This window comes from Molossus molossus, unplaced genomic scaffold (genome assembly GCF_014108415.1).
Source record: "Molossus molossus isolate mMolMol1 unplaced genomic scaffold, mMolMol1.p scaffold_m16_p_5, whole genome shotgun sequence".
Classification (NCBI taxonomy): Eukaryota; Metazoa; Chordata; class Mammalia; order Chiroptera; family Molossidae; genus Molossus; species Molossus molossus.
The window spans coordinates 14,818,902-14,963,080 of record NW_023425388.1 but is presented as its reverse complement, the minus strand read 5'-3'; the positions used below and the strand labels follow the sequence as shown (position 1 = coordinate 14,963,080).

At 37.8% G+C, this 144,179-nt stretch overlaps 1 protein-coding gene across 1 annotated transcript; it reads right to left on the bottom strand.

The window, feature by feature from the left end:
* Positions 1–49,696: 49,696 nt before the first annotated feature.
* Positions 49,697–122,334, bottom strand: CYYR1 (cysteine and tyrosine rich 1). Its single transcript, XM_036243420.1, has 4 exons — positions 122,256–122,334; positions 117,217–117,319; positions 56,922–57,079; positions 49,697–50,050 (listed from the first exon to the last, which is right to left on the bottom strand). The coding sequence occupies exons 1-4, from the start codon at positions 122,326–122,328 to the stop codon at positions 49,917–49,919; spliced, it is 468 nt and encodes a 155-aa protein (XP_036099313.1). The 5' UTR covers positions 122,329–122,334; the 3' UTR covers positions 49,697–49,916.
* Between the last annotated feature and the right edge of the window lie 21,845 nt (positions 122,335–144,179).

Genomic DNA, 144,179 nt, shown 5'->3' with positions numbered 1-144,179 from the left:
CCCCACCCACTGCTTCTCAAAAACTGCTCTTATCATGGCCAGGAATGACTTAAAGTTGTCAAACTCAAAGATAAATCTCACTCTTTATTTCACTTTCACTATCAGCGGCATCTGTCACAGTTGATCAGTCCTTATGAAGTTATTATAAGACAATGAAAAACTAGAAAAATTCTAGGACATGTGGAAGAGGGAAACTGAGGCAAGACATTTAAACAAAGCCAAAAGGTTAAAACCTCTTCTTCTCACAGAAGAATGCAGGAGGAAGGGAAGAGAGAGAGGAGAGCATGAATCAGAATCTAATTAGTGCAAATCACCCTGAAGTTGTTAGAATAGCAAGGAGGAGGAGAAAAGAGGAATATAAACAAAAAAGCCAGGTGCTTCCCATAAATTGTGATAAATATTAAAGAAAAGGGGAGACTTTTATTTTATTTATTTATTGTTTAATCCTCACCTGAGGATATTTTTTCTATTTATCTTCAGATAGAGTGGGAGGGATGGAGAAAGAAAGAGAGAGAGAGGGAGACTTGGATGTGAGAGAGACACATTGACTGGTTGCCTCCCGAATGACCCTGATCAGGGCCGGGGATCAACCAAAACCAAGGTACATGCCCTTGACTGGAATAGAACTTGCAACTCATTGGTCTGCAGGCCAACATTCTAACCACTGAGCAAAACCAGCCAGGGCAAAAAGGGGAGACTATTAGAATTAATCTGTGCCAGGATATCTAGCAGAGAAACTTTTAAAATAACAATTTACAGGCAGGAGAGTATGTAAGTCAGAAACCATCTAATCCATTTGCTCTTCAGGTTAACCGAGAGCCCTTCTGTGCTTGATAAGCCAGGTGTATAGGTTTGCTTACTTTACTTCATTAATAAATGTGCATGCTTTAATTTTTAAAAATAAATTCACTTGCCTTAATGTGTTAATAATCAAGATCTTTCCTATAAATTCATTTATATGGAAAGACAAGGATCAAGTTTGGAGATAGCCTACTCTCTGATTCAGGGAGCCAGTCCAACAACACCTCTCTGGTGTCTGTCTGTGAGAGGTGGCTGTCACAAAACCATACTGCTGTTAGAGGTCCACACCACTAGAAGATGAATGGTGGAACTGAAATTTGCACCATACATTTTTTAATGATTACATTTCATCGTGATGACTATATCAACATTTGCTGTTATTATTTCTAGGCATCTCAAACATATCACATCTAAAATTAAACATTTTACCTTTCATCTTTCTCTCACCCCCAAACCACAGAGGACAGACAATTATACACTTTCCCAGACATTTCCTTCTCCTCTCGTCTCAAACTCCAACATCTGCTCTCCATTCTTTACTATCAGATCATGATCATGTTTCTTATTTCACTGAAAAAACTTAACTCTCCTTGCTGACTTTTCCAACTCAAGTAAAGGTATTTTTTTCCCCAAGTGTGCAGACCAATATCCTTAGTGTCAAGGTTGACCCATTTTTCTGACAGTTCATGTCTAGTCTGTCAGTAGATCTAATTGGTTCTACAGAATTTAATAATTTTTACCACCATTACCACCCTACACCAAGAAAAGTCCATTTCCATTTTGATTGGACAACCTCTTATGGATACCTGATCTCTCAGTGTCCACCTTTGCTCCTTTTTATTCTTTTATTCTTAGAGCAACCCAAGTGTCTATTGTCCCCTTTCCTTACTAGAGTAGCACTGCCATGAGCATAGAAATTTCTTCTGTTTTATTCACTGATATTTTCCCAGCACCTAAAACAGTGCCTGGAACACAGAAAGCACACAAAAACAATGTTAGTTGAAAGAATCCACTAATGTGGGAGCTCACTGACAAACCAGGACCTTGGCTTCTCAACTTTTATATTGCTTTTGTATAATACACGGTCAGACAAAGAGCACGTGCTCAAAATGTATTTGTTCAATGAATCCCTGAGTCACTGGGGGAGTGGTACAAGTAAAGCTTAAATTCCTCTCTCTGGCTCCTTTCACAGGTGTCCTTTTGTTCCTTCATTGTGAGGGCCCTGTAAAAAGTCAAAGAGATAAATGTGTTCTGCATTACTAAAGGGTCATTTGTAGGGATGAAGAGCTGCAGATGACAGTGGACAACAAAGGACTGCAGCAGGGGATTGATTGAATAGGGAGCGCAGAAGCAGAGCTGCCTCGGAGACTGTTTGCAGGTAGACGAAGGCACAGACTTTCTACATAAGAGATTATAACATCACTTAGGAACATGGAGTCTACCAGCTTTCAGAAGCTAAAGAAAAAATACCCTGGGACGTTAGCACAGTAAGAAATAGCTTTGTTTTTTCTTCTTTCACCCATTCATTCTTACCTTCCTGTTTGCTCCTTTTTTTTTTTTTTCTTTCTTTCCTTTATTTACTTGTAGTGAGCATTTATTATCTGCCAGGCATAGGAAGAAGTGAAGACACAGACAGATCCTGGTACCTCTGGAGTTTATTGCACTTGATTGGTGATCCATGGGAGACGTTCAAGCTAAGAAGCACAAATAGAACAAGATCATAAAAGCTTTGATGTCTTTACACAAAGATGTAGGTACACCTGAAGTGTTATTTTCACACACATGGAGGAGTGTCTAAAGGAGAGTGTGGGGAAAGAGGACATGGCCCAGGATATTTTTTAGATTTGACCTTGGTTTTACAAAATCAGTAAGAATCTCCTATTTGGTAAAAAGGAGGAAGCATTCTAGATAGAGGTGACAGCTATGTGGGTATGCTGAGGGTACAACACCCACATCTTGAAAACTACAATTGTCCCATGCATCTAGGGAAGAGATGGCATGTTTGGGTAATTAAGAAGATGAAGCTAAAGGTAGGCAGAAGCCAGAATATAAAGGATTTTTTTTTTAATTTTAAAGAGAGAAACATCTATCTGAGAGTAGAACATCGATCAGTTGACTCCTGCACTCCCCTACCAGTGATTGGGGATCAAGTGAGCCCACATCCTAGGCATGTGCCCTGACCGGGAACGGAACAGCAACCTTTCAGTGTACAAGATGATGTCCCACCGACTGAGCCACACTGGCCAGGGTTTATTGAGGATTTTTCAATATGTCAGGAAAAGCTTATGAGTTTGAGTTTAACATAATGTCTCACTTAATTCTTCTATCAAACCTCTTGAGTTGAGGAAACATAAGTTTAGAGACTTTCCTGTAGGAATATGGCTAGTGTGTGATCAAAATTCTCAGGCCTCTCACTCAGCATCCTGAAAGTCTAATCATTGTTATTGTAATTGTGACTAGAAGAGAGGTTGAAGGGGGAGGGGAGTAGGTACAGTAGATGCATGAAGATGACTTAGCACGGTCAAACCTGGAGTGAAATGATGGGAGTATGAACTAAAGCAATGGCAGTAGAGACAGGGATACAATAATTTGAGACAAGTGAAGGAGATAGAATTTATAGGATGGTGACTAACTGGATGTTGAAGAATAAGTAAAAAGTGAGTGTTTAGAATGTCAGATTTTTGGTCATGGTAATTGGAAGGTGGAGCCATTCATTCACAGGAATATAAGAAGATCAGGTTTAGAAGGGTTCAGGTGTGCTGAGTAGGGGGGACTGTAAGACATGGGCAGTTGGGTACACAGGAGTGAACCCCAGTAGAGGGCTGCAAACTACAGGACAACCATCAGCACAAACACATGGGTGAGCTGACCAAGGGATGACTGGTAGACTGATTAGAATAGAAGATTTAGGAAAAAGCTATGGAAACCTAAACGTTTAGTCTGTTACAAGGAGAAGGAAACCTGCAAAAGGGGTCTGAAGGGAAACAGAAGGAGAAATATAAATAAAGCTAGAAGAGAGAGCTATCTCAGATATGGAGGAGAAGGGATACCACATAAAGGAGACGGTCAACGATGGAAAAGATCACAACAAAGACAAATAAGGTGAGAACAGAAATATGTCCATTATATTTGATGATATCAAGGTCATTAGTCAGTTTATCAAAATAAATCTACTTGATGTTAGAGAAGCTGGCTCCATCTGGAAGGCAGAAGAACAGATGAAAAATGGAGTTGGAGCAGCCAAGGTGTAGGCTAAGGGAGGTGGGGGATGGTGGCTAGAGCAGAGGTCATGTCGGATTTTTGGGAGGGGATGGACTCCAGGGAAATATTCAAAAGATTATTTTTGAAAAGAACGAATGTTGAGAGACTTCAAAAATGGATTTTTGACTTGTTTCAAATGTGCTAGTAAGATAGAGATGGAGAGATGCTGTGTATATACAGTCGTACCTTGTTTATTGCAGTTAATCTGTTCCATACTCTAGTGGTTGCACCTGGCATTGAAGGATTCCTGGGGTGCTCGAATACATAGGCCTACAGTCCATAAGTACAGTAATTTTAATTTTAATTTTAATTGTAATATAGGGGTGTATAATTGACTCAGACAACTGATCGACTTTTTAATGAATATATTTGAAAAAAACAGGATAGAGTGACGCCGCGAAAGTCGAAGCATGAAGTGGTGAAGGACGACTGTGTGTGTGTGTTGTGTGTGTGTGTGTGTGTATCCTTTAGCTTTCTTCAGGCTTGCAATCTACACAAATACTGTTACCTTTTTAAGTATAAAATAGATATTTTCTTTTTGTCCTTCTTTGCCTCTCTTTCTCTGTATTTTCTAGAGCATAGGAGCTTGGAGAATAGAAGTTCAGTTTTAATTCCTCACCAGTGAATTTTTTTTTTCTTCGATAGTCAGCATTAACAGTCCCCACTACAGTGCTGCCAGAGAAACACTTTAAGCAGGGTTAGAAGACTATTTGAGATGGTGCTGTATCTAAGATTGTCAACACTGTCAAGCTGACTTTCGATATTCATGACTTGATCCTTCCTTCAGAAGCAGAATGAATCCTCAATTTCAGCTTTAGTTCTCTTTGACAATTATTTTCATCCTTATATTTAAAAGTGAAGATTTTAAATTAGATGCAGTTCACTGACTGAAGAAGCATTTAAATGCACCAGGGGCAGGGTGGAGAGGGAGTGGGGATAGTGGTGATGATATGGATGGGACACTTCCTCAGATGGAGTTTTTTACCTCAGACACAGGATGCTGAAGATGTAGAACTCCAGGTTGGCTCTGCCCTTTGTCAACCCTGTCATCAGCAGCTTTTAAACTACCATTGAGTATCCATAGCAGGCAGCATGGAGATTTTGCAAAATTGTACATCTGCTATGGAAAAAAGTATGGTGGCTTCTCAAAACATTAAAATCATATGCAATTCCACTACTGGGTTGTATCTAAAAGAATTAAAAGAAAAGTTTGACAGAGATACTTGTATTCCCATATATATGCCAGCATTATTCATGATAGCCAAAAGGTGGAAGCAACTCAAGTGTTCATGAATGATGACTGAATAAACAAAATGTGGTATATACATACAATAGAATATTGTTCAGCCTTAAAAAGGCAAGAAATGTTGACACCTGCTACAACATGGATGAATTTTGAGGACATTATACTAAGTGAAATAAGCCAGTCACAAAAAGACAAATATTGTTTGATTCCACTTACATGAGCTATGGTCAAGTGCACAGAAAGACATTGTAGAATGATGGTTGCCAGGAACTAGGGGAGGAGGGAATCAATGGAAAGTTGTTTCATGGGGTTTCAGTTTTGCAAGATGAAACAGTTCTAAAGGTCAGTTGCTTAACAATATGAATGTACTTAATACTATTGAACTGTATACTTAAAAATGGTTAACATGATAAATTGTGCATTATGTGTATTTTACCACAATTGAAAAAAAGGATTATTTGAAATAACACTTGTGAAAGAAAAAAGAGGAAGGCAGAGAATTAGGCAGGGGAACTATCAGACTGTGATGTAGACCTGACAATCTCTCTCAGGCCAACAGGAGCTCGGGGTGAAGACTGCCCCTAGAAGGGCTGTATCTGCTGGAAATGGGTGGCTCTTGCATCAGGCCTTTGACTTTGGTTACCATGACTTCAGCTGCCAAGGCCTTACTCAGTCACTGTTTACAGGCAGCCTCGATATAAGCAGGACCTTAGTCCCTTAGTCTAAAAGCTGAGGCAAATGGTGAAGGAGTTAACAGTCGGAGGTTGTCACCAAGCCCACTTCTTGAGGATGAGAAGCACTTCCATCTTTGAATGGGAATGCGTGACTCATCTCCACCTCTGCCACATGAGAATAAGGGTGAGTTTTAGTTTTCTTTAGTTTGCATTTCTCTGTTTCCCACATTTCTAGCGATGAATAAAAATGACTTTTTAATCAGAAAATTAATAAATAATTATTATGATATATGGCAATAAGTAATCTTAAATGTTGAGCAATTAGCAACTTATTAAATAATTGCTCTGCCATATCAGTTGATATTTATCATACTGGATATTGGCATATGAAATAGACATCGGCTGTATTGTCTTCTTTAATTTTATCCTGTATCTCTACCAGAGAATAAAAGGCACTCAAATGGATCAGTGCAAAGGTATTAACACCATGCACAAGCCTCGGAAAGCATCATTTTATTTCTGTGGGAACACGGAGCTCTCACAGGTTTAGGCAGTGGCGTGACTCCCAAGGCAGGTAACAGCGGGGGAAGCGGGAAGACAGTCAGGCGTTCGTTGTCATTCCACGATGTGGGTGAAACATTGTCAGATGCTCACGTGAAGGGAGCTTCCCAGAACAAGATGCAAGTGAAACCATGAGAACGACAGCTCTTTACATTTTAAACATTGTTTTAATCCTCACCTGAGGATATGTTTTCACTGATTCTAGAGAGAGAGAGAGGAGAGAAGAGGGGGAGAGAGAGAGAGAGAGACATTGATGTGAGAGACACATCAGCTGTTACCTTCTGTACTAGGGAATTAAAACCTGGGTATGTGCCCTGACTGGGAATCAAACCCACAACCCTTTGGTGCACCCTTCAGTGCACCCTTTTGTGCATGGGGTGCTGCTCCAACCAACTGAATCACACTGGCCAGGTCTACACTTTAAATTATTTTTGGGTTATGCATCCTGGGTAAGTTGGTGTCAAGATGGTTTTATTCACAAAAAAATGAAATTTTTCTCATTTCAATGAGGCCAAGATGAACTCAGGGAGCAAGACAATTATAGAGAGAATTACAGACCCAAAGCCTGAGAGAAATGCAGGGCTGTTGGCTTTTCTACATCTGTCAGAGATAACTGCATTGAGGTATTGGGAATTCATCCATGCAAAACTGTACGAGTAAAAAAATTACTTATTCCTGCAAACTCACAAAACAGAGGATCAATAAACTGCCAGGAGACAGAAAACACTGAGTAATCACTTGTATCAAGCTGAAGCTATTCCTGCTTCACATTTCTGGGACCTGGCTTTATATCTAATTAAGCAACTGAAATGATTTATGGACTTTAACATTTACTTTAAAAGTGGAATTTGAAGGGCAAATTTGTCTTTCTAAACTCTACCTGTTCAAATTGGAATCTTATGTCACCAGTGGTGAGACTCAATACAATCTCTAGTTAACCACTTGCCTGGCTTTGGATAAGGCTAAACTGATCATAGAGTAATTTACTAGAACTTGGCAAGATTTCGAAGCACTCTTAACCCTGTGGGGGTTCGGGAGGTCTCTTGCGTGTTCTATTTTTGTTTTTTTTTGCATGCATTCAAAAAGAGGTTACTGCAGCTAGGCACTATTCTGAGTGCTTATGACATGGTAGTGAATAAAACCCAACAAAGAGTCCCAGTCTCAGGAATTTTAGCTTCTAGTGGGGGATGGGGGAAGATAAGCAAATAATAAAACTAACAAGTGATATATTAAAGGATGATAAATTCCATGGAAAAGAACAAAGTGAAAAAGATGTACAGAGAAAAGAGGGTGAGAAGAAGTACAATTTTAAATTGGTGGAACGGGGAAGGTGACACTTGAGAAGGTGACACTTGAGCAAAGACTGGAAAGAGGCTTGGGATGAGAGATATGCATATCTTGGGAATGAGTGCTTTAGGTAGAAGAAACAGCAAATGCAAAGGCCCTGCATCAGTCAGAGTGGAAGACTAATGACACAATCAAATTGGATACTTTGAGGAGAGCTGAAAAAAAAATGATCATCTACAAAGATGTTGGCAGATGGCAGGGAAATGACAAGAGACAGCCTAGTAATCAGGAGCTCGAGGCAGTGGGGGTGCTATAATCGTCCCCAGGCTTGAGTGGTGACTGTGCTGAGAGTAGCCTGACAGGAGCTTTGAACTTAGGGTGAGTAGCATAGCCCCTGCACCAACAGTGCAGGAAGGAAGCACCAGAAGGGAGAGGAAAGGAAAGACTCGAACCTCACTCTCGCTCTGCCCTTCAGATCTTCTGCTGGGCTTTCCCTTGGCCAAATCCACCTGGAAGAAGCGGGCCAGGGAAACCACTGCATCATTCACAGATTTCATCCTTTCTGGGCACAGAGCAGGGATGAGAAAGGTGGAGGATGGCTCTGGAGGCACAGAATGAAGACTTTTGGTGCAAGATCTGAGGCCAGATCATGGCTGAAGTGAGGAGGAACAACAAGGATGTCACTGTGATTACAGAGGAGCGATCAAGTAGAAAAATAACAGGAAAGGAGCTCGGAGGAATAGCAGACTGGAATTTGTTGAGCATTGTCAGGGATCATAAAGTTCCGAGCTCTTATTATGAGTGAAACAGGGAACTATTGGAGAGTTCTGTGTGAAAAGATGATATGGACTGACATATCTAGAAAGTATCTTCCTGGTTGCTGAGATAAAAATAGACTATGGTGGGACAAGGGCGGAATTAGGACACCTATGGAAATAGCATTGCCTAAGCAGGCAAGAGAAATGGTTGTTTGGACAGGTAGAGGTGGGTTCAAAGTAGAGCCCACAGGATTTGGTGACAGAGTGGAGAGTGTGTGCAAGAGGAAAAGAGAGGAGTCACGGAATCAGGGATGGCTCCCAGTTGGAAAAAGAGAATTGCCGTTGATTGATTTGGGGAGGACGGTGGCAGGAGCAGGGTTTTTGAGAAAAGCTCAGCAATCAGTTCGCACAGGTTGAGTTGGAGGCGTCTGCTAGGCAAATGGCTTTATGTGTCTTGAGTATAGGAGGAAGTTCTTGTCAGGAGATAAAAATGTTGTGTATGTCAGTGTTCGATAGTATTTATAATCATTTGGCAATATGAAATCACTGAAGGAGTCAGTGTGGAGACAAAAAAGAGGGAGGGAAAGAACTAGGAACTGAAACACTCGACCACTGAGGGAAATCAACAAAGGAGACAAAGAAAAAGCTGCCAGTGCAGCAGGGAGAAAAAAATTAAAAAGAAAAGAAGGCAATTTCCTGAAAATAGGTGAAGGAATTGTTTCTAGGAGGAGGGACTGATCAACAGTGTCAGTGGCTGGTGACAAATCAAGTACAGTGAAGACTGAGACTTAACCATTAGATTTAGTAGCATGAAGTCATTGGTCTCCTTGATACCTCCAAATTTCATTGAGTAATGGGGAGGGACATATTGGTCAGAGTGGGTTTAACTAGAATGAGAATGGAAAGATATGCACTGGAAATAATTAGATTTCTTTTCAGAGTGTTTTGCTTTAAAGTTGAATAGAAAAATAGGGCAGTCACTGGACAGAGGGGGAGTCATGAGAGATTTTTTAAAGTAAGAGCTCAAACAGCAGGTTTTTGAAAATAAGAATGCTCTAGTAGAGATGAAAAATTAAAGATGCAAGAAAGAGGGAAGAGAATAGAATTGCTGGACAATGTTTTTGGGAAGGTAAGAGGGCATGGAAGCTACTGATCAAATTGAGAGGTTGTCCTTAGATATGAGTATGGACAGTTCATTTATAGAAATGTTTTTCAAACTTGGATATTAGAATCAGCATTAAAACTCTTGCCGGGCAGGTGTGGCTCAGTGGTTGAGCATTGACCCATGAGAACTATGCACCAAGACGTTGCTGGTTTGATTCCTGGTCAGGGCACAAGCCCAGGTTGTGGGCCAAATCCCCAGGAGGTGGCCAATCGATGTTCCTCTCATATGTGTTTCTATCCCTCTCTCCCTATCTCTTCCTCTCTCTAAAATCAATAAAAAATATTTTAAAAAACTACCCTTATTTTAAAACCTCTTGATGTCCACCTATCACCCTTTAAAAATTAAAACGAAGTCTCTAGAAGAGGGCCTAGCATAATCTTATGAAATGTTTTTGAGAACCCAAAACGGTTTTTTTTTCCCCATTGATTTTTATTTATTTTTATTAATTTATTTTTGTTACAGATATTTTTCTTTTTTTTCCCAGTCCACCCCACCCCATCCCCAGCTTTGTTGTCCATGTCCATCAGTTATGTGTACATGCATATAAGTTCTCGGGTTTATCTCCCCCTCCCCCCATTCTGAGGGTTGTCAGTCTGTACCCTACTTCCATGTCTCTGGGTCTACCCTGTTCCTCAGACTGTTATGTTCATTATAGTCCACAAATAAGTGAGATCATGTGCTATTTGCCTTTCTCTGCTTGGCTTGGTTTGTTTCACTTAAGATGATACTTTCCAGGTCCCTCCATGTAGTCTCAAAGGATAAGGGATCTTTCTTTCTTACAGCTGGGTAGTACTCCATTGTGTATATGTACCACTGCTTTTTTATCCATTCGTCTACTGATGGACACTTGGGCTGTTTCCAGATCTTAGCTATTGTAAATAGTGCTGCTATGAACATGGGGGTACATATATTCTTTCTGATTGGTGTTTCAGGCTTCTTAGGGTATATTCCTAGAAGTGGGATCACTGGATCAAATGGAAGTTCAATGTTTAATTTTTTGAGGTAACACTATATTGTTTTCCATAGTGGATGCACCAGTATGCATTCCCACCAGCAGTGTACCAGAGTCCCCTTTCTCCACACCCTCGCCAACATTAGTTGTTTGATGATTTGTTGATGGTGGCCATTCTGACAGGTGTGAGGTGATACCTCATTATTGTTTTAATTTGCATCTCTCTGATGATTAGTGATGTTGAGCATTTCTTCATATGTCTCTTAGCCATTTGCATGTCCTGTTTGGAGAGGTGTCTATTTAGTTCCTCTGCCCATTTTTAAATTGGGTTCTTTGTCTTCCTTTTGTTGAGTTGTGTGAACACTCTATATATTTCGAAATTAACCCCTTATCTGATGTATCATTGGCGATTATACTCTCGCATACAGTAGGTTCCCTTTTCATTTTGATGGTTGTTTCTTTTGCTGTGCAGAACTTTTCAGTTTGACGTAGTCCCATGTGTTCATTTTCTCCTTTGTTTCTGTTGTCTTATGTGATGTATCAGTGAAAATTCTGCTGCTTATAATGTCCAAAATGTTGTTGCTTACATATTCTTCTAGGATGTTTGTGGATTTAAAATTACATTTAAGTCTTTCAACCATTTTGAAATCATGCTTGTGTATGGTGTAAGTTGATGGTCTAGTTTTATTTTTTTGCATGTAGCTGCCCAATTTTCACAACACCATTTGTTAAAGAGGCTGTCTTTACTCCACTGTATGCTCTTGCCACCTTTGTCAAATATTAATTGAGTATAATGTTTTGGGTCAATTTCTGGGTTCTCTGTTTTGTTCCACTGGTCTATATGCCTGTTCTTATGCCAGTACCAGGATGTTTTGATAGCAGTAGCTTTGTAGTATAACCTGATATCCGGTATCGTGATTCCCACTTACTTTATTCTTTTTTTTTCAAGATTGCTGTGGCTATTTGGGGTCTTTTTTGGTTCCATATGAACTTTTGAAGTATTTGTTCTAGTTCTGTGAAATATATCGTTGGTATTTTGATGGGGATTGCATTGAATCTATAGATTGCTTTGGGTAATATGGACATTTTAATGATGTTAATTTTTCCAATCCATGTACAAGGTACGTGCTTTCACGTTTTTATATCTTCCTCTATTTCTTTTTTCAATGTCCTGTAGTTTTATGTAAATAGGTACTTTATTTTTTTTGGTTAAGTTTATTTCTAGGTACCTTAATTTTTTTGCTGTGATGGTAAATGGGATGGTTCTTTTAGTTTCTCTTTCTGTGAGTTCATCATTGGTGTATAAGAATGCCATTGATTTCTTGACATTAATTTTGTATCCTGCTACTTTGCCAAATTTACTTATTAAGTCTGGTAGATTTTTGTTGGAGTCTTTAGGGTTTTTTATGTATAATATCATGTCATCTGCGAATAATGAATTTCACTTTCTCCTATCCAATTTGTATCAATTTTATTTTTTCTTCATGTCTGGTTGCTGTGGCTAAGACTTTTAGTACTATGTTAAATAAGAGTGGCAAAAGTGGGCATCCCTGTCTTGTTCCTATTCTTAAGGGAAATGCTTTTAGTTTTTGCCCATTGAGTATGATGTTGGCCTTTATTATGTCTAGATATAATCCCTCTATGCCCAGATTGCTGAGCGTTTTTATCAGAACTGGGTGCTAGATTTTGTCAAATACTTTGTCAGTATCTATTGATATGCTCATATGGTTTTTATGTTACATTTTGTTTATGTGGTACATCACATTTATTGATTTGAGAATATTGTACCAACCTTGCATCCCTGGGATGGATTCCACCTGGTCATGGTGAATAATTTTTTTGATGTATTGCTGGATACGATTTGCCAGTATTTTGTTAAGGATTTTGGTATCTATGTTCATCAGGAATATTGCTTGTAGTTTTCTTTCTTTGTAGTGTCTTTTTGTGGTTTTGGAATTAGAATTATGCTGGCCTCATAGAATGTGTTTGGAAGTCTTCCTTCTTCTTGAATTTTTTGAAATAGTTTGAGGAGAATGGATGTTAGTTCTTCTTTGAATGTTCGGTAGAATTCCCCCTTGAAGCCGTCCAGGCCTGGGTTTTTGTTTGCTAGGAGAGTCTTAATTACATCTTCAATTTCCTTAGTTGTTATTGATCTGTTCAAGTTTTCTATCTATTCCTGGTTCAGTTTTGTGAGACTATGTGTTTCTAGAAATTTGTCCATTTTGCTTAGATTGTGGAATTTGTTGCCATATAATTGTTCATAGTATTTGTTAACAGTCCTTTGTATTTCTGCAGTGTCAGTTGTTACTTCTCTGTCATTTCTGATTTTGTGTATTTGGGTTCTCTCTGTTTCTTGGTGAGTCTAGCTAAGGGTCCATCAATCTTGTTTATCTTTTTGAAAAACCAGCTCTTTGTTTTATTGATCCTTTGAATTGTTTTTTGGTCTCTATGTCATTTATTTCTGTTCTGATCTTTAGTATTTTCTTCCTTTTACTTGCTCTGGGGTTTTCTTTTTGTTTGCTTTTTAGTTCTTTAAGTTGTGAGGTTAGATAGCCTATTAGAAATTTTTCTTGTTTCTTGAAGTAGGCCTGTAGTGCTATGAACTTCCCTCTCAGAACTGCTTTTGCTGCATCCCATAGATTTTGTATTGTTGTGTGTTCATTTTCATTGGTTTCCAGGAAGTTTTTAATTTCTTCCTTGATCTCCTCGGTAACCCATTCATTATTTAATAACATGCTATTTAGCCTCCATGTGTTCAAATGTCTTCGCATGTTCTTCTTGCAATTGATTTCTAGTTTTATGACATAGTGATCTTAGAAGATGCTTGATATAATTTCAATCTTCTTGAACTTGTAGAGATTTAGTTTGTGTCCTAACATGTGGTCTATCTTTGAGAATGTAAAATCTGTAGTTTTGGGTTGTAGTTCTCTATAGATATTATTAAATCCATTTGGTCTAGTACTTCATCTAGAGTCTCTGTTTTCTTGTTAATTTTTTGTCTAGAGGATCTATCCAGTGATGTCCGCAGGGTGTCGAAGTCCCCTGCTATGATTGTATTGCTGTCGACATCTCCTTTGAAGTCCTCCAGAAGATTTTTAATATATTTTGGTGCTCCTATATTAGGTGCATATATATTTACCAAGGTTATATTTTCCTGTTGGATAGATCATTTCAAAATTATGTAGTGGCCTTCTTTGTCTTTAGTTATGGCCTTCAATTTGAGATCTATTTTATCAGATATGAGTATTCCTACCCCTGCTATTTTTTGCTTTCCATTTGCTTGGAAAAAAATTTTTCATCCCTTTACTTTCAACCTATGTGAGTCTTTTGTTGTGAGGTGGGTCTCTTATAAACAACGTATATTTGAATCATGCTTTCTTATCCAATCAGTTACTCTGTGTCTTTTTATTGGAGCATTCAATCCATTTACATTTAGGGTGATTATTGATATGTACTTATTTATCATCATTTTTGTTTAGTGTGGTTATATTTTTCTTCTTTCTATTTTGTCTATTAACTACAGCAATCTTTTTTAACATTTCTTGCAGTGCTGGTTTGGTGCTAATATATTTCCTTAGCCTTTTTTTTTGTCTGGGAAGCTCTTTATTTGACCTTCTATTTTAAATGATAGCCTTGCTGGATAGAGTGGTCTTGGATTCAGATCCTTGCTTTTCATGACCTTGATTACTTCATGCCATTCTCTTCTGGCCTGTAGTGTTTCTGTTGAGAAGTCAGATGATAGGGGTTTCTTTTGTAGGTAACCTGTTGCTTATGTCTTGCTGCCTTTAGGATTCTCTCTTTGTCTTTAATTTTTGGCATTTTAATTACTATGTGTCTTGGTGTGGACCTGTTTGGGTTCTTCTTACTTGGGGCTCTCTGTGCTTCTTGAACTTGAATACCTTCTTCCTTCACCAAATTAGGGAAGTTGTCAGTCACTATTTCTTCAAATATATTCTCTAACCCTTCTTTATTTTCGTCTACTTTGGGGACTACTATGATGTGAATATTAATAAATTTCCAGTTGTCCCACAGTTCTCTTAAGCTGTCTTCATGTTTTTTAATTGTTTTTGCCTTTTGGTTTTCTGACTGGTTGATTTTTTTTTACGCTGTCTTCTCATTCACTGATCTGGTCTTCAGCTTCCTCTACTGTGCTGTTTAGTTCTTCCAATGTGTTATTTATTTCTGCTATGTCATTCTTTATTTTCACTTGGTTGGTTGTCAATGTTTTTATATCTTTACTCATGATGTTGAGGTCCTTACTCATGCTGTTGAGCTTCCTCAAAATCATAGCTCTGAACTCTACCTCTGATAATTTGTTTAACTGCATTTCATTTATCTAATTTTCGGTAGAGGTCTCTTGTTCTTTCATTTGAGATTTGTTTCTTTGTTTCACCATTTTTGCTATCTCAGTGGGTTTTGGAGCCTGACAAATTTTGCCTGTGGATGTTGGTGTTCTGCTGTTTGTGGCTCCCTCTACTAGGTTTGGATGAGCACAGGAGGACCCATGTTAAGCACTGTCAAGTTTTACTTTCCTGGGTAGATCTGCAAACCCAGAAATGGTTTAGTTATCCTCTAGCTTTTTGACTGGAGGCTATTAGTCACAGTTACTTGAAGAGCCTTAGGTTCTCAGTTGAATGAAAAACTCCCTCAGGTGTTCAGCATAAGAGGATTTCCCGAGGGTGGGGCCTATGCTAGTTGTTAATGAGCTTCAATTTGCATTTCTTTGTCCCATTTAGGTGGGGTTGAATCCCCAAGAAAGGTGCCTCCACCTCTCCCCTGAGCCCTGGGAAGGAGTAAGTTGGCCACCATCCTGCGTGGCTGTAACTCGGCAAAAGCTCTGAGCGCCCTCCAAATCCTGAGGGTCCCCACACAGTTTTAGTCCAGTCCACCCTCCCTCTGCCGGAGCTCAAGGTGGGTGTCTGTGGCTTATTTAGCACTCTGTCCCAGCCCTCTGTGCTGTGGAGTTGACTTGGGATTTTAACCCCGAGGGCGCTGCTCACAGCTAAGACTGCTGCTGTCCATGGGCTCCCAGCCCTCCTCTCACGCCTCTGCAATTCAACCAGGATTGATTCAGTGTCCCTGGTTATATGGTCCTCACAAGCTGCTTTTCTATTGATTTTTTCTGATGATTTGTTATTGTTTTAGATATAATTTCAATTTTGTCCTGGGAGATGGTCTGTGCAGCTTCCATTCACTCTGCTGCCATTTTGGAATTTCCCCCAAAATGGTTTTTAAAGTTTAGCATGTATCAAAAATCTCTTGGAGGACTTGGTGAAATCCAGTTGTGGGGCCCCACCCTCAGATTTGCTGATTCAATATGTCTGAGCCAATCTGAGGATTTGCATTTCTAATACCCGAGGTGATACTGATGCTGCTGAGTTGAGGATTACTCTAAGGATTGCTGAGGTACAGTAATAAGAACAAAGTTGTAGTATGTAGGGATCGGTGCTGGTAGATTGGATGAAGCAGTGGTGGCCAGAACTTGAAAAACATATCTTCTGATTATTTAATTATTCTCAGTAAAGTAGAAAGCACAGTCATAATTGGGGAGTGAGAAAGGGTGGGAAGCTGTCAGAGATTCCAGGAGAGAGGTAAAGTTATCTCATAATTATTTAGTAAACAAGAGTGGGAATGGTCTAAGGAAATGTAGCATAATTTTTTGGCAGCAATAGGGCCCACCAGAAATTGGAAATTATACATTTAAAATGAGGCCAATGAGTCCGGCCGAAGTGGCTCAGTGGTTAAGTGTTGACCCCTGCACCAAGAGGTCACCAGTTCATTTCCTGGTCAGGATACATGCCCAGGTTGTGGGCCAAGTCCCCAGTGAGGGGCATGCAGAAGGCAGCCAGTAGATGTTCTCTCTCATCAATGTTTCTATCTCTCTCTCCCTCTTTCTCTAAAATCAATAAATGGGGAAAAATTATAAAATGAGACCAATGAGCATTTTTGTCTGTGTTACTCTAGTAATAACTAGTATATAGATGAAAGTACAGAAAAGGTAGAAAGATGAAATTGACTAGGTTCAAGTTTTGCTAAAAACATGTTACAAAGCAAGAAAGGATTAAGGGACTGAGAGTGTTTACAAGGGAGGATTTATAATGATTGAAATGGAATTTAAATTTGGGTAAGGAGGAAAAGAAACGCACTAAGAGAATGAGTGGAAAGGTGACAGGGTTACAAGAACAAATATTTTATTGGAGCAGAAGGGTTGTTTTATGTTAGAGAATAAAAATTTTGTAATTGAGATTAAGGAAGAACTGCACTGATTTATTATGATCAGTCCTGCGTTATGACCATGGGAGTTTGTAGTTGAGGAATTGTTCAGGTCAAGATTTTGGAGAAGAGCAATTTATTGATCTGAGAATCCAACATGTTGGAAAAATCATTCATGTGAATATTTAAATTTTTAGAATTAAAGATTGAAGTAGTTTTCAAAAGAGTAACAATAAACTAGATGCTAAGGGTTTTGAGAAACACGAGGGATCCAAAGCTGGGTTTTTTAGAAAAGACAGAATGTTGTGAAAGTGGCAATGAGGAGCAGGGAGGTCACTTCCCAAGCTCCCCACTCAGGGTATGGGGTTGTGGCAGGACATACTACCTCTTGAGAGGAATTGTGTGGCAGTATATCCCCAGGGAGGTTCAGGTATGAGACTAGAAGAACAATAATGCCCAAGGGGAAAGGTAGAGATAGTTGAGTTCCAGAGGGCACAGTGGGACCGTTTCAGGAGTCAGGGAGTATCAGGCACTGGGACAGATTCAGGGATATGGAGAGATGTGGGGATTAGAGAAGATGAAGGGTTACCTGGGAGTTGGAGATTCTTGGAATGATTCCTATAAATATTGGAAAGGGCCATAATTTGATGAATCCTGTGACCTCAAAGCAGAGAGTGTTGTTGAGTTTTTGAATGTTGAGAGGTGGTAAAGAGTGGGGGCCTGGAACACCTTCTTTATGCCTTCTGAGTGATGTGTGGGGGCCAGGGAGGGGTAGTCTTACTCTGAGGATATGAGGCGCTCTCGTCTCCTGAAGATGGAGTCTTGAGTGTGTGGAGAGAGGATGTTTAGCTTGAAGAGCACAGCCCACCTTATTTCAATGAAAAGAAATGATCTCATAAATGTTGCCAGGTTTGGAGAAAAGAAACTAACAATTGCTTGGAGAGGAGATGCAAGATTATGGAGAGGGTTCACTCCTTATTTCTGATATATGAAACATAAGCAATAAAATAAAATGTAGGGGAATTCCCTCTAGCTACCCATCTCTCAGTTGGTTAATTAGGTTTTATTTTTCTAGCTTTTATAATTTTATTTAGACATTTCAAATAGAAATTGCCCATGTATTGGCTTTGGCTTTGAACAGCACGTTGTGAATATTGCCATTAAGATTTCTTGGCCGAACCCTGAACTTTAGGCAACCTCAGATATTTTGCTTTGGTGTTCCTTTAAACAGTAATTTAGCTGGATTTGGTGGGGTGAAAGTCAATCCAAGTACTATTTATTTATTAAGTGTTCTTGGTGCACACAGTAATTGCTTATGTCCTCTGGAGATGCAGAACTCTCAGATGTTTGCTGCCTTAAATGAAACTATATACTGCTTTGCTTTCCTCAGCATTTTTTTTCCTGCTGAATGTTTCCAGATAATATCATAAGTGCATCCTGAGCTTGAATTTGTTTTATTATGGCTATTATTAAAATTAAAGTTTATAACTTAAGAAAAGGCGGATACATTTTGAAATCTCCACCCATAAACATTAAATTCTGGATAGAATAGCTTCTGCCTTATAACCAATTTAAAGTCCAATTTACATATAAAAAACAATGAGACTTTTTAGAAATGCTAATGAGATTATCTCCTTTCTTATCTCAGAACCCTCCAAAGACTTTGCCTCAGCGACTATAAAATACAAAGACCAGGCCCGACATTTTCATCATGCTCCCCATTTCCCCTGCACCCAGCTAGTCTCCTTGCTGATCTTGAACATGTGAGGTATGTTTCTGTCTAGATCTTTGCCCTTGCTATTTCCTTTGGATACAATGCTTTCCCCCAAGACATATACAGATTTTGCTCTGTTATTTTATTCAGCTCTTTGTGCAAGTATCATCTACTCAGAGAGGACTTCCTGGATGGTCTTCTTTGAATAGTAATTTCCTACCTCTTATGACTTGCTACCTTTCTACTACATTTTATCATTCTTTGAACTCTACTGCCTTACATTGTATTACATATTTATTTGTTTATTTTTGTTTCTGCCAACGAAATGTAAGCTTCCTAGGCCAGGGACTTGATTTCTTTCCTGTGTCTGGGGCACTTAGGACACCTCAAGTTTAAGAAAAGGTGAATTACTGTAGTGAGGTGAGCAGAAGTTGCATCTCACTCCAGGGAGAGTTTTGATAACAACAAACATTTGGCAAATGGCCTGGAGTTCTTATGTTCTTCTAACAGTGGCTATGGTCTAACTGAATACTTCTGATGAAGGAACAGAAAGAACATTTTAAACATTTTATATTTTTATCTTTTAAACCTTATGGTGATGAACCAGGACCATAATACGTGCTTAACAATTTTTGTTTAATAAACACAATAATGAATGAAAGGGTGTATGTAAATGGATGTGTATTTATGAGATGCACAGAGATCATGTTACAAATGACTAGGTCTTCAGATAATTTCTTATTTTGTAACCACTATGCTTCTAATGCTAAAAATATTATTTATGTAGGCAAGTAAAATACATTTCGTTTTGCTTTATGTGAGTATATGAGTGATTGTGACATTCTCTATGGCTTAGTTATGGTTAAAGGCAAAGAACTTTCTCTAACTGGAAGAAAAATATAAGTGTATTTTTATTAACCAAAGATATGAACACTTACAAATATACTTAAAGTGCAGTTTGAGGACCATTTAAGGAAAAAATAACGGTGTTTTCTAAGCTTTCACACAGTGACTCCATAACTTTAAAAACTACATATCCACAAAAAATACATATTTAAATACAAGTTAAAAATTTATTTAATTTTAGAGTATTGCATTCTTCTATGCTTGCATTTTTATTATACAAAAAAAAAAAATAGTGTTTGACATTTTTGCACATGAAATTCTGTCCTCCCCTTCCTTGGTGACTGTGTTCATTCTTCTTTCTCTCCTTTGCATTCATACAAGATTTAACAAGAGTTGTGTGTGGATAAAGCAGGAGCTTAGAAAGGGCTTGGATTGTCAGGAAATGTTGTTTCCAGGCCCCATTTTACCTCCCATTAGCTACTGGACCTTGAGCAAAGCTCCTGACCTCTCTGTGTCTCTAAAATGAAGCTGTTCTTGTTGGTTTCTCAGAGGGCTGTTTGTTCTGAGAGTCTCTGGATTTATGGAGTCCCCATCGATTCATTCCAGGGTGAGAATTCCTGTCACTGAAGGAATTCTGTCTTCCACATTATACTCTACTGACGAGACCAAAGTCAAGTGTTTTAATATCATTTGTATCATTTGGAACCTAAGTTTTGGCCACTCTTTTCATTACTCAACATTAACTGTATTCATATCCTTATATTAACAAAAAAGTCAGTTCTTATTAGGAAATCACTTGGCTTATGTGAAAGATAAATAGCATCCAACAAGAGGTGAATACTTTTGTGTATGAGGAAGAATGGGACACCGAGGTCTTTCTGCTGAGTTTAATATGCTGGGTTTAATTAATGTAGTTGGGAAAAAAGCAGGACAAATGCTAGGTTTGTTCTTAGAGCACAATATTGTACTTAGAGAAGAGTGTAAGTTCTATAATATGCATTTTACATGTCAAAATTTTCATAGGTGTCAACTTTTCTAAAATCAACTCTATTGAAGTACAATTTATAAACAATATAATACACACATTTTAAAATTTATTTATTTTTTTTACAAATATATATATATTTTTTCCATCACCATTTATGCTCCTTATACTCTCTTCTGCCTCCACCCACACCCCTCCCCCTGGCCATCACCGCATTGCTGTCTGTGTCCATGGGTTCTTCCTCAATCTTTGTGTTCTTTTTTGCTCAATGCCTTTATGCCCCTGCCTCCGCCATGTTTCGCATACAGTTCTTTGAGAATGCATGGTGCGAAAGTGTTAAGACTTAGCTCACTGGATATGATACCTGGAGTCTGGCTCCAGAGATTTGATGTCAGTCTGTAAGCGAAGGGAGCTGTTAGAGGCCTTTAAATAGAGAAGCATGAAGGCAGTTGGAGGCTGGACTGGAAGAGTAAAGAGGAAAATAGAAACCATTTAAAGAGTCTGGTAAGAGTCCCTGTTATGAGGATTTGGAATAAGAAAATGGCAATAAAAGAGGGAGGGGCCAGAATGGAAATATATTTAACAGGCAGATGTAGTGACCAGTTGGATATAGGGGACACAGGGGAAGGGGGATGCCAGCATACCTCTTCTGTTCAGGCTACAGTAACAAAGTGCAAGAAACTGGATGGCGTAAAATTTACTTCTCGCCATTCTAGAAGCCAAAGTATCCAAGATCAGGGTGCCAACATATTTAGGGTCTGATGGGTGCCTGATTCCTTGTTCATAGACAGCACCTTCTTATGTTGTGTCCTCACATGGTGGAAGGACAAGGGAGCATTCCATGGCCTCTCTTATAAGGGCACTAATCCCGCTCACGGGGGCTCCACCCTCAAGACCAATTCGCCTCCTGCAGGTCCCATCACCAAATACCATCATACAGGGGATTAGGTTTTGACATTAGCATTGGGGGGAGGGGACACAAATATAGCACAGAACAACCTAGAATTTTAAATTACATTGTTGCTAATATTCCCAGCTCTCCAACTCCTTTCTATTCTGTTGCGCTCTGCCCTTTCCTTTTCTAGAGTGTAAAGGAAGCCGTAAGACCAGAACAGTGGCTGCAGAATTTGTCTCCATTAGGTGGACACTTTGACATATAACAGACATTTTCACTGTATCATGCAGACATTTTAACATAAAGTCTATTTTAATAAGATTTCTATGTATAATCAAGTGATTTTAAATTCTATACACAATAACAAGAATCCTGACTTGGCTGAAAATCAGAAAAATGTCAGCATTTTGAAGGGAGAACAAGTGAAATGTACAACGTGGGAAGTCTAGGAAGGAAAGAAAAACATTTGGTGATGTCATAGTGCTACTGAGCTGATGTTCATATTCTGTCAATGATTTGTATGCAGACATTATCTAATAAATTGCTCTTAATAAATAGCATTTCCGATGTTCCAAATTCCTTTTGGCTTCTCTGTACTTCATAATGTTTTATTAGATTTGGAAAGCTTTTCAATCTGGAAGTAGCATATTCCCCATAAGTTTAGGGAGAGAAATAAAAAGAGAAAGAAGGAGAAAATGAAGCAAGTAGAAAAAATAGAAGTAAAAATGTCTCGTATTATCCTTATCTACATGTTGTAATTGTAGTGCACATTTGTAGCACCTTTTTTCTTCACATTTCACTTTCTTATTTTTTATTTATGACAAGAATGAGAAAGCAACATCATCACCTTCATTTTACAGATACAGGAATTGAGTCCCTGGACATTTAGGTAGTGTCTAAGGTTTTATAATTTATATATAGGTGGCCTTTGGTGTCTTACCTTGACTTTTGGTGTCTTAACTTTTTAATCAGGGTTTTTTATCCCAGTGTGAATATTTGGGGGGTGGTACATGTGGCAGAAGTCATTAGAGGAGTAGCAGAGGAAGACACTGTTCTTTTGTAAACCATTTGCCTCTCCTGTGCTCCATCTTGCACACCTGAAATTCAATGGCAGTGGTGAGTGCAAAGAGAATTTGACCAAATTCCACTGCCTTCAGACTTCGTGTAAATTTTCAGTAGGTACAAGTTGCTGTGACCACTTCTTTTCTCCATTTAGGAGAAAGGTTTTTATATGTACACTAGCTTACTTCTTAAGTATCTGATTGGTCACTGGATTGGTTTCACACACCTGATTTTCCTGACACTTGGAAAGTGATTTTGGCAGCAAAGAACTGGAACAAGAACTTAACAGCATGTACATTTTGTCAAGAGTTTTAAGAATGAAGTTATAATGGAAAGGCAGATTCACTAATTCTCCATTTCCATGGTTTCCCACCTATCCAGTTGGTGAGTCACCTTTAGGACACATTTTTGAGTCCTAGTCTGGCTTTGCCTTGTGCAGACAGAACTCAGCCGTGCCTTGCCTCGGCTGGCTGCTGCTCTGACTCGGTTGGTTCCCCTGGTCTCTCCCTTCTGCTCTTCTGCCCCTGTTCAGAGTTGCTGCCAACTCTGCCTCTTCAGCAGTTTCTAGCTCCAGCAGCTCTTGGCTTTATGCCTCCTGACCACTCAAGTCAATGCTTCTGTCTCCTATTCTACCTCAGATTTCCCACTGCATATAATATTCCCTATCTAGCAGGTAGTATACACAGGTCCTTTGCTCTATTGAAGAGTTGTCCCCTTTTTTGAGGCACTCAAATCCCATCCTTTGGAATTGCTCTTGGGGAAAGGGCCAGTGGACAATACTCACTACGATGCTTTTTTCCTCTTGCACACATCTGACTGTGTCTTTTATGAGGCCTATATTTTAGCTTTAAAAGAAGATACTACTTTTTTAAAGGTTGCAGCATGCCCACCATTGTAACCTTCTGGACATGGGTGGTCTTAACTCCTCACAAGGTGTGTGCTCATAATTCTTGGGTCTTACCACTGAGGACTGGAGAGTTCCACCAGGAAGTATGCATTAGATTCAGACAATACTCCTGGTTGGACTATTGATAGACAACTGACAGCAGATTTGATTCCTACCCAATATTCTCTGAAGGCATTTCTTGAAGGTGAAGGTCCCGATTCCTCATCTAGAACACGTTTTTCATGTTAAAATAATATTATCCATATAATCCATTAAAGTTGTATGCAGTTCTAGTTGGCCATCAAGTATTTGGAGGGACTCAGATGAATGAGCAATCTCATTCTTGCACTGACTTAACTCTTTCTGTGGCCATGCTCCAGCGACCTTGAGACATAGCTGATACCAATGTGGGAGAGGGCAGAGACTCGAGCATTAGTACCACCTGTTCCACAGTAGCTTTCAGCAGTCAATTCATGCTGAAGGAGTCAAATAGGAGAAATGCCATGTTTAGGATGACAGGGCCATATCTCAGTGTGGGTAAGCTTGGGCTTGAACCCCATACTTCATACTGAAACTTCCAACAATGCAAGCTAATGGGAGAATGGGCAAACTGGAAATGAGAAGAAACAGGGTTGGTCACAAAAATATCTGTTAGCACCAACTATGGTGCTCAAATGGATATGGTTATCTCAGTTGGATCTGAACCAGCCTAGATTTTCTCTCAAGAGAGGATGGTAGGTTAGGAATAGCGAGAGGAGAGTCCAGCCTGGGGCTTATTGCATAGACATGGAGAGAGTAGTAGAACTCACTCTCAGATTGGAAGGTGAATTGGTTCAAAAGAATACAAATAGCAAGTGTAGCACTTAAGAGAGAATGGGGGAAAGGGTGTGGCAATGGTCAAGGCCATAAATACGAGGTCAGGGGGTTCTTTATAACAAGATTTCAGACCCACTATATAGCAATAAATTCTCAGCAGCTAGCCAAAGTTCTTCTGAAGCGCATTAGATGGCAGCCGCAAAACAGAGCCAAGTCATTCTAGATCATCATTCTCTATCTAAGGTCTTTCTTGGTACAGATTGTATTAGTTCCTGGGTGGAAATGAATCTTCCGATTGAATAAACTGATTCTTGCAGGTGAAGGAGCTTTGGAAGCTGTGGAAGGGAGTGACAGGTGTGGTGTGATGGTGAGATAGTTCAACTAGTCTTCCTGGTTTGCCCAAGACTGAGGGAATTCTGGGACATGGGCCTCTGAGTTGTAAAAGTGAGAGAGACTGTCCTGTTTTAATTGCTGATCACCCTATGAGGAAATGTATTTGATAGTCTTGATTAAACGCCTTCTCAATTTTTGCTCATGGTTCAATAGGAAATAAAAGACTATACAAAATGTAAAATGTGGGTTTGGTAGTAATTTTGGTGTGAAACTAATATTAACTTACTTTTTATTGACATATTTCATTAGAGAATATTAGGATTTTGGAACTGAGAAGGAAATTAGATGCCATGTAATCTCTCATTGTCAGAACGATGAAATTGAAACCCTGGGAGATTAGATAAATAACTCAAATTTGTCTAGCTACTTAAGCATCTTATATTTTGAATCCAAATTCTTTTCTGTATCACCTAAAATTCTCTTTTTCTCTTGGCAAGAGCCTTTAAAAGAGTAGATCTTGCCCTGGCCAGTTTGGCTCAATGACTAGAGTGTCTGTTCTAACTAAGGGCATGTACCTCAGTTGCAGTTTTTCCCCGGCCCTGGTTGGGTCCTGCGGGTGGCAGCCACTTAACGTGTCCCTTTCATGTCGATGTTTCTCTCTCTCCGTCCCACTCTATCTGAACAAAAAATAAAAAAATGTCCTCAGGTAAGGATATAAAAAAAAAGAAAAAAAAAGAGAGAGATCTTATGAGATCTCATTACAAGAAAAAAACAAACAAACACGTTTTTCTGTTTATGAAATGATGAATGTTAACTAAATTTATGTCGTCATTATTCTGTACACCTTAACCTTACGCAATGCAGTGTATGTCAATTATATCTCAATAAAACCAGAAAAAAGGAACTTTGCCCCATATAGTTTAGCTGTTCTTTTTCAGTTACATTCAGTCAGTCTCCTTTAGAAGGTTATAGTAAAATCTACTATAGAACTCTAAGAATAACAGGTTGTGATATTTCTATGTCAAATGTTACTATTTCTAGTAATTCCCATTACCACCACTCCTGTAGTATGAGGGACTATAAGACGATGTTTGTCTCAACCCCAGTTTCTTAGGTGCATTGTGATGAAGAACACCGTGAATTCGAGGAGTCCAGCAGTAATTTTCGGCTGCTAGATCTCTCTTGTGGTCCCTACCGTAAATCTCTGAGATGGATAGTCACTCTGGGGTCAGTCAGTTCACTCTTTCCTACATGTCGTCATTTTGGTTACTGGCTGGGATATCAGTCATATTCAAGTCTTGCAAGAGGAAAAAAAATGAAGAACTGCACAGTGACCAAAGCTTCTACCACGTAAACTGTTACAAGGGAATTCCATACCTGCAGAGTGAGTGAAAGTGACAACTCTTTAAGCTTCAAAGTTTAAAGGAACAGATCGATTTCAACTGGAGGGTCAGGCTGTCATTTTTCATTCCATATATTGTCAGGTCCATCATGTCTAACATGCCCAGAGTAGCTCCTGGGGGGATTGTCTGCTACCAAGAGTCACAAATACAAGTCCACGGATAAGATGTGTTCATACTTTAAATGTGCTTCAGGTATTTCTGGAGCTAAAACAGGGCAGATTCATTACTGTTTCATTAAATTTTACTTTAGAAGACTATTCTTAAAAGAGCTTCTTGGTATTTCACCTGCCCCCCTTCAAAGTTGAATTGAGAATACATTTGATCTTGGTTAAAAATTGAAAGCATAAATTCATAATTTGGCTCATGAACATATAAAATTACCAAATGACAGGTTAAATAACTAAATATTATCATCAATGATTTTGTTTGGTTAACATGACATCACAGATGCAATTTACTTGAATTGGCCAACTCGTTCCTCAAATAAGTTCCTGAAAATTTTGGAATTGAGTGGGCACTATTTTGGGGGAAAGAATTCTCACTATTCGCTGGAAAACTGTGAAATTTTGCAATGGTGAAGAAAGAAAATGGGGGCCCGAAACAACACATCTGGGACTGAAAGTGTGTGTATTCCCTGTAGTGGTGCTGAATGATAAGAAGGGACATTGATGTCTCAAAATCGAATGGTTCATTCTCATAATCTCTGAGAATATTATTCTAAACCACTTCAGAAGCTTACTTTAGTATTGGGACTCTCCAGGTAGTTCTAAAATGTCCCTTGATGACCAGCAGATAATGTCTCATGGGGACTTTCCTCTTTTTAATTTGGTTAATGTTACCTCTATCATGCTCTTATGTAAGCACCAAGTTCAATGTTATATAACTGGTAATAACCAAGAGTTTCAGGCTTCAGTAAATATACAGCCTATTAAATACAAACTAAGTAAAGTTCATTGCTTTTGCTACTTAATAAGTGTTTAGCTTAAAATAGTTACCCTTTTGTTGGTATAAAAGGCCTTGCATGGACTTTCTGAGAACAATTAAAAATTAGCTTCATGAGAAGATCAAATTTAGATGGTTAATAAACCCATACTGGGAACTGGGAGATTGCTTCCTCAGACAGAGTAAGAGTTTTTCTCTATAATATATTGCTTTTAATAAAGAAGCAGTCCCTACATTAACTATTCCAATATTCATTACGAAGGAAAACATAATAAAACATATCTTGTCAGATTAAAAACCTCCTGAATCAACCTTTGCAAGACAGAGTGAAGCTTCTGAATAAATAGATTATATTATGTAGGGAAATGCCAGAAGGCAATTTTAATTATGCTTTCTGCAAATATGTGATAGTATTTTCCATGAATTATTGTGGGCACACACTTGGGACAGAAACAACAGTGTAGTTTTTAGGGTGATCGCATTGTGTGATGGTTCTTTTGCTTTTCTGCTGTACTTAAGAATGCCTAGTTCTCTCATTTTTCTTAATTTGATTCAACTCACATTTGCTTTTCTAATTTTGTCAAGAATAAATCTATATCTAATCAGTAAAACACAGAAGGAACGCTTTGAATGGTTTGGCCATGCGCAAATGAGCTGCATCTTTTTTTGTGTGGACACAATGAAGGTTGAAAACCATCACACTGTGTGAGCTGGGAAAGCGAAACCTATCCTCTAGCCTCAGTCTTCCCATATATAAAAATGGAAAAATTGTAGCTAACGCTACTTTTTGAAATATGCTACAAGAAAATTGCCTAAAGTAATATAAAATATCATAGCCACGTTTTAGGTACAAAAAGATTTCCTGAGGTTTTCATTGTAAATCTAGATGATAAAAAAACAGAAAATTAAATTCACTAGGTGAACTGGTTATTTAAAATGTAATTGATTAATGTTCCTGTAAAACAGATTTTCATATCTCATGCTTAAACTATAGCAGAGACCATCAATAAAGGCAGTCACTGTGTTGATAATAAACTTAATGAGGACATACAGAGTTTCCATATTTTGTGATATGAAAGTCTGTTTTGTAGCCAAAGTTGGATACAACAGTAGAAACAGCTGGGACCATATGAGAAAAGTCTACTAAAATTAAGGAAGTCCTCCTCTGAAATGAATTCACAAAACTTGTCTGGATTCATCTAAATGTGCTGCCGAAACAAAACTTCTGCATCAAATAAATAAAATGCCTGTGTCAGTTAGTTTAGTAGTCTGATGTATGACACACATCTTCCACTACTTTCTATATAAAATCAATTTGAGGTCACTTGAAATAGCTTCTAGCCAATGGTTTCAACCCAACATTTCCCATATGTACTGTCTAAAATATGACCAAGTTAATATCATGATTGCTTTCTGAAATACTAATGCCATTTCCTCTATAAAAATTATATGTTATGAGCAGATAATCTGTGACAAGCTAGACTTTTTAAGGTAATTCTCAAAGTGACAATTCTGCTATAGCTATAGTATTTTCCTCCCAATTTATATGACTGGAATAGGCCTGAATATTTAGGTCTTCTCACACTAAATAAGATGTTCTAATATTAACGAAGGATACTTTTATTTATTTCGATTTTGACTTTATTTAATTTTTAAACAGGCAATATATTTACATGGCTCAAAATTCAAAAGGCATAAAAGCATATTTATCAAAGGTTCTCTCTTTACCCATGTCTTCCAGCCACCTAGTTCCATTACCTGGAGACAAGAGCATCACTGTTCCTTGGTATCCTCCCAGAGAAATTCTATGCTGCATGTACAAAATGTCTGTCTATGGATATGCACTACATGCTGGGGACCTTTGATGAGCTATATGGAATGTATTTCTCGTGTGATGGTAACTCCCTTGTACTTCGGGATTGTGCACACATCAGAATGGTTGAGTGTTTTCCACAGGTGTACGGATTGGCGTTTTTGACTCAGCTTTCCTAGTAGTCTTGTGTGTGTGTGTGTGTGTGTGTGTGTGTGTGTGTGTGTAGAATACACATAACAAAATGTATCATTTTAACCATTTTCATTGTACAGTTCAGCAGCATTAAGTGTAGGCACACTGATATCCAACCTAGTAGGGTTTTGTAGAAGTATATGGTAGAAAATTTTAATTCTTTGCTGATTTTAAAAGTTACTGTTTTATGCCTTATTTTTTGCACTTAGATCCCCAATGTATCCAAAAATGTATGATTTTGAAGTCGTTCTGCATATCCCATACCATGAACATCACTTAAAGATAGTGTTTTATCTGGGATTCTAGAATTCCAGAATGGCTTAAAAATTGCAGGAACCAAAATAATATAAAATGGCCAATATTTTATTTATTGTTTTGAGAAGTATCACTTTTAAAAGTATCTGGATATGGGTTATTGATATTGTCAATAAGCCTGGGCAACACCAAATTGTGCAAAGATCTTTCTCCTAAGCAGAAAAGAGGGATTGGTTTGGTCCATGACAGGAGTTGCCCTTAGATTGGTAGAATTAGCTTGTGTCTTTTGAGCATATAATCCTTAGACAGAATGTATCTTTGTATCTTTTAGTGAGTTTGTGTGCTAAAATAGATACTATTTTTCTTCTTTCAATTCACAATTCTTAGAACTTCCCTTGAGAAACTACTTAGCTCCCAATAATTGGCTACATCTTATGGAATGAAGGCTAAATACTTTAATATGAAATTTCAAGAATGAGAAAATTTTTCCTTTCAAGAAGCTCTAGCCTTCCTCTCTCTAGAATGAATAAATGAACGAAGCTTGTCTAGTGGTGCCACACTGCACATTTGTAAACTCATTTCAGCAGCATCAAGCCTGTGGTTGTTGGCAAACATGCGTGCAAGCATGTGCACAAACACGCCTTCACATGCACAAACCACTGGTCAAAGATCTTACAGAATATATTTATTAAATGTTTTTTCTAATTGTAAATAAATCAAACCAAAGTCACCTTCCATTTTGCACACACAACAGTTTATGAGAACTGGGGTGGGTGTTGCAGTTTCCTGTCTTTGTGTAGGTTGCTATAACAGAACACCAGAGACTGTATCACTTACAAACAACAGAAATTTATATGTAACAGTTCTGGAGGCTGGGAGTCCAAGTTCAAGGCACTGGCTGATGCAGTGTCTGGTGGGAGCTTGCTTCCTGGTCCTTAGACAGCTGTCTTTCTGCTGTGTCCTCACTGGGTGGAAGGGCAAGGGAGCTCCCAGCGGTCTCTTTCACAAGGGCACTAATCACATTTATGAGGGCTCCACCCTCATGACTTAACCACCTCCCTGAATCCCCGCCTTCTAATACCATCACACTGGGGACCAGGTTTTAACATATGAATTTGGGGGGGGGGGACACAAACATTTAGTCTTATAGCAGTTTCTAAAGCATCTTGTCTTGGAAATTTTACATATGACAAAATTTTACTTATCTCACATGCTCATGTTGTTTATCTTATTAGCTTTTGTAGTAAATAACTCTCTACTCTGTTTTCTGAATATGAAGCCTTTTTTTTTTTATCCTCACCTGAGGACATTTTCCATTTTTTGTTCAGATAGAGTGGGAGGGAGAGAGAGAGAGAGAGAGAGAGAGAGAGAGAGAGAGAGAGAGAGAGAGAAACACCGACGTGAAAGGGACACATCGGATGGCCGCCTCCTGCATGACCCAACCAGGGCCGGGGACAAACTGCAACCAAGGTACGTGCCCTTTGCGGGAACCAAACCCCGGTCTCTCTGGACCACAGGTTGACACTCTAACCGCTGAGCCAAACCAGCCAGGGCCATGAAGCCTTTTTTTTTAAAAAAAAGTAATCTGTGTTTAACTTTTTTGACTTTGAAACTGGAACATAAGTAAAATTGTTCAATGACTTTGGCACATTGGAACTAATCTGAAGACATTACTGTGTCTGAGATTTCCTGTGTTTTATCAAAGAGTAAGAAAAATACACTTCACATTATGATAACAAAAACTTTGTCAACTTGCACAAGACGGAGTTGATGACAGTGTCTGGAATCCATGTACATGACACTTGTCATATTGACAAACTGCTCATGCTCCTCCACAGATTAACAGAACAGACACATGTTCTTATTCAGTGGTTAACACAGATCTCAGCTTACATTCTTATTTGCAGAATTATTAGGTATTTAAATATTTTCTTGTAGGTTCCTTGGATTTCAGAGAAATCTGTTTTTTTTCCAATCTGAAAAAAATTTGCTTCTACTTATGCCTTATGTTAAGAATGAACATAATTGAAATTTGAAAAATTAAGTAAATTACTTAAAATATGTGAAAATATTTTATATTAATTTATATATAGTTAAAATTTTAAATAACTATTGTTTCTTGGCTATAAAAATTAATGGACTACTTGTCCTGAATGAAATAAAAATCTCAAAAGAAAGTAATGATACTCTTTCATCTAACAACCCCGAGATAAGAATTTTAATCTTTTTGTATATATTTTTCTAGATTTTATATGCAAATAGTATTTTGACAAAAAGAAAAATGGAAGCACACAGCAAACCCTCCTTTTTCTGCTCGATACAATAGGGACATAATACAGTTTGCATGGGACATAATACAGTTACTATGGCAGCTGTAGAGTATTTCATTCTATGGATGATCACTATACATTTAGCCTTATTGATGCATCGTTATAGTGATCTTATTTTATGTTATATTCAACATTACAGTTATGATTCTTATGTACACATCTTTCATATTTGTCTTATTTATTTTAGATCAGTTCCTCAGAGTGATATCATAGAGCCAAAAGATATGCACATTTTGCATTTTGGTGTATGGTGCTAACCTGCTCTCCAGGAGGACCTGCCCAGTGTACATCCTGTACCCCACATCTCTATCAGACACATATTACTCTTCGAAATAGTTTTTCAACACATTAGAAAGCCACCCAAATTTTGAAGTCTTGAATTGGTTTAGTTTGACTGTGAAAGTTTGTGATTGTGTTTTTTCAAGCAATGATTATAAAATTCAACATCTTCCCAGGTGAAATCAGTTTAACCCATAATAGAAGGTTGTCATGGAGTGCAAAGTGTGATAAGAGAGTGAATTATATGGTTGATTATTCAGAAATAAGACTCTTATCGATTTACAGTATGAAAATAGTATTACCTCTATAGTGAAACTGACTTTGGTTTAAGTTTCTCCTTTAGAAATTCTGATGAAGAGTGGTGACAGTACTTAAGGTATTGCAGTATTTTTTTTTTTTTAAATCACATTTAGGACAAAGAATATCCTTAGCTCACTATATAGTGCTTCTGATAGAGTTACATTTTTCTCCACTTGCATTTCAGAGCCCAGAGCCCAAGTGAAACAGTTTGATTTTGGGTTTGATGGGAGATGGTTTCCAGAAACTGGGTGAAAGCTCCGATTTATAAGGTAATGACCCAGCTGGGCACAGAGCTTCTCCTGTGGTGGAGTGAGGCCTAGTCCAGGGCTGGACCTGGGTAGGGTTACAGCTAATGACATACTGGACTTAAATCATTTGGTTCTGGGAAGTTCCTGTGGGAGACTCCATCCCTTGGGACTTTCTTTCCCTTTAGACCCCTTCCCCAAATGTCCTACAAAGCCCAAAGGACAATGTCAAGTTGCTTTCAGAACTAGCCTTACGAGTGGACGCCTATAATTTTCAGCTGGGGAGGGGGTAAGTGGGTAAGGAACCACAATTTATCGAACACATGATATTCTAGCAACAATATGACAATACTATGAGATAATATATTAGCCAGAGTGCTCTAGAAAACAGAACCATAGTGTGTGTGTGTGTGTGTGTGTGTGTGTGTGTGTGTGTATACCAAAGTGCAAAATGGGTGTATCTATTGACTCCATGGTTTTACTCTGAAGAATTGATCTAAAAGAAATAATAGGACAAATATGAAAAGATGTATGCATGAGAATCATAATTGCAATGTTGAGTCTCTCTCTCTCCATATATATATATATGGAGATTTTTCTTTAAAATATGGATTTTATTCTAAAGAGTTGGTTCATGCAATTGTGGAGGCTGGCAAGTCTAGAATCTGCAATGCAGATCAGCAGGCTGAAAACTCAGGCACAGTTGTCAGAATCCCTGAGTCAGAATGGCTTCTTCCATGGGAAGGCTCAGTCTTTGCCCTTAAGACCACTGATATTGTGGTGGGTAATCTACTTAAGTCAACTGATTTCAGTAGTTAATAATATCCACTAAACATTCACAACAACATCTAGACTAGTGTTTGACTGAACAACTGGGCATCATAGCCTAGCCAAGTGGACACACAGAATCAACCATCGTGAATGGTTCTGGGAAACTTCGACAAAACAATAGCTCATGACAGATGGTTTATCATTTACAGGCGAGGAAACTGAGGCTCAGAGAAATTATGTAACCTCAACAAGATTCCACAGTTTGTAAACAGTGGTACTGGGATTTAAATACTGCTCTGACTCCAAAGTCCACGGTGTGTTCACCGTGCACACACACACAAACACACACGCACCTCAATTCACATCTATGAAACACAATTACACACACACATACACACACTAACCTTTCTTACTGTTTTAGCCTGATTCCTAGAAAATTCATATTATAAAAGAAGAAAACTAACCTAGAATATCTCTCATAATCACTAACATCTAATGGGGAAGAGTGCGCCACAGGGTGAGGATAAATTGAGTCAGAAAAGAAGGCAGCTATCAAAATAAAAAACCAAAACCTTATGATTTTTTAGGCCATATTTTAAAAAACATTCCATCATGTTTAGACAAATAAAAATTGTTCAGGGACCTGTAGCTAAGGCCAAGTCCTTTGTGCACAGAACTTAAGAGGAAGGTTATTTTCAACCATATTCATTAGTTGGAATATTCCAACACATATATTTGGAAGCCATAGTTTACATATTTTTGGAACAGTTTAGAGCACTTTGGACTCCTTTCTCACCCTTTTCCCCCTTTCAGGGAAATTAGAATGTTTTATAGTTCATCTACTACATCCTAGGAAATTGAATAGTTTGGTAATTTAAGTCTTGGGTTCAGTTAATTTTCCTCTGTATGCACTGAAAGTCTTGAGTGTTCCTTCATGACACTCAGAAACATCAAGTTGAAAATTTAAATAGTCAGAAATCAAATGGCATTATTTTATTAGAATATAATCATTCAACCCTAAGTCATTATATTTTTGGCTCCGAGTTAGGAGGCAGCATTGTTATTTCAGAAAAAAATGAAGTTTGAATGCAGAGATAGCAGTTTTCTTGAAAGTGTCCACACTTATCTTCTTTCCTTTGACTCATAAAGACAGAATGGAGAGAAAGCTAAAAATTGCCACGAAGTATTGCTCAAGGAAAATGCTGAACGTACAATGAAAAAACTGATGCTATTTTCAAATTTGAGGTCCTCCTTTGAATGTTTTATGTAGATAAGGAATTAAAATGTAATTGATATGAGACGTTTGATTGGATTAAAAATTTTATTTAGTAATTGACTAATTTGGGGATGAACAATGATTTATATTCATAAATGCATAATGGATTTTCTAGATTTTGACATTGCCTCCACATCCACCTGCTATTACGAATACTTAAATGAGCATCACACACACACACACACACACACACACACACACACACACCAACAACTCATCACTGGAAATGTAGGTGCTATTGAAAATTCACAGCAATAAACTAAAAACTTCCACTTTTTTAAAGTTAATTTTAAGGGGGAAGGATAGTAAACTAGTATGTCCCATTTTTACTTTATATCTGTTCAACGGTGTGCACAAAGAATAGTAAAGATATCTCACAAATATGCAATACCTTCAGGAAGTGAAAAAACCCATATTGCATGTCAGTTCTGGCAAAAATCACGTGCCATTAGAACTTGCATGAGAGCCAAAGACTTGCCAGTCCTCATCCACTTAGGTTACCTGACACAACCTTTCTTGTCCTTCCAAACATGAAAGCATAGAATCACCTGCATATCCCTGTGTGGCATCATAACAATCATTAAGGTTCAGAAGCATAGACAGAGCCACACATAGAACCTACTTCTTCAGTCCAGGAAACAATAAATTGGATAGTAAAACATTTCAGAAAGAAGACTTAGGGTTTTTAAAAACAAAAATGAATTTTTGAGACTTAATCTTGTTCTGGGAAGTTTTATTTCTGGGTGTGTCTCTGAGGGGCAGGTTAAGAAGGGTTGGATAGAGCTTGACTGGTATTCTCCATGTATTAGGGGGCATCTTGAAGTAAAAGAGAATCTTTAGAGAACCATAACTCCCCACTTTGAAGTGTTCCTAATTTTATTCCAGTATTACCTTTCTGCAAGCCACTCCCAACTGCTACCCCAAAACCCAGCCATGCCCCCAGCCCCTTCAAGATCTATAATAGTGACCCATTTTCCAAAATTTCCTTTTTCTTTTATAGTCCATGAATATCCATCAGCAATGCGCTACATGAAGCAATGTGCTGATGACTTAATGCACATCGCCATGGGACAGATCACCGTGGCCTAATTTGAAATGGTCTCAGGCTACATATTTGCATATTTTTCTTAACCCATATATCTGTTTCACAGTTCTTCCTCACTCTCTACCACTAAGCAGCCTATGAGCATAAAGACGCAGTTACATAGATGAAAGCACTCTGAAATCTGAAGAGCAATGTATACATGTTAAATATTACAAAAGAATATATATTATACAATTTTGCCATTTGAATTAAACATGTACATTATTATAAATAAATAACATATATATGACTCAAAGTCTTCCAGTGACTTCCCATTTCACTCAGAATAAAATAAGAAATTCTTACCATAATTTACATGCTTGACCCAATCTGTTCTGATACTCTTGTGACATAATCTCCCCTTTGCTCACTCTGCCCAGGCCACTGTGGCCTCCTTGCTCTTCTTCAAATAGGTCAAGCGTTTGTCCATCTCTGACTCTTAGCTTATGCTTCTTCCTCTTCCCGCTACACTCTTGCCCTAGATATTTGCAGGACTTTCTCCATCACCGCTTGAAGTTTTCTGCGTAAATGGCATTGAATCAAGAGTCCCCTGATCTTCTCATGAAAAACACAGCCTTTTACTCCCAAACTCTATCATTCTTTCTCTTTTTTTTTACCTTGCTTATTTTCTTCAGAGCTTTTTTCAATTGACACTACTCATTTATTTATTTGTATTTGAAATTCCAGGGAGGTTTTGTTCCCTGGTAAATCCCTTGCCCCTAGAATCATGGCAGATACCTAGTGGGTGTGCAAACAATGTCTGTTGAATAAATGAAGGAATATTAGTAAAGGTAGCTCTAGGTAGCACTGGTCAGTAAACCTACCTGTTTACTGAGCTGATGATTTGTGTCTGTATAAAGAGCTTGTAAAAAAAAATACACTTTATTTTTTGAGCAATTTTAGGTTCACGGAAAAACTGAGAGGAAGGTACAGAGATGTTCTATATACTGCTTGCCCTCACAAACCCACATTCTCTCCTATCATCAACAGCCCCTGCAACAGTATCACATTTGTTGCAATTGATGAGCTTACACTGACGCATCATTGTCACTCAGAGCCCACAGTTTACATTAGGGTTCACTCTTGGTGTTGTACATTCTATGGGTTTGGACAAATGTCTAATGATGTGCATCCACCACTGTAGTATCAGACAGAATAACTTCATTGCCCTAAAAATCTTCTGTGCTCCAACCTGTTCATTCCTCCATTTTTTCTGACCACTGGCAACCAATGATCTTTTTACTGTCCCATAGTTGTACCTTTATCAGAATGTCATATAGTTGGAATCATACAGTATGTAGTCTTTTCAGTTTGGTTTCTATAAAGGGCTTTTTACAACTGTAAACTATTTCAAACCAACCAACCAACCAACCAACCAACCAACCAAAAGGCAAGCAAACCAAAGATGTATAACCATTAGGTTTAATAATAAATAAAACCAAAGGAAAACAGTCAGCATTGGTCACATTAAAACAATACAAGAAAATCTCTTAGGTTTATTAGACAATTGTTCCTACATAAGAATCTTCGATGTTATGAGCCTGACTTTAGCAAACACACATACAGAGGTTTTCTTTCTTTTTTTCTTTCTTTCTTTCTTTCTTTCTTTCTTTCTTTCTTTCTTTCTTTCTTTCTTTCTTTCTTTCTTCCTTCCTTCCTTTCCTTCCTTCCTTCCTTCCTTCCTTCCTTCCTTCTTCCTTCCTTCCTTCCTTCCTTCCTTCCTTCCTTCCTTTCTTCCTTTCTTTCTTTCTTTCTCCTCAACTGAGGACATTTTTCAATACTTTGTTCAGATAGAGTGGGAGAGAGAGAGAGAGAAACATTCACGTGAAAGGGACACATCGAGTGGTTGCCACCCACACAACCCAACCAGGGCCGGGGACAAACTGCAGCCGAGGTACGTGCCCTTAGCAGGAACCGAACCCGGGTGTCTCTGGACCACAGGCCGACGCTCTAACCACTGAGCAAACCATCCAGGGCCAGAGGTTTTCCTTCTTTCTTTCTTTTATTAGTGGGCCTGACAGCCTTATGTGTAGACGACACTCTCATCAGCTTCATCTATCACTGGTCTGAGGCCCAGGCATGCTGCTTCCTGTCTATACTCAGCGAGTCACTTCATACCCCTCCAGGATGTCAGCATTTCTACATTCAAGACAATGGGTGACCTCTAAGGCTGTGTCTGGGACTGATGTGTGTTCACCACACTTCTACAACTAAATGTGAGACATTAATTTTGTAGTGACTGTTTTTTTGTTTGTTTGTTTTTTCATGTATAGCACTGAGAGACTACTATAATCTCTATGAGTCAAGGGACCATGTTCATTTTCTTGTTGCTATCAACCCCACATTTAGTGTTTGACACAGAATAAATTTTTGATAAAAGTCTGTTGTTTGAATAAGTGCCCTAATGTGTGAATGAATAAGTGAATAAAATGATTCTAAAGAAGGTGCTCACAAATGTTTCAGACTTATTTCTTGGTAACTTGCCAGGAAGAGGTAATTGTTTTTTTTCCTATGAAATCTACCAACCTTATTTCATTTTTAAAATTGGGCCTGGAGATACTATTATATCAATTGACTTATTTGAGTAATTTTCATTTTTGTTCTCCTTTATATAAGTAGAAACGTTGTCTCTACCACTTTAATGTTAGTGCTTTGTCATAGTTACAGGGCCAGAGTTTCTTAAATACATGCTCAGGAAATGTAAAAATTCCAAAGACATACTTTGATTCCAAAGACTTACTTCAAACCTGGTGATATGAAAACACTGCTACCTGATTGGATGTCCCCCTAACAAACAGAGACCATAAAAGGGACTTATGTCCGATATCAATTATTCATATTCCGACAACTCGTGTATCCGTGAGTTGGCCTCTTCACCAACTATCAAACAGCAGCTTCACTCTGAATAGATTGCAGGTTGCTATCAGGTAAAAATATATCCTGACTTAAATAATGGATATTTGCATTTCTCCCTGGGAGGCAGGCACATGGGGCCATCGCTTGGTTGACGCATAGCTGTCAAAGATCAAAGAAGAGAATGGAGGTAGAACATTTATTCAATACTCTCTTATTATTTAGACCAGGGCAGTCAGCTGAGCACTTCATTGCCAATGGTATGTGTTAGGGTCATTAACTATTTAAAATGTTTCAAAATTAATGATACTTCATGTAATTACAGATTTTTATCTTTTGGGTTGACTCGGGAACGGGGAAGGGGGTGGAAATCATAGAAAAAAATGTTGACCCTGTTGCCTTTGGGGCCAGATGATTCTCTGTTTCATGTGATTGTTTTGGTGGTGGTAATACCACCCCTCCTTGTGAATCATGCCCTGTTAGGGAAAGCAGTGTAGAAATGAAGAAGGGAAGGGAGATAGATTTTTGAGATGGTCACTTCACATTAAGAACTTTGGGCTTAAATCTAACTTTTCTCTTATTAGAGCATTTGGGCAACTACATTCTATATCTTGGTTTTTAGTTCTTTAAAACACATTCAATAATGAATTCAACATATACGTTTATTGAATGCCTATACTGCGCCGGGTATTTTACTCAGTGCCGGGTATGGAGTAATGCATTAAACAAACATGCCTCTGGTCCCAGGGAACTTAGAGTCCAATGGAGAAAGGGGAAAGACCTAGAAACAGGTGAACAGTATTTAATTACATCTTAGAATAAGTGCTGGGAAATAGTGATGCAGAGTAATGGTAATGGGTAGTTGGAGACTTACTCAAATTGGATTGTCAGGGAAGCCTTACCTTATGATTTGGTATTTAAATTGAGACCTGGACAATGATAAAGACAAGGATCAGCATGTGCAAAGGCCCTGAGGTTGGAAAGACCATGGCAGTAACAACTGAATCAACAATTGTGTAGAGAGGTGGCCTACTCTGGTGGATAAGAGCAAGGATATCAGGGTCTTGCTGGTTGCCACCAAGTTGGCTCATCACCAGTGACTTTGAACAAATCTCTGTTCTGTTTCTGTTTCCTCAGCTAAAAAATAACAGTAATATCTCAGAATATTTCTATGGTGCCTTATAGCTTTGGGTCTATGGGAATCTTTTTATTGGCTTATTCATTTTTGAAAGCGGTCGCTCAGTAATTTATTAGTCCCTCATAGAATCACAGAGCTAAAAACGTCTTAGAGATTAGTCTAACATCTTTATTATTATTATTATTATTATTATTTTTAGAAAATAGTGGCCCTGGAGAATTCTTCAATACCCTGACCCTAGTCAGTGGTAGAGCTGAAGCTAGAATCCAGGTTTCTGCCTACTTTGTCAAATAAATATGTAATGAAACCTAGAGAAGTTGAGAAAAGAGTCCAGTCTTATTTGATATATTAAATGACTCATGTACATTTAAAAAAAATAATGAGTGTTTCAATCAGGGCTAGAAAAAAATGGCACACTCTAACTGAGTAACTTGAAGAGGGTTTAATGACCTGTGTGGGTAGAGTTGAGGGAAACTACGAGGGGTAATGCATACCTTCAGCCTGGCGTCACCGGGGAAGCTTTATCAGCCTTTGGCCTGAAGAGGCCAGAGGAGAGAGTCAACAGAAATATCTATTTGAAGAAGGCATCCCATGAAAATTGAGACTTTTTCAGAGGTGCAGCCCCCAAATTTCCCAAGTGAATATCTATCCTTAATCTCTATTTTTCCTTCTGATCTCCTGGGTGGACTCCCTAATGGCCAAACTCAACCAGAAGCCCAATAGTTGAAGAAGTCATCTATGCAATTAATGCAGTATGACTCCTGGGGCGAAGACATGTGGGAAAAGGTGGGGATTGGATTGGAATGGCAAAGGGGAAGGTACGCAAAACAGGAAGGTTTAATACAAAGAGTCCTTCTACCTGTTTTTTTTTTTTTTTAAATATATATGACACTTTGTTTATTCCACACTTTTATGTATCTTATGCTGCCATATATTTGCTCAAAAATTATTATATGATGGCAAGACATTTGGCCCTTATTTTGGTTTCTACTGACATCTTTTTAAGAACTTGTCTTCTCATAGTGAAAATGACAGTCAATTCACATAAAAACCTGAAATAAGTAATTCCTTCTCAATAGTTTGATAAAATTATTCTTAGTTCATTTGAATTTGGCTAAACAACAGTTCAGTATTACTTTATGACTCCTTATTCTTCACTGGGAGACGTGGGTTAGTCATTGAAATCACCGTATTTTGTGTGTAGTGCGGAAAGCAGTTGCCCATGCTGAGCGCACACTGCTCACTCCTGCTGTGTCCCCAAGACTGAGTGGTGGGGCCGGCCCGCCAAAATATTACTTGCTTGAGCTTATGAAGTCTCCTGGGCTAAGTTCATCTACAGGAGGAAAGAACCCAGAATTACATTCCCATAAAATGTTCCAGAGGAGAGTGATTTTTTTAAATAATAAAAGTGCAATGTACATCGCCGCAATTTGTCCCACACCTCTCTCCTCATAGACCCACATGGAAGGATGAGGACCAGGAGAGGGTATTATGTCAAAACTGAAAGCACTACCTTCACAACATAGGCCCTGAGCTACTGGGAACACGAGGTATTGCTGCCATGAGCCTAATGTCTTCAGTAAAAGGAAAATAGGTATTTTTCCTATTTAGGTCAGTGTGCACCATTTTCTTGGTTTGTTGAGGAATGGAGAGAACAGAGGAAGCTCTAGCATATTGGAGACACTACCTTTTCAGTGGCCCAGGCCCCCAGGTGTGTGTGTGTCCTAATTCTAATAGCACCTGGGGTCAGCAGCCTTCAACAACAGCCAGAGGCACACACAGCATCCCAGTCATTCTCCAGGATCACTCTGCCACTGCAGTGGTGACACTGCAACATGAAAGGTCCTGTGATAACAGTGATACTTGTGGCTGGGCACAGCAAACCAATTCACACATCTTAATGGTGGTTCTCAGCAACGTGGCCACGCTAAGTGACCTTCATGCATTCCAGTAACCAGTTGGCAAATGTCTAGTCAAAAACATCCGTAAAGGGGAGCTTGAGAGAAAAACAGAAAACAAACAAACATAGGAGATGCAAGCTGGTAACAGAGGCCATAAAAAATACCTTCTGGGGACTGCCAAATATGTAGGTTGTACTTTGCAGGAGTCTGAAAGTCCTGTAGTAGCAGATAAGCCCAAGATGGAGAAATATCATCATTCATTAGATTGCTGTGGCTTGGAGAAACACGGACTTCATAAATATTTTAATTTTGACATTCATGCATATACGGCTCTGTGCTGGGCATAACCTATTTTATTCCTTAATTGCTACAGATCTCTGCTGTTTCTGTAGAATTATCTGGAAGACTACTATTAACCCTTTTCTCATTTAAACATTTCCCCCTAAGTATTCTGACATATTATTATTGTCTCTTTTAATGTTTTATTGCTTATATGTATTTATTCTTTAAAAATTCTGCAGGGGCCCTGGCCGGTTTGGCTCAGCAGTTAGAGCATCAGCCTGCGGTCCAGAGAGACCTGGGTTCAGTTCCCGCTAAGGGCAAGTACCTCAGTTGCAGTTTGTCCCCGGCCCTGGTTGGGTTGTGTGGGTGGCAGCCACTCGATGTGTCCCTTTCACGTCGATGTTTCTCTCTCTCTCCCTCCCACTCTATCTGAACAAAAAATGGAAAAGTGTCCTCAGATGAGGATAAAAAAAAAAAAATTCTGTAGAGCTCTCGAGTTTCTAAAAAAATGTATAACAGAAAACCAATAACCAGTTCCATGAGATATTGAGATATTTACAAAAGACACCGATTTTTTTTGCAGTTTTCATTCATGTTTGCCAACATTCACGATTGTTCCCTCGAAATTAATTAAAACATCACATCATTTTGCAGATGCCCCTTTTCTTTGCCCCTTTCCCATAACTATCGACTCGTTCCTTTGTTCTGATCAAGAAAAAAATATAGAGCATCCACGGACAATTTCTAGTGGTTTCTGCACAGGTAAAAGTCATGACCTGGGAGATAATTGGGAGACGTTGTCTGCTGGGGCCAGGTGCTGTAGCTGAGATAAAAGGGTCCTTTTACTCTGGGCCTCATCCAGGCTGCTCATAGAAACTGGAACGGATGGAGACGGAATGATGAATTGCAACAGGACGAAAAGCGAAGGATGTGAGCCATTCAGATCGCTCAAACACGTGTAATCATCTCCCTGGAACTCAAGCCAGGCGAAGGCAGTTTCCTGATCATCTCCAGGATTGCCAAGGTAGCTCTCCCCAGCGAAAAGTAAATATGGATATATATTTTTTGCAGCATTATAAGTTTATTCTTACTGAAATATTATTTTTTAGAATTATGAAGTGATACATTTTCAGTTTCTAAACCTGCACAATGGGGAAATAATAATGCCTATGTCATGACATTGGACGATGGGATGTAATTAAATATAAAGTGCTTAGAACCGTTCCTGGCACCAACCCCAGCCTCCCTCCTGCCCACCTCCCGCAGGACTATTGTCATTATTATGATTTAAGGTAACCTATTTCTAGGGATGATTTCATTGAGAATCAATCTTTTTACAATGATATTATTGCTTTTCAGAACTTGAATGAATGCACTTTGGCTTTCTATACATATTAAATAATAGTAGCACAAAAATTGGTGGCCATTTTGTGATCCATTTCCAGCAGTTTTTGTCTTTTTTTTGTTTCATGTCAGAATATTCAGTGGTATTTTTTCAATATACCCTGAAGAAATTGCAATGTGAAAACTGTGGCATCTTATTTTAGTAAAAACATCTTTAATGAATTCTTGGGATTGTGTTTCTGAAGCCTATATATTAGAGTTCATTCTATGGAAAGGCCATTTATAGGGCAATTTTTTTCTGATATTTGGTTGGTACTCTTTTTTTTTTTTTTATCCTCACTTGAGGACATTTTTCTATTTTTATGTTCGGATAGAGTAGGAGGGAGAGAGAGGAAGAGAGAGAGAGAGAGAAACATCAACGTGAAAGGGACACATCTAGTGGCTGCCTCCCACATGACCAACCAGGGCCGGGGACAAACTGCAACTGAGGTACGTGCCCTTAGTGGGAACCGAACCCGGTTCTCTCTGGACCGCAGGCCGACACTCTAACCGCTGAGCCAAACTGGCCAGGGCTTGGTTGTTACTCTATCTATGTAAAAAATAAGGCAAATTTTAATCTAAAGGATTATAGAGATGCCTCTCTCCAGCCTGCACGTCATCTTGTTCCCACTGAGTGGGTCCGTCAGGTGAGCAGGTTCGCTGACTGGAGTGGACACATGTTAATACTGTGCTTTGTGACTCGATCCAACTGGATCTGCATTGACTCATGTCATCCATTGAAAACAAAGAATTTGTCGTCCTTTATTCCAGTTCTCTAACCTGTATCTTGAATTATAGACCCCACTTTGAATATGCTACTCACTCTAAACTTACTCTAATTCTTAAAGTTATGTTAACATTCTTTCATGTCAAATGTTATTTGCTGACTTAATATATTCCATCATTTACTCTGTGCACCACATAGTGTAATCTACCCCCGGGGATTACAATGTCCAAGAGATAGTCCTCGTTCTCAAAGAACTCATGGTCTCACGGAGGAGACAGACACTTAAAAAACCTGTAGAGGGTAGAAGAAGGGTACAAAACAGTTGCAAAATGGGGCAGAGATGGAATCAATTAGTTCTTACTGGAAAAATGACCAGACTGCTCCTCAGCATATAAGCCCTTTAGCTACAGAAGAAGCGAGAGGCCTATCTCCAAGCAAGCCAGTGAGGGAGTCTGTCTGCATGTTCGAGTGGTGGTGAGACACCCTGGGGGTGGGTCTCCAGCTGCATTTTCACAGGCAAAGCAGAAGGAATCAGATCTTAGCTATTGTAAATAGTGCTGTTATGAACCATGTCCATCAGTAGACGAATGGATAAAAAAGCTGGGGTACATATACACAATGGAGTACTACGCAGCTGTAAGAAAGAAAGATCTCTTATCCTTTGAGACGACATGGAGGGACCTGGAAAGAGTCATCCTAAGCGAAACAAGCCAAACAGAGAAAGATAAGTATCATATGATCTCACTTATTTGTGGAATGTAATGAACATAACAGTCAGAGGAATGGGACAGTCCCAGAGATGCGGAAGTGGGGTACAGACTGACAATCCCCAGAACGGGTGGTGGGGGAGAGATAAACCACAGAACTTATATGCATGTATGCATGAACATGGACATGGACAACAAAGCTGGGGACAGGGTGGGAAGGGAGAGGGGGGAAACAGTGGGGGAAAAGGAGAAACATCTCTAACAACAAAAAAAATTAATTAATTTAAAAAATGCAGAAGGAAACAAACTTCTCAATAGCTTCCAAGTTGTTCCCAGACCAAGGAGAAGATAAAGCACAGAAGATGTGCGGTAATGAAGACCCTCCCAATAAGATGCAAACATGGGAAGATCAGATCCCTTGGTTCTTCTTGGATTTTCATCAGAAACAAGTGTAAATGACCCGTCCTTCAGGCCTCGGAAACCACGAGCGCTCCTCGTCACGGCTCGCCCACGATCAGACGCGATTCGGAAAGTGGTTCTCCTGCCTTCCCTTCTCTCTGAGCAGTGGCAGGAGGCACACGCTCAGAAGCTGCTTGTGACTGCGGGAGAACAGGGGAACGGAGCAGAAATAGGAATCAAAGAGTCTGACCTCGAACGATTTTTTAAAAACCAATTATGCTTAGTGCATCCAGAGGAGGCCAACATTCCCAGCAGGTGTTTCTGCAGTTCAAATGTCGCCTCGGATGTGTTTTCCATCTTCAGGGAAGGTATTCAGGACTAGGTTCAGTAGCAGCTTGAGCCACCCATCTGGAAGCTTGCTTTGGAATTCTTTTCTTGAAGATTACATGCCTTGGAAGGACCTGAGACCACGTAAAGACTTGTTTATAAGGTGTGCGGTATACTACGTTCTTTGCCAAATGCAAGGTGCTTTGGTGAAGCTCATGAAGTGAGGTTCATGAGAAACACAAATGCTCTGTGTCACCTTCAATATCCCTCAGGGATGCAGCACTTACCCAGTTAGCACGGCCCCGTGAAGGATGCTGGCTCCGCCTACCCATCAGCTCACTAAAAGCAATTTGACCACAGTCAAGCATGGTCCTTGGACTCTTTCAGCTGTCGAGTTGGTACAAACCCGTTAGAGGAGAGGTGGCCTGCACTGTAATAATAGACTCCAGGGGAGAGACGAGATATCCCTGTGATGTTAGGCTGGTTACTGAGACAGCACCTGATGCTCTTGCCTCCCGGTATTTGTGCGCTGGTGTAAAACTCTCCTCTTTTGTGCAAACTGGACGTAGTGACCTGATTCTAAGAAATAGAATGTAGCACAAGTGATGAGCTGCCACGTTCAAGATTGGGTTTTAGAAGCCTGTGCCCCCTCTTGCCAGCGCCATGTTCCGCTGGCACACTCTCTCACGCCATGCTCTGTTTGCTTCTTGCTCTGGGGAAGCAAGCTGACATTTCTGGAGTGCCCTGCGGAGAGGCCCAGATGGTAAGGAACTGAGGGTGGGCTCTGGCCTCCGGCCAGAGGGAACAAGGCCTGCAGTCCAACACCCTGCGAAGAACAGAATCTGGTCAATGGCCATGCACGCCAGTGAGCTTGGAGGAAGCTCCTTCCGTGGTCGCACACTGAGGCGCCTGCAGCCTGAGTCCCTGAGCTGGAAGACCCAGCTAACTGACACCTGGATTCCAGGTTCTGTGGGAACTGAGATAATAGATGTCGTTTTCTCCAGCCACAGAGCTTTTAGGTAATTTGTTACACAGCAATGAATCACTACTACACTTGCTTATAGAAGTGGTAAGGCTTGGAAACGGGGCTACAGGGTTTGGAAAGAGAAGAGTGTATGTATTTGTGTCTGTCTGAGTCACAACCCAGACAGAAGCCTTATGACAGATGTTCTACCCTTACTGTTTACCATCATTGCAACAACCTGCCAACGGTGGTGGTGTTCGCATATTTCGAATAGACTGAGATCATGAAAACTCAGTTATCTGGCTCAGAACACATAGCTAGAAGGTGACAGGAGTGGGAGAGAAACCCAAGTTTCTCTTATTCCGAAGCCTTAGGTCTTTCCTCTGCATTAATGAGTCTAAGAGGCAAGGGCCAGATTGGGGCTAACGTGTCCATCAGAGTCACCTGTAAGATCTTTTTAAAGCTGGTTATGTCACCTCTTCTTTCTGGAGGTCCCGACACATTCTCACTCTGTGCTCTGTCTGCTTGCCACACTGTCAGGTTGGACCAGAAGGGCAGTGGACATACTCCGTCAAGTTCAGCTATACTGCTTGCGCCTCGGGCTATGTAATTAGAAACTTAAACTTGCTCGTTTCAACCAGGTTCTGACTGAGGATCTGGCAGTGTGCTGGGCCCTACCTCAGCAACAGCACACAGTTGGCAAAATGGGTTTGATCAAAAGATTATGAGATCAAAGAAGAGCATACCACAGTGCCACAACTTAGGAAGGTGTCAGTGTCCCTTAGTACCCCTGTCACGGCTTCTAGGGCTAAGCAGGGCAGCTGCAGAATTGATTAGGCTCTGAGACAGGCTGTGGTTCTGTTTCATCAGCTTCTGGGCCAGGTCCATGGTCTCTAATCTAGATTCAGCTCTTCAGCTCTTGTAATAGCTTCCCCACCCTGGGTCTGGAGTGGGCTTCTCATTGCTCACGGGTTCTCATGCAGATCACAGCCTTACTACCAGAGCAAGGGCCTCTTCACACGTACTGGTGGAGGACATCACCATCAGCTGACGAAGTCCACTCCTGGACAAGATGATGGTAGGGCTTCTCCAACTCCTTCCGGCTGCCTCATTGCATTTTGCATAGAGTTTTCTAGAACAGCACTGCGCAGTAAGGTAGCCACTAGCCCTGTGAGGCTATATAGCATTTGAAATGTGGCTAGTGAAACCCAGGAACTGAATCTGCCATTTATTTGAACTTTCATTCATTTACATTTAAATAACCATATGCAACTGGTGGCTAATGTGTTGGCTAGCACGGTCCCAGAGGCTGTCATCCTTATGCAATTCTTTTGTCAATCTATTTTTGGCTTATATAAACAGAACATTTTCTATGTGCCAGGCGCCATACTTAGAGATTTGCATGTATCCGTCCAATTTTCACAAAACCCGATGAAGCCCATTCTGTGATTGACGTTTTCCAGAGCAGCAAGTTGCATTTTAGAGAGATGAAGTGGTCTGTCTTACATCATAGCAGGAGGAGACAGGATTCAAAGTCAAGTCTGTCTGGCTCCAGTCCTGTGTTTCCTGTACAGAAGAACGAGGCCACGTTAGTAGGAAGGGAGGGTGAAACAAAGTGGACACAAGACAATGAAAATATAACCCTTATTATAATGGGTTGTTTCATTTTACTGCTTATTGTAAACATGTTGGCCTCGGCAAATACATTAGTTTTTAAATAACCATAATTCAAAGCTTTCACGACATATACTATATTCCTCCAAGACGTATCATCTATGAAAACACTCAGTGAACTCCAGGAGTCTATCCTGATGATGTGCACATTTATGCTACTGTGACACTAAATGCAAATAATAAAAACAGTCGTCCATTGTAGGTCTGTGGGTTTGTGACATATCTTATGGGAGGCCATAAAACGACTCCAAGAAGAGAGACGGTGTGGACGGAAATGGCTCCTATGTGGGTAATGTTTGCAGAACAGAGGAGGTATGTAATAAATGTTTATCGACAGCGAAGATGATGAGAATTCAATTTCCACTGGTCTTTTTCTCTTCGTTTTTCTTAAGAAATATATGGTGTGCTTGCAGCCAACATTCTGAAAGTCACAGAGACCCTGGCACGGAGCTGCACAGCGACAGTGTGACTGGGTCTGATCACACTGGCAGCAGACAGATGGATTACAGCTCTGTCGTTAAAACCGTGCTGAAATCACAGGCACTATAAGAGGCTGAGACTCTTGAACGCGCTGCGTCTTCATAAATGATCAGTGCTTGAAACCAAACACGTCTTTAAAATACATCTAGTGTTTAGATCTCGCGGGTAGTTTACCATATTTCAGTCAGATCAGTGCGCATGTAAGTAAAATATGCTACTTATATTAGCTACTACCTTTTCTAACTATAAGAATGGGAACTATAATTGATACCTTAAGGCATTTTTTTGTTTGTTTTATTCAGCAAAATTCTTAGCATTGTTTTGGGATTTCACTGAAACCTGATAAGAATATTGGATTAAACATCTTAGATTTAATTGTAAAGTGATACAACAATTTAATCATCTATTCCCAATATTTTCTCAGTATAAATTTTAAATACATGAAATGTCCGACATAAAAATACAAATGTTAAGGTCACTTGCAGCAAAAATATGGCACATTAGAATTATTAATTAACAACTTTTACACCTAAAGATAGGCACTTCATAACATTTGGATTTTGGCATGAGGCAACAATTTGATGTTGCTATCTTAACTTTTCCATTAACTTTGTAACCTTTTCAAGGGAATAGATGATCAAAATATCACAAAAGAGAAACAGAAATTTATCCAAACTATGTATAAATGGAATTCCACAGAACAGAATCCAAACTTCATTTTTTCTTCTTCTTTTTGTAAACTTGTATATCTTCATGGTCAAGTTCTGAGATTTTACTTCCTGTCATAAAATGGAAATATTCGGCTTTTAATCTTTTACTCTGAAGTGAAGAATTTGTTGCTTGTGGAACTTGAGAGATTTCCCTTTTGTTCACCACTGGAATAACCTTTGTCGTAATACACTAATTAAAGTCAGATGGTTTTTAGGTGGCAGTAGCTAGCATTGAAGAGTTCTTGGCTTCAAGCAACTTGGAATCCCTTTGATCCCCTGTTAACTCTCGAATTAAATGGTTACGATTCAACTATTCCAGTAGTTTTCTTTTTTGGAGGCATACAGATTTACCCCACACCTATATATAACACGAGCAGAACTTTGAGGGCCCCGGGACCCTTCAACCATTTGATTTAGCTAACCCTAACAGCCAGCCAGCCAGGTTCCGTTTGAAGTCTCCGTAACAGGGCACTTCACAAAAGCCCCAACTGCTCTTTCTCACACTGAAACCAAAGTTCCTGTCACCTCCATCCAGTGCTTCCAACAGTATAAGGCACAGAGTAGGCTCTCACTCACGTGATCAGCATTTCTTGATGAACGAAAGAATGAACAGTTCTAGTTCTGACTCTTAAAGCTACATGGAATATAGGATATAGTGGCTTCTTTATGTAGTCCAGGCTACTTCCTGTCTTATATACATCTGTTCTTTGGATTAGTATTGCAATTTCCTTATGCAACACCATTTTCAGATCATCTGTCTGTCTCCCTACCCTCCTCCAAATGCGCTTAGGTTGATCAGTACATCTCTTCCAAGGGGTTCCATCGAACCTAACACCGTGCTCCAGATGGGGTCCGCTCTGAGAAGGGTGGAAAACTCTGTGTCTCTTAGCCCGGCCGTTCCACTGGAAACCTTGTTTGACCCAAAGGACTGTTCCTTGCAGCAATCCATTCCTGTCTGTTTCGGAGGAGAGGCATTTTATTCAGGGCAAGATCTGTGGCTGCGCATATTCTCTTCCAGGAGAAGGATTATTTCCGTGAATGTCCAGGATAAGGCGGGGGTGGGGAACGCTGTGCTGAAGCTGGCGGGGCTGGCGAGTAGGGAGGAGGCAGTTCTGCACAGTAGTCCATCTCATGGTTGTAACTATAGGGGGGCGGTGCCACTGCAAAGAAAAAGAAAAGGGCATCAGGGAGGGAGCAAATACCTGAGAGTCCACCGTGTTTGTGCCACTGGGTTGGGTGCTTTGGGAGGGGACGTCATTTTGCCTACAGAAATCTGAGTTTTATCAGGCTGAAGGTCTGTGCTAGAAAAAGTGGTGCCATTGACCAAGTGTTTAGGGTTGGTGGCTTAGGGTAAGTTTCTTGGAAACATGACGTTGAAGGAGCAGGCAGAGAAGAGGCTAGGGGACAATTCAAGCGTGAGCAAAAGCACAGACGCAGGGGAACCTTTTTGTTCAAAGCAAAAAGTACATGGAGGGGAGAAATGGGAAAGAGCTTGAGAAATCAGATTGTATTATTGTCATAGTGGGCTTTGAAAATCACATAAAAAGTGCATGATGTGCAATTATCAGAGACTTTTTAAAATGTGCTAGTACATGTACTTTGAGGAGAGTTTTCTCTGCAGTATGAATTGAGGTAGACCAAAGAAAAGTGAGATGATACAAGAGCTATGTGAGGGATTAAAGGGACGCATGGCAGAGGGGGGAGGGAAATCATGAGCACCCTTAGGCACTGAGCACTTAGGCGATGACTGGGGAGGTGGAGAAAGGTGTGGAGAATAAAAAAAGGTGTTGAAATATTGGGCACCCAGTACTGGGCTCCCATACTTGGAAGGTCATGGAACCATTATAAAAACAAGGCAAAAAAAAAAAAAAAAAGAGGACAAAGGTTTGCAAATAAAAATGAAGTTAGTTTTCTAAATATTATTTGAATTTTTTCTTATTAATTTTTATAATAATATGTCAGTTTTTTAAAAAAAAAATTACATTTAATATACTTCATTATGACTATGTATGGATGTGTGTCTTTTAGAGATCTCCATGCCATCTCCAGGAAGAGAGGTATCCCTTGAGTACACCGTGTCTTTAAGAACCCTGTCGTTCTGCAACATCTGAGCAAACCCTCAGCAAACCCTCTGATGACTTGCTAGTACTTTAATCATCATCAAGATCATGATTCTACTTGGAATTGCCATGTCTATTTGCTTACAGTGAATGTAGACCAAATCACAAGACTAGTATCATAACAGTGCAAAAACAAAAACAAAAGGCCAGGCTCCTACCATTAGAATGGGAAGAAAGAACAAGCAACATTTCAACAAACTGGTTTGTTTCTAAGATGTCTTCTAAAATGTACTTGTACCAATAACGTTATGATAGTGTTCTGAGAGGTATGCATGCACAAACACTCGGCTTTTTACCCTCTTTGCAAACACAAACTGTTTCTTCTGGGTCCCTTTAAGTTAGCTAAGTTTACCAGGAGTTTGATGATTTGAACCATTTACAGCTCTGCCTATCCTCAGGGATATGAGAAGCAGACGGAGTCACCTCAGAGGAAGATGGAGACACCGAACTGAGTGGGCTATCCTCCAAGGACTTCTTTGATAAGCAAAGGCTTTGCAAGTCTCTCGTGGTCTGAGCAGGCTAAGGGCTCCTGGCCGAGGACAGTGCTTCATAGAGCGAGCAGCACTGATGTCTACAGCCTCCCCATAGCTGCCTGTGACCTTTGAAGGCTGGGCTGTCCCAAGCCTCGTTTTCTACAACAAAATAGAATAACTCCTGTGGAGTCTAAACACACGCTCCCTCAGCATTACACCCACTCCTTTGCTTCATTATGTCCAGGAGGACTGAGACAAGGAGATGCATAATAAACTTCCTCCAGGCTAAGAAATGCAACCTCCATGTAAAATAGGAAGTTATAGCTGGATCCTCATTGAACTGTTTCTTTTCAGCATGTGGCTTTAAGTTGTTTTTATACCGAAGCTTTCCCCTGCCTCCCACGTGAGGAGCACAAACTGAAGGGTTCTACAGACCGCCTGCATCATTCTCTGTCATCGAGCCGCAGCGTGTGGTTTTGCCTCGGTAACAAAGCGTTTATGTTTTGCCATCTGCATAAAAACGGCTGGAGGACATTTCAGTGAGATTCCCTATGGTTTATACAGCTGCCTGTTGAACATGAAAATCTAACATACGAAACAGTATTCTTGCATTCATATAGCCTTTGCATTTCGATGAAGAGATAATATAATGCTGGAGAGCAATATTTGGAGGACCATCCATCATGAAATAGACATGGCACATTGTTTATGGTACCAGCTCCTGGAAGACAGTTTGAAATAATACGTGTACAGCTGTGGGCTGTGCTATCTTTCTTTCTGGGAGATAATAAGGTTTCACTAGGAAGTTACTTTGCATGGTATCAATTTTTAGAATTTGGGATTAAATCTAACAGGATTTGCTCTTCCTTAAAGGTTAAGTCATCTTTAAAAGATATATGAAGGCAGACAGAGATATGGTGTCTTAGAGATTTTTTCATTACCAATATTCCAACTTTCTGATTTAAGTAGAGCAAGCATGCCATTTATCCTTAATGTCATTATAGTTGTCTACGATATTAGAAAGTTTAAGGATGCTATGAAATTCAGAGAAGGAATGTAATGTTTTTCGCCCACTCAGGCCAACATTCCCGAAGCAAATGTGAAGGGAAGATGCATGGTGTTACCGAAACTATACAACGTTATTTGAGAAAACTTAGAAACAGAAAGATCATAATTTTGTCACCACGATTTAGCAAATATTATCTTTATGTAGTCCTTGTGGCCATGTAAAATGCTATATGTTTTCACTTTCTAATTTTTATTCCCTGGTCGAAATGTTGTCTGGTTTCTCCACTTTCAAATGAACAGGAATCTGTACACGAAGGAGGACAAGGGAGAGGAGAAGGAAAAAGGATTAGGAGGAGGTGGAGGAGGGTGCGGAGAAAAGTGAAGAAGGAAGCTTTTCTTATACGTACATACCCATGGTAAATTCTAATTTATAAATTAGGCACAGTAATAAATTAACAACTGATAATGCAATAGAATAATTGTAAAAATATACTGCAATAAAAGTTATGTGAAAAAGAAAAGAATCTGAAAATCGACACTTTAAGAGCTTGCTCGTATCCTCTTCAGCCATCTTTCCCCCCAGATTTACCATCAATTGATGATTCCTGTCCCAAACCTCTATAACGTTTTAAAGTGATAAGTTTTCCAACTTCACAATTTCTTTTTACATACATCCTTTGGCATTTTTCTGTTAGCAGGAGCCTCCCCATCCTTCTCCATTGTTTATGTCTGGTTATCTGTCTATCTATCTATTATCTATCTATCTATCTATCTATCTATCTATCTATCTATCATCTATTATCAATCAATCATCAGGATACTCATTAGTGCACTTAAAATCTCAACTCTCTTGTTAGCATTAAAATGTGTGTCTTCCTTTCATTGGCATTTGATTTTTGCATCTTTGCAAAGCTCTTTGTTATGGTCTTTCTGTATCATTTTCTTTCAGGTGTGTATGATCCAAACCTACTTCTTAAAAGGGGGCTAAAAGGATCAGTTTTTTTTGTTTACACTGAATTTCTGGCAAGCAGTGGAAATCTAAGACTGGACAAATAATTCTTATTTTCACATATGGTTTTAAAAATAATTGTAATTCAACAGGATACCATTCATCCTGCCCAACATGACAGGAATAAAAACCTATTTTAGAAGGTCACTGTCCAAACAAAGGGTCAGGGGTGGCAGATTACCTTTTCTTGCTAATCTCTGCAGTGCAGAGTAATTATGTTCACTGTGGGGTTCCCCACTGAGCACTTTCACCAAGGGATAATATAACCTTGGCTAAATTATTTTCTACCCATTTATGTGGCCTCCAGACTATCTCTACTTTTACAGAGTTAATTAATTAATGTGGGTAAAGACATTTCATATTTCCACACATGAAAGATTTTGAAAAGCATTTGATTCTACCGAGTTGTTTCCCTATCCTTTAAGTAAAAGCTTAATTAGTGTATTTGAGAAGGAAATGAGAAGTAATCAAGCACATTATGTTCTGAAGACCTTGTCTTTTTGCAGTAAAAATGCTTTTACCATAAGGTTTATTATATTTCTTGCATTATATTCAGTTCCCAGAACCATGCATTTACTAAAATTGCAACACGCCTCTGTGATCTGCCAGTATTAATGGTGTCACTATAAAGTTTAAAAAACATGTTTCTATGCATGAAATAGAAAATTCAAACCCTAAAAAACACAAGATTGCCCTGGCCGGTTTGGCTCAGCGGTTGGAGCGTTGGTCTGTGGTGCAGGGAGACCCGGGTTCGGTTCCCGCTAGGGGCATGTGCCTTGGTTGCAGTTTGTCCCCGGCCCTGGTTGGGTGGTGTGGAAGGCAGCCACTCGATGTGTCCCTTTCACGTTGATGTTTCTCTCTCTCTCTCCTCCTCTGTCTCCCTCCCACTCTATCTGAACAAAAAAATGAAAGAATGTCCTCAGGTGAGGATAAAACAAACAAACAAAAACAAACAAACAAAAAAACAACAACAACACAAGATTTCACATAAAAATATTTCGTACCTTCTATTCTAATTTTATAAATACTATTTTTAAATGTTTAAAAATTAATTTTAACTAAACTTTTCTTGGTCAAACAAAAGTGTATCCGAAATGTTATCTACAGAGCATTTCTCTTTGCCTTCTCTCCAGTTAATGTCTCTGATTCTCCTCTGTTCTCTTGGGTGATGGGTTGACCAGGTAATAATGGGGAGATGTGAAGAATAAAAAATAATTCCCCTATTTTTCTTTAAACTCTAGTCCAAACATCATTACACTAACCCCAACAATATTCTCACTAAGTCAGGAATATTCAAAATCGTGAGTTGCCTTTGCAGTGAGTAAAAGCTACACAAGCAAGGGTGAAATCTAAGGTAAATCCCCTAACTATTGCCATCTAAACCAGGTCTTGTCATGAGCTGTGTTCTCCATTCTTTTACCCACATCTGCTGAGTGCCCATTATGTGCCAGCCCCGATTTTATATGTTTGGTATTTAGTAGTGAACAAAATAGACAAACATCCCTGACTCACAGAACTAATATTCTGGAATGAGAGGATAAACAACAAACAATAAATGTAACAATTAGGTAAACTATACAGCATATTAGAAGACTAAAAACAGTGGGAGAAAAAGTAAGGTAAGGAGGATTGGGAGCTGTGGGGAGGGACACATTACAATCTTAAGTAGGGTGATCAGGGAGACAGTGTTCCAGACAAAACCCTAAAATGGGCATGTGTCCTGTTTGTTCAAGGAACAGCAAGGGAAGAAGTATGACTGGAGCCAGAGTGACAAGAGGGAGAGTAGAAGGAAATGAGGGGTAAGAAATAGAAAGAGGAGTTAGATCATGCATTGCTTTGAAGGCTCTGGAAAAGAATTTGTCTTTTACTTTAGATAAAATAGGAACCACTGGCTTTGACTCATCCTGTGGGGGAAACGGGAAGCTATTGACGAATTTAATCAGAGTAGTGATATGAATTGACCGCTATTTTGAAAGGTTCACTCTAGCTATTCTGTTGAGAACAGACCCTGGCGGCCAAGGGTGGATTCTGGGAGAGCAGTTAGAAGATTATCTCAGTGACAGAGTGAGAGCTTGGTGGCTTTCAGCAGGGAAGAAACAATGGGCACTGTGAAAAGTAGTCAGATATCATATCTATTTTAAGGATGGAGCTGAGAAGTTTTCCTGATAGATTGCCTGTAGGTTTGAAGGAAAGATAGGAGTCAAGGATGAGTCCAAGATTTTTAGTCTGAGCAACTTGGAGACTAGAAATGCCATCAACTGAGATGGTAAATGCTGTAGGTGGAGGAGGGTTTGGAGGGATCATCAGAAGCACTACTTTAGACATGTTAAATTTGAGATATGTATCCAGCATCCAAGTGAAGATATCTAATAGGTAGATGAGTCAAATAAATCTGAAATTCAGGAAAGAGGTTTGGAGTGGAATACATAACTTTGAGAACCATTAGCACGTAAATGCTACTAAGTACCACGAGGCCAAAGGATACAATCAAAGAAGTAAGAGTAGATGCAGATGCAGAAGACAAGGCTAGAGGTACTGCAACGTGAAGGTCCTGGAGAGGGGGAGAAACTGGCAAAGGAGAAATGGTAGAAGTGGTTATTCTCACATTCATCTGAAATTTGCTTCCTCAAGGTGAAGATGATAGGGAAAAGGTTAAGCAAGGAAGGAAAGACTAGGGAATTGATGCAAAAGGCCGAATGCATGTAGAAGTTACACTAGTTCTTTCTATAGAGACTGAGAGAGGACATGCGTATGGATAAGAAGTTACCTTCCTAAGGATATGCTAAATTTAGAGCTTGACTCCTTTTTATATGTCAAATCGTACATATACAGATTGACTTAGAAAACACTGTCTGAATCGTCTGGTGAAAAATACAGTTAATGGAGTCATGTATGTTCAAGATATTTATATGCGAAACTTCTATCAGATTTTCGATAAATACTTGTCAAATGATGTTACTTTTGCTCTTTGTTGAGAATTTACTATTGTGTGAAAACTGTTTTATTTGCATAAAGAGGACACATAAAAACTTTCAATACTTTTTCTCAAAACATACATACCTATCAGTTAGGTGCCAGTTTATTCAGGCCCATAATTTAGACTTTCTCCATAATTATTTGTCAGAATTAGTGGCAGATAGACACAGTAGGTATGAATTGTTTACTTCTCTTAACTCTGGCTGATTGTAGTCAATGAGATAACCATTAAAAATATGAATATCTTCAAATATTGGGTGGGTGTTTATTATTAGGATCTAAGTAATCTCCAATGAGAGTTAGATTATCTATCTACGTTAATTTAGAAACACACTACATACTTGGAGATTACTCCAGTGAGATTCTGTAATGTTTCCTCTCTCCAAGGAGGCCAGTGTAGGTGACAGTTCTGACTCTCCCTTGAGAAGGGAGCAGTCTTGCTCACCAGGGTAGGAGGCTATGGCATTGATGCGGGCGGAGCTGATGACGCCCACGCGGGTCCCGCGGTTGTTCTTCACGCACATGCAGATGCATATGGCGATGCCCGCGATGACCCCCATGATAAACACGATTCCAAAGACGATGCCGGCGATTGCCGTCCCCCTAAAAAGGAAAAACGGAAGTACATTTATTGCAAAGTCTCATAAGGATTCTTCAGACTTTCAAATACAGCTCAATGCCTATATGACAAGTTTTTTTTTTTACGAATTTTCTTAAGAACAATGTTAAAAAAAAATAAACACTCCCTGGTTTGGTTAAATAGTCTTGTGTATTTCAATGAATAAATAAAAGTTTAAATCTTTAGGGAATTCTCTTCCAGAACAGTAAACCCATCATTTAGATTCTAGCTTTAAACATTCAAGTAGTTGTACAAAACACAATTCTCCAGATATGCTCTCTGAAATAATAATAATAATAATAACAAAAACAACAAAAACAACAACACATTCTGCTATGTACTTAAACATCAAAGAATTTATTTTCTGTAGAGTAAATGTGTCTAATGAGGACAACTTGATAAATGTCAAAATATTAAATAAAATTTAACATTCATCCTCATTAAAACTCTTCATAAAGTAGAACTAGAATTTTTTGTCTTAACAAAACAAAGGAAGCAAAAGCTTTTTTAAAAATTATACAGAGCACAGTTGTGACAGAGTCCCATTAAATTCAGGAATGTAAACAAAACCTCTATTTTATCAATGTTAATGTTTTTCTCCAGAACGTTTTTTCTCATGCAAGGAAATCATAGAAAAAGAAAATGCTGCATGAAAGAGTCAACATTATCATTCTGTGTAGAGAACATCATTTGTAGAAGTTTATTTATGCACCATTTTGGAAAGTAATGGGGGAAATCTTTATCAAAATGTAAATTTTCAACAGGCAGTATAATATAATCTAGCAATGATTATATTAAATAATATAAGAGCCATACAAGTTATTATATTAAACAATATTGAACCAAAAAAAAAAAAAAGAAAACTTGGCAAAATTCTTCTTCAGACTATTCTATTTTCAGGTTCATAAACTTTCAGTACCAATGTTTTATTTTAAACTTAAAGGTATATAATTTAGTAAAATTCTGACTTGCTTAATCTAAAAGGATTAGCTTCCCTCTATGTTGCTTTAATAAATCATTGCAGAATGGTAAGAATATAAAAACAAACTCAAGTGATATGGTTTTCAAAATTAAGAGTATATAGTTCCACAGCTTCCATTAATAACAGTAAGTCCCCAGGAATAGCGATACTTTTATCTGTTTCATCTGTATCTGTGTGTCAGTGTCTGTATCGATGTCTAGCTACATACATGTACACACACATATATATCAAATGAGAGTTATAATGTCAAGTGATTAAATTATTACTATTGTTACAATTCCACATGTAAAATGTTAATGGAGGTTGAAACACCAATCTATATGATTTTCCCAATAAGCCTATATTACTTGCAAATATATGCCGTAAAATTCAGATACGCCAAAGATGTTTACTTTGCCTGTTTCATGCTAGTCCTTCTCTCTAATAACTTCACTCTACATATCCTCTTTCTTGGGGCTTTGTAGGTAATTTCTCTGTTATGGTCAAAATAATAAAATTAGAAACTAATGTTTCTGTAAATGAATAAATTTCTCTGATTTACTGGCTCTACTCCTGTGGCAGAGATAAGTAGCAACCTCAATATCTGTCCTCTACATTTTCTTTCATGAAAGAATTCTTGAGGGTTAATTGGGTACATGTACCTAAAATAAATAATATATATTATAGATACTTTTGAAAATTTATTGATTTGAGAAAGAGCGAGAGAGAAAGAGAGAGAGATTTGTTTTCCACTTATCTATACATTCACTGGTTGATTCTTGTATATACCCTGACTGGGCATCGAAACTGCAACCTTGGTGAATTGGGATGATGTTCTAACCAACGGGGCTACCCGACCAGGGTCATCTTCCAGATACTCTTAAAACTAGTATATATTTTTTAAATGTGGTAAAGTTTTAGAAAGTAGTTGTAAGTAAAATATTTTGTGACATCACTCAATAAAACTTCTTAAAAGATGGGTGGAGTGGGCTTTTGATCCCTTCTTCCTCATCTGCTCACCCTCCTGCTTTCTGAAATGTGGACATTAATGGCTGAGCTCTAGTCCCCATGTCAGACCATGCAGACAATCTGCCTCGGGATGGGGGAGGCGTGAGTTTGATGAAGTGTGCATCCCTAACATGTACATGAAGATGCTATATCAGCCCCGAGTTGCCTACAGTCATCCCTCGCCACTTCGTGCCTTGACTTCCGTGGCTTCACTCTATCATGGTTGTTTCAAATATATTCATTAAAAAGTTGATTGAGACAGTGAAAATGATACAGCGTGTGTTCGGTTGTCTGGGTCAATTAGACACCCCTGTATTACAATTAAAATTAAAATTACTGTACGTATAGACTGTAGGCCTATGTATTCGAGCACCCCAGGAATCCTTCAATGCCAGGTGCAGCCGCTAGAGTCGGGAACAGATTAACCTTGATCTCTGAATTTCCTTTATATGAGACAGAAATAATCTATTCAAATTTATTCCAAAAACCTGTTATTTTTGTTTGTGTGTGTGTGACACGCTGCTTGACCTACTCTTACCTAATACAACTCCTTTGACAAAATTAGCACATAGTATAAACAAAAAGAAATCTTTAATGTTGAAATAGCAGTTTTAAGGAGTATACAGGTACTCTGAGGTCCCTGTGAAAAGGTTCCCAAAAACCATACCAGAACCAAGAAAGCATGAGACTGCATTCAACTTCTATTAAATTGGGATCATTCCAATTCCATCTTGTGTGGCTAAATTTTGATGATTTAGTGGGAGACGTCAAGAAATATTTACATTGCCTAGACATCAAAGAGATATACAAAAACAAGAGTAAAAAATGGTCTTGAAGGTGTTGAGAATGATAGGCTGATCCACACAATAACACATTTGTTCACTGGAGTTCAATAGTAAATTATTTGATTGATTAAGAAAGAAATTCAAGCCAAAATGTACCCTTTGAGACTCGATTGGTTTGTATTTATTTTCACTGATCACATTTTTTGAACAAGTGCCAAATTCTTATATTATATTTATAAAGTGAGTTCAGCAAAGTTCAATGCATATAATAAGACTAATATTAATAACTGAAATTAAATGTTACTTTCCAGTTCTCTCTCTCTATATATATATCCATACATATATGTGTGTATATACACACACACACATATATACATATATATATGTTTGTATTTTGTTTCAGAAAACAGAAATCTGAGTGAAGATTTTCTGAATTATATTACTTGATGTGGTCTGTATACTGTATGGATTCCAAATATCATATATCCTACCAGTACAGCCTTAAAAAACATAACATGCTGTCAAAGTCTAAATGCAGTCACTCACATTTAGTAAAGTTTTTAGAAACTTTTTGTGTAATATACAAGAATATGATTAACTTCATAGTAATATTTGGAAAAGCAGTGTTAACCCACATATAAATCAGCTTCATTTTCTAGCCGTGCCCTAGAGGTGTTAGATTTATTCCTGTCATTATGCCTGCAATTCTAAATGGCTGCCACTAGATGGCAACATTCATGAAATATGTATATATTGCATATCTGCCTCCTGCTAAGCACTATTTTGGGCAACAAGGTACAAAGCTGAATGATACATAGAACCTTCAAGGATTTGAGAACCATGTATGGAACAATAAGCAAAGAGAGATGCTGAAGGTCAACTATTTCTAGGCATAGAAGACTGACAAGAAAACAAAGAAATTTGATCAGACTCAGCAGAAGAGAACTATTTCTTAAAAAAAAAACAAAAACAAAAAACAAAAAAAACCCACCACCGCCATGAATGAAATGAATGTAATAAAGAAAGTAGTAATTATTTCTTAATACTTAGTTGCATATACAGTTTTTTGACCCAGAGGGTTTTTGTGAAATAGAATCCAATCTACTTATTTTGCAGGCAAGAAAACCAAGTCTGTAAGAGGCTAACATAAAGATCTTCCAGCTAGCTTCCTGGTAAAGAACAGATCACTGTGGGCTTCATTTCCACCCAGAGCTGTTTATACTGCAGCAGACTGCCTTGCTCACGTTCTCTCATCTACTCAGCAAACGTTATGGAGTCTCTTCATTCTGCCAGATTAGTGGACAATGACTTATTGGGAGGCAGAGAAGAGGAGAGAAAGGATTCCATGAATGTTTAGGAAATCGAAGCCCTGAAACCTGATGACTAGATTGAATTGGGGAGTAAGTGAGAGGTGAGAGTGTAGAGTGCCTTCCATATGGATGATTATCCCTCGCTGCACAATATACAGTTTAAAAAAATGTTAAAATGAAGACTATACGAGACGTGCAATCGTAAGCTCGATTTAAACATGAACAGCCACTGTGCAGAGGTTTCCCTGCTTTGTGCCTTCCAAAAGAAAAAAAATTTCCCAATTACTACTTGCTATAATCCTCTCATTTCTAATGCTTTGGCACATTTCACCCATTTGAGGTAACCTTTGCTGAAACTTCACGCTAAGATAATTATCTTAACTTATGATGATTACTTTAGACAGGACTTTCTTCTTTTTCTTTCTGTACTGTTTTATCATATTTTGAGTGGGAAAAAAATCATGAAGCAGTTTTTTAACAGTCACTATGAGGATTTCTACTGAAAATCTATTTGTTGAAATTTAAGCCCTAAGAACATGTAAGACTTAAGAGGTGGAATCTCATTATGAAACCATGGCTCCCTTAGAGTAACCCTATTGACCTGGTAGAATAGCAACTCTTTTCAGGTTTAGATATTTAAAAATTTAATAAAGTTTCTATAGGACTGGGGTGGATGTTGGGAGCTGTAAACCTTTCCAAATTAACTGCTGAAACCAGTAACACACCAATGATTTGCTCAGTTCTGACCTTTATTATCTGCATACAACTCTCATGAGCTTGTGGCTCCCAAGATCCAAATGCTGCTACCTGATCACACCTCTTTGAAGGCCTTGTTCACTGTCTCACCTGTGTCGGCCTGATGTGGTTGATTGGAAATGTCACACTTTGGCTTCCTTGTGGGATGTAACCTCATGATCATTTTAGTGATTCTTAAAGCCATTCCGAGCAATGCATTCTCACCACAGCATCACTATCGTTCTCTCTCACGGTAGTTGGCTACCTCTACATTGCTCCAAATGATTTCTGAGTTTCATGCCATACCATTACCCACGAGAGAGAAACTGATTTCAAGCATGTCTCATTCCAGCAGAGCCAATCCCAAAGAAGGAATGTGATTGGCTCAGCTGGAGTTGCGGACCCATCTCTAGATCAACCCACTTGACCTAGTCCAGGAATACCGTGATTGGCCCAGCTTGGGTCAGATGCCTTTTCTCAGACTGCAATATCTAACCAATGAGGAAAGACATGGGAAAGAGGTAGTTTATTCAGGAGCACAGGCAAGGGGTTTGACAAACATGACACACACACTGTAACTTGGTATAATTGGCATTATTATTATTCCAGGTCCAAGTTTGAGTTTATTGATATGAGCTAGAATTATCAAGAATGAAGGACAGATAGAGATAAATGACCCGAAATCTTAGATCTGCCCATCCTTCCCCTAAATATGTAAATGGTACTACAAAGTCAGAAAGGTAACTTCAGACAGGGCTGCAGGTGTGGGAGTCTGAGGATGTCTAGTGGCCATCTGTTCTAGCAGATCTTATTTAAAAAAAAAAATCATTTAATCTCAAGGTTGGAGAGTATCATAAATTATACAACACCAAACGTTTTTTAATGTCTTCTCTAGTCTAGATATGATGTTGAAGATTCAAAGACCACAGACACCTGGGAAGACACAGACACACATGGATGTAATTATAATGCATGGCATTGAGTCCCAGGGGAAGCACAGACTAGGTTCTACAAGAGGACAGTGCCTGATCCAAACATGTTAGCACATGTGCAGGCACGTGTGTGCGTGTGAGTAGAGACTGGGTGGGCGTGAGTAGAGAAGGCATGTGTGAGAGTGTATGTGAGCAAAAGAGGGTGTGGATGTATATATGTTTTTTTGGGGGGGTGCTGGAGGATGGGTTCCTGAAGCAGTGACCCCTTCTGAATCTTAAAGGAAGATTAGGAATGAATCGAAGGGATTTGAGCGGATTAGAGCAGAAACACATGTCAGATCAAAGGAACAGCATATGCATGCCATAGGAATGTCATACATGGATCACGATGTGTTTAAGGGACAGTGAGAAGTCGAGAGTTGCTGGAATAGAGAGGAGGACGGTGAGGCTGGGGGATAAGAAGGGTTTTGGGGGGCTGGTCAAGAAGTTCTTCAATAACACAGTAAAGAACTTGGCTTTTTTTTCTCTTCATCCTTACCCAAGGATATTTTCCTATTTATCTTCAGTTAGAGTGAGAGGGAGGGAGGGAGAGGCAGAGAGAGAGAAACATCGACATGAGAGAGACACATTGACTGGTTGCCTCTGCACGACCCCGAACAGGGCCCGGGACCGAACTGCAACCAAGGTACGTGCCTTGACTGGAATCGAACCGTGACTCCTTGGTCTGTGAGCCAACACTAACCATGGAGACAAACTGGCCAGGGCAAGAACTTGGCCTTTTTATTGGAGTGTGCAGAAAGCAAGTAAGCACAGGTCAGTCTAAGAGTAATGTGGAGAGCGGATCTGATGAGTATCCAACTGTCCCCAGGGAGCCCTACTGAAAGATCGTCGTGATTATCTGGGCAAAACATGGTGAGCGACTGGACTGACAGTGGCGGCGGGGCAGGGGAACGGTGAGGAAGAGGGAGGTCAGAAACATGAAACACAGAAGGTAAAGTTAGTGGAGCCTTAAGGGCATCAAGTTCAAACTCCCAAAGGATTATTATAACTCTGTGCTCTCCCCAGTCACCCGAAGCTTTTGGACACTCCCAGAACTTAAGAGTCATTGACTCTGGAGGCAGCTTATTCCTTTGCAGAACAATACCCTGTGAGTGTGTGACAGGTCAGTGTGGTCTAGTTCACCAGGTGGATCTCTCCCAAAGCAGGGGCCTCTGCAGAGGAAAGAAGAGGGGTGTCAGGCGTCACAGAGCGGGCGGAAGATAGGCTTTGCTTACCTTTGTTGCTTTCTGGTGTGTTTTCCGCAACAAATATGTTTGTGAAAGGCGTACACACTCTTTCATGTTGTATAACGTGACCTTTTGGTACAATGAGTATGTATAGATAGGAGGTTTGCTTTATTTGTTTCATCAATGAACTCTTAATTGTCCTTCTCTGAAACTAATGTTCTTAAACCTCTAAAAAACATAAATTAAAAATAATAGTATTTGAGTTATTGTTAGGTTGCTGTCCGCTCTTCCAATCCAGGTCTTTGTGCAGTTAAAATCTAATTGGATCAGAGAACACCTGAGGTCCCCTCCAGCTCCTCAGTACCACAGCTAATTAGCAGAATAATACAGCTGTTGCAGGTCAAGAAAGGAAAATGAAGCAGAGGTGGAAATCTCAGCGTAATGAAGATACAAAAAAAGATTAGAAGAATTTGAAATTTCTGTGTGATAATTAATTACAGTCCATCAAGAACAAAGTTCTATGAATATTGGCTAATTGCAATATAAGCTGTACTTGTTCACACCAATCTCTCCCCCAACATCAGCTCCAATTCTGAGGTGGAAACGATAACACTTTTCATTAATTCTTATCTCATTTATTGTCAATTTAAGCCACAATCTCAAGTCTGTAGAGATGTAATAATTATCCAGGTAGCATTAAATATTTTATCTAAGTAATTGTAACTGCATGTACTTATTCATATCGTCTATCTAGCTCTCAATTAAGTATTTGACTTTCAAAGATATAGTTTTGTCTCGAAGATCTTGGCAAAAATGGCTACCCATGGCATAGTAGTTGGTTTGGAAGGTATCGTACATAATTTTTTTAATGAGCATAAATGATTCAAAAGTCAGATTGCAACTGTGCAGTTTTAGGAGCAGCTATTATAATGTGCTCGAAGGCTTCACTGTGTAGTCTCTGAAATTCCAGTAGGGCAGGGAGGGGGTTCTCACTCTTACTGACATGAAACATGTGTGTGGGGGAGGACTATGCCGGGTTTGAAACATCCGAGTGGTATAACACCAGTTTTGTCTCTTTTGAGTGTCTCAGAAAACAGGTAAAGTTCATATCCCATTCCATCTATTAGGACAAACGAAAAGAAGGAGAACTGGACTGGGAAATGACAGTTTTCCTACTGGGGAAAAAAAAAATAGCTAATAGAAGCTGTGTAGCCTGGCAGAACAAGGCAAACTATAGTTATTGAAGTCATTATCTTGCCAGTGTAAACAAGCAGAGTAACATATGACAGTGTGGGTCTTCACTACCAGCGAGTTCCAACCTTTTACATCTCATGGCACACATAAACTAGTTACTAAAAGTCCATGGCACACCAAAAAGTATGTTCTATGTTTTGCCAATCGGACAAAAAATATGTATAATTTTGATTGACTTACAGAAGATAGTAATTACCTACTCCTTTTGTTCCAAAGTGACTTTTTAAAAAAAATCAGGGGCCTCTATGTGCATATCAAGATTTCTAGTACAAAGAATTAACCAATCAGATGCAACCCTATTATGCGACGTGACCAATAAGATGCAAATCTATTATATGACCTACATATTTATTGTTCAAGACACAGCATTCACACTGTATGGTTATTGTTATGTTGGCTGTTATCATTTTCTTTTTTTATTTGACAATCTAAGGGATTAAAAGAAGTCTTGCATGTTTTAAAAATTCTTGTGGTACACCCGTATGTTGAAAATCACTGCTGTAGATTAAAGATTCTTCTGATCAAATTAACACAGATTGGGCAGAGAGAGGTGGATCCAAAGAGGATCCAGCAGGGAAGTAGGGAGAGGTCATCTTTAGTGCCATAGATTCCTCTAAGGGAGCTGAGTGCTGGCAGCAGGGTTGTGGCAGAGGTAATGAGAGTTGCTTGCTCCTCCACATTTCCCAGGGTCCCCTGCCTCTTGGAGGGGGGGGGGCTGTGTGATGAATTCTCTCCAATGGAATGTGAAGGAAGTGATGCGTCACCTCCTATCAAGGTCAGTAAGAACCTGGTGTTTCTTCCTCACCTCCTTTTACGGTCCCAGCCTATCTGTGATACTGGAACCAAAGGATTCTGGGATGGTGAACCTACAGTATGGAAGGAGCCTGAGTCACTGCCTCACAGATTAAGAGAAGGACACCCAGGTTATGTGATCAGGAAATAAAGTGGTCTGGGTTAGGCCACTGAGATTTCAAGCTTTATCTGCTTCTGTAGAATCGCCCAACTCTCCTGAGACTAAGATATGGGTGTTGTGATTCACAGCACAGGATGTGGATTTGTCGTGACAAACTTTAAATCCGGTTCCCACCACTAATGAGCTCTGTGATTTTATATCTCTGAGCTTCAGTTTGGGGGACAAGAGTCTTGCTATCAGACTGAGACTTCATAAAGGAGTTTCAACTCAGAAAACAAAATAGAAGTCCAGGGGTGGGCCCTGGAAATGCTGCCTTCCAAGAGAGGTATAATTTCCAAGGACTCGTGTGTGGCTATCAGGCTCCCCGAGTTATACAGCAGAATGGGGCCCATAGTGCACCTGATTTGGTCAAGAACATGAGATCCAGTCCCATTATGCCTCAGAGTAAAGGCTGTGGTCCTCAACTCTGGTTTCACGTTAGACTGAAATTAAATTACACACATAGAGTCTCTGGTGATGAGATCCAGATACTCTTATATTTTTAGTCACCCTGCTGGAGCTAATCGAGAACCAGAGCTGAGAGTCGATGAGCTGCAGTAACAAAGAGGCCTAAAGCTGCTAAGAGCTTTCAGTTTTAGCTGAAATTGGTTAGGAGGTGAAGAGGAAAGAAACATAAGGTAGGGTCTGGTCTGTGGATCTGGAAAAAGAGGTGATTTCGGCAGCAATTTCTCAACAAAAAAGAGATAGAATTTAAGTCAAAAGATTTCTGTTTACAGAGATAAAATAGAAGAAACATTGTTATGAATACTACTGTTTTTTTGTGGGGGGGGTCCTCATTTTATTTCATGTTTTTAGCCTACTAAATGCATTAAAATACAGGAAGAAATCACAAGTATACAAAATAAATTTCCAACATAGAAAAATATTTCTGGTTAGTAATAAACAAAACTAGCAAAATGTTAAGAAAGCACTACAAAAATACTGACACTGGACAAATGCTTGCAATCTTTTCTGCTCATAGAGAGTCATTAAAACATACGTTTGATTCTATGAAAATGGGCAGATCCGTGCTTCCCAAATAGGGAGAAAACATAGTCTGGAATTACCAGATTGGTTCAGACCCATAATTTATTCAATGCCCTGTTCTATTGCTGACCTAAACCATAACCAGCAAGGAAAATCAAATTTCTAGAAGATGTAAGTAAATCTTAGTGGAAAGGTATACTTCAATTTCCTTTAGTCATTTATAACTGTTGCTAAAATTTCTCCTAAGCAGTTTTTGAACTGCTAAGGTCCAGTGGGATGACAAATTTGAAAATATCTGCTGGTAATGAAAATAATTAATAGGACAGTAACATATTAATCTCTTGGCTTTGAGGCTGTATAAAGGCCATTAAAGAGTACTCAATTCAGTTACACTAAGTTCCATTGGTGCCAAGAGATTTTATTTTTGCTTCTTTACGTGGAATCAAAGTCAACATCTTTAATAATTTCTTCTGGTCCTTAAAATATTCATGTACTTTCTCAGATTTAATTTGCAAATGAGCCTTTTTTACCAATATACCCTCATCTGGAAATCCAAATGATAAAAATTCTAGGAAACTGCACCGATAACTTATTTTAGATAAATTGTTTGGGATTATGTCCATCAGTTCAACAGTTCACTACTTCAAAGACTGTTTCATCAATCTTGTATCACTCAAGTCATAAAACATAAACCCTTTAACAAGAATTTGGGTTTTATTCTATTAAATAAAGGTCATTAAGGAATGGATAAAAAAGCTGTGGTACATATACACAGTGGAGTACTACGCAGCTGTAAGAAAGAAAGATCTCTTATCCTTTGAGACTACATGGAGGGACTTGGAAAGTATCATTCTAAGTGAAACAAGCCAAACAGAGAAAGACAAGTATCGTATGATCTCACTCATTTGTGGAATATAATAAACGTAACAGTCTGAGGAATGGGGTAGTCCCAGAGATGTGGAAGTGGGGTACAGACTGACAATCCCCAGAAGAGGGGGTGGTGGGGGAGAGATAAACCACAAAACTTATATGCATGTATGCATGAACAATGGACATGGACAACAAAGCTGGGGACAGGGCAGGGAGGGAGGGGGAGGGGGATCAGTGGGGAGAAAAGGAGAAACATCTGTAACAAAAATTAATTAATAAAATACATAAATAAATAAATGTCATTAAAAAACAAAAACAAAAACAAATCAGCTAGGAAAAAAAAAAAAAAAAGATCACGGGGGCCTTTTGGCTCTATTCCATGTCTCTTCCATCTGCTGCTAGTGGACAGTTTACTTCTTGTGTTAATCCTTAAGGGAAGTTCTAGTACCACATGGGGCTCAGAAATACAGTTTGGTCTTTTACTATTTTAAGTTCAAGTTATTGAAATGTCATGGACTCAGCGGAATGTGGCTCATATCCTATGATCAATCTGAGAAGAAGTCACACATACTGCTTCTGACAATAATATTGTGATAATGTAAAACTAATAATTGCTTTTGGGTGTAAATTTATTTAAAATCAAGGCCCCATAAATGTTATTTTTTAAAATACCTAAGAAGCATACATTCTTTTCTACCCTGAAAGACGTGTGACACATGGCTCCTTCAGGAGACCCATGTGTACATATCAATTTTATGCTCTCCAATGAATGAAAAAGTCTGAGTTAAATCTCACACTGAGTTTCCATATGTCATTTATGTCATATATTTTCATTTGGTTTGAAATTTCAAGCAGCTATATTTGACATCAGCTTTACAAGATTTCCATCTTTTACATTTGATAAATTCTCACAAAAGAATGAGGAACAGATCTCTTCATATAGTTGTCCACTGTGGATGAAGTACCTATTCAGGTGTTTGTCTAGGAGCTGTAGATACAACAGTGATCCACAAGCTGTCTCTTTTGAAGATAACAAGGAAGAAAGACAGTTAGACAACAGGATATTAAGGAACATTAAAGACGAAATAATTAAAATGATCTCTGAAAGCCCTGGCCGTTTTGGCTCAGCAGTTGGAGCATCGGCCTGTGGATCAGAGAGTCCCGGGTTCGGTTTCTGCTAGGGGCATGTACCAAATAAATAAATAAATTAATTTAAAAAAAAAAGAGCTCTGAAAGGTGAATCAGTCAAGTAAGTAAAAAAAAGGTATTCGGGAAGTAAAAAACACAGGTGTGAGAAAGTGAGTGAGAGAATAGGGCAAATATTAAGAGAAAAAAATTCAATACAATAAGTACTGTAAGTACTTTTGATGGCAGGGAAATGTTTGACTAATGGTTGCAGATAGGTTCAGAGAGCTAAACTTGGGTGAACTCATGGAGGACCTTGAAAACCATGGCAAACAGGTGACTGTATAGCAGAGAGGTCAATGGCAGGAGAGAGTTGTGCTTCAAGAGGATGTCCATAGAATAACAAACAGTTTGCTAGAGTCAAGAACGGAGAGACAGGGTCGTGGTTTGGGAGAATGCAGAAAAGGTGAGGAAAGGCATTGGCAAGTATAGTAGGTTGAATGGTGGTCTTCAAAAAGAAATGTCTATGTCCTAATTCCCAGAACCTGTGAATGTTACCCTATTTGGAAAGGGTCTTTGCAGATGCAGTTAACTTAAGAATCTTGAGATCAAGAGATCATCCTAGACATCTGGATAGTTCCAGTGATGAGTATCCTTATAACAGACACACAGGAACGATTTGACAGGCAGAAGAAGACAATGTGACCACAGAGACAGAGGGTTGAGCAAGCCAAGGAGTGTCAATAGCCACCAGAAACCGGAAGAGGCAAGAGAAGATCCTCCCTTGGAACCTCCAGACAGGGCCCGGCCCTGCTGACACCTTGACACCTTGATTTTAGACATCTGATCCCCAGAACTATGAGAATAAGTTTCTGTTGTTTTAAGTTACAGTTTTTGGTAATTTATTATGGAATCAACAGGAAACTAATACAGCAAGGCAAGAGAAAGATATAGGAAGAGGGAGAGAACACAGTGCATTTGGGACACTGCAAAGTCCGTCCAGCAGAGCAGAATCTAAAGGCATTAATGAGTGATACCAGAAATGAGGTCAACGGACAAGCAGGAGGTTATATGAGTGAAAAGCTGCTGAGTCTGAATGCACAAAATATCAGTGAGCAGATCAAATAAGCTGAAAGAAAACTACGTTCTTGAACGATGGGAAGAAACATTGGAAAGGGTGGAAACATGAGAAGAATGCAGTATTGTCCTACTGGAGGAAGAGACCTCGGCAGTGCAAGCAGAGAGGGAGCAGGGTTTGGGTCTGGGAATTTACATCCCAGTAAGTACAAGGCAGTGTCTTAGTCTGCTTGGGCTACCATAGCAAATGCCACAGACTGGGTGACTTACACAACACACATTTCCTCACAGTACTAGAGGCTGGGAAGTTGAAGATCAAGGTGCCAGCAAATTCGGTTCTTATTGAGAGCTCCCTTTCTGTCTTGCAGATGACTGCCTTCCTACTGTATCCTCTCTTGGTGGAGAGAGAAAGCTCTGATGTCTCTTCCTCTTCTTAAAAGCGAACTAATCCTGTCATAGGAGCTCCACCCTCATGACCTCATCAAACCTAATCACTTCCCAAAGACCTCACCTCCTAACACCATTACGTTGGAAGTTAGAGCATCAATATGTACATCTTGCAAGGGACACAAACATTCAGTCCTTAATAGGCAAGGACTTTGACTGTCTGTGGACCAGATGTGGGCCATGTGAGATAAAGAGCCTGTTTGGGAGATGTTGTAGATCCTCAGAGAACCATCTTAGGAGCAACAAGGCTGCAAGAGTAGGGACTGCTGAGTCTGTGTGTGGAGTGGATGATGGAAAGCCATGAGGTTGTACAGGGAAGAAGGGACAGTGGCCACCTGAATTAGATGCCAGCAAGGCCACCAAGACAGCAAGGAAGAAGCTCTAGTCCTGGTGGCAGGAAGTTGGCTAAGTATCAGGAGCTGAACCAGAGCTTTTCTATACCCCCCTTTTCTCTCCTCTCCTGTAGCTCTCACTCAGGTGGGGTTCACTGAGAGGAGGGGACCTGCTGGATGGGCAATGGATGGCAAAAGAGAGAAATTGGACACAACCTTTTCCCTTAAGACCCATCTCAGCTAGAAGACGGGGAGAAGCCTGGCATGTCGTCTTAAACCTTCACTAACATCTCAGATTAGACATTTAAAACTTCCAAATGAGTGTTTTGAGACTTAGAAGACATAGACTAAACGTGAATTGAAAAATCACAGATCTGCCCATTTTTTTAGCCATCAGAGGGGAAAAGCTTCTTGTAAAAAGGTAGAGGGGTAGACTTGTGTTTTGCTTACCTATGAAGCATCATGCTTGTTCTAAGTGCTATGTAGACATTCAAAGAAAACGAAGGTAATTTTCTCTAAGAAATCTTAGTAATTGACATATTTCCTTAGAATGCAACCCACAAGATGACAAAAGATTGTTCTGAGTAGATGCTTTCTTAATTCCTTCATGCTAAATATAGGAAGAACAAATCGTGGTGTGATTATTAAATAATGTTTTCCTTTAATTTTATCATGTTTTATAATTCTTAAAGAAAGTTTTGTGCAGAACTTTCTAACGCATCACTGACAGGTTCCATGTGCTTTCCCGAGCCAAGAGAGTCTGTAATGAGATGAATACAAAGACCCACTCTGTTCATACAGACGCTCTCTTCCTCTTGGTTTACCATGTCATCTTTTGGTCTCTCTCACTCTCTCATTTTTTTCCCCATCTGCATAGTGGAGACAATGGGTCCCAATTTCATTTTGTTTTCTCAATGGAAAGATTTTCACAGTTAGATGGAATGAAAATCTGACCAGCAATACCTACTTACTTACTTCTCAGAAGTGTTGTAAGAATTAATGATGGTCTGCAATTGTACTGAAGATGAAAATCACACCATGAGAGATAATGAAAATTATTGACAGTGCCAACAAATAAGTATATTTTAATAAATGTGGAAAAAAACATACAGCAAATACCATGGCCTGTTTGCCCTAGTACCTCAATGCCTGGGGCAGAAAGGAATATGCATGCTATCTGAGTAGAAAAATAAAAGTTATAACAAAGCCAGATAATCCAAGACCATAAACACATTAATAGGAAATATTCTTTGCATCCTAAAAATCCAGCTAAATTAAAAAAATAAAGCAATGATTTATGCACCCAAGATGTAATGAAATCAAACCATATGCCTTGAAAATTTAGAATATAGAGGAAGGCAAAGAACTAAAGACAGAGATGTTTAGAAAGCAAATAGATCAAGCATACTTTCCTTCCCAATTCAAAATACAGTATGGATAGAATTCATCAGCTATGCATAAATTTGATAACTGTTTTTTTTCAAAAAAGATCAAATGGAGTTATGAATGTTGTTTGCTTTGGAGGTAGTCAGGGAGCAGATGAAAGTGTATAGCAAGTTTAACAAGAAGAGTAAGCTATATTTATAGAGCAATAAAAGAAAAATAAGTTAGTTATGAATTTAAGCATTTTAAAAGAAAGTTAAAATCATGGTGTGCTTCCTATGCACTAATTATTTCAGGCTGTAAACCCTACAGCAAATAGAAAGTAGTTCAATTATTTTGGCCCTTAAAATTTCTCTTGGTTTTTGTGCCTTTAAGGATGAGATATTACAGTCTGTCTTTTGTTTTAGACTCTAAAAGAGTGGTTCTCAAACTTCCTAATGCCGCGACCCCTTAACACAGTTTCTCATGTCGTGGTGACTCCCAACCATAAAATTATTTTTGTTGCTACTTCATAACTGTAATTTTGCTACTGGTATGTCTTAGGCGACCCCTGTGAAAGGGTCGTTCAACCTGCAAAGGGGTCACGACCCACAGGTTGAGAACCGCTGTTTTAGAGGCAACAAATTCCTTGTATTCCTGAGAAGTGTCATAAGTCTATTTATACTATGTTTAGCTCCAAATATATTTTATTTTTCATCTTATTTGTCTCTATGTTGTAATACACTAGTAAGCTGTAGCCAATGTTAAAGCAAAGATAAGACATTTTATTTAAATTCTCTTATCTTTAATGCTACATGTGCAACAGGTGGTGCTCTGCTTCTGAAGATGCATATTTTTGATGATGAATTTTCTTCTTTTTATTCTTTATTCCTATGTGCTACTTTGTTTTTCCCTAAATGTTTATATTCTGCTCTACAGACATGGTTAAGAGTGTATTTGCTGTAGTCAAAAGTATCTATTTTATACTTGATTCTAGATGAAACTCATGACAAGTTTAACATTTTTTTTTCCATAAGATTTAATTCAGAGTTGTACTGGAGACCACACACAGACACACACACACACACACACACACACACACACAATCAGTCTCTATGACATTAAGTCTAATCTCAGTAGGGTAATTTTTTCACCATGAAAAAATTTGGAGCTACTATCATAATGGAAAGACTATGTGGGGCCCTCATTTATTTAGGATATTAGTGAGATAATTTGAAGTCTGTTCTTGAGTGGTGAGACATACTTTCAAATATTTAAGTTTTGCCTTCCTTAACTACTATTTCATTCTTTAAAAAAGGAAAAAGTAATTTAAGGTATATGATCAAAATGGAATCAAAATTATATTTTAAGAGTAAGTTTTTGAGCATACATTTTATTGGTTGAAATGCAAAATGTTATTAACCACGTCCTGAATAAATAATTAAAAAATACCATAGTCTAATTTAAGAAATAAATGATAGATTCAACATTTTTCTTTTAACTCCGCTCTCCAAGACACTGGAATGTTCTCATATAGATCTCAAACACGTCTACATTTCTTCTAAATTTTTCCTTTTCCCATTCTCAGCATTTTATTTCATTTCTGTTCACTTTTGTGTCCTCCGCAGTACCAATCTGCCTAGAATCTTGTTGCCTGGAGACCACTGTTGAAGAACATCGACTGTCATGGCCTCTTCGAGATTAATGACATCTAACAAGGAGCTGACAGAAATCATCAGCTTGTCTCGAGCAAGTAACATTTTTTTAAAAGTCACAATAAAACAGTTGTCTGGATATTACTTATTCAGGTTATCATAACAACTAAAGTATAGCATGCAGAGGAGAAAAAAGATATCTACCTTTGGAAAAATCTGAATTTGAGAACTCTATGCAAAAGGGAGGTAAGACAAAGATTAAAATCTGTATTTTTTTTTTTTAAACAAGAGAACCTCTTAGGTCTCCCCATTTTGCTTATTTATTATAATTTGAACAACTATTCTAAAGGCTCTATTTTCTGTAGTTTTAGCTTTATCTCATGTCTATTAACATTCTCTTTATCCTAAAGGAGTTTGAAAGCAGCAAATTCAATGGAATTGCATGAGGACAATTGTGAAAAAAGTCAACAATAAAGGAGAGAAAATACAGCTGTAAGAACTTCATATCACAAAAGAAACCATCAACAGTCAAAATAAAAAGGCAGCCGATAGAATCAGAGGAAATATTTCCAAATCATATATCTCAAAAGGGATTAACATCCAAAATATATTAAAAAAACCCATATAACTCAATAGTGAACACCCAAATAATACAATTAATAATGGGTAAAACACCTGAATAGACATTTTTTCAAAGAAGATAATCAAATGATTAACAGGTACATGAAATGTGCTCATCACTAATCATTAGGGAAAGGCAAATCGAAACCACAATGAGATGTCACCTCACACTTGTTAGAATAGCTGTCATCAAAATAACAAGATAATAAATGCTGGGAAGGGAACACTTGTGCACTGTTGGTGGGATTGTAAATTGGTGCAGCCACTATGAAAAACAGTATGAAGGATCCTCAAAAACTGAAATAAAAGTATAACTACTCTATGATCTAGTAATTTCATTTTTTATCTGAAAGAAGCAAACTCACTGTCAGAGATATCTGCACACCTATGTTTACTACAGCATTACTTACAATAGTCAAAAAACAACCTAAGTGTCCATCGACAGGTGAATGGAAAAAGATGTAGTGTGTACACACACACACACACACACACACACACACACACGAATACTATTCAGCCATAAAAAGAAGGAAATCCTGTTATTTGCAATAACATGAATGAACCTTAAGGGCATTACACTAAGTGAAATAAGTTAGAGAAACACAAATACTGCATAATCTCATTTATGTGGAATTTTTTTTAAAATCCCACAAAATAATAGAAGAAAAGATTATATTGGTGGTTGCCAGAGGCAGGGGGTGGGCATGGGGTGGGAGAATTGAATGAAGATGATCAGAAGGAACAAACTTCCAGTTAAAGATGCTTAAGTACTAGGAATGTAATGTACATGATGATTATAGTTGACAATGCTGTTTTGTATATCTGAAAGTTGCTAAGAGATAAATCCTTAAACCTCTCATCACAAGGAAAAAAAATTTTGTAACTCTATGAGATGATGGATGTTAACTAAACTTATTGTAATCATTTTGCAATATATATGGATATCAAGTCATTATGCTATACACCTTAAACTTAAAAAAATATTAGGATTCCAGATGCCTTCTAAAGAATGACAATATAATAGTAATTTTGGAATACAATAAAATAATACATATAAACAGTAAACATAAAAAATAACTCCATTGGGACATTCTGAGTAGGTCCACATCTTAGTGATATTCACAGATCAAAAACAGAGAACTGTATGGTGGAATGTATGCTCTTTTTAAGATGTTAAGGATGTATCCAGGCTATATTTTTCATTTTTGAAAATAGTTATAATATTTTTAAATGTTCATACTTAAAAGAAAAAAATTCTTTAAACTGGAAAATGTAAGTAAATTAAAACACCTCCGAGATGAAATTAGAAATAAAAAAATGGCCTCTCTTTGATAAACTTTTATGGTTTTGATTACACTTTGTGTTTCTAATGGTACCTCATGGTCACCAAAGTGTGGTATGTTATGTATGATTAATATTTTCTTCCAAATGTTTTATCCTGAAACACATAAAAATCAGTAAAAGCCAGAATTGTAAATACAGATGTGCTTCAGCATGAGAATTTGGAGACTGCTGGGAGGTGGTACCGTTCAGAGAGCTTAAGACTGTGATTCGATAACAGATGGATCTAAATTTCTGCCACATTTCACAATGGGACCATACACTGGCTGCTCCACCTCACACCACACCAAAATGCTTTTTTTTTTTTGGTAAGAAAAATGCACATGTTGCCCTACCAGTGTGCATCAAAGATTGAGCATCAACCCATGCACCAAGTTGCCCAGGTTGTAGGCTCCATCCCCAGTGGGGGGCATGCAGGAGGCGGCCAATTGATGTTCTCTCTCATAGATGTTTCTATCAAAATTATTAAAAAAAGAAAGAACAATGCACATGTTTATTATACTTAACTCATGAGGTTGTTATGAGAAAGAATGAGTATGTATTTAACCAGAGTGCCTAGAACATTATACGTGCTTAATAAACATGAGTTATTATCATTCTTATCCTCATTAAGTAACCCAATATGATCATAAAGTTCTGAGACAGGGTTTGAGGGTAGTTACAGAGCCAAATGGCTAATTGTAAACACTTGTTTAAAATTTTTTAAAAAATTATAGTCTGCATATTACCATACAAAGAGCACATTCTGAAGAAACTAGGTTAATATGAAAAGAAACAAACAAAAATGTTTTTAAAGCTTTTCATAGATGTGAGAGAAGAAACAAAGTTAAGGTTCTAGTGAGAAGTACAAAATCTAGGTTCTGCTCAGTTCTATCCCATCTCTGCTTTGTTTATTCTTTGTTGAGGTATAATTTAAATAAGCAAAGTACATAAATATTATATATGGTGCTTGATGAGTTTTATTATTTTATTTATATACCATGTACCTACCCCCCACTCTACCAACATATATAAGTTATACATCATCTCAGTAAGCCTTCATGGACCCAGTTACAGTCAATACGCCGTCCACCCCTCAGAGATAATCATTTTTTTGCTGATGATATGAGGCTTCAGATTCCCTTCCTCAAAGGACTTATAAGACATCCGAAGGCTTTGTACTTTACCCCAGGCAGACCTGATCCCTAAGCCACTGAGTAACTTTACTCATAGTCTGTGTCACCTGGACTCTGAGCAGAATCATCCTCTCATCAACACACCCCTGATCTAATTTATCTGCACTATGCTGAGTGTTCTCCAGACGTAATGACTTCTGAACTATGACCTCTAGACAGTTAGGGGCTTTCCCCCCACTATAATGCTGGTATCGTGGTATAATGTTTCACTGTAGGTGTTGATTCACAAACTACATAAATATTATTTTCTCAACTATTACTGTATTGTGTTTTTGAAAACATCCTGGATTAAACCTAAGTAACGAGACAGAAAAAATGAGCTTTAAAAAGACCTGAAGGTGCCCTGGCCAGTTTGGCTCAATAGTTAGAGTACTAGCCTGCAGACCAAAGAGTCACAGGTTTGATTCCAGTCAAGGGCACAAACCTCGTTTGTGGTTCGGTCCCCAGCCCTAGTCGGGGTCATGGAGAAGGCAACCAATGGATGTGTCTCTCTTACATCGATGTTTCTTCCTCCCTCTCTATCTGAAGATAAATGGAAAAATATCCTCAGGTGAGGATTTAAAAAAAGACCTGAAGGTGAACTACCTGGAGGGCAACTACATTCTCAATCCCAAAAATTTGTTTTAATGGTTTCAATGGTGTGTTTTTAATTTTTTTCTCCTCTACCTTCAAATTAAATTTATTTATTTTATTTTTAAATTACAGTTTACATTCAATATTATTTTGCATTAGTTTTAGGTGCACAGCATAGTGGTTAGATAGTCACATACTTTACAAAGGGCTCCCCTAATATTTTCCAAAATACTAATTTGAAAGAATATATGCACCCCTATGTTCATTGTGGTGTTATTTGCAATAGCCAAGATATGGAAGAAAACCAAGTGTCCATCCATAGATGAGTAGATAGAAAAGCTGTGGTGCATTCATAAAATAAAATATTACTTCATTAAAAACAAATGAAATCTTACCATTTGTGACAGCATGGATGGACCTAGAGGGTATTAGGCTAAGTGAAATAAGTCAATTAGAGAAAGACAAATACCATATGATTTCATTTATATGTAGACTCTAAGCAATAAAATAGACAAACAAACAAACAAAGCAGAAGCAAACCCACAGATCCCCAGAGATTTTTTTGGTTCCACTTCAGAGTTAAATTGTGATGCAATAGATGAATGAGCTTCATGGTTTTAGTCTGGAGCAGCTCTCCATGCGTCTCTAGGATAAGCGTCTCCTGTGCTCCAAGTCATACCCCTTGGATACCTGACTCAGGTGCCCAGGATGTGAATCCTTTAATTCTAGGGAAGAGAAAGAGGTTCCAGAAGTGCATGGATCTGTGTAGGCTCCCTACCCAATGTATGTGAGTGTCCACATTCTAAAATGACCCTGGCCCCTCATTTGAACACTTGACCACTGTAAACTTTACAATCAATGCCCATGATAAACTGAGGATCAAGAATTACAGTTGATTGCAGAGAAACTAGAATCATTCCTATTATCATCCTTTTCCTAACAGTGCTAGTGAGCTCTGGGCTTGCATTTTTCTACTTGCTGCACAAAAGTGCAAAGAGTATAGTAATGCAACTTGGGAAAAATTCAAATAGCAGCTGTGAAAACCCTCAGCCTACAGCTTGCTGCGATTTTCACTTGACTATTCTAAAGGGTTCATTTTACTTTTGACAGTAAAACTCTCACTCAATTTTGACAGGAGACAGATGACTCAGTCCTTTACAGTACCAATCCTGTAAAAACAGATGAGTCAGCCACCAGTTATAACAGCACATTATTGCAGTAGTCAGCCAAACATGCCTTATGCTGTCTAGAGAGGGGTGTCAAGTTGATGAGGAAAAAACAGCAATGTCCCAACTCAGAACATATGTCATCCTGTAACAAGAAAAAAAGAGCCAAACATAAATACTAAACAACATTGTATTCTTGAAATGCAATCCCTTAAAAAAAATCAGGCATCTTTACTTTCCCCATTATATGATTATTCATTTTCGAATAGCTGCTCTCTTAAATGAAGTCTATTTTACACAAATTTCAGAATTCAGATCCCCACAAGAAGCAAGAAATCAGAAGCTTATTTTTCTCAATGAGTTTCCCTTTCAAAGCCAAAGTATAGAGGGTGCAAGAAAACAAGGTCAGCCCTAAGAAGAATGGTAATCATCTAATAACAACAGCTGCAGGCCAAAACAGAATTACAAAGATAAATCAATCTGGAGCAATAAAATGCCCCCCTCAAAACCTAAGTAAGAACAAGTTCAATATTCAACTACCGCTTATTTTCAAGTTTCTCAATAAACTGCTGAAAGAGAAGACTAGATTTTCCTTCATGAAGGGTAGGACTACACGGAGCCACTTTTTGCCCAAAGAGCATCACAGGATGGGTGTCGAGATAAAGACATGGTATCTTCTTAATTATGTTAATACCAGGCAACAGAGCTAGAATGATCTTTAGAGTTTTTAATTCATTCCACATGGACTGAGCATCTACTATGTATCTATTATGTATGGCTCTGTCTTAGGGGCTTGGCACACAGAGAGTTGTCTTGAGGGTGGGTGATATTCATAAGCTGAAAGTCACCATTGAAATAAAATTATATGAGGGGCCCTGGAAGGGAGATCAGGAGATCAGGGAAGCCTTTACAAATGACATGCCTTACAAGCAGAGGCTGAAAGCAGTCGGGATTTGCCAGTTAAGATGAAAAAAAATATTTCAGCAGAGAGCATGTGCGAAGTCACCGGTGTGTGAAATAGCTTATAATGTTTGTGGAACAAGCAAGTGTGCATGGCTGTGGCAAAAGTTGCCATCTCCTCCTGCCTTATTTTCTCATAGCACCAGAGCACAGTTTTTGTACTTCTTTAAAATATCTTATGGGAGGTGATGGCGTATCGGGATAATGGGGAAGTGGGATAACGGCTAGCGGCGGTGGAAAGGATTGAGATGAGTTGCAGTAAAACAGACTGAGCTTACACTGCTGTGACAAACAAGCCCCAAATGCCAATAGCTAAACTGACAACGTTCCTTTCTTCCTCAACCAAAGTCTGCTTAAACCAGATGACTCACCAGGACAGCTCTCTTCCATTCAGTGACTCCGTGACCCAGGCTGTCTGCATCTCCTGACTCCACTATCTCCACACATGGCTTCTGTTCTTGGCCACCAAAGGGAAAGAGTGTTCAAAGGCTCCACAGAGGCTTTTAGCTAACCCAGTCTAGGAAGTGGTATACATTTTTGCTTATTGTCCAATGATCACAGCTAGTCCACGAGTCCACTTAACTATAGAGGGCTGGCTAGGAAGTATAGTCTTCTAAGTGCCCTGGAAGGAAGAGACCTGGATGTTGGTGAGCACTCCTCAGGTCTACCAGAGCAGCCAAACCTGGAGTGATCTTTTTAAGATGCTACATGATGCCATGGAGGGAGCACTGGCGTAGGACTGAGCATAAGAGCTGGTTGAGCCAATCACTATCCATGTGGCCTTGAGTAAGTCAGTTATCATCACTGGGACTCTTTTCAAGTCCACAAAATAGGGGAAATAATACATACCTTATTTATGTCAGAGGGGTTTGTGAATCTCAACATAAAAAATTGCAACTAGAATTACCAAGTTTATGCCACCTTTTAAAAGCAAATGCACAAGTAATGCAGTATGAAACATAGGAAAGCTGCCTGGATAAAAAAAATGAATTATACTTCCACTGTATATCAATGTTGATAAAGCTATTCCATTGCTAGAGCCATGAGAATGGTAAGAATTCTAGATCTCCTGGCTTCATAGCTGTGGTGACTGAGCACCAGAGTTAGGAACTGTTTATGTACAGTGTATTTTCTAGGAATGGAGCACAAAGAAAGTGCCAAGAAAATTCAGAGGTAGAACAAATATTTGTGATTACCAAAAGCATGAGTTTGCAGACTCTGAAAACACTTTTGCGTTATGACCGTCTTCAAGAGTGGGTGACTCCAATGTTGGCAGCTTGTGTGGGACTTTATGTTCTGTTGCTGGAGAGTGTTCTCCTGGATCAGCTATTGTGGAACAAAGTCAATCATATGTCCCAAGGATTGATGCATATTTAGGACAAGGTGTAATACTGACCAAATATCAGCTCTTTGGAAATCTCATCAGAATGTATTTAAGCATACACCGAAGTCATTTAATAAAATTAGTTTTTATAGTTTGGGGAAATTAATGAGTACATTTGAGGTCAGACTTCAGAAAGGTACTGAATTTATACACAATAATTTTCTTAGTCACCTAAGATTGCTGCTGAGGATAAAAAGTTAATGCTAATAATGTGATAATGATCTTATTTGTCAGTTTTCTATATTTGAAGAAGTCTTGTAAATAACAAATCTAATCTTTTAAATACACTTAATGCAAAATACTTAAAGAGGTAGATTCTACTATGAAAATATGCTTTGGGTTCTGTGGAAAAGTCAACAGAATCCTACAACATTAAGGTAGGAGTCCTAGCCACTTGCTCCAATTCCCGACTAAATTAACAAATTGTCCCTATGGAGAATTTCTTGTTAACTTAGTATGCCTCCCCCCCACCCCTTAAAAAACAAGCTTTATTTAGGTATACTTGACATATCACAAACTCCACTAAATTACTGTTGCACTTTTTCCAAAAATTAATTGACAATTCTTTTGCAGGTATGTTCCCAGGGTCTTTATGTGCCTATCTCTTAGTCAGTACCACATTATTTTGATTACTGTAGCTTTGCAAATAGTCTTAAGTTGGGTAGTGTGCTTTCTGCAATTCTGTTCTTTTCCAAAACTGACTTGGCTATAAATTCCATATACATTTTGTTTTTTATTTATTTATTTTTTAAATTAATTAATTTATTTTTGTTACAGATGTTTCTCCTTTTTCCCCCACTGATTCTTCTCTCCTCCTCCCTCCCCGCCCTGTCCCCAGCTTTGTTGTCCATGCCCACTGTTCATGCATACATGCATATAAGTTCTGTGGTTTATCTCTCCCCCACCACCCCCTCTTCTGGGGATTGTCAGTCTGTACCCCACTTCCACGTCTCTGGGACTACCCCATTCCTCAGATTTTTATGTTCATTATGTTCTACAAATAAGTAAGATCATATGATACTTGTCTTTCTCTGTTTTGCTTGTTTCGCTTAGGATGACTCTTTCCAGGTCCCTCCATGTCGTCTCAAAGGATAAGAGATCTTTCTTTCTTACAGCTGCATAGTACTCCATTGTGTATATGTACCACTGCTTTTTTATCCATTCGTCTACTGATGGACACTTGGGCTGTTTCCAGATCTTAGCTATTGTAAATAGTGCTGCTACGAATATGAGGGTACATATATTCTTTCTGATTGGTGTTTCAGGCTTTTGGGGGTATATTCCAGAAGTGGGATCACTGAGTCAAATGGAAGTTCAATTTTTAATTTTTTGAGGTAACACCATATTGTTTTCCATAGTGGCTGCACCAGTCTGCAGTCCCACCAGCAGTGTACTAGAGTCTCCTTTTCTCTACACCCTCGCCAATATTAGTTGTTTGATGATTTTTTGATGGCGGCCATTCTGACAGGTGTGAGGTGATACCTCATTGTTGTTTTCATTTGCATCTCTCTGATGATTAGTGATGTTGAGCATTTCTTTACATGTCTCTTAGCCATTTGTGTGTCCTGTTTGGAGAGGTGTCTATTTAGTTCCTCTGCCCATTTTTTAAATTGGTTTCTTCTTTGTCTTCCTTTTGTGGAGTTGTATGAGCACTCTATATATATTGGAAATTAACCCCTTATCTGATATATCATTGGCAATTATGCTCTCCCATACAGTGGGTTACCTTTCCATATTGATGATTGTATCTTTTCCTGTGCGGAAGCTTTTTAGTTTGATGTAGTCCCATGTGTTCATTTTCTCCTTTGTTTCTGTTGCCTTAGGTGATGTATCGGTAAAAATTATGCTGCTTATGATGTCTGAAATTTTGTTGCCTACATTTTCTTCTAGGATTTTTATGGATTCATGAGTCACATTTAAGTTTTTTATCCATTTTGAGTTTATTCTTGTGTATGGTGTAAATTGATGGTCTAGTTTCATTTTTTTTTTTTTTTTGCATGTAGCTGTCCACTTTTCCCAACACCATTTATTAAAGAGGCTGTCTTTACTTCACTGTATGCTCTTGCCACCTTTGTCAAATATTAATTGAGCATATCGCCTTGGGTCCATTTCTGGGTTCTCTGTTCTGCTCCACTGGTCTATATGCCTGTTCTTGTGCCAGTACCAGGCTGTTTTGATTACAGTGACTTTGTAGTATAACCTGAAATCTGGTAATGTGATCCCTCCAACTATGTTCTTCTTTTTCAAGATTGTTGTGGCTATTCGAGGTCTTTTTTGGTTCCATATGAACTTTTGAAGTATTTGTTCTAGTGAAGTATGTCGTTGGTATTTTGACGGCCATTGCATTGAATCTATAGATTGCTTTGGGTAGTATGGACATTTTAATAATGTTAATTCTTCCAATCCATGAACAAGGTATGTGCTTCCACTTTTTTATATCTTCCTCTATTTCTTTTTTCAATGTCCTGTAGTTTTCTTCAAATAGGTCCTTTACTTCTTTGGTTAAGTTTATTCATAGGGTATTTTAATTTTTTTGCTGCAATTGTAAATGGGACTTTTTTTTTAGTTTCTCTTTCTGTGAGTTCATCATGGGTGTATAAGAATGTCATGGATTTCTTGACATTAATTTTGTATTCAGCTACTTTGCAAAATTCATTTATTAAGTCTAGTAAATTTTTGATGGAGTCTTTGGGGTTTTCTATGTATAGTATCATGTCATCTGCAAAAAACGACAGTTTCACTTCCTCCTTTCCAATTTTGATCCCTTCTATTTTTTCTACCTGTGTGATTGCTGTGGCTAAGATTATGTGGAATTATTTAGGAAGAAGCAGCTGTATGAGATGCAAGAAGAGGCTGGCATATCAAAGGTAGACTATGACTCTTTGTTTTACACCACTTGCAAAGCCAATGTGAGCATCTGGGTCTAAAGATACTTTCTACAACCAATAGTACATGCAGGCTTATTGGCATACACATTGTTTTTCAAAGTATTTAATCAAATATACTGATTTGCATCCTTTAATTTCATGTCCTTCCAAGAAGTTCTATTTAAATAATGGTATAATTTCTTTTGCTACATAGTTTACATCATTGTGACAGTCTTATAGTTCTCAAGGGCTTTTGAAAGCCAATTTGAACTGGAGGCAAAACATATTTAGGAAATTTAAAACTTAAAAGAGATGTTCCTTCTCATATCATAAATATTAAGGCATTTATTAATGAAAAACAAAGGGTACTAAATTATGAAAAAATAATCTTGAGTTTGTAATGACTGTAAGGAATGTCATCATGAAAGCTAAAACTAAGAAATACATTCTTTTGAAAATTGCACCTTAAAATTATTGATGGCAGAATATCAAAATAATGGATTTTTCTGGATGATAAAGTCCTCATTTTTATAGATTTATACAGGCTTCCCAAAATATAATCAAATTTTAATTATTAATGTAAATAGTGGCTGTATATTCTGTATCATATGGTCAAATTTATCGCCACTTATTTTGGCCCCTAGAATGTGTTATATATTTCAAAGGCTATTTGCTTCAAAATTCTTTGCTTAATTTAATGTTGAAATTATTCTAAAGATTATCACGTAATGAAGGGATTCTAGAGAATAATAAAATAAATGTTTAACCGGATTTAAGAATTCACTAGGATAATCTATCTAATTATAAATTTGACTACCATCAAGGCTAAAATAATGTACCTATCAATAAAGTGAGTTCCTGGGAAGAAATAAAATACCCTATATTAGAATTATTTGAGCCTATTTCTTCTAGAATCCAATTTTTTATTTTTCATGTTATTATATGCAATTTTAATATGGTATTACTTCTAATCTTTCAAGGACTGTTGTCAGAAAAAAACTAATTATTTCCCAGAAATGGCTTGCTATGAAAAAAAATGCAGCTTAAAACTTATTTAATTATTTAAACATATTTAGTTTATATAAAAATATATTTTTGTGTTCCTTTGTCTAGAAAAAAAAGATTAAGATGGATGGGGAATTAAACATATGGGCACAGGTGGGAGAGGAAGTGTCAGTGTGGAAATCTTTTGGGGTCTCTTAGAGGTTTAATGAAGAGTTGTCTTTTCTCCTGAAGTTGAATAAAAAATTTCTGAATTCAATAACAAATTCCAGTAAAATCCATCAGGACTCACTTATCTGAAAGGAACATTCAAATTCACATTAATCAATAATACCAAATAACAGTATCCTTCAATGCTTTCTAATTTTGGCCATGTAATAGCATTACCATCTATGCTTAAAGAATTCTTGATGAACAGCTACTTTATTTAACACTTGAGTGTATCTTATTCCAAAGAGAATGATCAACAAAATGTTTTTTCATGGGGTCCTAGTTATACGCTATGCATTTGAATATACCTATTCATAGCTCATCTGTGACATCGTCCCTGAGTCACAAGACCATCATATTTCAGAGGAAAGAAAACATGAAGAGACAGAATAAAATATTTGCTCATGTTCAGAAAAACAATCAATCTATTTCTTTAGCAGGCTAAGGTAACATTTGTAACGTTTTTCTCTTGTTTTAGAGTTCCTTGTTAGCTGTTTTGTCCTTCAGGAAAGAACCTGTGATGGTACAGATCGCAAAGGCTACACTGTCATCATTGTACAAGTAAATTCCATCTGAAGTGAAAATCCACCAAGTTTTACATTGGTGTTGTATTATTCTATGTACTATTGTGTCAAAACTATATGCTGTCTAGAACAGTGATTCCCAACCAGTGTGCTGCAAGAATTTTTAAAATGTGCAATACCACTGAGCCACACCGGCCAGGCTTTTTTGAGCTTTTTAAAAATAATATACAGCAAAAAGCCTGGCCGGTGTGGCTCAGTGGTTGAGCATCGACTCATGCACTAAGAGGTTGCCGGTTTGATTCCTGGTCAGGGCACATGCCCAGGTTGTGGACCAAACCCCAGCGGGGGGTATGCAGGAGGTAGTCAATGGATGTTTTCTCTCACTGATGTTTCTAGCTCTCCCTTTCCCTCCTTTCTCTAAAATCAATAAAGAAAACAATTTTTTTTTAAAGCTCAAAAAACAAAACACACATTAACTTAGTCTTGATCTATTCCATGAGTGGGTTTAAGTGGCCCTGCTACCCTCTAAAATTATTTGCAAAGTAATGCATTTATATGGATCCATGAAATGATCTGTTTTTGTCATAATTTCAAAGGCACCTGTGATGACACTTCTCAAAAAACTTGGAAGAAAATATTTCATTTGACCTATTATAGTTTTTTATGGTAGAATATACCTTTTTCTGTTTTAACCATTTATGAGCTCCTACTCTACACTGGGGGACACAATGATTTTTTAAAAAGTCCAGGTTCCTGCTCCTGAGAATCTCACACTGTATTAGGAGAGATACACAGCTCATGATCATATACCATGAAAACCATTATTAGGGCAATGAATTCAAGAGCAATTTTACCCCCAGGATAACTGAATTCTGCCGAGGGTTATTGGGACTAGACAGATGCACAAGATTTTTCAGGCGATAGCAAGAGAGTGTACAGTACAATGAAACACTGTACTGTATTTTATTGCCTGAATATCCCACAATTTACTTTTTTCCCCCTCCTCAATGAATACCTTGAGGTTTATTTAGTTTTATTTCTCTCTCTCATGACTAATAAAACCCCAGTGAACATCTTTGCATATGCCCCTTTCACCAGTGTCAAAGGTTCTGCTGATCTACATTCCAATTAGTGGTGCAAAAAAAGATTTTTTTATCATTTCCTTCTTTCAGCTTTCCTGGAAGCTCTTTTGCTGCCTTCAGACTTCCTGAGTTGAATGCTTAACTCAATTATTTTCAATCTTTTTAAGATTGTCCATTTTTCTCTAAGAGTAGTTGAGTTTGCATTTCAGAAAACTATACAGTTCTTTTGATGCTATTGAGTTCAAATCATTTTTGTAATTTCCATTAAGACTTTCTCTTTAATCCATGATTTATTTGTGAGCAATATTTTCCCCCCATTTTCTAAACTCAGGTTGTTGTATTTGTAACTATCTTTAGATGTTTGATATCTAACTTTCATTGTACCTTGGATGGTCTATAGGATACCATTTCTTGAATTCTGTTTAAATTTTCTTGGTAGCTGTAAATTGTAAGTGTCACATATGTTCTAAAAAGGAAAGTGAATTATCTGCTTTTTGGTGCAGAGTTTTTGACCAACTTATTTACCTCTGTTCTAATCATCTAGATCCTTACAAATTATATGTCAAAAGGTCTATTTGTTTCTGAGAATTGTGTTAAAATCTTCCATTGTCACTACTGTGCATTGTCAATTTTTCTTTGTGATTCTATCAAATTTGTTTCATATAATTTAAGATTCTGTTGATAGATGTGTAAGATTAGGATCATGCATCATTCTCATGATAACTGAACTGGTGGGTTGTGCCTTTTCTCTATAAGTAATAGGCATCCTTATATAATAATGCTTTTGCTTTCAAGTTAGTTTAATAGTGCTTTTTTTCTTTAAAGATTTCTTATTTTGATTAATATTTTCTCCTCCCTTATTTTCAAACTTTTTTTTGGTCTCATTTTGTTTCTTATAAAAATCCAACATTTGTTTTAAATAAAAACAATATCCAATCTAAAAATTTTGGTCCTTTCATGTGATTTAGTTGGTTCACCTTTATTGTGATTATAATAATTTTGGGCCTGTCTACTGCATTATAGTGTGTGTGTGTGTGTGTGTGTGTGTGTGTGTGTGTGTGTTTTAGTATGTGCCCTTGGTGGACACTGAACCCGGAACTCTCTGGTCCACAGGCCGACACTCCAATCGCTGAGCCTAACCGGCCAGGGCTATACTGTGTGTTTTAAACCATAGTTTCCCTTTGTTTGTTTGACCCACACCCCTTTCATCTTCTTCTGGGCTGATTAAATTGATTCAATTTCCTTTTCTTGATACTCATTCAGAAATAATACATCTTATTTTTATTCTTTTGGGGTGTTTAACATGTAGAATTGATATAAATAAGTCTAAAGTTAATTTATATCCTTCTCCACTTTCCAAATAATGCCAAGATTATATCAGGAGATAGAAACCACACACTAGTTTAAACAGGGGAAGTTTATATATAAAAAGAATGATTACATTTGATAAAGTATAAGATATATGAAAACTATATGGGATGGTGGTGCTGAGAGCCAGCGTGCCCATGGAGGAACAGACTGGGAAGGTTTCACTTGCAGGAGGTTTAGGTCAGCCACTGGATAGCAGAGAAGTCTGAGGTTTGACCAGAGGTGGTCTATACTCACTAGGCAAGCAGGACACCACTCTCTTAAGAGCAGGCTGGGAACCGGCGACCAGAAACCAATGGTTTGGACCTTAGAGTGAGTGGCAGTTTAGCTGGGACTGTACAGAGTACTGGTAGACTACTTGAGCATCTGCAGAGGCGGTGGAGGTTGGGATGCTCTGCCAAGTAGGGGACCTGCTGGGGAAATCCTGAGTGGCTGTGTGGGCAGAAGGCCTTTGGGGTTGGCATGAAACCTTCAAGGAGGGCTCTGATTTTCTTGGTAAAAGGGCCTGGAAAGGTTATTATCAGGCCCAAACAACAAAGCTGTTGATAGACTGCATTATTGGTGGGTGCCCACATCCACACTGCTGACTTTCTCCAACCCCATGTGCCTCCAGTGCCCTCTACTGAGAAAGTTCAACATCAAGCTCACGTTATAAGAGCAATGCTTAAAAATAATCTCATCTGTTCTCAAAGGGAATGTACTCAAGGGTGAATATGAAGCTAAGAAGCAATAAATTGATAATTGGCATGGAGATTTTTAGAACATTTTCTCTGTCATCCCCTTTCTGATGCCCCTTATGAATTCCTCAGTACCAATTTCCAATTCATTAAATCTCTCTTCAACCATACAAAGATCTCAATCTATGCACTTTTTCTTTCAGCTTAATGCCACATTTATTTTTATTTTCAGGATTTCTAATTATTTCTCTTCCTTTTCTTCCCCCTTCACCTACTTCTTTTTTTTTTCTGCTTGTTTTTCTTTGTTGCTCTTTCAAAATTTTTGAGGAAGTACTTCCTCTATGTCTTTCAGAATCTTAAATATATTTATTCAATGCCTCATCATATTATTTCTTTGCAGATATTTCAGCCTCTCTGATAGGTAGATAAGCTGACTTCAGTCCCATAATGGCCGCAGGTTCATGGAGTGAGTTTGTTTGCAGACCTTAGCCCCATGTTGCCCCCTAACAATGAGTGCAGTACTTTTGAATCTAATTCCTAGCCATTCCTGCCTACTTCACTTCCCAGAAGTTTCCATGGAGTATTTATTTTTGAGCCCTATTACAATTTTTTTAAGTAGTAGTCATTCTTACCTGTATATGGGATATTTAAATGGAAGCTTATAATTTTTATGATGGAAACCACTTATTAATTAAAACTATTCTAGGCTATCTGACCCTCATGAACTTCTATAATCATTGTCTACACTAAAAATAATTTTACTCTGTTAATTTTGTGGGTGTTTCCCATTGGTTGAAGTTTGATTTTAGCTTGCTGAAGTAACTAGAAGCAGCCTCTAATGTCCTAATACACTATTTTACAGGAGTTACATGTCAAATCTCTTATCGTAACATAGAAACTACTTGCATATTAAGACCATGACAGCCATTTGGAATTATAATTTATTTGATGAATAGGATCATTCCAGCTTTACTTACTTTATAACTTTTTCAAATAAAAATAATGAACCAATTTCAACTACAGGATTCCAGGAACACCTATTTCCACCTTGGTATCCAGCATAAGATTAAAAAGAAACAAGTCTCAATCTCAGATCAATAATCTAGCCTTCTTTGCCAGCTTCCCTCTATAGAGACTTCAGCCCTAACACCTGTATTTCTTCTTCTTCTTTTTTTTCTTTATCCGTGTAGATATTTACCTTGTTTTTTTCAGCCCTACTATGACTTTTAATTATCTAAGTAACTTGCAAATCCTGTATAAGGCTTTTCACCCTTTTCACTCTCTCTCTCTCTCTCTTTAATCTTTAAAGTGGTGCAATGATTCTTGTCCTTACTTCAGGGTTCCAGGTATCAAAAGAAATAAAAAAGGTGAAAGTATTTGAAAATTCAACAACCTCACTTAGCCACACATCACAGGTCCTCCAAACACTATGGTCCCGTTAATTCCCAATACCTGCCTGAGATATCCTCTCTCTGCATAAAGTAAGTCAAGAGTTCAGGCCAATCGCTTGTAATGAATTAGACAATAAAGTATGTTGACACCAACAACAAAGAGTCTCATTGAAAACCAGGCTACGTGGTTTCTTCATCAGGCTCAGGAGTGGAGGGAACGCTGGGCATCTGTACCAGAGGATATTTGTGACCTGCTTGTCCAATAGACCAGCAGTGAGGCTGTGTGTCTCCATTGCCATCTAACCTGAAGTTGCCAGAGGAGCATGAAGAAGGGAGATTAACATGTTGTTGAAACCGTACAGGTACAAAGCCCTGCTTTTCTATGAGATGTTTTATTATGTTGTTTTTTTAAAAAATAGGTATATGTATAGTCTATGTGAATAAGAAATGGTATACATTATCAAAGGAAGGCAATGTAAATGATAACAATCCAAAGTCAGGTATGGCAGGGACTTAAGACTTTTTGGAAAGTATGTCACCTTAGTACATTTTAAACACCATTTTCTCCATACTTCAGAGGTTTTCTTTTAGAAAAGAATGGCAGGAGTCACTCTAATGTGATTATAAAGGGCCTTTTGCTTTCAAAATTCAAAACTTGGGTAGAAAGAAAATGATAACTTTTCCCTTTGATTTTTGTCACTATTTTTGTAACACTAGCAACCCTGAGACACGGGAATGGAAATGTATCTTCTTGATGTTACCTGGGCAACGCTAAATGGAGTACTTTAATGAGCTCTATTTTCATCCGTTCTTTGATCTTCACCTCTGCATTCTCCCCAAACCACATCGTTTCTGTATTCTCTAAACTTATTCTCTGCTTTCATGATGCTACGTTCACTTGTTCATTTACTCATTAAATATTTATTGAGCACCTACTGTGTGCCAGGCCCAGTCAGAGATGCTGCCCTCATGGAGTCCAACAAAAGAAACACCTATTTGTAAATACTGATAATAGTAAACACTGTGAAGGAAGAGTTCAAGTGGAGGGGTATAAAGCCAGGGGCCTTACCTGGCATCTGGATTTAGAGATATTTCCTAGGGAAATGATGTTGGGAGGATTGTGATAGATAGGCACAAATTGGTTAACTAATTGAAGAATAAATGAAAAGGTCTAAAAAGTGTTTATTAGTTAGAAAAAAATGGTGTATGCAGGGACCCAGAGATTGCGTGGTGCTGAAAAAAGGGATGGATATATACAATGTTTGACTTAAAACCATTAGACTCCAGGTAAGTTATGCCTATGATCAAGGGACTGATATTAAAGGGTCCACGTTAGCTTCCTCTATCCTACTCTTCTGTGTGGTGTTCACCTTGGTTCATAAGTCAGAACACATAAAGAGCAGATGCAGGGAGACCGATGATAGAGATTCTAGTTGACATTCCAATACAACCAACCTCAAGCTCTCAGTGCTTGGTCCAAGCACAATTTATCTAGTGCTCAAGCTTTGCATCCAAGTTGGGTTGACAGGAAGGGGTTTTTGCCCTTTATCAGCGGCCCAAGTCGGCAGGGGCTTTATTGAGACAGACAGAAGAGAACTTGTTAAAGAATGAATCATCTCAGAAATGATTGCACATTTTGGTGGACAAAACAAGACACAGGGAAGTGCTGGTCCTCAAGCTACAGAGGAGAGGGAGAAGGCTACTACCATGAGGCTGTGAAGTGGAAAGTCAGAAACATTTGGTGAGGAACAGTAGTGATCACCTAGGGGAAGAACCATTGTTGATCAGATATTGCTGTCTGTGGTACCCTGCCTGCCAACCCATTTTCTAACCTTCTCTCATTACCAGCCAGTTGTTACTGCACAGGTGAATGGGTGTGTGGGGGGCATTGTCGTTGAGTGTGCAGAAGCGGAGGTCAGGAGTGTTTACTAAGCAGCGCAATGTTTTGTAAATGGAGAATAGGTAGAGCAGATAACATACCATTTTCATCTCTTTGACTTTTCCTCTACTTCCCCAAAGAAGGAAATGAGTCATGTTCTTATATTCTTCATGTCTGTTGAACTTTTCACTGAAGCTATCTTAATTGAATTTTGAAGAGCTCTTTCGTATTCTTTGTTCCTTTGTAACGCCCTGGCTTTGTTTTATGAGTGGAATATAGTCTCTTCTTTCATTTAGGATATTGATGATGTTTCTTTCGTGTTTGTTTTCTCAGCACTTTGTTTTTATCCCTTCTTTATATCTTATTTGATTCTATTTTGTTTTGTTCTGTCTCTATCTTTCAGGGTAGAGGCTGCTCTTCAATGTCTGGTCTTCCTTAAATGTCACATCATATTTAAAAGTGAGACCTGAAAGCATCTCATTTGGAAACATGAGTGTGGCTTATCAATGTGTGAGTCTCACTGTAATATTGCTTCTATAGAATCATTCGTGTGGTTGGGGGAGTCTCCAGATGCCTGTATCAATAATTTGGTTGTTCTTTACTGTGTGTGTGTGTGTGTGTGTGTGTGTGTGTGTGTGTGCGCACCCGCCTGGCTATCTGGTGGAGCCTAGGAACTCTGTTTCGGAATGTTTTTAAATGCATGAAATCAATTAAATCAAAATACTAAAAGTTAAATTTGTGATTTAGTAATATGTGCTTCATTATTCATTCATCATATAATGAGCTTTAGAGTTGTGTCTAATAACTGTTAAAACAATGAGTGTAAAAACTATTTCAAGATATATGCATTGAGTAAGGTGATAAGAAAGTAATGTGATAAAGGTCACAGGTATTGATATTACTAGGTTGGCTTGTTGCCTACATTCTGAAATGACAGGAATGCTAACTTTCAGAGGGTAGTAGAAATGAAAATTAATTATTATTCTCATTCAAGTTCGTAGACCCTCGGGTTAAAAATCCCCACTGGAGGTCTACACTTCTGGGTGGATTGATTTTTGTCCGGAAGGCAGTGCCAATCTCCCACATCAGTTTGTATGGCTGGCTGCAGGCCGTTCCAGAACCATGCAGGGAGCGAGTCGCGCTCCAGTGGGAAGATTCCCCACCGTCCCTCTGATTTCAGCACCGTAACTCACTCTCTGTCTTCAACTGTCCTTGCTGTTTCCAAATCCAGTGGCGGTCAGATAGAGCCTCTCCAAAAGTAGACTCCAGTTTTCTCTTGATGGAGCAGAGTCAGAGAAAGAATATGGGAAGTCTCACTTCTCCTTTAAAGGTACTCAGTGCATACTCCCATTTTCAGTACCCCCTATTTTTTTTTTCCATACGTGCCTTTCAAGCACCAGTTGTCATCAATCCCTTAGGTTTCCTCTAGTTTTGGGTGGAAATGACCTTTTGACTTTCTGTCTCAATAAACTCCGATCATTGCATTCTTTAGTCCACAGTTACCGGTGGTTAAAGTAGTTCATATTTCACAATGCTACTTATGTTGTCTGTTGTCCTTGTGAGTTTTTTTTTTCTTAACTCTTTTATTGTCATTGCTCTGTAAGGCTTTAGGAGAAAGTACAGATAGATATTTGTATTCAATCTATGCTCTTTAACAAAAGCTTTGATGCATTCATAAATTCATAAGCAGCATTTTATGTCTGACTTCACATCTTTTCTTCCCTTCATAATAGCATATCTCCTTCTCTCTGATTTAATATAAAAGTGAGTGAGAAACAAGGTTGATATGCAATGCCACTTCAGGAAAGACATTTATTTTGTGTTTTAAGGAAATTATTTCATAAAAGGACTTGTCTGAGACTCTCCTTAGGTGCTTTCAGCATCTCTGCTTAGGACGTCAAACTATGAGTACCAGGGATGTGGGTAGTTTTGTCTTCTGGTGGAATGGTAAGAATAAAGTAGGTCCTGTTGGTACAACCCTACCATAGAAAACAACTAAAAATTTTTGACAGTATGAAAAATACCACTCTGAAGTCACTGGAGAGAAACTAAAAGCAGGTATAAATTGAAAGAGAGTCAAAACTTAGAAACAGGAAATGGGATTGGGTGAACTTCCTGTTTGATAAGACACTTTGCACAAGAGCAAACCCTGGTCAGATGAAGCAAGTTAGCTAATCTTGGATAGGTCTCCTGGCAGTGTTCTGGGTTTAAGAACCAGAGGGCAGGATTTAGGGTGACTGAAGTTGGATGGAAAGTGAGGGATTAAATCAAGGAAAGGAGAAGACAAGGGGAGGGGAACATTACATTTTGTACACAAATTCTTGGAAAAGTCTCAGAATCACCTCCGAATGATTCACGCATAGAGCAAACTGCCAGCAGCTCAGGTAAGGTTTACAGAACTGAATAGAGATTTGAGCAGCCACCCACTACAGGAGGGATAAAGACCAGGATGTGGGTCCTGCCCCATTAACTACCTGATAAAACAAACCAAAAAAAAAAATCAACTCTTGGGGAAATAACAGAATACAGTCTCTATCATATATTTTTCACAATGTCCAAGATACAGCTCAAATTACTAGGTATATAGTTAAAAGGGAAGGAAATTAATGCCTTGCAGAACATTTGCTCCTGTCCAAAGCATCGATGGAGACATTTGGTTAATGCCATAAGGTCCTTAAAATTTGGTCCTATACAAAATGTCTGTGAGCATATTGGCCTCTGCCAAATGATCCTTGATATTTCGTCCTGTCCAAAATGATCATGCTTAGGAAACATCCCTGGGTTCAAACAGCTCATAATGGTTATTTATACTTATGGTTTACAGAATTAATACATAAAATCATGTTTTATTGGTCCAATAATTGTTTTGTGGCTATACTGCCAAAGATAACCCTCCTTGTCTTGGAAACCTTACTTGTCATGATACATGGGGTTAGGGAGATGGGTTGACAAGGACCAAATGTCTCCATGAACATTGGAAAGGATCAAATGGCTGCTAATCAATTAAAGAAACTAATTGTGAGAAGAGCCAGATGCTAAAATTAGCAAACAAGGATTTTAACATAGCCATTATAACTATGCTCAAAGTTACAAAAGAAAATATGCTTGTGATGAATGGATAAGCAGAAAGTCTCAGCAGAGAGATATTAACCATAAAAAGGAACCAAATAAAAATTCTAGAAATAAAAAAACATAATATCTGAAACCCAAAATTCAGTGGATGGGGTTAACAGCATATTGTAGATGAAAGAAGAGTCAGAAACTTGGAGATAGTCCAATCAAAATTACACAGTGGAGAACAGACAGAAAAAAAAAAAGAAATCAAAGTCTCAGTGATTTGTAAAAGTATGTCAAAAGGTCAAATACAAATGGAGTTTTAGAAGGAGATGAAAGAATTGAGTAAATCCAACATTTGAAGACCATCTGAGTAGCACTATCACCCCTTTGCGTAACTGACATGGGATGCTGCACCTGGGGAGTGCAGAATGCGTGTTCTCTGTTGCACACAGTACCTTCACCAAGATAAGCCATATGCTGAGTCAAACTCTACTTTCAATAGAGTTCAAAATCTGGAATATTCCAGAGTATGTTCTCAGATCAAAACACAACTACATTAGAAATCAATAATAAGCTACTGAGGAAACACCAACTATTTGGAATTTCGGAAACAGGCCTCTAAACGGATGGGTCAAAAAAGGAATAATGAACAAAATTAGAATAGATTTTCATGTAAATGATTGGGAAAGTGCATCACAGCCACTTTGGGGGGATGTAATTGCACAATGCATAGAGGAAAGTTTGTATCTTTAAATGATTATATTAGCAAAGTGATCTAAGCTTCCATCGTAAGAAGCCAGGAAGAGCAGGGCAAACATAAAACAGGAGGAGGTAATAAAGAGCAGAAATCAGTGAGTTAGAAAACAAACAGCTAAGAAAATATCAATAACATTGAGAAACGCCTAGATAAGATAGACGGATAAGAAAATAAAAATCAAGAATACAAATTAGCAATACTTAGAATAAAAGAGGGTTTATTACTACAGGTCCTGTACATAGTAAAGAACAGTAAGGAATGAGCATGAGCAATAAAATTAAATTTGAAAACTTAGGTGAAATTAAATAAGAGTTTGAAAAAATCAAAATAGTCTCATATCTATTAAAAATGAAAATTAAAGTCATTTTCAAAAAATCCCCCAAATAGAACTCCAGATTCAGATGGAGTCACTGATGAATTCCATTCAGCTTTTACAGAATAAATCGTCTCATACAACTTCTTTCAGAAAACAGAGAGGACAAGAACACTTCCTGGGTGTCGTATGAGGCGAACATAACTGAAAGCAAAACTAACGACATTTACAAGAAAATGAAATTGCAGAATAATATCCCTCATTAATATAAGTGAGAACAATCCATAAAAAAACCTTCCTAAATTAAGTTTATAAATATATAAAAAGGATTTAAAAATCATTACTAAGTGGAGGCTTCTCTCAATGGTTTAAAATTTGAAAATCAACCACTATAATCCACCTTACGAGAACATTAAACGTATCATCATTTTAATAGATATAAACAAGTATTTGATAAAATTCAACCCCAATCATTAAGAACAGAAGGAAATTTCCTTAAAATGACAGAGAATTAGTGGGAAAAAATACATAGTTATCATACTTAATGAAATGATCCCCCTAAGTTCTGGAATAAGGCAAAAATATCTAATAATTTCTATTTACTCTTCTCAGTGCCATAAAGTAAGAAAAAGAAATAAAAAGCACACAGATCAGAAAAGAAGCATAACTCAATTTGCAGATGACAATTTTTTTACATAGAAAATCCTAATATTACAAGATAATTACTAAAAGCACTAAGTGAATTTAGCAAGGTTGTATACATAATTTATATACAAATACTAACTAAAGTTGTTTATTTAGCAGCAAACAGAAAACCAAATTAAAAACAGTTCTATGTGTTCAAGTGTTAAGAAACAAATGACTACTTAAAAATAAATTTAACAAAAGCAATGACTGAATCACATTTACCTTTATTTCCACAATAATTAGCAGAGTTCCTGATGAATAATATTTAACATTCATTGAAAAACAAAAGAGTGGCTGTCTGCTGTAACAGAGATTTAAATGAATTTGTTAAAATATCAGATGTCGTTTTTCTGCGCATCTATCATTCATAGTGTAAGTGCACCAGGGCTCAAAGAATGGCACCCTCATGCCAGGGGCCTGCACTTCTCTACCCTACTTGGGCCTGAGCTACTTTTACATTCCAGCAGAGTATATGTACTAGAGTTATGGTTACCATCTCTGATCATATACCATTGGCTGTAAGTTAATCACATGGTCACAGAGAGCTGCAAGGAAGGCTGGGAAATGTAGTGTTTATCTTGTGCAGATATTGTGCTCTATTAAATTATATTACTGTAGAAAAAGAGAGATTGGATATTAGAAGACAACTAGGCCCTGGTTGATGGCTTAGTTGGTTGGAATGTCGTCCTGATACATTAAGGTTGTGGGTTTAAAACCTGAAACCCAGTCAAAGCAAATCCGGGAAGCAACTGATGAATGCCTAAATACGTGGAACAACAGACCGATGTGTTTTTTGTTTGTTTTTCTCTAATCTTTACTTTCTCTTTCTAAAAATCAATACATAATTTTTTTTTTTTTAAAGGAGACAACTAGTGATTTCTGGTATATCAGTTCTATCCTGGCAGATTTGGTCAGCAATAACTTTAATTACAATATTTTACTATTCTTAAAGGTAAAACACTTTGAAATAATCAATGAATTTAGGGCTCCCTTCTGTGAACTCACCCATGAGAATGCAGGTAAAGTTCTATTCACCTGCTTTTTTCATTTAACTCAGTTGTGTGTACATTGTTACTTTTAATCATTCACCTCCTAAAATATGTACTCAGGAGCCCCACTAACTGCAGAGCACTTAGAAACTAATAGCTTACACTGACCAGGATTTATGAATGACATGTTAAAACAGAAATTACAGATAAGATTTATGCCTGATCAAATTATAGACTTTAGCGTAATGACTCATAAATCAGTTACTTGAATTCCAAGGGCAATAAAAGAATTTACATATCAAAAGTTATTTAGGATTTATTAGCCAAATGTTTATCATGATAATGTAATGTTTATAAATTGTTTTTATGACTTACAAAACTAAATTTTATAAACTCTTTGTAGTCAGGGTTCATTTCCGGTGACACTTTTGATGGGTACACATTGTAGTGTACCCTGGTGGTTCTTAGGATATATTGATTAATGGGAACGTCTGAAGGAAAGATAATTTTGTTAAAATTGCTTCATATTATTTATATAAATTTTAAAAGATGATTCTATAATTAAATTATCTATTTTTTATATTATGAAGATATGGATTTAGATAGAAAATAAGATAAATTATAATTTGAGTATAAAGTGACATGAACAGAATAACTTAACAGGAAGCTGAGACCACTTCAGAACAGTTTAAATGTTTCAGAACACATTCAACGACAAACTGTATCTACTATAAATCCTGTTCTGTGTTTAATTCCTAATTTGGCAAATAATTTTATGTTAGAATTATGACAAGTTTTAGTACAATTATAAGATGTAGTGCTATTTTGAAATATTTTACTGTTAAAGTTCTGTTTTTCATTTATCACATCCTGTTAGGATCTCTGGGTTTGCCTCCTCCATGGTGAAGTGGTATTTTTCAAAATATGCACGTGGCTGCTGCTTCATCTGGTTTAGTTCTCTGCTCAGACATCACCTCCTCAGCAGCCCTCATCTGTTCATCCCTGACCACCCACATCACTCTCTATTCTGGCTGCTTTATTTACTTTTCATGCAAAGATACTAGTAAAGAACTGGAAGCTTCGCTCCAAGACAGCAAACTTAATGAGTGATGAAAGCACACAGTTGAGTGTCTACCTTCTCAAGAACACAATGCACAGAATAAAATTATGGATGGCTTCCCTTATTCACTTCTCAGTCATGAAACATTAAACAGATCGTTTAAAGTAATTTAAATATATGCCTCAAGTGGGTGTTTTATGATGTGGGAGTAGACCTTGCTGCCTTTGTATATCAAGGATTTCTAAAACAAAATAAAGTAGAAGCAAATGTTTGTAACTTAAAAAACAAACTGCAAGTTCGGTGCATAGATCAAGAAAACTATGATGTGCTTAGTTTTTAATTTCAGAAAAAGTTGCGGCAATATATCTGTGGGCTTTAATTCTCTTGGTATTTTCTTAAAATGCAGTTTTTCAAATACAAACTGGAAAGTTTTAAAAATAAAATATAAAAACCAAAATTCAAAATCATACTAAAAAAAAAAACCCTTTCTGTTACTGAACAGGTTTAGTGAAACACATTCCTCCCTCCTCATCCCAAGGTCCAATAATTGCAGTGATAGCAACACCAACAAATATTTCTGCTATAACATGATATATGCATTTCTAGGAAAAAACTCAAGGTCTACAATATCATGAATTAGAAATAATATGACTTATGGGAAAGGCAGATTACAGACAGACTAGCTGAGATCAATGCAACTTGCTAAGCAAAGCCGGTGGCGATCCCTGTTCCCTGGAGTCTGAAACATGTAAAACTTTGAAGACCTTTTTGAGGAAAACATATTAGTTTAACTGCCTGACAACTTAGCAGTGTGAATTCTGATATATTTTACTGCATTTTCTTTAGCCACAAATTCCTTGAGCTCCTCTTCATATGACAATAACTTTGCAGTATCTTTTTCCAACCAGAGAAGAGAAAGATAACGTAGTATTTCCTCTGACACAGAAGTTTTCAACCTTTTTCATCTTAGGGCACACATAAGCTAATTACTAAAATTTTGCAACACATCAATAAATGTATTCTATTTTGTGCAAATCTGAAAAAAATAGGTATAATGTTTTTAAAAATATGTTTTTCTTGATTTCAGAGAGAGGAAGGGAAAGGGAGAGAGAGAGATAGAAACATCAGTCTGTGCCCTCCTGCACACCCCTTACTGGGGACTGAGCCGGCTACCCGAGCATGTGCCCTGTCCAGGAATTGAATTCACGACCTCTTGGTGCGTGGGATGCTCAACCAACCGAGCCACACCAGCTGGGCAAAATAGGTATAATTTTGATTCATTCATGGCTATTGTGCCGGCTGTTGTCATTTTTTAATTTGGCAATAGAAGTGAAAAGAGATCAGTGACCCTGACCAAATGTCAGGTATTGCATGTTTGAAAAATTCTTGTGGCACACTGGTTGAAAATCACTGCTCTAACATAATGGATTGAAATTTGCTTTGGGCTGTTGGACCATTTGCGGGAGCCATTCCTATATCAGAATGGCTAGCAATAACTTAACTGTACTTGGAAGTGACTATGAGCCACATAAATGTGAACTAAACTTAGACTGAACGTATCCACAGTTCCGCTTTCCCGAGCTGCATCCCTAAAATGGTGCAGCCGTTCCAAAGCCTCGGAGGGAGAAAACATTAAACTAGAAAGAGACTGTGGTCTTAAAAAAAGACACTCAAAGTATATTACTTTGCAAGTGTTACAAAAATGCACGGCCACGTGAATGTGCCATCTTAGATGCAATGAAGAGGCCCATGCAAGACAGAAGCCCTGGCAAGAAAGCTTCATCAACCTTCACTGGGCTCGGAGGACTCCAGCAGCTGTAATAAGAGAAAAGCATGCCCAGCTCCAGAGGAAGTTCCCTGTGGTCCTGGAGGCTGCCTCGGAAGATACTAAAAAGACCCACAAACAATCTAGTGGAAATGCCAGCCTCCCAGCACCGAGACAACGCAGGTAAAAGTGCAATCTGGCAGTAAGCAAGGGATGAGCAAGGCTGAGGCTGCATTGTGCTGGGTAGGGATCCCCAGGTGCCAACACTCATTTTTGTTTTTCTTAAAATAGAGCAAGAAAGGGTCCAGCCTGTGCAGTATTTAGCTGAAACTTTTGTCCTGTCCAGCTGAAGATTGTAATTCTATTCCCACTTTTTTTTTACTCCCTTTGACAAAAAAAAAAATCATTTTGAACCAACACGACTTCCCTATTACAGTAATACCACTCCCTGAGTTACCCATCCTGTATGAGATGATTGATGAATGAAAGCATACATTGGCAAAGAACAGATGGTAGCTGATAATCGCTGGTGTTCTAAGTGGCTCATAAGAATTAACTAATGTATTCCTTGTAGCCACCTATGAAAAAGAATCCATTTTTAAACTCTTTTTCAGTAGAAGTTAAAGCTTTGTTAATTTGACTGTTTGGGGGCTTATCGAGAATCTGTCGGTTCTCAAGTAATACCAAGAGCTCTATTCAATTACTTTGATTAAACACGAATAGATCTTCATGACATTTTATTTTCAAAACTCCAGAATATGTTTACCATAGTCATTTGAAATAAGCCTTTATGTAAGTCTGTGTAAGAGTAAAGAAGTCATAGTTCATGAAATGATAGTTGTATTATATCTCTTAATTTGATAACTAAACAGAATAATAAAGAGTACAAAATGAAATGTTTTTGGTATGGTTTACTTAGACCAGTGTGATCCAAGGGCCATTTGTTCCAGAATCTCCTAGTGGGAGGTAGTTAATACAAATAATAGGTTTCTTGGCCCCATTTTGGATCGACTGAACCTGAATTTCTAGATTAGGTCCTGAGAAAGCGTATTTTTGGCAAGCACTCCCAGGTGTTCTCATACATACTAAAGTTTAGGACCCTCTAATTTAAACTAACGTAAATGCTGTGAAATCTCTACTTTACTTTCCGCTTGACATAATTAATGTCTGGTATTTAAATCATAAGACATTTAAAGCTAGAATATTATTTTAAAATGAATAAGTATATTTTTGTTTCTTTTATGCTACTATAGGCTTACAAGCGTCATTTGAAACAACAAAGCCTATAAGATTTTGCAGATCATTAAATAAGAATATCAATTTATTGAAACACCTTGGGGTTGGTCTTCCTAATGGCATAATCTGAAAAGTAGAATAGATTTTACTGGCTTTAAATGAATAATTTCAGGACAAGCACTTTTCTCTTTTGAACTACTTTTCTTCCTTATGAATTCATTTCATTCCAGAAAAGAATGAATTCTGGGGCCTTGCAGTTCTGTGTAAGCTGTCCCTTCTCATCAATATTTAGATTAGAAGAAAATATCCAGGATCATTCTTTTAAAAAATTTAATGAATTTTTAAAAATGTATGAAATTAGTTGGAAAAGCCTGTTAGTGATTAAAGAGTCTTCATTTTAATATTACACTAATTTCCCTTCCAAAATTCTCTTCCACATTTCATGAGACAATATATTTTTCTTAATAAACTCAAGTAGAAATTAATCATCTTAGTCACTTTCATCATAACATTTAATTATCGACATTCAGTTTTCTAGGGCTGTCTTTGTCTTTATTCCATGTCACCTACAGAGCACACTCTCCATCCAATATGTTAAGTTAACATTTCTACCGTCACTGAAATGGGTTTTGGTGTACTACAAAAATGCATGTGTGGACCATCTCCTGAAAGATCTCATTTTCTAGTCGAGGTGTTTGAAAATAAAAAAGCCAGAGATTGTAACTTTTAGATTGGCTTCGAATTGGAATCGAATAAATCTAAGCTTCCATTTTTATCTGCACTAACTGACATGTGTATTTAAAAATAAAGAAGAAAAAGAAAGGAAAATTACAAATAATTCCATTTCACCCTGTATGTAAGTCAACATGCACATTTTGATCTTTTCCCTGTGTAAAGTGAATTTTAACAAACAAAATTAGTTTATTTGCTGTTTATAAAAACCAAATGTCAAAACTTTGAATTTCCCCTTTTCATTGTTATGTCTTCCTGGTTGGATGACCCTTTTCTCATTGTGCATTATCACTTTATCTCTGGTAATATTTTCTGCTCTGAACTTTGTTTTCTATTAATGCAGCCACACCCTAATTCTCTTTTGCTTAATGTTTACAGGGTATAACTTCTTTCATCTTTCCACTTTTTTTTTCTTTTCATGACTTAATAGCTCATAGTTTCCCTGCCCCCAGCATTATTAAGGTATAACTGACAATAAAAATTATAAATAATCATCATACTCAAGGTAATTAACATATTCATCATCTCACATAGTTACATTATCCACCAGATTTCCAGAATTCATTCATCTTACATCATTGAAACTTTGCACCCCTTGACCAACATCTTCTATTTCCTCTCCTCCAATACATTTAACCTACCTATATCATTGTAGTTGAAGTGAGTTTCATGTAGATAGGATAAACTCTGTCAGTTAAAAATATCCAATCTTGCCCTGGCTGGTTTGGCTCAGCGGTTACAGCGTCGGCCTGTGGTCCAGAGAGACCCGGGTTCGGTTCCCGCTAAGGGCATGTACCTTGGTTGTAGTTTGTCCTCGGCCCTGGTTGGTTGTGCAGGTGGCAGTCACTTGATGTGTCCTTTCACGTCGATGTTACTCTCTCTCTCTCTCTTCCTCTCTCTCCCTCCCAGTCTATCTGATCAAAAAATGGAAAAATGTTCTCGGGTGAGGATAAAAAAAAAAAAAACAATCTCTATCTTTTATTTTGGTTACTATGTTTTGATCATTAATATAATTATTGATGCTTCGATTTAGGTCTATCATTTTATTATTTGCTTTCTTTTTGTTTTCTGTTTTTTAGTCCATTGATTTCCCTGTCCTGCCTTCTTATGATTAAATTGCATGGTTGATTTTTAGTATATTTGTTATTGTTTTTCTTTTCAGCGAATGCTCTAAGGAATACAGCATACTTAATTTTTTATCATCACTTACAATCACTGTTATACCACTTGAGTTGAGATGTTTAACCTCACACTGCCTTGTAGATCCCTTTCCCCTTTATGCTTATAGTTGTGTTATATATCACATCTATATTCACTGAAAACACTAACATGCAATGCTACATATTTTCAAATTCACAATCTAATATACTTTAAGGGGGGAAATAGTCTATCATATTTACCTAAATACATGCCAATTTTGTTCATCTTTCTTTCTGATATTCCAAGTTTCCTTCTGGTATTATGTGCCTTCATTCTGAAGACCTTCCTTTAGATCAAATCTGCTCACTAATATTTTCTTAGTTTTACTTTATCTGAGAATGTCTTTATTTCCCCTTTATTTTTGAGGGATATTTTTGCTGGTGATAGAAGTCTGAATTGACAAATTTTTTCTTCTTTTTTTAGCACTTAGATAATTTACCATTTCTCTGGCCTCCCTAATTTCTGATGAGAAATGTGCAGTCATTTATATGAGAGCTCCCCAACAGGTAATTTCTTGTTTATTTTTTGGTTGCTTTCAAGATTATTTTCTTTACTTTTCAGTAGTTTAATTTTGATGTGTCTGGGTGTGGATTTCTTTACTTTATCCCTTTAAGAGTTGATTAGGCTTATGAAATCTGTAGTTTCTCTCTTTCCCAAACTTGGAAAGTTTTTAGAACCACACTCTTTCTCCTCTTTTCTAGAACTCTGATTGCAAGAATGCTACACTTTTAGTTATTGTCCCACAGACCCCTGAGACTCTGTTCTTTATTTTCTCCATAAATATACTTTTTTGTTTCCAGATTGGATAATTTCTATTGTTTTGTCTCCAAATTCACTTATTCTTTACTCAAGTATTTCTATTTTGCTATTGAGCCCATTCAGTGTATTATTTAAACCTTGGTTACTGTATTTTTGTCTGAAATTTCCCTTTGGTTCTTTATATTTTTAATTTCCTTTTAGCCCTTTAAGTAATTTCAAATAGTGTTTGCTCCTATTTCCTGGGGTATTTTTCCTAATGACTGCTTTAGTCTCCGTCAGATTATTTCAGCATCTCTGCTGCTTGATGACTGCATTTTTTTTTTTTTTTTTTGTGAGATGAGATTTCCTTGGTTCTTTGTATGCTGGGTAATTTTGAATTATACCCTAAACATTTTGAATATTATGTCATAAGACTTTGGGTTTTGCTTTAAGCTTTGAAAATTTGATATTTTTGTTTTAGCGGGCACTCAACCAGTTTCAATTTAGACCAGATATTCCTATCGGACTTCTGTGGGTTGTGGTTTCAACATATGTTCCATTTTCAAAGCCTTTGCAGTCGTGTTTAGATCTGTCCCATGTATACAACATCCAACTGCCAATCTGGGGCCTGAGTAGTTATCTATCCTATATTCAGTTATCAAGGTCTATGGTATACTGCTTAGATCCATGCATATGCAAATTGAGATAAGCCCAAGAGTTCACAAGCAACTTCTGTGGTCACTTTCTTGAGTCCCTCTATCTTGCTGATCTCCTTAGAACTTTCTGGTTCCATGAGAAAACCATTTCTGGTTCTCTGGTCCGAAATATGGACTTTATTTATCTTGCTCTTTGCATACTTCCACAAATGGGCTCATATTCAGGGTTGAGCCAGGGGAGGACAAACACAGGAATGTAGATTCACCCTAACTTCCTGCCATTATATCACTCCAATCAGAGAAAAAGTCACCTTGTTCTTAGGGTTTTAGGTTCCTGTAAGGTCCAGTTGCCGTCATTGTTACTGTCACTGCTGCAGCAACCTAGAGATCACTTGGGAGCTACACAAGAGAACACAAATATCAAGATACTTCCCCCACTGCCTTTGAACATGAAGAGACCTTGCTTATTTGGTCAGAACTAGAGAGCTTCTCTCTGTCCATGTCCTGAAGCGCACTTATGTGGTTTGGGCTATGTTCAGTCCAGAGTGGAGTAAACAGAGAAGAAAAAAAATTGGCAAACTCATGGCTGGTTAGGTAGTACTTCAAATTTTGGTCTTATTCACCAATCTGCTCGCTATTATTTCCTTTTTATATACCTGAAATTGCTGCCCTGTGCATTCCATCCAAATACTATAGCTACATTCAGTGGGAGGCACAGAGCAGAGTATGCTTTCTGTCTTACTCCAAATTGGAGCCAATCCTTCCAAAGCAAGGTCATAAAACAAAACTACTGCATACACTGTGCAAAATATAGAGCATGATGAGTTGGTTGTTTAAAACTAACAAGCTATGTAAAAAGTAACTCATTTTAAAATTGATAGACCTCAGTTGACCCTTGCTATGATTAATGACGTTTTATTCAGCATGCCAGCTGGCATTTATTTGCCACCACTGAACATTTATTCAATCTGGCAATTGTTGCCAATGTAGGTTGAATACAACATCATGAGAGGCACCCCATTGCTCTTTTTATTCTTGTAAGTTTTCTAAACACTTGACCTATTAAAAGAACTGCTGATGAATACATTCTTCAAAAAAGCCTAATAAGGGCAATTCTAAACTTTTACATGCAAAGGCATGCTTAAGGCTACAGAGTACTGTGATCACCACTAAAATGGCTCGCAGTTAGACCGCTATTTTGTGCATTGATTACTGGCAAATGATCAGTAGAGACAAACCAGCCATATACACAATGTACATTTCTGAAAAGTTGTGAATAAAATAAAATTTGAATAGTGAATTAACTGGAAATTTATAATGAATCCTTTTCTAAAGCAAATTATTGACCCCTGATTTTTGGTACTACATATGTAATTGTTTCATAAATTATGCTTATATATTTTTATTTGAGCTAGTTTACCCCATTTTCCAGTCAGTTTCTCTAACACACAGGTCAGCCTAGGGCAACACAGCAGATTTGTCTATGTAATGCACACGACTTTGTAGACTGTATTATGCTTTTAGCCACTTCTGGGCAGCAGGACACAGTACTTAATTAGCTGATGTTGCTGTTACCAGACTGTAATCACATTTGATTAGGTAGATTGTTTATCTCACTCAATGCTGAGAGAGCTCTCCTGCAGAGAGATGCCCATGTTGTGGTCTAGAGAACCAGGGAGAATCGCACACCCAAAGCAGTGCTCTGTTGGTCAGTCATGGGCTTCCCAAATGACTTTGGAGAAGCCACTTTGCTCCCCATTCATTTCATCTTTTCCCAAACTCCAGATGTTTTCATCACCCAATGCTTTCATTAATGACAGGAAAAATTTCCAAAGCCATTCTAAGTGCTTTTATGTACAAATATTTCCTTCGGCCTGATTCTGAGATAAAGGTAATCTGTTACTGCTATTCCTTTTTTATAAGTAAACCGAGGCTCAGTGATATTAGGAAAATAAAGTTCACACAGCATAAAAGGGGAACTCACGATTTTGATCAATTCTTCTACAACTTACTCTTACTGAAACTACTATGAATTAAGAACGGACTCCTAAAGAGTTGTTTCCCATTTAATTCCACTTGGAAAAGGGCAAAATCTATTCATTTAACATATTACTCTAGATTGCAACTGCATAATTGAGTTTTCACCATTTGTTTGATACATTTATTTCAATGCAAATATTTCCCTCTGTGTAAGACTTTGGAAACTGATTTTGTTTATTCCTGGTGTTTGTAGAGAGAAAATGTATCAACATTGTACAGTTGGCTACTTGCAACTATAAGTAGCACTTTTTTTGTTGCAAAATGCAGAATAGTAGAGATATATTGTTCTGCTGACCTTTTTGACAGTGTGAATTCATACAGCGTATGTTTGTGGTAATTTGTCATGTTTCTCTCTGTTTGTGTCAGATTTATGCAAAAGCATGAAAAAAGCATTCTTCCCGTTACCTGTAAGATTTTTCTTCTTCCTCTTTTTTTTTTTTTAAGAAAGCACATCGACACTAGACATTCTGTTTGCCTCTGAGTTAGCAGGAGTTAAATAGGCAAGGCTTTCACCCATAGACTTTCAGATGGAATCCTATTACACTGCACGAGGTTATCATCACCCTCTGAAATTGTCATTCGTTATGGGTGTGTTCATCCCAACATTTTACATCTGGGAGGCAGCTGCACGTGGTGTTCTGGCCAGCAGCTGCTCACCAGAATTCTTCCAATGTAATGGGATAAACATCACTGTGTGTGCATAATCCTTCCTTCCTCGACACTATAAAACATTTTATTTCCAAAAATTGTGCAACTGAATAGAGTTGTACAGCAGCCTAGTGCCTTCATAGTCATAGGCAGGCAGATCATACTCCCTTGTTGACGGACTACATTCAAATATGCGCTTTGCCAATGGAACATGAAAAGAGGTTAAATCATTATAATCAAATTGGCATTTGGGTTCTAATCTTGTTATCTGATTATTAATGTATTGTCATACAAAGTGTGACTAGAAAGTGATCACTGAATCAGTCCATAGAAATCACTCCTTTTGCTTTGTAATGATACCTGCTTTGTATTCTGTGAGAAGAAATTCTCTGATTTCTGTCTAAGTAAGGTAACCCCTAATGCCTGAAATATTTGACCAGATATTAATTAGTTGGGTACCATCAGAATAAATAAAGATGGATCCTCACATAAACTGCTTTCTGTGGAAATGTATGCAATTCAGGATGAGCAAAAAGACCAGGACCTTCTATCTTTTATATATTATAAAACCCAAGGAGTACATAGAAGAAAATAAAGGCATTTAGTATTCCTCCCACCACAGAAGGTATTCTCAAGCTTATTAGGGAAGGACAGATTAATTTTATAGGGGTGAAGAAATTTTGAAAGGATGAGGGACACTTGAAGGGAAATAGATGTAGAACAATTTTCAGGAAGTTGATCAAGCGTAGAGAGGAGAGAGATCACAGTGTATTCCTGAATGTCCCTGGGGCTCCATCATTAGCTTGCTGACCTCTTCCTGTGGCCTCTTGAGAACATCTCATTCACTCCCACACACCTTTTTCAACCAGCACCTCTAGGCCTTTTACTCCCAAATCTCTGTGTGATGCTCCAGACTCTCCACTGAGCTCAGAGTGGTACATTCCACCAATTGAAGGTCCACTGAATTTGGCCTACAGGCTACAAAGCCTATAACCCTCCTCCCCTGCTCCTGCCACTCAATATATTAACAATGAAATCTGTTCCCTTCTCTGAACTTTCTGGCATATGCCCCATTAGTTCCCAGAACACAATGTATCCCCTCATCAAAAGAACAAAGTCGGAATTCTTTTATACCAGTTCTTCTTTTTAGCCCAATCCCTTGCCCCACATCCCATCAGTCCTCAAGTCCTAATCTTTTCTGTCATTTTAGCCTCTAGAACAGGACATTGTCAAATAACACCAGTCCCCTTTACCTAGTGTGCTTGGAAGATGGGTGCTATCAGCATTACTCTGGAGTTCGTTAAAAATGCAGAATCTCAGGTCCCACCCCAGACCTACCAAATCAGAATCTATATGTTTAGAAGGTGTTGTGATATTTATAATACTATATATGTATTTGATCTTTGTCCCTGTGTCTGACACAGAACTCCTAAACCCCCTGAAATTTTCTAAGTGATAAGAGCAATAAAGGTGTCTTGATATTTATAACAAACCTCTTTCTACAATGCCTGAGTTCATGTTAATGAGGTGACTTGGAAAGTACCTAAGAAGAGAGGTTGGTTGCCAGGGAAACCAATCATATGATTAGAAGGCTGAAACTTATAGTTTCACCTCCCAGACCCTGGGGAGGAAAGATGAGCTGGAGATGGAGTTTAATTATATTAATAGCCAGTGATTTAATCTATAACATCTATGAAATGAAGCTTCCACAAAAAGTCAAAAGGATGGGCTTCAAAAAACTTCTGGGTTATGATCACGTGAAAATCTGGAGAGAATGTACCTCTTCCATCTGGCTGTTCCTGAGTTATACTCTTTTATAATCAGTTGGTAATCTAGTAAGTAAAATGTTTCTTTGAGTTCTATGAGATGCTCTAGCAAATGAATCAAACCCAAGGAGGGGTCTTTGGAATCTCCAATCTGTAGCCAGTCAGTCATAAGCACAGGTGACAACGTGGACTTGTGATTAGTGGCTGAAGAAGAGGGCAGGGTAGTCTTGTAGAACTGAACCTTTAACCTGCGGGATCTGATGTTATCTCCATGTAGGTAGTGTCAGAACTGAGTTAACTGCTTGGTGGTGTTGGAAAACCCAAAAGCATAACAGGTCTCAGAATAGGTGAATCCTTTACAACCATCATTAACCTTTTTCATTGCTTCCTTTTTTTAATTGTGGAGATTTTTAAAACACATAAGAATTATAGATAATAATACTAAAACACCAACACACTCACCACCCAGACGTATTACACGTTAATAATTTATATTTGCTTCAGATGTGTGATTTTTTAAAAGTAATAAAATATTAGAGTTGGAGGCCTTCTTCCTGCTCTTCTCTCTGGGATGACCAACTTGTCTCAATGTGCCCAGGACTGTCCCAGGGCACAGAAGTCCTGCATCCCAGGCAACCCCTCAGTCCTGGGCAACCCTGAAATTCACATTTACCTTTATCTCACATATGTGCATGTTTCCATAAGTAATACACAGAATTACGTAGCTGGGTAACTTTACACCAATAGTATCATGTTTAGCACATTCTTTTTCACACAGCATTACCAGTGTTGAGATTTACTATATAGACACATTACCATGCATTGATTTATTTTAAGCTCAGTCTGTCAAACTCAACAACAAAAAATATGGTCCTGTGAGTTTTTATTAGAATTATATTGAATTTATACATAGTTCAGGAGGAATCGACTTATCCCAATATTGACATCCTTACAATATCCCCATCTACAATTTGGGGTATCTCTTAATTTCTCTAGTTCTCTCTTTCATCCCTTAAAATTTTTACATAATTCTAATACTCCATAAACAACATAAATTATTAAATTTCTTACTGGGTGTCTTAGTTTTTGATGTCGTAAATGAGATTTGTGTACACACAGACATAATACATTTTCCAAGTGATGTTGGTATATAAGAATGCACTAATTTTTGTACACCAATCTTATATCCTGCAGACTTGGTGAATTCTCTTATCTGTTTTTATAGTCTGAGGAGTACAGGCAGTCATACTATTTATAAATAATAACAATTTAGTTTCTTCCTTTCTAATTCTTGTTACCTCTTTTAATTTGACTTGCTGGTTGTACTGACCAGAGAGTAGAGTGCTGTACAGACGTGGCATTGGATGATAGCTCTTCTTACGGTTCTCAACCTGTGCGTCGCAACCCCTTTGTGGGTCGAACGACCCTTTCATAGGGGTCGCCTGAGACATAACAGTAGCAAAATTACAGGTATGAAGTAGCAACAAAAATAATTTTGTGGTTGGGGGGGTCACCACAACATGAGGAACTGTATTAAAGGGACGTGGCATTAGGAAGGTTGCGAACCACTGCTTTAAAGGGAAGGGCTATAACACTGCACCATTAAGCACAGTGTTTGAGGTAGGGTGTGTGTGGTGTTTTTTTGTTTTGTTTTGAGACACTTATTAGGTTAGGAAATTGTCTTCCCTATTCCTCCTTTGCTAAGCGTTTTCTTTTAACTTTGAGTGATGAATTGTGTCAACTGATTTTTTTTTCCAAATTGATCTTAAAAAAAAAAAACCTTCTCAGGGCCCTGAGATTGGACTAAAAACTCCTCTTCCCTGATTCTACTGCGTTTTGCGCTTTCCCCAGTAGATTAAATTATTTGTTTATAGTTCTCTGCTCCCTGTAATTTATAAGCAATGCAAGGGCAAGAACCGTGTTTGACTTCTGGCTGTATCCTCCCGTAACTGGTCTAGAACATAGAATACCTCTGTCCATATTTATAGAAATAAGTTACTGAGACTATGTTCTAAAAACTCCATCCATTCCTTCTTAAAAACAAATTATGATTCTGACATCCTTAATTTACAAAGACAATTCTAATAGAATAGAATATAGATTTGACTGAGAAAAGTTTTAGACATTTATGTTTGCTTTTAATAAAATAACCCATAAATTGTTAATCTATTCCTCCCAAGAAACACTTCCTCCTTATATTAAAAATAATTTGTTAAATTTTAAATCAAGTTCATATTTATTTTAGCATTGTATTAGTTATTTATCTTTGTGTCATTATTAAAACAAAACTTTGATTTGCTTAGTATGCACAGTTCCAGAAGTGTTTTTTTCCATATCTAAGTACAAAGAAAATTTGAATTTAATTAATTTAATTGTGTTTACCAATGCCAAAGGCCTTTCCGAATGCATTATGTTTCTGTCAGTATATGAATAGCCTCATATGTTTTATTCAGACTGCTACTTAATGAGCATAGAACCTCAAATGCCATTTGAAAATATGAAACCTTTATCTTTTAACTCGGTTTTGCTTTTCATGCATAACATGACTCTAAAATCACAGTTGTGATATTTAGTAGCTGTCTTTGCAAAACTGTAGGCAATATATCTTTCACATTTCATTGAGAAGAAAAGAAACTTAATCCCACCAGGATCTCCATTATTAGTTCTTCCTCTTGATTTTTTCCCCGTGGGGATTTTGTGTTGGCCAGATGGCTCTCTGACGAATCCCCAGACAGACCTTCATTTTATGAAGGAAACTGGAAGAGCAAAAATCTATTTTTGAGTGAGGGGATTCAATCTTACCTCTTGTCATGTGGCTGACTATGTCCAACCCAGTCATTACTGGTTCCTGTTCAATACTGTACAATTATTCTCTCACGTGCTTAGCAGTTCAGCTTCTCTTTCGGTCAAGTCTAACGATACTTAGCTACTCAGCTGCACTCTCGATTCCCTTGAATTCTACCAGTGCTAAAGACTGTTGTACAGACCACATCTTTATGCTGGATCCTCTCTCTAAGGAATGGCAATTCAATTTCATCAGCAGCAAAAATTGAAATAGCCTTTTCCATATTCATCACCAATGTTTATCTTCTGTGGAGAAGAGTGGCTAGCTGAAATGCTTGAAAATCAATTTGATGATAAATTGTTTATTTCTTGAATGTTCCCAATTCTCATTTTCAAGTATAGTGAGGCCTCTAATCTTCAGGTAGTTACTTTTGTGATAAAAAAAAGTCAAACCTAGAAAAATAATTCCAAAGTCACGTATTCTGTCATAAATGGTTCTAAATAGTGTAGCATCTTAAAATGTTTATTCCAAATATTTCCTCTATGGAATAAATCAAAACAATCTCCATTTGGTGCCTTCTCACCTTTGTCCTTGTCTTAGTGTGGTCTAAGAATGTGTCCTTTCTGTATAAAACCCACTGTCTTATTTCTATAAAAATACTGAATTATTTTCTTCACTTAAGTTAGGTATGACCAATAAATGCATGAAATCTACCAATGAAAGTATGCAAAAGTAAGGGCTTGTCTTTTCCCTTACCTACCTATTCTTATGTTATATTCACAGTTTACCCTTACCTCTCTAGCAATACTGAACAACATGGGTTCTCACAAACTGGCCATTTCCTGTCTTATATCTAGAAGGGACTTACCATTCTTCATTGTCTATTTATGTAAATACTGTTCTATCTAAGCTCTGTTAAAATTTCATATTTATGAGGCTTTCTCTAAATCAGTGGTTCTCAACCTGTGGGTCACGACCCCTTTGGAGGTTGAGTGACTCTTTCACAGGGGTCCTCTAAGACCAGAGGAAAACACATATCTCTGATGGTCTTAGAACTGAGACACCGCTCCTCTGTCCGTCTCCAGGCGGGTCCGCCCACATGCAGATATGCCCACATACAACATGAGGAACTGTATTAAAGGGTCGTGGCATTAGGAAGTTGAGAACCACTGGAAATGAAGAACTGAGCATGGAAGCTAGCACCAATATTTCTGCTCTAAACATTTCTTTCTAAACACACACACACATACACACAAACACATAACTGCACTGTATTCTCTCTTTCTGGAGAGCCAATAACACTTAATAGGTTAGTTCATTGAATCAGAATTACTTATCTACACTCTCTTCTCTTATTAGAGTATGAGATCCTAGATGTTAGGGTACATCACTGATTCATCTTTGGATCCCAGGACCTAGCTCAGTACTGCCATGGTTATGGGCACTCACTATATATTTGTAAATAATTGATTGTATACTATATCTGACTTCTGTAAAATTATTCTTACATTCTGTTAAGTGATACTACTATTTTTCTATATTGACAACATTATTTGTAACTATATGATAAAAAGTAGAATATGCTATTTTAAATAGACTTATGTTAAATAGACTTACTGTGGTGATCATTTTACAATATATAAAATATCAAATCCTCATCTGTACACCTGAAAGTAATATATTATATGTCAATTATATCTTAATTTAAAAAGATAGATACGCTATTTTAAAAGTTTAATTTTTAAAGTTTTCTGTGAAACACAAGTACATTTAAAATTACTAACCAGAAAAGGAAGAAAAAGGAAGGGGATCTCAATGTATTTGTCAAAATTAACCCATATTCAGGTAAAATATCAATAAAGAAGGGACCTGAGTAAAATAAGACTTTTTAACTAAAAGATAAATTGAAAGTTAGCTTTTGTGATCTCTTCAAAATGAATTTAAATGGTTACTTTGCAAAACAGAGAACAGCTGAGGTAAACGGAATTAAGGGCAAAGCACGTCTACTCCAATTGCTTTAGAGGGTGGCCAGGGAGAGAAGTCGGAGACCAGGATCGAGTGCTCCTTACCTCACCAGTTATGAACAGTCTAGAATGACCCAAATTGTATTTTGTACTCGTTTTAGCTCATTTTAAACCGAGCCAAGATGTTTTCTATTTTTGAAGAGACAAAAATAGAAGCCAAAGTACAACCACTTTATAAAGTTGTTCATTTAGGAGACAAAACATTCCATTGTGTTTATTGCTTTCTTCCTTATAACGTTTTGGTAACGACAAAGATTTAATATTCTGTTAAGATGATTAAAATGATTTTACTAAGAACGTGCCTAGATGCTTGGAAGAGAGGAAGCACAGCTTATGAGTTCCTGATCTTTGAAAACATGCGCATGAAAGAACTTTTATAAGCATTCTTGGGATGATTTTTTTTTCTCTCAACTCCTCTACCCACACCCAACTTAAAAAAAAGAAAAAAGCTTTGGGTGGAGTTAAGAACTCTTTTCAAATCTTAAACAATAACTGGAAATCCTGAAAATGTATTCTCCTTTATCCAGTGAGGAAAACACTTTAAAGCACCCCCCTCCTTTTTTCCCCTAAGAATTGTTTAGCAAGGGATTTACTTAGTGGTTTCTATTTCGATAAGAAAATTCAGTTTTAACTGCCTGAAATATAATGCCATCTGTGAGTATTTCCCTCAATGACAAAATCCCTTTCCCCCAATATTACAAGTACATGGCCCTAATAACCCAGGTAAATATATCAACTCAACTAATTCTTTACTCCAACTAAGTGGTGAAGTTGGTGAAAGACAATATATGTACCATAAAAATGTGAATCTGATTGAAAATTAAAACATACAAAGCACACCTATAAACTTAAATTTTTAAGTATTCTGATTAATAAGTAATTATGTCTCATATATACCTTTACCAGGGTGGCGGTAGCTATCAAGTGAGAAATAAAGGCCAGGATTTAGTGGACCAAAGAACCACAGAATCACTCAGATGCCAGGTTTCTCAAATATATACCACCTTCAGGTGGCGGACACTCAGAAATAAAATCGGAACTTAGGCATAATGTATTTTAAATTACTTTGTGTGAAGTGATATACAAATGTGCAACATCATTATATACTTTTATATTTAGGGTATTCTGAGCTGATTATTTCCTATAAATATCATTCTGACTGTTCTCTAATGTAAGAAGGAGACTTCGTCTTTTTTCCACCAAGTCTTCCATGAGAAAAAATTCAAACATTTTATTTAGAGTTTATATGCACTTCAAAGAATGCTTAAATACCATTCATTGATCTTTATTACAGCCTGACCTTTTTTATATAATCATGACGGTCTTTAAAAGGATCCCAAAATCTGATTCTGTTTGGTCTTATTCCAAGAGACATGATCTCCACTCTCAGCGCCAACTCTGAATCTAGAAAGCATATGTTGTACCAGGTTTTCTATTCTTAGGAAATAGAGGATGAGTTATAAGCTGTCTCAGTGGACATCTTTTAGTGGCTCATCTTTCCTGGTTCCATGTAAGCCTTCATAGGGCCTGAGTTAAGCCACACAGGACAGCTCTCAAATCATCCAGATGTTCACTTGAAAAATAAAAACTGAGAACCAAAGCTAGACTTATGCCGCTATCTGAAAACATGGGTGATTCCAACTCAGAAAATCCCTATGTTCCTAATTCTGTACCTTTAATTTCTCACCTTGAAGGTCTGTGTAGCGAAACTGAGAGTTGTACACTTTGTAGGCATACAACTCTGAAGGCAGTTCCTGCTTCTCCATTTCCCTTTGACCAGAAACACCTCTAGAATAAATTCTTAGGTTGTTATGGAGAGATACTTAACACAAAGTGTGTAGGTCTTACTGCTTTTTGTAGTTGGTTATTACTTCACATTGTTTTTGCCTAAGCTATCTTGGCTTTAAACTTGTCTCCTGGAGTTGCTTTATATGCATTACATAGAAAATTGACATTTCCTATCTCAACTGCTTTTTATTCATAATATCTCTTTTCCATGACATCTACTGAATGAGTTAGACAAATACATAGAAGGCAACATAAACTGGCCATAATTAAATGACAAATTCTAACTTATACATTTCTCCACAAAGCAGAACACATAACTTACAATGTTGAAAAGATGATCAATGATATGAATAATGTCTACTTAAAACATTGTTATTATTATAAAACACAAATTAAGCAAGAAAAGTTTATTCCTTTTAACTCCCTTCTAAATCAGAGCAATTTATTTTGTATATTAATTTGCACATTTTGTCAAATAATACAACATACTAGATAGTGATGAGGATTTAGTATCTCCAGAAGAGATTTTATGTCAACAGCTACTCTTAAATTTCTTGCCCATATCTATAACTTAGTACTTTATGAAAACATAACTAAGCATGGGAAAGGGCATCAATAATGCCAAATTTGACCAATACTCACGACAGGATATTCCCAATATAGGCATAGTAGGAGCAACAGTAGGGTGTGGTCCCATCGCAGCAGTAAGATCTGCAGTCTTTGCCACATTGAGCAAGACAATCATCTGCAAAATAAAAAAGCATATGTCCAATTACTGTTCTGAAATCATAACTTCACGAAAAATTATTCCATTTCATACCTTAACCACTCCTCAGTGCATTTAGATCTTTGTTTCACTTACTCAGAATTGTAAAACATTTGTAAGCACCTGAACTAGTCTTCCTTCCCTCTTAGACATAAAGCCAGAAATTCTACTTTGACTCTCCTGCATGAAGCACCATAATTGGTGATCAGAACTGAATGAGATAATAAAAGGAGAAATGAATGATCCAACTAATCAGTCATTCAAATTATCGGTTGAGTTCTTATAATAATTTTTAAATGATAAAGTCTTTTGACTTTAAGGTATTACTCTCAATTTCATTTAACAGAAAGTGTTATTGACATGCATAATGTCAACTGAAGACAATTTTAAAATAATGTACTTTTTCATGATAATGAATTATATCGTTTTCTTTCTCTATCATTTCCTATCTTCATAATCACAGTTTGCTTACATGTGGTAACATAAATGGGTTTGCATATTCTGTCTGCATTTGGGTTGGAAATTAAGAAATTTCCCTAGATAAGTAACTTGAGAATAATTAAGTGTTTATGAGTCAAGAATCAATAAACAATTAAATAGCACTATGTGAAAGGGGGAAAGTATTTTCTGATTAAAAAGGACATGTTGGAACTAACGAAACCAAATTACTGTCTTTTCCCCCACGTTTCTGGAAAAAATAATTATAGCAAAAATGTTGAATAAAAATTACCCTGGCTTTTAAAAAATTCTTTATTCCACCTAAATAATGTACGTTTAACATGTTAAGGTTATCATTTAGTTATAGTCAGTGGTATAAATTATAATAGATATGTGAGTTTCAGGTACAGGATCAGGAAAACATTAAGGATAGTTTGATAATTTAAGTTAGATGTTCAAATATCACAAAGGAAGTCATTTCTAACTCAACCTCTGAAACATCAACTATTTTCTAAATTATGTAAGACTTTTGCTTTCTTGCTCAAGTCATAAATTAAAAGGTCAAGCTGTTATAGTTATATCTATATGTCCATGCAATTGATTTACCTTGAAAGGAAATTTTAGATTTTGCTTCTAAATCACCTCCCTGCCAAGGTGGGTTTTTACAAAAGGATGTGACCAAAAAGTAGCAAAGCTTATTTACCTTTATCAATAATGCATGGCCTTTGTGAAATAAGTGAAATAAGTTCACATTCTCTTTCCCTCAACATCATTTCTACCTCCTAAATTAACAAACTTCAATGTCTTCTTCTGGGATGTGGTAAGAAGAAATGAGAGGGGAAAATAATTACCTTTGTAAGATGCAGTAACTCTGCTTAAATTTACTTGAAAATTTTGAAGACAGAAACACAATCTAATGATTTATTGACAGCGACTGCTTTTTGCAGAGTACATCAAATGTTGAAAGGCTATTTATTTTATCATTTTCCCGGTGAATGTTTATTGCTCTCATTTTTTGTGCTGTTTATTTAATTCAAATATTTAGACTGCTCAGTTGTCCCAAGCGCTTAGCAGGAATGTTTTTGCTTCATGCTCTTAAAAGCTATTAAAAGCCATTCAGATACAGGGAGAGCTGCTGTCCCCACTTATTCTGTGGGAGCAGGACAACCAACATGTAAGCGGCTTCATGAGGTGCCTTTGAAAGATGTCCGCCACAGTGATCTGACTAAGCCCTTCATAAATATCAAAGATTCAATTACTACAATTATGCTCTAGTTACTATTATTATAAGGACATGGTGATATCAAAATATTTTGAGCCAATGTTACAGGAAACCAAGCCCAAAATCTTGTAGCCAAGAAGTTGCATTTTACCTGAAGCAAACATCTATCTAGATCACATCACACATTGTTCATTATTGTTGTGGCATTTTCCAGCGCTCTTGTCTGCTTCCCACAATTAAATGACCGAAAAGGGCAGATTTAATGGCACGGCACATACATGCACAATCACGACATTTCCAAAATGAGCCTCCAACCACACCTCAAAGCTTATTTTGATATGTTAGTTGCTTTCTCCAGTTTATTTGAGACTAATTCCATGTAGATCAGAGTGTGAAAATACAGGAGTGTTTTCTCACTTGCAAAAAGAGGGAACATTCCAATGGTCTTCAGCACATAATAATATTGCTTCTAACGGTCAAGTGAATATCCTTGAAAATCAATCACTTCAAACTTTGTCCAATGACTTTAATTAAAAACATGATCTGGAAGAATCCCCACCTTAAGAAATGTGTCCTACAGGAAAAGCAGCATCTGGCTGCAAACGTTTGCTCAGGAAACTGTACTTCTAAGCGACAGTTAAGGATAAGAGAGGAAGGAAGGGGAGGGGACAGAAGTCACTGGCTGAGGCCGTGAAGCCAAAACCTTGGCCAAATTCTGTCCTTGTAAACTGCACTGGGAGTTGGGTCTTTTTCAAAAAGTGACTCCACAGTCCAGCATGATGCTTCAGGTATAGAAACTTGCACTTGTTTCCTTAACAAATGGAACATGAATTTAATGCATTGGCTTCAGGGAAAATAATTCAGGTTATGGACAGCTCATCTCCTTGTGTTTTTGTCCCATTAAAACTAGCAATTCATTTAACAGGTTGTCTGAACTACTCTTATGTCGTCTGTAGTGTTCCCTTATCTCATCCCAACCCTCACTTCCAGTCATAACTATTAGTTCCAACCAAACTGAGTGATCTATTTTTGCATAGACACATCTCGTGGTTTTTGCCATTGTGCACACTCTGTCTTACTACTCCATCTCCTATGTCTAAGGATTCCTCATCTTTCAAAGGTCTAGTTCCTGAAAGTCCTATCCAATTTAATTTTTCTGAGCAAACACTGATTGAGCTCCACTTATAGGTCAGGTGTCTTGCTAGTCTCTAAAATCATTATGCTGAACAAAACAGACATTATATACTTATAAATATACAGACACCATATGGCTTATACACTTATACTCAACAGGGCCAGCAAAAAGACCCTGTTCTTCGAACACTGACAGCATGTGACTGTACTTCTCTTATGACCCATTTGAGTAATTCGGCACACCTTCTCTTAACCAGGACTCAGAGCGTGCGTTCTGTCCTATAGATCACTCAGTGAATATTAGTTGAATGAATATGTCAAGCATGAAAAAGCCTCTGAAATGAAGAGTTCAGGAATTAACATCAAAGAATATATCAACTAAACATTTCTAATGGAAGACAATAAGTCAACCTAGTATTATTGGCTTCCAATTGCGTATGTTGTAGTTTAGCAGGGAAAGGTGGAAGGAGAGAAGAAATGAATGGAGAGAAAACTTTCTAAATCAACCCTATTGGTAGCCATCTGCGGGTTTCCTGAACCCGAGGAACAGGACGAAGGGAAGGAAAAGTGTGTAAATTAGAAGCTTTCTGTTTACCACAAAGAAGAGAATAGACGAAAGAATAAGAAAAATTTGCTTTCAATGGTGTGGTTGAATAAGGCAAGTGAGGGTAATATGGTTTTATTTGCTGTGTTCAATTTTCTTATTTTTTCTTTTTTTTATAAACAGAGGAGGTAGGAAAGAATTATCATTGCTTCAAATAAACTAATAAAGAGATAAAACTAATATTAATGCAGTTGATCTTGTTAGTCTCTCAAGTTCCAAAAACCCTATATGATTAAGTAAAAGAAACAAGTGTAAACAGATTAGAATGTGGATTCTCCTAATTAAACAGGAATTGTTTTTCTTACTTTTATAAAATTCTGCATTTGAAAGTCAGCATTTTTCCTACAAGAAAACAGCTTTAAACTAACTTACAGAAACCACTAATTTGCATTTTAACAGACTGAAAATTCCCTTAAGAGTTGTCAATTCCCTTACTTGTGTCAATTCTGGCAAAGTTGAAAGAGGAATTCAAATATTTTGATGTTCAGATAATGTTGAAGAATAGCTTCATTTCAGTTGTAGTATCCTTATATGCACTTCATAAAACAATCTTTATATGTATTAAAAGGTAAATCAGTACTATAGATAAATTTAGTATTGCAAGGTCATGGGTACCAGCCTCTGGTTTTTGTCACAGGAAATTAGAGACATGAAAACATTTTGCAAAACATTTTGCTTTTAGCTTGTTTTGTGAATAGAAAACAGATGCAAAACTTGTGTAATTAGCTTTATACATGAATAAAAAATGAAAGGCCATATCATTGGGTTCCATAGCAATCACAAAACAAGAGAACCACTTTGCTTCATCAATTATCAGCAATTCTCACTAAGAGTAATTAGAAGGAGGAAAATGAGATGTCCTTCACCTACAAACAAGGGTTTAACAAAATCCAGAAAACAGATTAGACTCTGGGTGAATTGATGCCTCTCAAAAACGTTATGTTTGACTTCAAAGCATCCAATTGCCCAGGCTAGACCCTTGAGAATTTTTTTTTTTTTTTTTTAATAATAAAAACAAAGGTCTAAGCGTTTTTATTTCCAAAAGCGAAAAAGCGGAGTACTCCGAATTTGAGCTGGGGAGGGCAGTGAGTAGCCTATGCTGAAACGGAAAAGCTTTCCTTTGGGAACTTCAGCATTGCCCTTAGACTTCATGCCTTTTTAAAAACCATTTTCCTTCCACCCCTTAGCCTCCAATCACCCTGATTCCTGAGTCGCGGATCCGACTGGATAACCGTTACGCTATCCAGAGAGTAAAAGCCCCTAAATGTGGAGTTGGGATTCCACGTTGCTTTGTGAAGAAAAGAGAAAGGAAAAGAAAATTAAAGAGAAGAAAGGACACGGTCAAGGAAAGGTTCACGACAAAACCGCGTGGAAGTGCAGCCCAGGCTCCCGCCGCTCCAGGACCACACAGTCTGCACTCCCGGAGGCCCCCAGGCGCCCGGCTCCAACCGCGTCCCCTTGAGGGGGACCCACGCGCCGCCCCAGGCCCCTGTCGCCCGCCGCCCCGTGTCACTGACCTGCACACACAAAGAGCAGAACCAACTTTGGAAGCAAGACCCCTGGACCCCCGGGCAGCCTCCGCGCGTCCATCCAAGCCGGTGGCCCGAGGTTGCGCGCCAGGCCAGACAGATGGACAGACAGACTGGAGCGAGGGCTGGCTGGGAGCAGAGGGAGAGCCCGGAACGGGAAGGGGATGGAGGGGACGGAGGGCGGTCAGATGGAGACAGCAGTGCTCCCGAGAGGAGGGTCGCGTGGAGACCTGGCCATTGCCTGGGCGCCCGAGAGGGTAGCTGGGGACCGCACCCGGCAGCGCTGGGGTCCAGGGCTCTTTGTCTCTCCCGGTGGGACTCCAGCAGCCGGCGAGGCTGCCACTCGTGTGTCCGGAGCCACCGGGCTCACATTTCATCTCCGCCGGTGGCTGGGGGCGGAGGTGGCCCCGACTCCTCCCCAGGCTCCAGTCCTTCCTTCTGTAGTGACCCCGGAGCATGGTCCTGTCCTGAACGAACTTCTGACTCTTTGCTCTGGCTGTTGTTAAGGAGTTTGGTAAGCTCCTTTTCTTTCTTTCTTTTCTTTTTTCCCCCAGCCCAGTCCTCCCGTCCAATTTTTCCTTTTGAAGCAATGGATGAAGAGATGAAGAAGAACCTTATTTTTTGTCTTTAAACAAATGGAGGGCATTTTCACTGTGGAAAGTGTTCAACAAAGAAAGCCAATGATGAAAATGCAAAATTGAAAAGTACACATACAAGTATATGTTATCTCTACTGAAAGCTGATAAAAATGTTTATTTGTTAGACATCCAAAGCATTTCCTCTAAAGTAAAGAAAAACAAAACAAAGCAAAAATGCACACCATGGTCACTTATCTGACAGTGCTATAGAGTTACTGGCCTATGGCATTACATAAGAGAAAGAAAATAGAATTATAAACATTGAAAGGAAAATTGCCACTTGCAAATGATACGCTTGTATACATGGAAAATCAAAGACAATAAACTATCAAGCTCTTAACTAGAGTTGAATGACTAAAAATTCAACAGCTTTTTTTTATAAAATTAAAAATCAGTTGGAAAGTTATCAGTTCTGTGCATGAAGAGGTAAAGGACATAAGTAAATAGAGATGCTTCTCTTGACTAAAAAAATTCAACAGTATGAAGACATCAATTTTTCTGAAAGTAATATATAAATCTAGGAATTAAACTAAACTCAGTAAAAATACCAACATGAATTTTTTTCAAACCACTCTGATTCTAAAGTTTACATAGAAAATAAATATTTAAAAATATCTATTAAAAACGAGTGAATGGGATAAACCTCATATATTCATAATAAATATATGAAAACATCACAATCATTACAACATTTTGATTAACACTAGAATAAGTAGACTAAATGAGACAGAATTTAAAAATAGATATGTACAGAAATTTAATTTATGGTTTAAAAAAGTATCATTTTAAAATAATGGGTCACTCAGTGAATTGTGTTGGGGCCATGAGTAGGGATCAATGAAGTCTTATCTTTTTTCATCAAAATCAATTCCATATGAGTTAAATATTTAAGCATAAAGATACAATTATGAAAGTATTAGATAAAAAATGAAAGGATGACATTTAAATAATGATGGAACAAAGAATGCTTTTCTAAGCATTATTTTAAAAAGTCTCAGAAACCATAAAAGAAAGAAAATGAGCAATTTAAATCTATAAGATTTAAAACTTTCTGTACATGGCAAATCAAGCATTTAACTGGCAAAAATATTCTCAATGCGTAAGATAGATGGAGGCCTGATCTTCCTAATATATAAATAAGGAGCTTAAAAAGTTAATAAGGTGATGCACTGGCTTGTATGGCTCAGTTGGTTGGAGCATCCCCCATGTGGGTTTGATTCCAGGTTAGGGTACATACTTAGGTTGCAGGTTCTCTCCAGGTATTGCCACATGTAGAAGGCAACTGATCGATGTAGCTCTCTTACACCAGTGTTTTTCTCTCTCATTCCCTTCCTCCCTTTCAAAAAAAGAAAAAGTATAAAAAAATCAATAAAGTAAAAAAACAATCAATAGAAAACTGAGCAAGAATATTAACAAATACATATCTGTCTTCTATGTCTTCTACTGTTCTGAACATTTAGAAGATGCTCATCCTTGCTCCTCAAAAAAGAAAAAAGTAAAAATTAAGTTGATAGTGAGACAACATGATTTTTGTGTCAGATCAGCATACTCCGCCACCCTGCAAAGTAAATGTTTAAGGAGAACAATGTGGCAGTATTCATCAAAATTCAAATGCATACGGAGGTTAATTTAGTGTGATTCCTAGTGTGAATTGTACCTCAGTGTAGACCCAACCATCCACCTGATCCAACTAGAAACCCAGTCAATTCCTCCTTCTCTCTCAGCCCCCACAGCTGATCTATCACCAAACTCCACTAATTGTATACCACCTAAACATATTTTCTTTTTATCTTCTATTTCTGCCCTAATCACAGCTCTTAGAGTTTCCACAGTAAGCAGTCTCTTTGCCTCTGGGAATATTATCTAGACTGAAGCTAGAATATTTTTTCTGAAATTACAGATTTAATCACATTCACTTCACCTGTTTAAAACTCAGTGGCTAGGTTCTGTCACTCTCAACCTGATCTCAACACTCCGCTGGGGAGCATTTCTCAATATCTGGAAGGATGGTTGGAGCCTGGAGGAAATTCCAGATATACAGGACTTTGAGTCCTAAAAAAAAGAAGGTATAGATGAAAGGAAGTATTTTCAGAGTCAGAGAATGGTATTGAGGATTCTTGCAGTGGTAAGATACTGGCCTCTTCACTGAAATTGGATGCAGAGCCCTGGGTAGGAAGGATTGGAGAGGGGGCAGACATGTAGTGATGGACAAGGACTACTCCTGCCCTGTGGTTGCATACAGTCCTCGAAGAGGCTGACTGTTGCCATGGGTGCCACCAGGAAGCTGTAGTATTGGTCAGAGTAGCCTTTCCAGGTTACTTTTGAGAACAGAGAGTCTTCTCATACTGTCCAACAAGCTTGCCTCGTGCTTCACCATTTTGAAAGAAATTCCACCTTAAAGCACCCAGGTGCTTAGGAAACCCAACCCAATTGACTTCCAAAGGCAAAGAAAAATGTCAAGGCCTTTAAGAAAGAATTTGAAGGAAAAATAAAAGAAAAAATATGTATGTATATATGTATACACAATATATATGGAATGAGAAACCTGAAGAACATAGCATTAGAGGGTATAAGAGTTTTTGGAAATTAAAATAATTTGAGTTTTCTTAAATGACAGAAAAATTATATAATGGTCATCAATTAAAAAAAAACTTACACTATTAAATCAAATAGAGAGTATATTTCACAACAAAGGAAAAAATACCAAGAAATAGAAACCATAAATGAACACATAAAAAACACTAAGACACACAAAAGAGACCTACCATGGGAAGACAATGCAGGCTAGAAGTAGTGTTAGGGAAGACTTAAGCATCAACAAGTTTTTTCTTCTTTAAATTCTGAGCTATGATAGGATTTGGATTTTCATACTGAAAATGGTGAATTTCAAGAATACTTTTTTGTTAGTTAAAAGAGGCATGCATATATACATATCCTAGAGACCTATTTGAATAAATATAACTTTAAAATCACTTAAATTTTGATATATAATAAAATAAGTGTTCTTAAAAATAATTATAGGTATTCAGAGTTCTAATTTGAAACCTCAGAATTTAAAAAAGAGTAAAAGTATTTCTAAATTTTTGAAAGCTGAAGACTCTAGTCCAAGATTCTATTCCCCAGTTCCCTATTTGAGTCCATCCAGATGTTTACAGCAATACGTATTATAATTTTAAAACATGCTAAAGAACTTACATGTCCAAAGAAGTAGAACATTTGACTGAATTAGGATATATACATATTATAAATTAATACTAAGTACTTTAAAATGATGGGAAAAGCCCTTATGATAAATAGTTAAAAGGATAGATGGGAAATGGAAACTGGAAATAACCCATGGATAAACAAATTGTGCTATATCCTTACAATGAAACACTACTTCGTAATAAATATGTTTGAAGTATATGCAACAACATGGATGAGTCTCTGTAATAATATGCTGAGCAAAGAAGCCAGATATAAACAGAGTATTGCATAATTTTGTTAATATAAGACTGTAACACAGGTGAAATTAATCTGTGATGACAAAAAGCAGACTAATGGGACCTGGGGGTAGGGAGGAATAGGAGCTTGATTATAGGGGGTTGGAGGAAACTTTTTGGGGGTGACGGAAATGGTCTGTTCCTTAAAAATTGTGGCTGTTATTCAGGGGGATACATGTGTTAAAATCATGGACTTGTACACTTACCACTACACTTCAGATGTTTTCTTGTATGTAAATTATACCTTAAGAAAGTTCATTTTTTTTCTCAACAGCAAGTATTTTAGCTGGCTTCAGAAAGCTTCGTGAACTTCTTTAATGTGTGAGATCCAGTACCAACTGTGGAAAAGGTATAGGAAATAACCTATATTGCTGTATGGAAGAGCAGTTTGATAGAAGCACTTTGATAAATTCACTTTAGCATCCTCCCACCACCACCCCCCACACACACAATTCTATGGCACCCAATAATAATCTACCATTACTGAGGAATGTTATCCTTACAGTTTAGAAAGTCATCTCCATGTGTGTAGTATCTCATGTAATCATCCTAACAACCCTGAGATGCATTATATTACTATTACTTCTTAAAGTGTAATTACTGTAGTTATGCTAAAGTTTAGAAGTCTGGTTCTGAGGGCTTAGTGAGCATCAGAAGCAGAAGCTGCAGGCACAGCCTGTTGAAAACACATTTCATTAGACTTATCTCTGATTCATTAAGTTTAACAGTCATGGTCAGAAATGACTACTCCTACTCCTGGGTGATAAAGGAATTCACCTTCATTGATAATACTTATATAATTTTATTTTTACATTTAGATCTCTTTGTTGTTAGGTGCATAATTCAGTAGAGTAGTAGGATATAAGATTAATATGTAACAATTATTAAGCATGCAACTACACAAATCACAACTAATGGGAGATATATTTGTTTTGTTGGTGAAAGATTATGTGGGGAGATTTGAAATCAGATGTCCACCATTGTTTTCTGTTTGGCTATCTGATGCATTTATTTATAACAGAATTAGGAATTCTTCAAGCAGACACTATCTTCTTTGTGCTTGAAACCTTAATAGAATGCTTCTCATTTTAAAAATAAACTGAAACTCACTCACAGTGATAAAGACAAATGCACATGTAACTCATATTATCAACAATTTTATCTTTCAAGCTGATAAAAATATTTCACAAGAGGACAGGCAAGAGAATTCTTTCAATAAACTAAACAGAAGTTTCCAAATTATGCTGTTCTAAAGTAATAGTAGCGTAATTTAAATTTTGGGAAAGGAAACCTATCATCCACATTTTCACTCTTTTTTTTTCTTCTTTGAGGTGGATGGGGTATATTCTAATTTAGTCTTTGTATGCATACGTAACTTCACATAGTTGAAGTGTAATGTCTGCTTGATTTTATATACTGATTTTTTTCAGTTAACATTGTATCCTAAACATTTTCAGTCCTTGCATCATCTCTATATTCTTTACTGTTAGTAGCTGCTTACAGTTCCCTGAATAATTTTTTGTTTTAGAAATAACATCAGATCCCCCCCATCCCACTGATTGAAATTCTTTTTATGGATTTTTTTTTTTTTTTGCATGTTGAATAATCTTCAGAGTCCTTATCAATACCTACAATGCCATGTACAATTTGGTTCTCATCTATCTTTCTCATTTCTTACCACATTTTCATCCCTCCTTACTCTGATCTGGCCCAAAGAGCCTCTTGGAGCTGCTTGGAAATACCAGTCATTTTCTTGCCTCAGAAGCCCAGCCACACTCTCCTAGCTCTCCATAGCGGACCTCTTCCCAAATCTTACCTTCAGAGCTCACCCGAAAGATCCCTTCTGCAGATTTCTTCCTTGACCACCCTCTGTTATACTCAATTAAAATGCTATTGATTTAATATGCCTTCCAGGAAATTCTGAGGCATATTAAAATTTAAGAACTGTTTGTCTAGGAAATTGCTGTCCAATGAAAATACCACATGAGCCACATAGTATTTAAAGTTTTACATAGCCACCTTAGAAAAGTGAGGTGAAAGACTGAAATCAATTCAAAGATATTTTTATTTACTTTGGTTGATCCAAAATATTATGATAACATATAATCAAAATAAATAATTATTGAGATAGTTTATATTATTTTTTATAATGTCTTCAAAATTCTGTGTGTATTTTACACTTAACATCCCATCTCAATGTGGATGCTGAACTGCTATCTGAAAGCCTGATCTGGATTTTGATTTCATAAAGTTTACAGTTGAACAAGTAGATACACATACCGAAGTTGTTCCAAATATACTCAAAAGATTTCAAATAACTGAGTTTGGAGCAGCTGATTTGAGATAGTTTAAAATTAATTTTTAAAATTTAGCAAATTAGTTGCACTAATCACATTCCGAGGGCCCAAGAGATGCATAAGCTATTAGCCATCGTACTGGATGATACAAATCTAGTCATCCAGTACAAAATGCCCAAATTGTACCATGAGGCTGCTTACCTGAATACATTGTATCTTGGGCACCAAATACTATCACAACAATCCCTATTACTGGTCCCTCTCTGACCTAGGTGACTTTATGCAACACCACAACATTCATTAAAAAAAGATCTGTGTGTGTCTTCATCTTTATGGAACTTTCTTCTGTATTTAATCTCTTAAACAGTGCATGGACCGGAAGGGTCATAATCATATCCCTGTGATCTAGTTGCAAGAGAGTCTGGGGATGTTGAGTTTTGGCATCTTCCTTGGGGAGGCAGGCCTATGCAGGTAGAAAATTTGCAAAATACTGGAGAGGTGCTCTAAGGGCAGCCACTGCTTGGCCCCCACTCAGGGATTTCATCATTTTGTTCATGGATAATTTGCCTAGAGCTTTAAACATAGTTTGACTCAAATGGTTGTGCACTAATTTTTGGTTTAATAAAGAAGTTTATGATTCACACCAGAGAATATGTATTAAGAAATATAAGACATGTGCATGTCTCTGTCTGAGGAAAATCAGTTTCAAGATGACATTGTTGTGAGAAGACACATACTTGTCTATTTGCTTGTAACCTCTGCTATGGCCAGGATGACTTTTCTGATATCTTGCAGGGAGTTCTCTGGATGGTGAATTAAAATGGAACATGAATGATAGCAGAGCTGAAGGGTAGAATGACCTTGAGTGCACAGCAAAGAGTGATCCGGCTGGTGACTGCAGGAGATATGTCAGTCAGGAACCTGCTTACCCAGACTCTAAAGAGAAACTGACTTGACTGCAGTCTGCTGAAGGGAAAATGCAGTCAGGTATCGTGGTACCAACGGACCTTTCTCCATCACAAACTGTTTGATTAGATTAGGAAAGGGCATCGGATCCAAGAGGAGTCAATCCATAGACTGGCAAGCGATTTTGGCATTGCTTGCAGCAAAGGTAAGTTCAGCCCATCAGATGAATTAAAATTCAGAAATACCAAAATAATCGGGCAGTCAATGATAGGACCTGGTACTAGGAGAGATCAGGCCATTTGCTGGCCTGTGTTACTGAGGAAGGAGTAACTATGAATAAACAGAAGCAAAGGTGTAGGGTAAAAGTTAATTAAATGTACATACATATACATAGTCTTTTAAGTCTATTCAGGTTGCTATAACAAAAATACCATAGACTGGGTGACTTATAAACAAAAGGAATTTATTTCTTACAGCTCTGGAGGCTGGTGCAGGCCACTTCAGTGTCCAGTGCAAGTCCATTTTCTAGTTAGCTGCTTTTTCACTGCGTCCTCACATGGTGGGAGCAGGTCGGGGTGCTGTGGGGTCTCTTCTATGAGGGCACTAATCCCATTCATGAGGGCTCCCCGCTCAGGACCTAATTACTTCCCAAAGGCCTCATCTTTTAATACCATCATTTTGCGGGGTTAGGATTTTAACATATGAACTTGGGGGGGACACAATAATTCAGATTATAGCACATATATACACACATGTGCACAAACATATATGTATAGATACACAAACGTATATTCACATGCATACACACATGTGTGCACGTTCACAAACATACACACACACACACACACACCTCTGGGAGTTATCTTCTTGTAATGTTCTCTTTCTAGTTCTTCAAATGGGAAACCTGTAATTATATCCTCTAATTGTCTTTGGGTTTTGAGTCAGATGTCATGTATTTAGGGGATCTTCCCTGACTAATTTGGCCTTCTTTGTTCCTCCATCGCCATTCATTTTTAACTCAGTACACTCTTTTATTTTTCTACATAGCCCTTATCACCACCTGAGTTAACTTACTGATTGATGGATTTACTATTTCTATCAATTGTTCCCTAGGATTTAAACACCATGAAGGTTGAGGCCCTACACATCATGTACACTGCTGCATGTACGTGCAGAGTCTCCAGCAGTCCCTGGCATAGTGTGGGTAGGAAATCAATGTTTGTTAAAAGAATATGTGATAAGTATAAATTTAGATCTGACATGCATAATGTCAGGTCAGCAGACAGAAAGGAAATACTGAGAACTGCGGAGGCGCCCAAATCTGCAAATAGTGAAACACTGTGCAAAAATCAAAGGCTCCTACTGCTGAGGTCCTCAGACCCACCTTGGCTCCTGCCACTTCCTGCTTGTCCTGAGGTCATACAGTAACTCAGGGTCAGAAGTATTGGCGTGTCTTGCTGCAAGGTTTTCCAAGTCATATTGTGTTGGTTAAATTAAGGAGTAGAGGATCTTTCTCTGTCACATTCTCTCCTTTACTCTGGTAACAGTACTCCAATTTCTCTCTAAATTAGTTGTTCTCAAGCAGGGGAACCCCCCCCCCCCTTCCAGGAGACATCTGATAATATCTGGAGACAGAACTGGGAAGCTTCTAAACATACTACAATGCTTAGGACAGCCCCACCCAACAGAGTTATTTAGTGCCAAATGTCAATAGTACTGAGGGTGAAAAACACTGCTGTAAACTATCACCCAACCCATTGTTCTTATACAAATGATGCAGTGTTTATTTTGACCCAAATATAACAGTTTTCTGCCAGCTATTATAATAGAGTTGGAATAGAGAAATCAAGTTAATACTCGCGATGCTTCTCATGAACCAGGCAGGTTATTACATGCATGTATCCACTCTTTTTCCCAAACTTCACTAAAGAAGAATTAAAGATGAAAAGTGTATCAATTCATGAGGTCAAAAAAAAAAAAGAGAGAGAAAAGATATCTTTAGACAAAAATTGTTATGAGTTTTAAAAGTTAGGAAGTCAGTTGAAGAGAAGTATCTGACCTGGCATAGGGCAATGGCATCCTAACGTAAGCATCTGCAAAAGGCACTCCAACTGCAATGTTTAGAACTTGGGGGTATTGATAACATGGAAAGTAGTAGGAAGCAGGAGTGACATGTGAAGTATTGGTTTAAAGTGAATATAACAAAGTAGGTGGACTCCAGGTTTCCCCAGCAACCAAGAAATGCCAGTTGCTATGCTTTGCCTTTCCTGTCCCTCTCCCCCCTCCTTCACTTCACCTTCCTCCCTAGCCTCATGAGCAACTCATGTTTGGACTCTAGAAAATGTAAACGAGAGAATTTCTGGAATCAGTGATACCAAGTGATGAGGCTAATATAAGTAAGGCGTTAGTGGTATGAAACAGTGGTGTTGGACTCAAGCCTTGTTATTCTTGGTCGACCATAATGAGAAGTTCGGAATGTATTCTAAGTATGGCAGAATGACTTCAAGAGTTTCAAGGAGAGGCGTGCCAGGATTTGACATATCTTTTAAAGTTTTTTTCTCTGATTGCTGTATGGAAAATGGATTAGAAAGAGAGCAAGGAGATAATTTTAGAAGCTATTTTTGTATTTCATGGTAATTTAGATCTGTGTGGTGGCAAAATAGATGAGAGATATGGGTGATTCAGCCTCCATCACGAGGGTAGAAGAACAAGAAAAAGCTGTTGATGGACTATATGTAGAAGATGAGGGTAAGGGAGGTACAACCGATGACTTTTAGATTTTTTAACTGAATAATGAGGCAGATGTTAGCACCATTCGCTGAGACGAAGAAAACTGAGAATGCAAAGGTTTGGAAGCGGGGAGTTGGGACAGTTGAGATTTGCATTCTTTTTAGATGCCTACTTAGATATCCAAGTGGAGCTGCCAAGTCGGCAATTGAGAGATGGCTTAGGACCAACATTAAAGATGTAAATTTGGGACCCATCAGTATATTATTGGTGCTCTGGGTTGCTGAAGTCCTGACTTCCAGTACCTTAGAATGTAACTTTTTGTGAAAATATGGTCACTGCAGCTGTAAGAAGTCAAATTAAGATGAGATCATACTGGAGTGGAGTAGGCTCTAAATCTGATATGACCGGTGTCCTTCTAAGAAGAGAAGAGACACAGAGATGTGAACACACAAGTAGAGAACACCACGTGATGATGGAGGCAGAGATTGGAGTGATGTAGCAGCAAAGCAAAGAAAGCCAAGGATTGTCAGAAAACCAAGAGAAGCTAGGAAGAGGCAAGGAAGGATTCTACCCTACGGAGTCAAAGGGAAGATAACCCTGCTGACAACTTTATTTCAGACTTCTGGTTTCCAGAATTGTCAGACAAAAACATTCTGTAGTTTGAAGCAACCTAGTTTGTGGTACTAGGCTATGGCAGGGGTCAGGAAATAAACATGGTATTTAAGGGCAAGGACCTGGTGCAAACATTCAGTGTGAAAATATATCCAAAAAAGAGAGCCAAGAACTCTGCCATGAGGCATTACAACTGGAAGGATCTACAGTGTAGCCCCTGTTTCTGTCTCCAGTGCTTCCTCCCACATAGACAAGCTACCCTACCCAGAGGGTCCAGACATTTGTCGTGGTTTGCCCTGGTGGTATCTTTGTGCCTCTTTCTGTTACAATGACTCATACCAGTGCTGACTCACTAAAACGAGTGAGAAAGTCTGGCAACCCTGTGAAGTACCACTTTTATTACCATATGTTAAAAGAGTCTACAGATGTGTCTAATTCACAACTAATAAACTATGGAATCAAGATATTAAGATCAGGGTATTTCAAAACTCATTCTGTCTAGTTATTTTCTCACTATCACCTATCATATGCCAATAGTGAGGCAGCCTTCATACCATTATGAACACGATGATGTTCTGCTTCAGTGGAATCATAGACTCTATTTCATAACCTCTCATGCAATCTGTGTTCCATATCATAGACCTAACGATGAACCTACCTTCAATTGGGACGTTTGAGCTGATGAGGAGGAAATCTTGCCTTCTGTTTACTGTAATCACAATGCCTCTGCTCTGAGATTATTCAGCAAGCATGCAAGTCTTCTCATATCTATTTCCTCTTGACTATGAGCAAGATCGTATATACTTTAAAGCAGGTTTGCCATCTTTCATTTCTCTATGACTCTGCACTTCTTATTTCTATTCTTAATGTGAGTAGCAGGGATGCAATAATAATTCTCTTTTACAGAGTTAATTCAAACTTAGGAAGGTGAGGAGGCTTATTTACTAACCATCCAGAAGTTAATTGTGGAATTGAAAGAAATCTGATCTTTTTTTCTTGTCTGTTCCCCAGATCATAGCAGAGGTTTCAGTTTTCATTTAGAATCTTTTCCCAGACCTTTATTCCCAAGCTTCAACCAGCTTTTCTGTCTACCCAAGGTTATTCCATCCACTTGTGCTCTGACTTCCATTCCTTCCATCTCCTAATTATAGTCCTCCTAAGAGAATGCTTTTCTGCATGCATTTCTTAGTCTGCATTTTCGCATCCCTTTCTTTATTCGCTGGCTCTTTCCTGAGTGTGTAAACATGACTCTAGATGTTATAAACTGAGAAACAATGTAGTCTCTTTAGTAATTTTAAATGTTGTGCATATGTTTTGGGCAAACCTATGCCTCTGTAGATTTTTGTTGCTTCTCTGAGAAATATGTTTCTGCTTTATGAATATAATGGGAGGGGGGTAAAAGTAGGCTTACAGTTGTGAATACATGAAAGAGTTTCTTCTTGTATTATTATTTATTAATTATTGCATTATTCTCCATATGAATTATAGTAAATCTATTTTTGTCCACTCCTGTATTTACAACATAGTCTGCGTGTATGCTATAATTTACTCTTTGAGGTTGCATGTATTCTTGCTGGAATGAGGATCCGAGATGAAGAGGACTTCAGGAAAGAGATATGGACATAATTTTTAACTTACACTGGACATAAACCAGAAAAGGAAGTACATTTTTGCTTGTGTGTGAACATTTTTGTGGACCTTTGTTTTCTCAACAGTGGAATTGTCTTCGACTGAATGACCTGGATACTGAGGAGTGACTTTGTGCTACTGTGTTCAGATGTGATTGTTCTGATGGGTGTGGTCAGTGGAAAAGGCCATATCTCTGTGAGGGTGGGAGTCTCTCCTTAAGGGAGAAGATATTCCCTCAGTTAATCAGCTAGGAGAAATGGAAGTCCTAAGGCAAGAGACAAAGTTCATAGTAGGATGAAATGAAGAATTTGCTTTCATGTGAGGTCTTGGGACAGAGAAACTATACTCAGAGGTTGATGCTAGTCTGGACACTGTGAGTTGGCACTGCCATGCTGAGTGTGTCCAGCAGCTAGGAATACTGTATTACCCTGAGAGTGGGCATGAACTTGGGGCTTCTGAGGTCATGTATACACGGAAGAGGTTGAAAGTTCCTCTCTGTTGTAATTTTCCCCATTATTACTGAATCTTCAGCAAGGCATTAACAGGTTCTACAGCTTACAATGTGATCAGACATGCTTAGGATGGTGACAGCAGTGGTGGGCACCAGTTCGGGATGACTGACCCTGGCAGAGGGGCAATCTTATGCCAAAGCAGTAATGACCAATCCCATGAGAAGGCCAGGATATTTCAGAAAGGGTCATGGGTAACTTAGAGGTATAATTAGAACATTATCAAGTCTACAGGAGAATAAATATGGGCTCAGAGCATGGCACTTTGGGGTTTTCAACAAAGATGTGATCTTCAAGCCTCATGAACACGCTATTTTCATTTTCCTTCTTGTATCATAAGACCAAATGTCTCTTTCCTGTAGCCATTAGAATGTGCAATGGGAAAATGATTATACTCTTTGTGATCCACAGGAAATTATGGATTGGTCATAAGAAGGATGAGAAAAATATAGTGTCTAATTAACAAATAAATTCACAAATCATTCAGTTAAATGTAAGTTGGAGGTTTATATTTGACCACATTTGGAAGATAATTTTTGGTAAGTTTTTTTATTTTATTATTAGAAATAAAGCAGAGAAAACTATAAGTAAGTATGGGGTAATGAGAAAAACAGCAGAGGAGAAACAGGATTCTCATTCTGAATCATGCTCACTTGCAGTGAGTTCTTCTACCTTCTCCTTACAACTCTGAGCTTCCATTTCCTGGAAAATGCAATGGGAATACCCATACCCTCCCTGCTTACTTATATCATAGTAAAAATAAAATGAAACAGCACATGCAAGACATAGTATACACCTGAGTTATATTATCTACCACTCAAGAATCGCTTACATCCCTTTAAACCATGATACCTTGATTCTATAAATGTTAGACATATATAGACATATTTTAAAATGTTAATAGTAAGTGAATGACATTTTCTTTTTTTAAATTAAAGTAAAATAAAAACATTTATTTTTCTTATTATTTTTTATTTTTTATATTTAATTAATTTATTTATTTTTGTTACAGATGTTTCTCCTTTCCCCCTCCACTGATTCCCCCCTTCCTCCCCCTCCCCACCCTGTCCCCAGCTTTGTTGTCCATTGTTCATGCATACATGCATACAAGTTCTGTGGTTTATCTCTCCCCCACAACCCCCTCTTCCGGGAATTGTCAGTCTGTACCCCACTTTCATGTCTCTGGGACTACCCCATTCCTCAGACTGTTATGTTCAATATATTCCACAAATAAGTGAGATCATATGATACTTGTCTTTCTCTGTTTGGCTTGTTTCACTTAGGATGACACTTTCCAGGTACCTCCATGTCGTCTCAAAGGATAAGAGATCTTTCTTTCTTACAGCTGCATAGTACTCCATTGTGTATATGTATCACTGCTTTTTTATCCATTCGTCTACTGATGGACATTTGGGCTGTTTCCAGATCTTAGCTATTACCAATAGTGCTGCTACAAACATGGGGGTACATATATTCTTTCTGATTGGTGTTTCAGGCTTCTTAAGGTATGTGAATGACATTTTCAATATTTTATGGAGATACCAGAATAAAAATGTTTTCAATTATATATTTGATATTTTTTAAAAATTCAAAGTTCAATCTCCATGAAGTTAATGTTATTTTGGTGAGTATAAGCAAAAATATTAACAAGCATTATCACCCATCAAAAGAAGCATTCTGTTTTTCACTTGCTACAGGCCCACATTTCTTTATTCTTTTTGTTTGTTTGTTTGTTTGTTTGTTTGTTTTTGGTATGTGCCCTAGCAGGAACCAAACCTGGGACTCTCTGGTCTGCAGACTGATGTTCCAACCGCTGAGCCAAATCGGCCAGGGCTTATTTGGTTTTCTTAAGTACATTATAATACAATGTATATGGCATCACCTCAAATGCCAAACTTTCAAAGCAAAGAATTTTTGTTTTGGAAGTGGTTACAAACACATAAAAATAGCAGTGTATATTAGTCTTCTAGTGTTGCCATAACAAGATAACACAGACTGGGTGGCTTAAGCAAACGAAAATTATTTTCTCAGAGCTCTGGATACTGGGAGTACAGGATAAAGTACTGGCCAATTTGGTTTCTCCGGAGGACTCTCCGTGGCCTGCAGGCAGCTGCTTCTCGCCGTGTCTGCACGCAGCCTTTCCTCTGCGTGCGCATCCTTGGAGCCTCGTTCCGTATAAGGACATCAATCGTTTGAAATTGAGGCTCCACTCTTATAACTTCATGTAACCTTAATTACCTTGCTAAAGGTGCTGTCTCCAATACAGTCACATCAGGGGTTATGGCTTCAACATATGAATTTTGTTGGCGCACAATTCAGCCATAACACTCTCATAGGACATTTCCCTTAAACTGAAGAAATCAGCAAAATCTAAAGTACAGTAGTAATGTACAGTGACCAATCAGAAACCTAATGTAAGCTAGAGGCAATTAAAAGAATAAGTAGCTGATTTATTTATTTTTCTTCTGGGTGTGGCTTAATTTAAAAAAAAATTATGGATTGAAAAAAAATACACTTTGCTTCAATCCTAGGAATGGAAATGTTGACTGTGATTTTCTAGTATAAAAATATAAATCATGATATTAAAATATAGGATGTTGAAAACATCGTTTCATTTAGTATAACCAAGGCCCAAGAGTTTATATGAACCCATATAAACAGAGGACAGTTTGAGAATTTTTTAATTGTAATACAAAATTACCATAAAGATGACTGCCTAAGTGTTAGTAAGTTAAGGTACCATGGGCAGGAAATAATAGCCAAATACCCTTAGGGAGACTGCTTAATCTCTTTGACTCTAGGTATTCACAGTGGCAAAATGAAAGAGTTACTTTAATGAAGATCAAATTTCATTCCATCTCAAAAGCATAAGTTGTTCTCTGCTGGGTGCTGGCTCAGGATGTGTAGTAAGGGATTCAGTTGGGTTGAGGGAGGTGGGAATGGAATGGAGAGAAAGTTCTTAAAGGAACTCTCCTTCTTCCCTACTCAAGGAAGATAAACCACTACTCCAAGTGGTCAGCTTGATAGTAGGTCTTGACTTTGTCCCATGGACTGAGAGGTCCCGGTTTGATTCCTGGTCAGGGCACATGCCCGGGTTGTGGGCTTGATCTCCAGTAGTGGGTGTGCAGGAGGCAGCTGATCAATGTTTCTCTCTCACATCGATCTTTCTATCTCTCTCTCTTCCTTTCTCTCTAAAAAATCAATAAAACATATATTTAAAAAATAGTAACTCTTGAAGTCAGGTTTCATCATTCCTCCAACTAAGTTCATCTCCTTCATTGTTGTGTTGGCTATTCTGTTATTTGCCTCTCCACATAAAGTTTAGAATCAGTTTGTAGATACTCACACAATAACTTGCTGAGACTTTTATTAGGAATACATTGAATCTATAGATTACATTGGGAAGAACTGACATCTTAACAGTATTGAGTCTTTCAATCCATAAACATGGAATCTCTCTCCATTTGTTTAGTTCTTTGATTTCACTTATCTGAGTTTTGTACTTATCTTCATATAGATCTTGTACATATTTTATTAGATTTATACCTAAGTATTTCATTTTTGGGGGTGGTAGTGTAAATGGTATTGTGTGTCCTCTTTCACCACTAATTTTTAACTTTGTATTGGAAGTTTTAATGCAATGGGACAAGTGGAAAATGATGGACAAATTGGAAAGGAAGAAATAAATTTAACTGTTCATAGATGATTTGATTGTTTGTATATAAAATCCAAATGAATGAAGGAAAAACCTTCTAGAACTAATAAGCAATTGTTGCAAAGTTGTAGGATACAAGGGCAATATACAAAAGTCAATTGCTTTCCTACATATCAGCAACAAGTCTGTCAAGAAAAGTATATCAACTTAATTTTCTGTGAAAACTTTTATAACATTTTTTTCATAAAATACTTATTTTTTTCTTTAATTTCATGTAACTTTAAAAATAACCTTTGAGAGAAATATATCTTGAAAGAAGGACATACAGTGCAACGCTGTGTTATAAGAAGCTTAATCTATTTCCATGATAGTTATATTTATTTCCATTATAGTATGAACATATCACCAACCACCAATGGGCATAAAGGAAAAAGAAAAAAGAGAAAGAGAGGTGATTTCTGGTTTGAGATGTTTTTCCCACTGATTTAGACATCTTTGTAAATAACATAGTAAATATTTATGCCCTCCATAACCTTTATTTATTTATTTATTTATTTATTTATTTATTTTTAAATGAATGTATTGGGGTAATATTGGTTATTAACATTATATAAGTTTTAGGTATACAATTTGATAATACATCATCTGTATATAGCAAACTCATAGACACAGAAAATAGTATAGTGTTACCAGAGAGGACAGGGGCTTTGGGGATGAAAGGAGTCAAATGTATGGTGAGCACATAAAATTATTTTTGAAATCCTACGTTTTAGAAAAATCTATGAGACCATAACTCATGGAAACATGCAGATGGCCACCCATTTTGTGCAGTTCCCCAAAACTGATGAAAATCCACTTGGGAGAAATAACCATTACTGCTAATTCTGTAAAATTCTGTGACCTGATTTTTTGTGTTTGTTCTTCAACAAAAAGATTCACACCAAACCTATGGTGTGATATTAGTATGTGGGGAGGTGCATTTTTCATTTGTCAAGTGACAAGATTGGGGATAAAGCATTTTGTTTACATTGCTGACTCCTTTAGCTTTACCACTATTTTAGAAAATGAAGCTGGCTTAGATGACATCATCCCTTGAATTTAAATTTTTCTGTCACTATTTTGCTGTGGATTCAAGTCATGTATCTTTTATTTACTTGGAATAAACATACCCTGAAAGATAATGATTATCTTGATTTGTAGGATCGTTATTGATTCTTAAGATAGCTAGAATTTTATTAGCTAGTCTTAGAGATCCAATATAAATTTAAGTTAATTGATATTTTACGAGGGAATGTGTTTACCAGATGTCCATTTTTGTGGCTACCACATTTTTAAGTATCCATTTCACTTTCAAATTCTATCTCCCCATTGTTGGTCAGCAAGTAAGTAGGGTATTAAAACTAACTTTACTGATACACAAAACAAAACATAATAAAGAAAACATGTAAAAAATTTAAAAGCTGCAATTTTTATAACACGATTCAAAGCTAAGTAAAAAATATTGTTTAGCCCTGGCCAGTTTGGTTCAGCGGTTAGAACGTCTGCCTGCGGTCCGGAGAGACCCGGGTTCGGTTCCCTCTAAGGGCGCATAGCTCGGTTGCAGTTTGTCCCCGGCCCTGGTCGGTTGTGTGGGTGGCAGCCACTCGATGTGTCCCTTTCACATCGATGTTTCTCTCTCTCTCTCTCTTCCTCTCTCTCCCTCCCACTCTACCTGAACAAAAAATGGAAAAATGTCCTCCGGTGAGGATAAAAAAAAAAAAATGTTTAATTATATGCTCATTTGAGTTCTGTGTCACAGCTCCTCAAGAGAGATATCTGCTTAGACCCATGTACTGGCCTCCGTACTTCATTGTGACATCATGGGATGGTGTAAAGGGAAGCAACATTGCTACTCCCTCCCAACTCTCCTTCCTTCTTGTCAGGCATGGGGACAGGGTAGGATGAAATATGGTCCCTGCTATTCTCAAACATCCATTCCTTGTCTCAAGATTGTGTTCAATTCTGGGGCACTGGGTAGAGGAAGGATCTATTACTGAACTATTTCTTACAGGGAACCTCAATCACCCCTCATACACTGAGCCCCATCTGCCCACACATCCCGTGCCTCGGGTTTTTGCAGCTCTGTAAGCCAGCGCATGTGATGGGGGGAAGGCGAGGCTCTCAGCTTCCTCTGTTCAGCTAAATCTTTCATCACTCACCTATCCGTTTTCCTATTTCTAAAAATGTTTGACCTGTCGACCCTTGTCTCTTCTACCGCTCTTTTTATCCTTGTGACATTTATAACTTTCACCTTGTAAAAAAATGTCTTTAACGTTGTCTTGGTTACATTCCCGCGGACAGCGAGGGAAATGCATCTGCAATCCGCCGCTCTATCTACACAGACACCTTGGGACGGTGTTTTGAATGAGGGAAAAATAAGTCTTTACTCTTTGCCTTTCTCTCCACAGTCTTCCCCCTTGCTTTTCGTCTCATTTATGGCTTGAAAGGCACCTATAAAGTTCTCAACCAGCTGTCAGTTTGTCTCCACTAACACATTACTTGATATCAACTGAAAGAATTAGCCTGTGGAGAAGCATTGCATGTATATTTTTTATACTCCAAAAGAAATGCATTCCGTTTGCTGCAAGAGAAACAATGCACGAGGATTCAAAGAGGTAGCAGAACTTCTTTTAAAGGGGAGTCTAAGAGACCAAGATTACTTTAAGACTACCAAGGAATAAATGAATCTTGATTGAAAGTTCAGACTGAGTCAATTGTTCAGGGAGAGAAAATTGTTTGTAATCTAATCTGATTAATCTGGATCAACTCAGAGAAACTGTTACTCTCTGAGATTCAAGCAGCTGATATGATATTAACCAAATGTTTTTTATTTTAAATAAACAATTGAATGAATAAAAAAAGGAGCACATCTTTTTTCAAGGAAGTTTGCATTGTTTACACTGAGACTACTTTTTTTTATTAGCCTAGATGACATTTCTAAGTAGTTTTTATACTTCAAAAGATTGGTAGAAAAGGTCCATTTTTCTTTTCTTTCTTTCTTTTTTTTTTTTTTTTTTTTACAATCGATGAACCTACATTGACACATCATAATCACCCAAAGTCCATAGTCTACATTAAAGCTCAGTCTTGGTATTGTACATTCTAAGAATGTAGACACATATATAATGACATGTATCCATCATTATATCAGAGAGTAGTTCCACTGCCCTAAAAATCCCCTGTGCTCTGCCTCTCCATCCCTTCACCCCAAATCACTGATCTTTATACTATATCCATAGTTACGGCTTTTACAGAATGTCATATAGTTGGAATCTGACAGTATGTAGCCTTTTCAGATTAGCTTCTTTTACTTGGTAAAATGAATTTAAGTTTCCTTCATATTTTACCTTTGTTTCATTTCTTTTTCTAAGAATCAGTTCTAATTTGTGACTAAATACATTTTTTAAAGCATTTGAGTTGAGGGCATAAAAACAAGTTAAGAAAATAACTTGCAAATGATTTGTTTGAGATCTCTGAAGAAAATTACTAAAGCATCTCTCTTGAATTACTATGTGTCCATATGCTTTATAGTCTCCGTGGCTGGAGAGACCCCAGCACAACATGAGAAACAAGTTATTGAATGTTCATAAATTCTTGAAAAAAATAAATTCTTGAGTATATCATTTCTTCATAAAGTAGACAGAAAATGAAATAAACCTCCCAAATCCCAAGGAAAAAATAAGCAGTAATTAAAAATCTATTATTAAACAGTGAGAGCAGCAAAACTTATTTTTATGGCTCTTCAGAAATAATGGGAATATTTTTAAAGCTTCATATGCAGCAATATTTACTATAAGCCAACTCCATGCATAGAACATTCTCAAATGAAAATTTTAGAAATTTTATCAGATGTTAAATCTTTAACAAAGAAGCTGACATAGTAACATTCTTTTTCCTCACCCGAGGACATTGTTTTTTTCCATTTTTTGTTCAGATAGAGTGGGAGGGGGAGAGAGAGAGAGAAACATTGATGTGAAAGGGACACATCAAGTGGCTGCCACCTGCATGACCCAACCAGGGCCGGGGACAAACCACAACCCAGGTACATGCTCTTAGTGGGAACCAAACCTGGGTCTCTCTGGACCACAGGCCGATGCTCTAACTGCTGAGCCAAACCGGCCAGGGCCATAGTAATATTCTTAAGCACCCCTTGGGAAATCATGCTGTTCAGGGCGTCATCCTGTTTTGCCTGAAAAAAAAACTAACTTTCTAGGTTAGATCATCTTTCTAGTTTGGATCTAGGGTTAAAGAAATAGTTCGCATATTAAATACCATCATTTAACGACTGTAGGTGTCTGGGATGCTGAGCAGATGGTAATAAGACATAGAACAGAAATTTTGATTTAATTGCAGAATTTCCCACATTGTTTGAGATATTAATTTTATCATAAGTATTTCTTGATCTGCCTTCAGGAATACACCTCCAGCAGACCTGAAGTCTGGATGGGTTTAGAGAAGAGGCTGGGAATTTGACCTCTGCCTCTCAGAAAACTTTTATAACAGTGTTGGATTCATGCTCCTGTTGAGGAGGCAGAACCAGAGTCTCTGTCTTTCCAACAGTTCAGTGAGAAGGAGGGACGAGAGGGCCTAAAACCCCTAAGTGAATGTATAGAAACTTCCTTGACCTGGTTGTGCTCTTTCTCCCCGTAGATGGAATCGCACACAACTGTGTGTCCCTAGCTCTTTCCATAACAGTTCTGGGAACTGAGCAAATGTACCTATGTGTAATCTTCCCCACATGCAACCAAGTCCATACAGCTCCATAGCTTTTGCTCTCTGCTTAGCTCTCTTCACTGTATTTGTTGGCTTCTTTCTGTCACAGATATCACCATTTCATTGTGATAGTAATGCGCTAACACTGATTTAGAGTATTCAAGACATTGGAGCATTTTGTTGAAAATATATCTGCTTTCCAGAAGGATAAGACTTTGTCTCTGAAATGCAGGAAAGGTTGCAGACTTGTAACTTTTAGTTCGACATGAAAAATACTGTTAACTTTTCTATCAAAATCCTGCTTTCTATCTTTTCTTTAGTGTATTTTTAGAGTATCTCTGCATTCGTTTGATCATTGGGAAACTCTCAGTATCATCTTGGACAGTGGGTGACTTCCACTGTGCCAGACCTCTCTAGTTTCTAGAGGACATGTTCTGTGACACCTGTCTCCACAGTGAAGTGCCAGATCTCCTCATATGAACTAACTCTGTGCATCTCTTCCCAACTTTGTATTCATTAAAGCTAGTCAAAGGATAAATCAGCCCTAGTGGGAGAGTTTACACCATTGGAATTGACCATAGCTACAAATGAGGGCTTTCATTGCCTTCTTCTCTCTAGGCAGGTTATTAACCCTTTACCGCCATACCACTGTTTCCAAATACTATATATGTTCAGATACATTTGGATCTATTTAAACTGCAA

Excerpts from the sequence above, each read along its gene's own strand:
- CYYR1 (XM_036243420.1), bottom strand. The coding sequence starts at position 122,328 with ATGGACGCGCGGAGGCTGCCCGGGGGTCCAGGGGTCTTGCTTCCAAAG. Across the intron at positions 117,320-122,255 it reads TCTGCTCTTTGTGTGTGCAG|ATGATTGTCTTGCTCAATGT; the intron begins GTCAGTGACACG and ends TTTATTTTGCAG. Across the intron at positions 57,080-117,216 it reads TATATTGGGAATATCCTGTC|GGGGACGGCAATCGCCGGCA; the intron begins GTGAGTATTGGT and ends TTTCCTTTTTAG.